General features: G+C 43.6%; 1 protein-coding gene across 1 annotated transcript; it reads left to right on the forward strand.

Moving 5' to 3' along the window:
* Positions 1–25,100: 25,100 nt before the first annotated feature.
* On the forward strand, positions 25,101–101,767 carry HTR3B (5-hydroxytryptamine receptor 3B). The gene is made up of 9 exons (XM_063941889.1): positions 25,101–25,230; positions 26,035–26,207; positions 40,495–40,539; positions 40,678–40,787; positions 45,110–45,279; positions 46,981–47,138; positions 75,133–75,343; positions 94,800–94,994; positions 100,961–101,767. Exons 1-9 carry the CDS (start codon positions 25,194–25,196, stop codon positions 101,227–101,229), a joined length of 1,368 nt encoding a protein of 455 aa, XP_063797959.1. The 5' UTR covers positions 25,101–25,193; the 3' UTR covers positions 101,230–101,767.
* The last annotated feature ends 42,412 nt before the right edge of the window (positions 101,768–144,179 follow it).

The raw sequence follows: 144,179 nt of genomic DNA on the forward strand, positions 1-144,179 counted from the left end.
AATTTATACTGGGCAGGCCACATGGTGTGCAACCGGTCTGGATACTATATACTATACAACAAGAAATACATAATGCCCCATTGAGCTTCTGATAAGGTCCTGCCAAGGTCAATTTTCAGTCAGGTTAATAAAATATTGGTACTAAAAGGAAATGCCATTCTTGCTAGAAGTGAGTCTCAAAAGAATAGGAGCAGGTGGCACACAAACAGAGCCTGGCAACTTGAAAAAAAAAGGTTGAACCAAATACAGATTTTTTAAAACATAAAAAATCCATAGTAAATAAGGAAAACCTAGCAGACAAGTGCTGGAAGTAATGTGCGCTAAGTGGAACAGGTCCGTGTCATACTGTGGTGCTCTAATACAGTGACATGATGGCACTGTGCATGCATAGAATACCACATGGTGCCCATCTTAGTAAAGGAATTGCTGCCTCCCGATGGGAGCATCACGGAGACTGCACCGTAGTGCTCTCTAGATTTCAGCACAGAAACTCAAAAATTGTCAGGTGCTCAAGAGTTAAAGGGTTAAACAGAGTGTAACCTCAGCTGCTCCCAACATAGAGGTGTCCCAACCTCTTGAATAGCATATACAGTAAACAGTATTTAGGGGCCTATTCATGTAGAAAGTGAAAAGTGAATTGTACTTATCACTATACATTGCATCAGTTTGATGTGATATATAGCTTTGATAAGTAACAATTCACATCAGGGCCGTAACTACGTGTGTGCCAGGTGGTCCAGCAGCGGCAGCCATGAGGAGGATCTGGTGAGAGAAGAGAGGGGACTGACAGGGGGGAGGGCCGGGGGATTTGCCTCTATACGAGTACATGTGGCTGTGTGTGTGTTTATAAGTGGCTGTGTGTGTGTGTGTGTGTATATATGTGGCTGTGTGCACTGTGCATATATGTGGTTGTGTATATATGTGGTTGTGTGCATATATGTGGTTATGTGTGTGGGGGAGGGAGGCACCATTGTCTCTGCCACTTCCGGGCATCTGGTATGTACTTACACCCCTGGCTTGACGTAATGTGTAAAAAGAGGGACACTGTCTGCCGTACTGTGTAAAATGGGGACGCTGCCGTAATGTGTAAAAAGAAGGACACTGTCTGCCATACTGTGTAAAAAGAGGGACACTGTCTGCCGTACTGTGTAAAAAGAGGGACACTGTCAGCCGTACTGTGTTAGAAAAGAGGGACACTGTCTGCCGTACTGTGTAAAAAAGAGGAACACTGTCTGGCGTACTGTGTAAAAGGAGGGACACCGTCTGCCATACTGTGTAAAAAAAGGGACACTGTCTGCCATACTGTGTTAAAAAAGAGGGACACTGTCTGCCGTACTGTGTAAAATAGGGACCTGGTGTAGTGGCGCTACTGTTAATTCATACTGTGCAGAGTAATATGAATTGGTATTATTTTGTGGCCATACCCCTTCACCATGAAGCCCCACACCTATATTTTTTAAGCACGCCTATGGCGCACACTGGCTCTATTGTGAAAAGGTGTGTGTGTGGGTGGCGCCGATGCTGTTTCTTGCAACCAGCGCTAAAATGTCTAGTTACGGCACTGATTCACATATACTCACCTTTCTGGCGATGTGATCTGCTATCCAGGGGTCGATTGATGCATTCATCTCCTGCGCTCCCCTCTTTGAAGCCGGCAGGTCCCTTCTGCGCATGTGCCAGTTTCCGTGCTCCCGGAAGGTTGCAGTGGCTTATGGGAGGTCAGGGGGAGGAGCCAGCTCGGGTGCCTGACAGAGACAGGGAAACATTAAGCTTCCCTGCAATTTTCGCTCCAATGTTCAGATTGCGTCATCCTGAGATGGCGAACCTGAACTCCAAGGGGAAGTGGAAAGCAGAGCTTTCCATTGTTTCATGAATTGCTCTCACCATACTAAAGTATGGTGATGCGATTCAGTCATGGAGCAGGGGTGCCGCTGGAGGAGTCAGAAACTACTGCATGGTATCCACTCTGTGAATGTCCCAAAGCAGAGAAAAGCCCTGTTTTCTGCAAAACAGGGGTTTTCTTTTCTACATGAATAGACACCATAGTGTACTCATGGTTGCTAGTGATATCACTGCATAAATCTGTGGCCATTCAGTCGGGAGGCAATAAATTTGCCATCTGTCGGGATCCCGGTGGTCAGGATACCAATGCCGGAATCCTGATAGCCAACAATGCCGACTGCCGGAATCCCGGTGCACGGTGGCTATTCCCCTGTGGGTATCCACGACACCCATAGAGTGAGAATAGAACCCATGGCAAGTGCAGCGAGCCACCGTGCCCGCAAGGGGACTATTAGCCCTCACCACGCTGCCGGAATTCTGGCATGCAGGATGCCGCTGTCGGGATCTTGACAGCCGGCATCCTGTCTGCTGGTAAATAGTATGTAACTCTGCAGGTCTATTACAGGCATGTAAACGTCTCAATCCGTACTTTTCTGAAAATATCTAATACGTTACAATCTTTAGGTAGGATGTTCTTAGGGCAACTTTGCAGTCTGCGGGTAGGGTGTTCTTAGGGCAAAATAGGATGTTCTTCTCCAATTATGTCTTATTTTTTTATTTATTAACAGTCTCTTATATAGCGCAGCATATTGCGTTGTGCTTTAAAATTAGAACAACAGTAATAGAACAAACTGGGCAAAAACAGACAGACATAGAGGTAGGAAGGCCCTGCTCGCAAGCTTACAATCTATAGGGAAATAGGCATTGATACACAAGGATAGATGCTACCTATTGCATAATGGTCCACCAGATTTGCTAGGTTCTTAATGGGTTGTATGATATGATCACCCCGCAATGTTGGCCAAGTGTCAGGAGGGTGTGAGAGTAAAGAAAGACAAGATATGTGATGTTAAGTGTACTGTACAGAGAGGATGTAATTAGATAGGGAAGCACTGAAGGTTATGTGGGTGGGTCTGGAATTTGATAGGCTTGTCTGAAGAGGTGAGCTTTCAGGGAACATTTAAAGGTTTGGAGACTAGAGGCGAATCTTATTATGTGTGGGAGGGCATTCCACAGAGTAGGTGAAGCCCAGATAAAGTCCGGTAATTTTAAGTGTGAACAAGTAATGCATGTGGATGAGAGACGCAGATCTTGTGCAGAGCGGAAAGGTTGGGTAGGGAGATATTTTGAGATGAGTGAAGAGATATATGTTGGTGCAGTTTGGTTAATAGCCTTGTATGTCAGTAAAAGTATTTTATATTTAATACGGTAGAATACCGGTAACCAATGGAGGGACTGACAAAGCGGATCTGCAGACGATGAACGTCTAGCGAGGAAGATTAGCTTTGCAGCTGCATTCAAAATGGATTGTAGTGGTGAGAGCCTATGTTTGGGAAGACCGGTCAGGAGACTATTACAATAATCAATGCAGGAGATAATGAGAGCATGGATTAGAGTTTTTCCTGTGTCTTGTGTAAGATATGGTCGTATTTTGGATATGTTTCTTAGATGTATGTAACATGATCTTGAGACAGATTGAATGTGGAGAACAAAGGACAGTTCAGAGTCAAGAATGAGAACTAGGCAGCAAGCTTGTAGGGTAGGGATGATTGACGAGTTCTCAACAGTGATAGAGATATTAGGTTGGTAACTACTATTGGCCGGTGGAAATATAATTCTGTTTTGGAAATATTAAGTTTTAGGTGGCGAGATGTCATCCAAGATGAAATGGCAGAAAGGCATTCAGTGACACGGCCCAATACAGATGGTGACAAATCTGGGGAGAATAGGTAGATTTGAGTATCATCCGCATACAGATGGTACTGAAATCCGAAAGAGTTGATTAGTTTGCCAAGAGATGTGGTACAGATAGAGAAAAGCAGAGGACCTAAGACTGAGACTTGCGGTACTACAACTGAGAGAGGTAACGAAGAGCAAGTGGAATCAGAGAAACGAACACTGAAGGAGCGATTAGATAAGTAGGATGAGAACCAAGAAAGGGCTGTGTCCTGAATACCTAGGGATTGTAGTGTTTGTATGAGAAGAGAGTGTTCAACAGTCTCAAAAGCAGCAGAGAGATCAAGGAGAATAAGTAGTGAGTAATGGCCTTTAGATTTAACAGTGACCAAATCATTCACTACCTTAGTCAGTGCTGTCTCTGTGGAATGTTGGACACGAAATCCTGACTGAAGTGGGTCCAGTAGGCTGAGTTAAGAAATGGTGCAAGTCTCTGAAGTAGCTTGGAGGGGCATGGGAGCTGAGAGATGGGTTTGAGATAGAGTTAGGGTCTGAATTTTGTTTTTTCAGAATGGGAGTAATCACTGCATGCTTGTACAGAGAAGGAAAGATACCAGTAGACAGAGAGAGATTACAGATTTTAGTTAAGGTTCGGATGAGCACAGCAGACAGAGCTTTACTAAATTGTGAGGGTAAAGAGTCAAGGGGAGAGGTAGTAGAGCAGGCAGATGAAAAGAGTACAGATACTTCATCTTCATTTGTAGGATCAAATGGAGAGAAGGTGTTAGAGGGTTCAAGCAGGGAACTGAGCAGGTCACTTACTGTGGAAGAGCATACCATTTCATTTCAGATCTTATCAATCTTGTCCTTGAAATAGGAAGCAAGATCTTGTGCACTGACAGTGGCTGGTGGGTTGGGTGAGGGAGGGACAAGAAGTGATTTAAATGTATTAAAAAGTCACTTGGGGTTAGAGGCTTGAGCAGAGATGAGAGACTGAAAATATGTTTGTTTGGCAGTGTCCATGTCTTGCTTCTATGTCCTTGATGGCTAACCTTGACACTCCAGCTTTTGTTGAACTACACATCCCAGCATGCCCTGCATCAGTTTTAGCATGGCCAAATAACAAAACTGTAGCAGGGCATGCTGGGATATGTAGTTCAACAACAGCTGTCAAGGTTAGCCATCACTGTTCTATGTAGTAGAAGTCTGTATATCCACTCCTATGGTTCCCTCTGGGTATGGCAGTTTTACTGCACAATGCCCTCACCGTCTATCCCCCTCAAAAAGATTGAACCACACAGTGTCAGGACTTAAAATAGGCCACTTTTACACAGAGGGCCTAATCCATGTTTGGATGGAATTGCATAGCTGCAAGGAAATGGCTGTACAATTCTGTGTAATTAAGATTCAAATGCAGCAGGAAACGTCTTTAGTAGATACTGTAGTTGCCTCCTGCATGCATGTATGAGGTCTGAGTGCTGTGTCTGAGGATGCAGCCTCGGATCAACATCGCGACCATAGGTCACAATTTTTCCAGTCAGTCTGCGTAAGCTGAAGCTTACTCAGGCTGGCAGCTGGATCCAGACATATGAGTTCAGGAAGTCTGCCTTCCAATGATGCAGACCCTGGATCAGTCACACCTTTAAAACAGGGGAGTGAGACAACACCCCACCATTTGGAAGAATTGTGCCAGGTACCACCCCAGCTCTGAACCCCAAATCCTGCAGCATGTCAATCATGCTGCAGCTGACATGGGACTGCGAACGATATCGCAAGACCTATTCTGCACATGAACAGACCCCAGACCATCAGGTGTGTATGGAAACTAACGGGTTTGCGTAAAGGCGGTATGCACATGTCCTACTTGTCCACACCACATATAAGACAGTACAATACAGGGAACTATTTTGTAGTTACTGGTACATTTCAGACTGACAGTAATAAAAACAAGTGTCCCTGTGCCTAACGGGAAATTCACCACTGGTGGCAAGTGTCATTAATCTGATTACTAAACACCCAAGCCAACAGCTGTCTATATAATGCCATAATATAGGTGTCAAAACTCTGGTATTTTGTGAACCCAAGTTTGAATCTATGTGCGGTTCCATGGAAGGCACATGGTGCAGGAAACTCGGTGGATGTAGGTACATCTTGTGCTTGAGGATCACAGAGAGATGATGATATCTTTAGGAATATTTATTGAAGATTTGCATGGAAGAAATATTGCAGATGACAGCATGAAGAAGTATTAATTTGAACTGGACTGGAACCAGTGAGGCAACTGGAATTAGAGTTTGCTTGGAAGCTGTTAAACTTAAACCAGACCGGAGCTGGAGGAACAACTGGAACTGGAGTCAGAACTTGGAAATAGCTATACTTGAAGCAGACTGGAACCAGAGAGACAGTTGGAACTGGAATCAGCCTGAAACCTGATATACTTGAACCGGACTGGAACCGGAGAGTCAGCTGGAACTGGAGTCAGCCTGGAAGCTGATATACTTGAACTGGACTGGAACTGAAGAGTCAAATGGAATTGGAGTCAGCCTGAAAGCTGATATACTTGAACTGGACTGGAATTGAAGGGATGACTGGAACTGGAGTCAACCTAGAAGCTGATATACTTGAACTGGACTGGAACAGGAGAGACTGCTGGAACTGGAGTCAGCCTGGAAGCTGATATACTCGAATTGGACTGAAACTGGAGAGACAGCTGGAACTGCAGTAAACAAGTAAACACTGGATGGATTGCTCCGTGACTAGAAAAGCAACACACTCCAGAATACACTGGAGAGAAAACATAGCTCCTGGAATCACAGTACATGTGCAAGTACTTATTGCTGGAAACACTGAGCTGGCAATGCTGCTGTAATCACAATACAGGTGCAAGTACTTAGTACTGGAAACACTGAGCTGGCAATGCTGCTGTAATCATAATACCTGTGAAAGTACTTAGTACTGGAAACACTGAGCTGGCAATGCTGCTGGCATCACAATACAGGTACAAGTACTCAGTGCTGGAAACACAGTGCTGCCAATGCTGCTGTAGCTGAATCACAGTGCTAGTAAAGCTGCTGGAGTCTTCGTGTAGGTGAAACACTTGGAGCTGAATCACAGTGCTGGTAATACTGCTGGAGCTTGGAATCGCTGGTGATAGGAACATGAGATGAACACTGGAGTCTGAGCCTGGATGCAGCTGAGATAGCGAAGTTGTTCTGGGCCATTTGCTAAAGCTCTGTCTAGCCCTTTTATCCCCCTTGCTTGTTATCCATTGGACAGCGGAGTCATGTGACTAACCAATGTTTGTGGTTGGAGGACTTGCGATCAGCTGATCCACAGCAACATGGCAGCACCCATGACAACTGTGTGTGTGGGGGGTCAGAGCAGAGTTCAGGGGTACCTGACCTTTACCAGTGCAGCAGGTGGCAGAATGAAGGAGGCACCGGTAAGGCATGAGACGCTAAGTCCCGGTTCCTGACAATAGGCAAAAATGTATTCATTATTGTGTAGGTATCCCGCACTGAACATGTGATAAAAATATGCTATAATAATGACGTATTAAATTCTTGAAACCAGCTAATTACTATATATCCCCATTGGATTAGAAATACAAAATGCTGGAGGTGCTCCCGCAATCATAAACAAATATAATAACCAAATATTTGTTGCAAGAAAGCAACACTAGAAGTGGATTGCTTTTTGGGAGCACTCCTTTTAAATGAAAAATATTTTTTTGTATAATGAATTTGACATGATTTTAATAAGTTAAAACGTAACCTTTAATAAACTTTCCTAAAATGAGTGGGGTAAATGTAAAGGCAATATCTCTATATATATGCCATTTAAATGTGTGCATTCATTTTTACGCACCCCCATTAAAGTATTTTGATATTTAAATTTGAAACAATTTATGTTTAATAAATATATTAATATTTTAGTATGTGGTGAATATATTCATAAACATGTAACATTTGATAACACAAAATTGTGAATAAATCAGATATTCATGAATCATAGCCAAAAAGTTAATGGTATAGATCTTGGCAGGCAAAAATGCTTATATAACATGATGTAAGTTTAAATTGATAATAAGTATCTCTAGTAACCGTGCATTAGCTATATCTTGGCTTGTTAAATACTCTTGATCATCCAGATCAGATTAATGCATTGCCGCATAGCCAGTCGTTAATAATGCAGGTCTTAACGAACAAATCATTTATATATCGCAGCGTCAGTGTAAATTGATGATAGATGTCTTATGATGGTAGAGCGTCAGCCACAACTTGGCTTGTTTAAATACCTATACCCATCCTATTCAGGTTAATGCTTCACCACTTGTAATTGTGATTTTATCACCCTTCGACTGGCTGTTATGAATAAACGTGTGTGTCTCTGTTTGCAAATCCCCTGCAGGCAGGGAATTGCAGGTGAGCTTGATTTTCTACTGGATACTATTTTAGCAGTATACAAAATGTATCCAAATGGTGTCCTGTTTCCTGTCTCGTATCCATACATAATAGGTTTTATCATTCTATAATCACTGCCTGCAGTCATCCGACATATGTAATAGCACTATCCTTACCACTGTGAATAAAGATGGTAGAAAATCTCTTTCATGAGTGAATCTGCTCAGTTTGGTACTCACTTAAAGGTTTGATACCCCACCTTCTTATATGCGTGTATAATATACTCCACTTGACAATGCTATTTAGCAGTTAGCTTTCTGTCCAAAATACCAGGGGTAAGATTGATATAACTAATCTTTGCCTCACATTCATTAGTATATTGCTTCATATCATTTTCATTCTTGGTCTGATGACTGAAGTATAGTGTTTGCAGAAATTCTCCATTAGGCAGTTTGACCACACTGTAAATATGTCATTGAATGAGCTACCAATGACAGACATCTGCACATGAAGTAACACATTTACACAAAAAGCATTTTTTCGATATTTGAGATGCATCTACAAATAGATATTTCCCTCATTAGGCGATGCGTCCCCAGGGCATGGTGCAAAAAATACAAACTGAGCTATTTCCCCTGGCATTTAGGCAAGGGTCTACTTATTGGCCCTCATTCCGAGTTGATCGCTCTGTATTTTTCATCGCATCGCAGTGAAATTCCGCTTAGTACGCATGCGCAATATTCGCACTGCGACTGCGCCAAGTAATTTTACAATGGAGATAGTATTTTTACTCACGGCTTTTTCATCGCTCCGGCGATCGTAATGTGATTGACAGGAAATGGGTGTTACTGGGCGGAAACAGGCCGTTTTATGGGCGTGCGGGAAAAAACGCTACCGTTTCCGGAAAAAACGCAGGAGTGGCCGGGGAAACGGGGGAGTGTCTGGGCGAACGCTGGGTGTGTTTGTGACGTCAAACCAGGAACGACAAGCACTGAACTGATCGCACAGGCAGAGTAAGTCTGAAGCTACTCTGAAACTGCTAAGTAGTTAGTAATCGCAATATTGCGAATACATCGGTCGCAATTTTAAGAAGCTAAGATTCACTCCCAGTAGGCGGCGGCTTAGCGTGTGTAACTCTGCTAAAATCGTCTTGCGAGCGATCAACTCGGAATGAGGGCCATTATTCAGAGCGTGTCGACTGTCACAAAACACACTTGGGTTGTTCCCATTAATTGTAAGAGATGCTTTGATTAACTGATGTTAATCTCCTTACGCAATGTCCCGTCCAACATAGTAAAAACAGCACACCTACAAACCAAAACCAAACTCCACATCCAAAGCAGATCTTATTGTTAATGATAACTCGAAGTAAATGTTTAGATAAACTATTCATTCCATTTTCCCATTTTTTCATAAATATCCGAGTAGGGTTAGTTATATTAATAGTTAGCCTCCTGGCGACTGCACATTAGCCGCCCCAACCACATACGGCAGCGGCTCCACAATCAAACGCCCAGTTATAATTACCGGCTGCAGCCCAGATAATTGGTATGTCAGTGCTTGTATTCGAATTCGGGGTACCCCTTTGGTTAATATGATAGCTGCCTGCCCACAGCGATCCTGATGGATTGTATCGCTGTGCGGAGGCCACCGTTTAACAGATATTTACTTCAAAAATAATAATTTGCACATTACAACCTGATTAGCTTTCTGATTCAAAGTGATACCACTGTACTCGTATGTGATAGTACAGTCGGTATGCAACTCACCTCATCTGCTGCCCATCATCTTCTTTGAGCGGATGACGGGTGAGAGTAAGGATAATTGCCGGACCGATAGAAAGTTAGATACGGCGTCACCTTGTCAACCTGTGTCCGGTGTTAGATGGATCCTGTTACCATCGGCATTGCAGGATCCAAATGCGCCAGCAAGAGACAGGTGAATGCTAGGAAAAAGGAGTGGATAAGACACGGTGTGTGCTTCAATAGAACTCACATTCAAAGATTAATTCATCAAATCATAAATAACGGTTTCATTTTCTGCTAAGTGCGGCTCAATGTTATACGGACATGTATTAATTGTCACACAAATTACCAGACCGTGGACCTTGCATCATATAACAGGGACACAGATACTGCTGCTGTTAGCAGCGGATCATTCCTCATGCTGTGCACGGCTTCCTCCTGCAGTGAGGTGCCGCGAGTCATAGACTATGATTCTGACTGGACTGAACGTACGTTTCACCACGTAGGCTTGATCACCAGTCGGCCTGGCGTGGCACCAACGGTCGACTTATTTAAAGTTAAACTGACCAATCTCATTGAGCCCACATCATAGTGGTACAGGTGTAGTTACTTATTAACACGCACTGTGAGTTCTGACTTTCCTGAAGGCCCCAGAACTAAGTGAATGTATATTTTTTATTATTCTTTTTATCACCCTTGAGTATATAGGTTAAAGGAACAGAAATCAGATCATGCGGATAGCACCCCTCAGTTCATAAATGTGGTTCTCATCATAGTACTATCTAATGTAATAATATTTATTGTATGTATGCATACACTCATCCTCCTTTTGTTATAGAGAGTAGTTTCTACGGACTAAAAGTATTTGTGTTGTTTTTAAATCTAAAATGTCCTATGTCCTCATTAATGTGAAAAAATTATTAATGAACATTCGTTCAGCAAGGAAAATAATTTTTTTTTTCTTATTTATCATGAAGTGTCTGTGTAACAAAGAGTGAACTGGCTTTATTATTATTTTTGATTCTTCAAAAACGTGAAACCTGTGTTTTACAGTCAACATTATAGTGCATAGAAAGAAATAATAATATAAATAAATTAATAAAAAGATAAATAAATAAAGGAATGGGAAATTTAAGTGAAAGGGATTTTAATTTATGATAAATAAAAAAATAAAAAAAAATAAAAAATTAAAAAAATAATAATAATAAAAAAATAAAAATTAATAATAATAATTAATATCAAAATAAATAATAAATAAATAAATAAATAATGACGAAAGTAAAATTATATATAAAATTAAATAAAAATATTACAGATTTATTTCATCATTGTGAGTATTGTGCTCGTAACTGTTATAATACAAGAAGATTCTTCGTGCAGAAGAAAGCAATGAAGGAATCGTGTCGTGTGTTGATTCGTCAAATTATAATTACACCATCCATTTCTGCTTATAACACGTATGTGTTGTTTTAAAAAAACATGATGTAGTGTGAAAAAGTTATACCAATCAAATATGTGAAAAAAATTCATATTAGTGAAAGACAAGGGGAGCACACGTGAAAATAACCAATAACTGATTGTGAAAGCTAACATGAAAGAGGAATGGAGAAGAGATCTATGAGGACAGTGGACAGAAAGATTCTAAATTAACTAGAAGGAGTCCTGGACCAGAAAAATATATAAGGATGTGTGTTCCAACTTTGCCAATCAAGGTCCTGTTCCATAGATGAAGGAAAGTAAAAGACATGTAAAAGTATGTTTCTCTATCCCTTTATACATATTCAGCCTATGTAATATAGGAAGAAATATATATATATATATATATATATATATATATATACAGGTTGAGTCTCCCTTATCCAAAATGCTTGGGACCAGAGGTATTTTGGATATGGGATTTTTCCGTATTTTGGAATAATTGCATACCATAATGAGATATCATGGCGATGGGACCTAAATCTAAGCACAGAATGCATTTATGTTACATATACACCGTATACACACAGCCTGAAGGTAATTTTAGCCAATATTTTTTAGAACTTTGTGCATTAAACAAAGTGTGCCTACATTCACACAATTTATTTATGTTTCATATACACCCTATTCACACAGCCTGAAGGTCATTTAATACAATATTTTTAATAACTTTGTGCATTAAACAAAGTTTGTGTACATTGAGACATCAAAAAACAAAGGTTTCACTATCTCACTCTCATTTAAAAAAGTCCGTATTTCGGAATATTCCGTATTTCGGAATATATGGATATGGGATACTCAACCTGTATATATATATATATATATCGGGATCACAAAAAGACAGTGTAATTAATGTTTTCATTCAGGCCTGCCGGTGCTAGACATCCTAGCCTGAAAGTCCACTCACTCTCCTTTTTTAACAATTCTTTCATTACATTTCCTCCACGGATACCCATTTTAATTTTTTCCAGGCCAAAGACGTGAATTTGATGTAAGCAGTCATTGCGATACTGATGGAAATGTCTCGCTACTGTGGTAATCTGTTTAAAGTTTTGTATATCCTTGGCTGCATTTCGGATAGTCCCCACATGTTCCAAGATTCTCATCTTGAACATCCTTGTGGTAATCCCTACATACCTCTTACCACATGTGCATATTACGCAATAGACCACATTTGTGGTCCTACAGTTGAAATAATCGTAAATTTTGCACGGGTTCCCATCTCTATCCATGGTTTCCTGTATGGGTAGCATATATCTACACTCCCTGCAGGAGCCACAGGGAAAATGAATGCACACATTTAAATGGCATATATATAGAGATATTGCCTTTACATTTACCCCACTCATTTTAGGAAAGTTTATTAAAGGTTACGTTTTAACTTATTAAAATCATGTCAAATTCATTATACAAAAAATATTTTTCATTTAAAAAGAGTGCTCCCAAAAAGCAATCCACTTCTAGTGTTGCTTTCTTGCAACAAATATTTGGTTATTAAAAATGTATTCATGAAAACTAAAATGGCAAAGCACCTCTTAATATACTGTAGAGCCAATAAAGTCTGTAGAATGCTATCTCTGTGTTTAATGAAAGCAACCATGGCTCAGCTGTCAGTCATGGCTTCTATGATATTCCATACCCTATCGGTATTATTAGAGGCCTACATACCAATTATGAATCCCACCTGATATGGATTGAAAATACTGGGAATAAGGCGGAAGCATAAATCTTAATGTCCCCATAAAGGAGAGTGGTGCATCTTTCATTCTTGCATTCAACAGGATCCTTCCCTGACTATAATCCAGTATGGCCACGCCCATGCAAGTGGAAAGTTTGTGTGTAATAGTAAGGCAGCTCTTCAGGAATGCTGTGGATGGCCAGAAGAAATGCTGGCAACCATGATGTGACAGCACCGAACAGGATAAGCAGTGGTGCCGAGAAGAGGGGGCTGGGTTCTTTTTACCCAGGCATGTTTGAGGGGCCCGCTGCCATCCCCCACTTCCCAGTTGTGGACAGTGCGTACACTGATTGAGTGATGCGCTGGGGAGAGAGGCAACTGCAGAGGCAGTCACTCTCACTCCTGCGTGATATGCGTGGGTGAACGATCGCACCTGCCAACCACCGCCAGTAGGCGGCGCCCATCACCCCCATGCAAGCGCACCCCAGGATGGCACGTGTGGCCATGAAGAAAATATTTTTTTTCGAATTTACCCCACTGAGGATAAGAGGTGCTAAAACCCTGATGTGTGACCAGAAGGATTTGTCTAGAGCACACGTTCTCAAACTCGGTCCTCAGGACCCCACACAGTTCATGTTTTGTAGGTCACCTGTAGATTTTTGAAATGTGACAGTTGGTGATATACTGTGCAGCTACTGGGTGACAAGGAAAACGTGAACCGTGTGGGGTCCTGAGGACCAAGGTTGAGAACCACTGGTCTAGAGTTAGGGGCATACAAGGAGACCAGGGTCACAAACACATCTTCCAGAAGACCAGTTAAAATGAAAAAGCAGCCATTGTTGCCAGACACTTGCTTATGGAGCACAAAGGAGACCTTACAACTAAAAAGGATTGCCACTTCATTTAGTTTACCCGGCCATCAACTGAGTAAGGGATTGTGGTAATCTTTAAACACATAGGAACTAAAGAGAAAAAATAAGTTTCCTGGAGAACAACCATATTTGCCTTGTGAAAGGTGCAAGACCAAGTCAATGTTTGTTGGGGGGATTCAGACCTTTTACATTCAATGAAAAACCTTAACTCTATGGATATTATAATAGAGAGAACATGAAAGATAATCTATTAAAGCAACATAGGCTCCTGTCTAGGGCCCAGTGGACACTAAGGGGCCAGACTGCTCTAACCTGCTTTTTCATGTTGTTGTTTTTTTGGACAAAATGAGGATCAGAAGAGCAGTTAAGACAGACTCATGACCAGGGCCACATGGAGCCAGACTCTGTGTGATATACTGTGTCTACTAGTTATCTCCTCCTTTTTGTTTATATTTTGTTGGCCTGACTCTGTGCATCATGAAATGGTTGATCTGGTTGATCTGTTCATACATAATATTGGCTTGACATTTTATGAGAGTCTAAAGCAGGAGTGGGCAATGTTTTCACCCAGGGGACCACTTAACACTTTTCAGTGAATTTTGGAGGGCCACACACAAAATATCTTGTAATTACAATACCTATCATAAAATCATACTAATGATAATGGCAGTGAAGGAAAGAAAAGTGGTCTGGATAGGCTTCCACATGCAGTCACACAGATATTTAGTATATGGGTAGATTTTTACATTACCATAATGTAGTAAGTGGGCATTCAAAAGCAGGAACAGAATACAGCATGCTGCAAAGCCACTTGAAGTCAGTAAGAAAAAGAAAACATGGCAAAACACAGAGACAAATACCTTCCAGTATAATGCTATAATATTGCCTCATTGCTTAACTTACTATTGTAGGGGGTATAAAGGCTAGGTGTAAAAATCTTCCTGCTGTCTCAGTCACTCAGTGCTGCTCCACTTGGGAACTTCCGGGGCAATCAGATCTTTCATACGGCTCATGCCTCTGATGGAGTGGGGGGAGCAGCAGTTGGTCAGTAACAGTCACTGCACCACGGAACTGCTTGTGTCATTGAGCAGTGGTGGGAGGCACGGGACAGGTTACCGGGTCCGGATAGAGAGGGGTCCACAACTGCTTTCTACAGTAGGGGCTGACACTGCACTTAACCTCTGACCTGGCCTTGGCCACCTCTGAGCTCTTCTTCCAGCTCAGGTGTGGCCCGGGACCATAATCTCTTTTGCCGGCACTCACATACCCCAATTTTTGCACAGCCCTATGCAGTGCCACAACCGGATCTCCCCGAGAGGCTGGCTGGGGTTGGGGTGGTGACACCTCCAACATGGAGCGGGAAGGACCATCTCTTCACTGGTGAGGACATATTTATTAATTTTACCACCAAGAGGGAATGTGGGGGTGGCACTGAGAAACAGATGAATAATGGGGTGTCAATGAGACAGAGTGGAATGTGTGTGTGTGGGGTCATTGGGAGACTTAGGGGAATGTGAGGGATCACTAAGAGACAGAGGAGAATGTAGGGGTGGCACAGAGACAGAAAAACATGTGTGTGGGGTATATCTGAGAGATAGAGGGAAATATGAGTATGGGGCAGCATATGTGTGTGTGAGACTATGGGGGTAATTCCAAGTTGATCGCAGCAGGAAATTTTTTAGCAGTTGGGCAAAACCATGTGCACTGCAGGGGGAGCAGATATAACATGTGCAGAGAGAGATAGATTTGTGTGGGTTATTTTGTTTCTGTGCAGGGTAAATACTGGCTGCTTTATTTTTACACTGCAATTTAGATTGCAGATTGAACTCACCACACCCAAATCTATCTTTCTCTGCACATGTTATATCTGCCCCCCCCCCCCCCCTTGCAGTGCACATGGTTTTGCCCAACTGCTAAAAAATGTCCTGCTGCTATCAAATTGGAATTACCCCCTATGTGGTGGGTAGGGGTGGGGGGTGGGGCCTGTAGATTTTTTAATTCCTGGCCCCACTATTTCTGATGGCAGCACTGGTGGGAGTCAGAGAACCAGGCAGGATTCTGCACACCACTGATCTAAAGTCAGCTTCTCAATATCTTTTTTTCAATATATTTTTATACCATGCATTGACTCTACCATATTCCCCATGATTCGTATACTGTGCTGCTGTATTAGCTATTTCTTTGATGTCCATGTGTCTTTTTTGCTGTTATTTTGTTATTTTTTCTTAAAATGCTAATAAAGATCACTTGATTCCTAACATTATATTATAGCAGCATACATCCCGCATATATTATGTGTTCTGCAATATTCTGTGTACATCGTACAATTCAGGAGTTTAAAGAACAGCTCCTAAAAATTGATTAAATATCTCATTTTCATTTCAGTAATTAATCAACTGTGGATATTTCTGAGGAAGGGTCATTAGTGTTTAATTACTTTTAAAAAACAATCAGGCACTTAAGATTAGTGGATAGAAACAGATTTGTTTTCAACTACGTGCTTATGTGCATCTTAAAGAACATTAAATGGCTCTGTGGGAATCATAGACTACTTGTATCACAAATACTGTATTTCTACATTTAAACATTACAATAACCAGCGCAGCCATCCGGCACATAGACTATGACACCTCTCAGGGGCTCTGCAGCTATTGTAAATGCTACAGTAGGTAACCAGGTAAGTTTCTGTTCCAAGTTTTACATTGGAGATTTGGATGGATGCTCATCTTCTCCAGTGAGTCTTCTCTGCATATCATTATCATCTATTCAGAGGTGCTCCCTTCTTATGTAAGATAGGTGGGGAGCAATCTCCTATCACCCAACTGCTACCTTCTTGTTATTTATTTATTTATTTATTTATAGTTTCTTATATAGTTCAGCATATTCTGTTGTGCTTTACAATTAGAACAACAGTTATGGCACAAAACTGAGTAAAAACAGACAGTCATAGAGACAGGAAGGCCCTGCTCGCAAGCTTACAATGAATAGGGAAATGGGCATTGATACACAAGGATAGATGCTACCTATTGCATAATGGTCCACAAGATTGTAAGGTTCTTAATGGGTTGTATGATATGATCACCCCGCAATGTTGGCCAAGGGTCAGGAGGGTGTGAGAGTAAAGAAAGATAAGATATGTGATGTTATGTGTACTGTGCAGAGAGGTTGTAATTAGATAGGGAAGCACTAAAGGTTATGTGGGTGGGTCTGGAATTTGATAGGCTTGTCTGAAGAGGTGAGTTTTCAGGGAACGTTTAAAGGTTTGGAGACTAGAGGCAAGTCTTATTGTGCGTGGGAGGGCATTTCACAGAGTAGGTGAAGCCCGGATAAAGTGCTGTAATTTTGAGTGTGAACAAGTAATGCATGTGGATGATGCAGATCTTGTGCAGAGCGGAGAGGTCAGGTAGGGAGATATTTTGAGATGAGTGAAGAGATGTAAGTTGGTGCAGTTTGGTTAATAGCCTTGTATGTCAGTAAAAGTATTTTATATTTAATACGGTAGAATACCGGTAACCAATGGAGGGACTGACAGAGCAGATCTGCAGACGATGAATGTTTAGCGAGGATGAATAGCCTCACAGCTGCATTCAAAATGGATTGTAGTGGTGAGAGCCTATATTTGGGAAGACCAGTCAGGAGACTATAACAATAATCTTTGCGGGAGGTAATGAGAGCTGGGATTAGAGTTTTTGCTGTGTCTTGTGTAAGATATGGTCATATTTTGGATATGTTTCTGAGATGTACAGTATGTAACATGATCTTGAGACAGATTGAATGTGGGGAACAAAGGACAGTTCAGAGTCAAGAATGACACCTAGGCAGCGAGCTTGTGGGCTAGGGATGATTGCTGAGTTTTCAACAATGATAGAGATATCAGGTTGGTAACTACTATTGGCCGGTGGAAATAGAATTAATTCTGTTTTGGAAATATTAAGTTTTAGGTGGCGAGATGTCATCCAAGATGAAATGGCAGAAAGGCATTCAGTGTCACGGCCCAATACAGATGGTGACAAATCTGGGGAGGATAGGTAGATTTGAGTATCATCTGCATACAGATGGTACTGAAATCCGAAAGAGCTGATTAGTTTGCCAAGAGATGTGGTACAGATAGAAAAAAGCAGAGGACCTAAGACTGAGCCTTGCGTTACTCCAACTTAGAGAGGTAACGAAGAGGAGGTGGAACCAGAGAAAATAACACTGAAGGAGTGATTAGATAAGTAGGATGAGAACCAAGAAAGGGCTATGTCCTGAAGACCTAGGGATTGTAGTGTTTATATGAGAAGAGAGTGGTCAACAGTGTCAAAGCAGCAGAGAGATCAAGAAGAATAAGTAGTAGGAGAATTGTGTCTGTGCCTTGATAAAAGTCAAGACATTGTAAGTCTTGAGCTACAGTAGGAGATGTCTAGCCACATCGATGTGTGTATGTGGATGGACAGTATCTGAGGGACAAAGACAACTGATTTATTGTATGCCTGTAGCACCTCGGCATTATTCTGCAATCTGTAACTGATGCTCTAAAGCTGGGTACACACTTTTCAATGTGTACCCAGCACGACATCGCAGGTGACGAGACCCGGCAGGTTGGCCGGCATCGCAAGTGCATATACACTTGCCAATGACGGCAGCGACGGCGGCACCAATCTTCATTCGGCAGCATGGCACTTGCTAGTGACGTCTTCATAGTGGGTACACACTAGACGATGTGCCCGATACATATCGACTAGTGTGTACCCAAGCATAAGTGTTGATAAGTGTCTTCTCTTTGGCGGTGTTACTTAGCAGAGCAAATAGTATTCACCAGCAGATTCACCAAATGCAGCAAACAGTACAGGACCTAACCAGTAGTGTGATATATTGAGCAATAGAGAGTTAGTTACAGTCGTACTCACAGTTATGCACACTCAGTCGGCGGATGGTGAGATGCTTGAGCAGAACATACAGAGCACTGGCTGGAGGTGTATGTGGGTAGCGGTGCATAGACAAGGGGTAGTGATGTGCTGTGGTAGCTGGTATCTCTTGAATATTGCAGGAAGCTGTGTAGAACACTTCCATGTCTCACTGTGGTGCTCACACAGAGTGACAAGATGGCATCACTCATGTGGCCAAAGCGATGGCCATATTGGTAAAGGTTAGATGCTTTCCTAAAGGAGCACCACGGAGACAACACAGTTGTGCACTGAATATTTCAACACTAAGGAGCCCATTTATCAACGAGTGATTAAATGCATTGTGGATGATAAATCTCGTTTTCGTATGATAAATCACGCTCAGGCCAATCAGCTCCTACAGTAAATGTCATTTTTCAAACACACGTCACTTAGATGCTGAAGTGAAAATACATGACAAGAGTTGATTGGCTGGAGCACCATTTATCAAACGCAATGAGTTTTATCACTTATTGATAAGTGGGCCCCTAAGTTTGTTATGGAGTTCTAAATGTTAAGGTTTGTAGGTGGATTCAGTATAATTGCCACTTGAAGTAAAAGAGGCAGGGCTTAAAGTAATGAGGTACAGCCAATATGTATGGGCTAGGTCACACATAGGTATAAATATACCTTTTCATAGATAAAACATGAAAACTGAGGGATATATTTACTAAAGTGTGGATTTTTATAAGTGTACATGTTGCCAATAGAAACAAATTATATTCAATCTATTATCTTCTACAAGATGCTGTATAAATGATCAGTAGAAGCAGATTGGCTGCTACTGGCAACATCTCCATTTCTAATAACCCACACTTTAATAAATATACCCCTGATTTTCTACTGCCACTTTTTAAAAAGCAGATTGCAATTCAGTGACCCCCTAATAGAAGCAGATTAAATTACAGGTGCCTGAAGGGTTTCTGAAATAGAGCAAAAAATGAAATAACATAGCAAAGCATTCAGTTTGTACAGAATATTTATGTCTTCTGCAGAAGATTAGAAGGCAGTCATTGTAACTGTGTCTTATGTAGTGTCCAATAAAGAGATTATTCACCTTAAGCAACAAAGCTAAATATTTCCCGTGGGCAGAATATAATGACAAGGGTCTGTGGGGGTAATAAAGAGTTGATCGCAGCAGCAAATTTGTTAGCAGTTGGGAAAAACCATGTGCACTGCAGGGGAGGCAGATATAACATGTGCAGAGAGAGTTAGATTTGTTTTTGTTTCTGTGCAGGGTAAATACTGGCTGCTTTATTTTTACACTGCAATTTAGATTTCAGTTTGAACACACCCCACCCAAATCTAACGCTCTCTGCACATGTTACACCTGCCCCCCCTGCAGTGCACATGGTTTTGCCCAGCTGCTAACAAATTTCCTGCTGCGATCAACTCTGAATTATTCCCTATGTACTAAGCCTTGTAGAGAGATAGGGCTTAATTCAGACATGATCGCAGCAACAAACTTGACTTCTAATGGGCAAAACCATGTGCACTGCGTGGCAGGGGGGGGGGGGGGGGTGATGGGGCATATGTGACATATTCAGAAAGAGTTAGATTTGGGTGTAGTGTATTCAAACTGAAATCTAAATTGCAGTGTAAAAATAAAGCAGCCAGTATTTACCCTGCACAGAAACAATGTAACCCATCCAAATCTAACTCTCTGTGTACATGTTATATCTGCCCTACCTGCAGTGCAACATGGTTTTGCCCAATTGCTAACTTTTTTGATTTGCAAACGAACCTGAATATCCGTCATAAAGTGGACAAAGCTGGTTGGTTGGTACTATGGGCTGGATGTAATGATGTCGTCCTGAGGGGCGGGTTCCTGGCCAAACTGTAATGTTTTTAATTAAAGCAGCACTAATATACAAGGCACGGTTTTGCCTTGTAAATGATTGCTTCTTAAAAAAAAAGTCATTACATCCAGCCCCATATCTCTCTCCAAGGCTTAGTACATCTGTTCAATAGTGTTACTGACACCGCCTGTCCCTCACTGTCCTGGGAAAGTCAAGGAGATGTTAGCACTCCTGCTGGATTTTTTTATGCTACCGAAGCCAAGAAAACTGAAGATTAATTATAATTTGAGTCCTCTGAACTGTACAGTGGGACAGTACTTCAAATCATAAACTTTTGTTTAAAAACACATTTTTTAATCATTAAAACAGAGCAAACATATAGGGCCGAATGTAATAGAGTGATAGTTTAAGAAAGTGAGAGATTTGGTAAGGTTTTTCACTTTTTTTTTAAAGTGGCAATCATTTACACTGGAAAACCAGGTTGATTTTGCTGTGTAAATGATTGCCAATTTAAAAAAAATGCAAAACCTTAACAAATCTCTCACTTTTTGAAACTCTCACTCTATTACATTTGGCCCATAAAGTGCAAACTAAGATGCAAACACAGTAGGCAGCAATACACTTTATTCAAAACACATATATACAATATACAGTCATTTTAAAACAAATATTTAAATGCTAAATGCATATGAAAATTGAATAATGTAAATCAATATGAATCATGCCCTAGAATAGCCTTCAAACTATTATTAATATTTTGTTTTATAGGATATTTTGTGAAATACTCTCGGTTATGATGGCATTCCCAGGATTTAGGGTTGCCCCACGAACAGAGCAGTTTTCTTTGGGCCCTGCTCAAGTGAGCTTACATTCTACAAAACACTGTTTCTGTTGATTATGTTTTACTAGTAACATATGTTTTACTAGTTGTTATTTCAGTGCATGACCCACATATCTTTTAGAACTTGCTGTTGTGTGGTTTTATGCACAGGTTTTCTCATCCTTGTCAGGCCCGGCAGAGAGGGGGCACTTACACACACGTGCAGGGTGCAGAAAGTATTGCCTTGTGCCTCTGCACTTCCCGGGCTTGAGTTGGGGATGTACTATTGGATGTCATATATCATTCTTCCGAATTAATTTTCTTCTATGTATATATTATTTTCATAGTCGCAAACAATACAGGTTAATGTCACATGTTGACTGCATAGATTCCTCCAAGCAGCCAATCAGTGCTGATTTCGTATGCTGCTGTGTCATCTGGAAGGAGTGCTGGTGAAACAGTCAGAGGAGTGAAGGTTTGTACAAATTTTTAATACATCCACCCATTTATTCCACTAGATATATCTTTTCTGCGGAATCAATTTGTATGATATACCATGTGGGCTTGCAGTTAACATGCTGGCTGTCGGGATCCCTGCGTTAATGATACTAACGCTGAAATACCAATAACTGACAATACCGACAGCCGGAATCATGGCACTACAGGGCTATTCCCACTCACCCATTGAGTGGGATTAGATCCTGTGGCGAGCCCGCAAGGGGACTCTTAGAACTCGCCAAGCTGCTGGCATTCTGGTGGACAGGATGCAGTTGTCGTGATACTGACAGCCGGCATCCTGTCTGCCAGTCAATCATATGTATTCCATCATGCAAATTGTACTGTAGTATCTAAATAACAAAAAAATGGCCCCATATCGGTCAGGAAAATAATTTTGTCCTGAATATACCTAGGGCCTAATGCCCAAATGTAACATATGCAAATGGCCTATCGCCTGAACGAAAGATAGTAACCTGAATTTAACTGTGCCCCCACAGAGTTTCTGCCCAAATCTAATTGTTCCCTCATGGACCTGATGCCTGAATTTAACTACTGTCACACAGGCCATAATGGGCAACAAGCTAAAAGCTGCAGTTGTCAGCTCCACTACATTACTGGGCCTTGTCAGCATGCCCAGCTATGGTTTCACCTGGGCAGCAGATGGCAAGCATCAACTCTTTTGCTCAAGCACCTTCTGCTGACAACAGGGCTTAGGAGTTCTTTTCATCTGCTGCCAAGCGCCGACTTGACTCTCTCTGACTTTCTGGCTCCCTCTGAGCATTAACTGGCGGACAAGGAGGCAAGCATTAGCTCTTTTGCACAAGAACCCCCCCTTGCACTAAGGAGTCTCATTATTTTCTTGTGTCTGCTACGAGATTCTGTTCTCTCCTTCTGTTCTGTCAAGAGGTCTTCTTTCTACTCTTACTACTGTCTAATTCACTAATTCCTTAATTCTCCCTGTGTTAGGGAACTCCAGCACTATTTGTGTGAGACCCCTAGAGCCAGTGAGAGGGTCTTCCACCATTAACAGCCCATCGCTGTTCCCTTAGTGCACGACACGCTCACTGGTACTTAGGTTGCCACCTGGACTTAAGCCTCTAGCAGTAGAGCAGCGGTGGCCAACCCGCGGCTCTTTCATCCTCCGCATGCGGCTCGATCTGCTCCCAGCCACCGCTGCCCGACACTGCGCTACTTAGGGCTCTCCGTCTCTGGTGTGTGAGGAGAGGGGAGGAGAGCGCAGCACGCGCCTCTCCTGCCCCGCTGACTCCGGCGACGGTGTCTATCTTCAAGTCAGTGCTGGTCCATGAGCCAATCAGAGCTCACGGTCCGGCAGCTGGCTTCTGATTCGGCGCTGAATTGAAGATAGATGCCGCCGGAGTCAGAGGAACAGGAGAGGCGCGTGCTGCGCTCTCCTCCCCTCCCCTCGCAGCAGCATACAGTGAGAAACACTTGTGGGTTGGGGAAGCCACTGTGGGGACTTGCGTATCTGCACTGGGGGCATAGCTGGCACTGTGGGGGCATGTGTATCTGCACTGGGGGCATAGCTGGCACTGTGGGGACATATGTATCTGCATTGGGGGTATATCTAGCACTGTTAGGACATGTGTATCTGGCACTGGTGGCATAGCTGGCACTGTGTGGACATGTGTATCTGGCACTGGGGGCATAGCTGGCACTGTAAGGACATGCCTAACTGGCACTGTAGAGACCTGTATCTGCACTGGAGGCATATCTGGCACTGTGGGGACATGTGTATCTGGCACTGGGGGCATAGCTGGCACTGTGGGGACATGTGTATCTGGCACTGGGGGCATATATTTATCTGGCACTGTGTGGACATATGTGTATCTGGCACTGTGGAGGGGGGTGTATGTATCTGGCAGTGTGGAGGCACCCATTTATTGGCATTTTTATATGTATGTGGCACTGTACTGGGGCATTATATGTATGTGGCACTGTACAACATGAATAAAAACGGGGTTATGACACAAGGTCATACTCCTACAAATGTCATACCGAAAGGAGCGCGCACAAAAATGGGGTGTGGCTTTGTGAAAACCAGGCCATGCCCCCATTTTTGTGCGCGCGCCGCAGGCATAGGTAAAGGACTCTGATGAGATAGGAGACCAGGAGCAGGATGGAACAAACAGACCGGACATTAGGAACAGACTATCACTGGCAGGGAATGCTGGAACTGACTGCAATTTAAGAGGAAGAGAATCCAATGCAAGACAGCTTTCTTGATTGCAGACTAAATTGCAGCTGAGCTGCATACAGACTGAGAGTTTGATTACAGACTGGCTGCAGCTGAATGCCTCCACATTACTTTCCCTGCTGCCTAGCCTCGGCAAGGACTAGAAACTGCTAAGGTTGTCAGAAACTCTGGCAGCGGATCGTAATACTCTGTTTGCATCCAAGCCTGACTAAAATAAACCACAGTAAAGGCATGGGAGGGCTATGTTACAGCGAGCCATGATTAGTTTGCAATGGCTGCTGCTGATGGGCTAACCAGCCCGTTAATTGGTAATTGACTCGCTCGCAGTTGGTGACAATTTAAAAATTTGATTTGCACCGCTTGCTTACCAATTAAGTAAGATTCTGCATCATTACCAGACCTGGTTTCACAGGATCCCATGGTAGGACAGTCCTCCACCCATGGTGGACATAACTGGGCACCACTCCTCGGTCTTAGCCCTGGGGTCCGCCAGGCCCCTGCAATGTATGCAGTACAGTACTGTGCATATATGTTTAGCTTTTCCCATGTTTGCTCCTGTTCAGCTATATAACATTCTTTTAAAGGCAAGTCCTTCTCTACAAACTAAGTTCCACTTATTCCTTTAGATATTATATACTGTATACAGTTATATGTCTGCACCCGCTTTCCACGTCTTGCTCATTCCTTCTTTCAGGTCACTGTGATCTGAAGTTGGGTTATCTTCTCTTTTACAGATGCTACTATGGATTGTCTAATTATTGGGATAAGAGTCAGATATATAAGCTGGACCTAAGCCACAGGTAAAAGAGCTTCTGAAAATCTAATTAACTGTGCATTTGGTGCTTTTTAAGGACTTGTGGTATCTTCTGTTCTGTCCTCTTGGAAAAGATGAAATCAGACTTGTAATAGGATTACTGAGAAATAGGAGGTTAGATGGACAGCTTGCTAATTTACAGGTAACTGTAGACTTTTCATTCAGGCCTTGGAGTGTTTGTAGGTGGCTGTGTGCTTGTTACCCACTGCTGAGCCTGGGGCTGCTTTTTCATCACCGTGACCCAGATCTAAATTTGAAATCCTTCATCAGATGGCTTTTTTATCAGTACTGATAATCTTTGCAGCAGGTAAGCCATAGCGCTAATTAAAAAAACCTTTTTTTTTAGAGTTGCATTATAGTTTTCCATATATTTTAAAACATATTGCTATTATTTTGATTTTTGGTTTTAGTTGTTTGACTTATAGATATAGACACAGAGTTTAAAAAAACACTTTGTCTGAAGATATTAATTAGGTGTTATTTGGCTGCTGTAGTCTTATTTCAAAATATTTCTGTGTGTTACTCACATGCAGAGACATTTATGGAAAGATACCAATGAGTAAATTGCATTTTTAATTATTTTCTAATATGATTTTTCACAACTGATGTAAGTAAATGATTATGTACTTTAAACATGTTTATTTAGTTGTCAAAATGCTTTTTGGACACCTCTATGTGCAACCAGCAATTGTAATAAAAATAATAATAATTAGTAGTAATAGCACTTTTTATTTTATATATATATATATATATATATATATATACCATGTATATATATATATATATATATATATACCATGTATGTATGTATGTATGTATATATATATATATATACACACACACACATACTGTGTGTGTGTGTGTGTGTGTGTGTGTGTATATATATATATATATATATATATATATATATATGTGTGACCTTATTTTTTTTATTGTATCCTTTTTTCTTTTATCTATTTCCATACCAGACCAGAATTACTGTATGTAAGTTAGGAAAGTGTCAGTGTGAGGAAAATACAGATAGTCTTGTACAGCTTGCATTAAGAAAGGATAACTTTGGGCAGCCTGGATTTATGCTGTACCATCTAACTGCAAGCTATTTGTCTTCCAGAGACCGTCCTAGCATGCCTTGCCAGTGAGAGCCTGCAGATAAAGAATTCAAGTTTGCATCATCTGACACAAAATCTCTTGATCAACTACAGTAGAGACGTCAGACCCGTGAAAAACTGGACTCACGCCACCACAGTGTACATAGATCTCTTTGTCCACGCGGTGTTAGATGTTGTAAGCTAAGATCTACTTATACATCTGTGTATTTTAATGTTTGTGAAGTCATTATTGTTTCCAGTCAGCTACCGTATTTATGTAATGGGCAGTCATAAAAAAAAAAGATTTTGAAATTGTAATTGATTTCAGTATATTTAACTATATCTAATCTGTAACGTTACTATGGATATACAGGTTGAGTATCCCATATCCAAATATTCCGAAATACGGAATATTCCGAAATATGGACTTTTTTGAGTGAGAGTGAGATAGTGAAACCTTTGCTTTCTGATGGCTCAATGTACACAAATTTTGTTTACTACACAAAGTTATTAAAAATATTGTATTAAATGACCTTCAGGCTGTGTGTATAAAGTGTATATGAAACATAAATGAATTGTGTGAATGTAAACACACTTTGTTTAATGCACAAAGTTATAACAAATATTGGCTAAAATGACCTTCAGGCTGTGTGTATAAGGTGTATATGTAACATAAATGCATTCTGTGCTTAGATTTAGGTCCCATCGCCATGATATCTCATTATGGTATGCAATTATTCCAAAATACGGAAAAATCCCATATCCAAAATACCTCTGGTCCCAAGCATTTTGGATAAGGGATACTCAACCTGTATCATAATTAATTTCTATCCTCAGTTTGTGTTATTGGTGTGTCAGTAAGCATACTGCATTTCCTTACACCTGCTCCAATTATCCACTTTCTGGTTTTTAATAATAATAATAATAATAATAATAATAATAATAATAATAATACCAATAAGTAGAAAGCAATATCTTAATAGGGAACTACATTAGAGCATTAGATGATCAGACTGTTCTAAAAATATTCTATTTGTTTATTTTGTTGCCAAAGAGCCACAATATATAAATGTCCCAGCGGCGTTTCTAGAGAGGAGGGGACCCGTGTTCAAACTCCGTGTGTGGGCCCCCTCCTCTCCTGTAGCCGCCACTGCTAGTGCGCTCAGTGCTGAGACTCTGGCACAGTGCCAGAGTCTACAGTGCATGCGCAGGACTCCCAAAAATGGCCGCCGCAACATTTTTCCGGAGTCCTGCACATGCGCTGTAGACTCTAGCGCTCAGTGCGCTAGCAGCGGCTACAGGAGAGGAGGGGGCCCACACACAGTCGCCAGTGGACGCCGGAAAGGTAAGTATGGAAGAAGTGTGTGCAGTGTGGGCACCCTCTGGACCCAGGGGCTCGTGTGCACCGCACACACTGCACCCATTATAGATACGCCAGTGAAATGTCCGTGTTCAGCATAACTTCTATTCACAACAAACATGACTAATTTGCCACTAATAGAGTGCCCATGGGTGTGCCCGCACACTGCGTATGTACCCGCAATCCATAGGATTGCATGGTACATACGTTCCTGCAAATGGGCCACAGCTTGCCGCAGCTAGTTGCAATCATGATGCAGCCGCTCGCAGGACCCGTCCACAGGTAAGGTGAAAGCGGCCACATCTGTATCTGTCACCTAAAATAGTACTAATGAGTAAATGGATATTTTATTTTCTGTGAGCAAATTGTTTTCTGTCCTAAGACCGATATCCTTTAGAGTTATTCTGGGTATACACCTTCCAATGGTGCGAGCTAGTAACGCAACAATGGGATGAAATGATACATCACATCTTCCATACACACTAAACAAGCCGCTGTATGACAGCGTGGGATCAGTAGAATTTACTGGCGGCCAGGATGCCGGACGTTAGTTCCCAACAATGGCATTCCATCTGCTAGTATGCCGGCAGCAGAGCGAGCGCAAAGAGTCCCCTTGTGGGCTCAGTGCACTCGCCACGCTGCGGGCTCGGTGGCTCGCTGCACTTGCCACAGGTTCTATTCCCACTGTTTTGGTGTCATTGTTAGCCGGGATTGCGGCTGTCGGCATTGTCGGGTGTCAGGATACTGATGTCAGTATCCTGACTGCTGGGAGCCTGACAGCCGACAAATTAACTGCATACTGACAGTGCAATGTACATGCTACATGTTACAACACTTTGTCTCCCTTGGAATTGTCCCATTGGATATGCAGCACATCAAATGGTGTGATTCAATGGAGGGAAAGTGCAGGAGGGTTGGGGATGCCGGGCACACACTAAGCAGTGGGTGAACAGATCTAACCAGTGCTGGATTCACCACATTCATTACTGGAAGGACAACTTCATTTGCAATCATCTCCAGCCCTTTCTTGTGAACCAGGATTCCTCCAACACCGGTTGCCGTTGCCACATGAGCCACTTTTTATTGGCGTACCATCTATTGGAACACAGAACTGGTAAAACATACCTAGCTGGCTAATATATACAAAGTACTTGAACCAAGTGTTTATTGACTGTTCTTGTGGTGTCCAGTTAGTGGTGTCATCAACTATCCAGACATAATGCACTGACTTCCACGACGAGTCTTCCATATTGAGACTGCGGTTCTATTTTAGCCATAGGTACTTATGAATTCATTTTAATTGTACAATTTTTATAGTGTAGTATTAAAATTTATATGTAAATCCATTTATGTGTCAAAAAGCGCTGTATATACTTCTCTTTACTCACGATTAGAGGGATTGACTACCCCTCATATATCATAGCTGCTAGGAGAAACAACAAATTAAAAGCACCTGGTTATATGTCTTGTATATATTTTTTCTTGCCTACACACTAAGCAGTGCAGCTTGTGTATATGGTTATGCATCCTTAAGGCAATAAGCAATGCAGGGCCCAGCCAATAAAGACCATTTGATTTTGGACTGGATCACCAACTCTGTAGTATATTAAGTGGAATATAAAAATAGTAATTGATACTAGCATTTTGGACTTGTCAATTGCTGTGTGTCTAGCTTTGTCTCATCTCGGACCCCATATACCTTCTCTCTCTCTCTCTCTCTCTCTCATTTCTGCCCCCCCCCACCCCATCTTTATTTTTCTCACCTTTATTCCCTCCACCTCCTGCCTCTCTCTTGCATTCCTGACCCCTTCCCTCATGTCTCTCATCTTTGTCCCGCACCTCTGCCCACATCTGTAACTCTCTCACATTTATATATCTCTGTCCTTGTCTTTTTCTCTGCCTCTCATCTCTTTTTTCTCACTCTCATCCTTCTCCAATTCAAGTTTCTCTCATCTCTGACACCCCCTTGTCTGTCTCTACCTGTCACCTCTATGTGCCTCTCCCCTATCTCAAATCTGTCCCATGTCTTTCATCTTTGATGCCCCCATTTTTATTTTTCTCACTTTTGCCCCCACTCCAATATCTCATCTGTGGACCCCTCTTATCTAACTCATCGTGGTGTGTGGGAGTGCTATTTGTGGGTGCTGACAGGAGGTTAAAAACCTCCATTCTACAGTCACTGATCCCTGATCTGTCCTCATTGCATGGGAGTGGGGGGTGGGGCCTGTCACTAGCAGTGGCCACTGAAAGCGGTGAGGGGGCAGGGCCTCCATTCTGCTCTACTGCGTAACTGTGGATACTGACATCTAAGGAGATTATGGACCAGATTTATCAAACCTTGGAAAGTGAGAAATTGCACAGTGATAAAGTACCTACCAATTGGCTGTTAACTGTCATATTACAGACTGTGTTTAAAAATGACAGTTAGGAGCTGATTGTTTGGTACTTTTTCACCGTGCAATTTATCACTCTCCAAGGCTTGATACATCTATGCCATATATATTAGCAATAAAGCCAAATGCGATACTAGGCTATGTTGAATTGTTGAAGATGTGCATTTGACCCCCTTTCATATCAATAAATCTCAAACATACTGTATGTGCAATGTGCAATTGTATATATGGGTGAACGGCTCCATAAAGATCCTGTTGTGTATAATTTACCATTCATATCATTTATTCCACGTACTTTTCTGCTGGATGTGCTATATACTAATGTTTGTTCTAGCGTGGTTTTCATTTAGATACCATTTAATTTAATAATATGATTACTGATATTATAAATGATAATGATTATTCAGCAAATATAAACGTTTGTATGCTAATGCTGATCTGAGACAAACTTGGCTGCAATATCTTTCTAGAGCTAATACCAAACCTACTAAGCAAGCTTCCACTCCCACCTATTTTAGTATTAAGAGCAGCATTTTGAACCCCCGAGTAGCATCATTCTCCTCAACATCCTGATTAATGACTCAGCAACTAATTAAAATTGCCGGAGAAGCCGGTGATTTGTTTAATGTGTCATCTGAAGGTGACGGTCTATTTTATCAAAGATAAACCAGGAACAACTATTCAGACAACAAGTAATCAATTAAAGTGCACACTAATCCCTGCAACAGATTTATGACAAAGGTATTGAATAAAGTCTGTTTATTTCACCAGAACGTTTATAATTAAAGAAAATTAACATAGTATCATACAGTAGTTATTTAGGTCAAACAGTGACCCCAATTTATCACAAATTCTTGTTGCAAATTACATTACATTTTTACAAGGTTTGTATCTGGTAACATAGAAATATCTAAATACATCTTTTTGTGGCTTTCGAAAAACAGTGCAAGGAAATAGTATCACCTTATTTACTGTTTGATTGTTTTTGTTTCCTTTAAATGTGCACTAGAGATGTATCCTTATACATTGTGTATCAAGTGACGCCAAATAGCCCCCCAGGTTCCGTGCCACTCGGCTGCACCAAGCGTCTTTTTAATCAAAATGTGCATCTAATCCGCATAACTAGTACAACTTGAAGTGACTGAACTAAAGTACATTGCTAGACGGCACTGACCGCTGGACCACTGTGGCATCTGTACATATGTGCGTGGGTCTGAACAGAGGCGGATTTCCCACCAAGAAACACAAGCCGGTGCTTAGGGCCCGACGGGTCCCCGGGGGCCCGCAGAAAGTCTGCCACTGAAATGTAGTCTGGTGCCGCCAGACAGTCAGTTCAGCACCTGATTTATGGGGACATAAGTAACTCTCGTCTCCAGCCTGTGCGTGCTGCTCTGTCTCACGTGCACTGTGATAATCTGCTGAGTGCTGCTTGTGACTTGCTACGTCACATGCAGAGAGAAGAGCTGAGGAGGAAGGGGGAAGCTGATGTGCGTATAGTGCTGCCATTGTAGGTAAGCGGCGCTGCACTGCGGCCTTGTCTTGCGGTTACTGCAGTGCTCACTCTGGCTCTGGTTACTGGGAAGGGGAGGGGGTAGGGGGAGCGGTGTTTGTGCAGGTGTGGGGTGGATCCAAAGTAGAGGCAGGGTTGTGTCATGGCAGCGGTGACTGGGTGGAGGACACTGGAAGGGGGTGATCATCACTTGCGTCCAATGTCATGTGACCTCCTCTGTACAGCACAGGGAGGTCACAAGGCCCATGCATTCAGGAAAGTAGGAGAAGGAAGATGAAGGTGTTTTGTATGTGGGCTACAGCAGGAAATGTATGTGAGATAAAGGTCCATGGAAGGTGAGTGTGTGTGTGAGGGCTGCTGGATAAGTTGTGTAGTCATCTCTGGTCACAGTCTCTGGCCACTCAGTGCTGGCTGGAGGGGTGCTTAGCTTAAGTACTAGGCTGAGACAGGCTGGTGGAGAATGACATGTCCCAGCATGCAGAAAGCAGGTTCCCTTCCACTCAATTGTATTTATGTTCTATTTCCAACAGTAGAACAGGATTTGAGGATTTGGGGGCTACCTGTGGTCCTGCTTATCTGTAGCACAGAGCTTTCTCTGTAATTATGCCATTCTCCGTATACTAGGGTGGTAACCTATAGTCTGGGGAGCTGCATAGTATGTATAGGGGATGATGTCATTGCATAGTGGTAGGGGAAGATGCTGTAAACACATTTTGCTTAGGGTATTTCAGCAATTTAGACCCCTTGATGGAAGCCTAGTGGTTGTCAGTTTATTCAAAGTCTTCATCTTATTTCCAAGACTTTTTTTTTGATCAATTGCTGCTTGTATGATTCCAATTGCTCTAAAATGTGCTTCTTACTTTATAATTATTCATATAAGACATGTAGATGCATTTGTGAATTTTTTCAGAGCGAGGGACTGCCTGCTATGTGTGCGTATGATATACCGGCAGATGGGATGCCAGTTGTCAGTATACCGACAGCAGCATCTCGCCTACCCATATACCGGCAGCGAGTGCGCTCGCCATGCTTCGGGTCCAGTGGCTTCGCTCACCACAGGTTCTGTTCCCACTCAGTTGGTGGCGTGGACCCACCAACCTTTTGGGAATTACAGGGGGGTGGGATTCCGCACACTGGTAAAATGTTGGAAGTTAGGATGCCGGCGTCAGTCTCCTGAACACCGGGATCCCAACCGCCGGCATTTTGAATGCATCCCCCAGTACAATCAGGCAGTGTTGGGGGGAGCACACACTGAGGAATGCATGAGCAAGAGGTCTAAATTCGCCTCTGAGTCTGAATCTGTATAAAATGACAACTAGTTTATAAAATGTACTTGTAGTACTATCAAGGAAAACTTAAACAACTTTAAAAGTACATAAAAAACTAAAATGTATAATTTATCTTGTCACCTGCGAGAACAGCAGCATCCTCTGTACTACTTACACACTGGGACAGGACTCAGGAGGACTCTGTGTGTGTCTCTGTCTAGACCCTCATTAGATAGCAGGTTACACAGGACCCAGACTCTCAGGTGGGGAGGAGGAGAGGCTGGGATCCCTCTGTCACTTACAGCTCTCTCCACCCTCCTATCTCTCCTCTGGTCGGTATCTCCTGTGTCTCTGCCTGCACAGCATGCTGTTCTGCTCACATTATGGGTGCCTGGTTCTGCTGTTGCATAAGAGGAAAAGCTAGTGATGTCAATGTTTTCTGGCTGGGGGCCCCCTGACAAAGGGGGGCCTGGGGTACAGTATGTCTTGCATCCCCCCCTTAAGCTGGCTATGGCTGGTACACTGAGCAGCTTTTTGCTGCATCTGTACATTTTTTTTTCACTTTAATAATGTTGCATAAAGGAGGAACATGCGGGAAGACCAATGAGAAGGTGCAATGTCTGTGATTGAGGCTTCTCTTTGGTCCTTTTGTGCTCCCCAAAATGATACATCTCCCCGGGGTTCATCCATGAGACTACGTAGTTCAAGTGGCGGGTTTTCCTGAGCTCATGGCTGGGGATAGAGCAGTAAGACTACTTCCTCCCTGGGTGGCACTGTAGCTTTAAATGTGTGGATTTTTTTTTCTGTTTGACTAGCATCAAAATTAGTAACTCTCAAGTCCATTACCCATTGCTATTAAGCTTAGTAATAATGAGCCAGTTAAGGCTTGTAAAGGGAACTATGGGGGATATGTAAAAGGGTCTGAGTTTGCAGAGGTCCGGGATTTTGACTGAGATTGCCTGTATTTTTAAAGTGACAATCATTTACAAGGCAAACCAACCTGGTTTTGCGTTGTAAATTATTGTGTCACGCTTGGCGTAAGTTGGGGTTCCGACAACCGAGTTTTGGCTGAAGTGAGGAGAGTAAACGAGGTGGCTGAATGTAATTCCTCCTCATGGGGTGGAAGCCAAACTAAGTGTTAACGTTGGCCGGAGGGCGTAAAGAAAAGGAGGACTTCTTAGGAAGGTAACTGTAGTTTAAATGAATAATCAGGCTGTACACGAATATTGGAGAAATAGAAGAAACTGGAAGAATTAGAGTCTATGGTTAAATGACTTGAAGAGTGAAGCTGAAGAACTCCGGTAAAGAAGAACTGAAGACTGTGTTTTATGATTAAAAGACAAGGCTGAAGTACTTGGACTTTGAAGAAATGAAGACGTGGTTTGTGATTGAAAGACAAGGCTGAAGAACTTGGACTTTGAAGAAATGAAGACTGTGGTTTGTGATTGAAAGACGAGGCTGAAGAACTTGGTCTTTGAAGAAATTAAGACTGTAGTTTGTGATTGAAAGACGATGCTGAAGAACTTGGACTTTGAAGAAATGAAGACTGTGGTTTGTGATTGAAAGACGAGGCTGAAGAACTTGGACTTTGAAGAAATTAAGACGTCTGCGGGAACCGCCGTTAGCACCTGGAGCTCCTCTACGACCTGGGACCCCGTGAGCGCTTCCACGAGTGGCAACGGACTTAGACAGCTGGACTGCAGCAGCATTTACGTAACCAGGACCAGGGAACCAGAAGTAACCTGGGAGCACAGAGCTGGAGAACTTTTCACAAGGAGGTAACTTGAAGCACTGGCACTCTCCCTCTGAGCCAGCCCCCTTTTGTAAGGGGAGAACACGCAGTATTGGCTGGACACAGATTGGGAACTTCATTGGTAATACTCTGGTCTCCAACATGGCTGCCCCCAGCACAGGAGACATACTTAGCTGTTAGCACACAGTTTTAGCCATCTTCTGTCTCTGACACACTATACTGTGTCACCACTAGAGGACCTTACTGCAGCGATCCCCGCCGCAGCGCCCGGCCCTCCAGACCCTCGGCCCCTGGCCCTTGGCAGCCGCACATCCGTCCTGGAGGACCCGCCGCCAGCAGCTCCCTGCCGCCGCATCCGCGCCAACCAGCGTGATGGTAACCCATGGGAGCACCCGCCGGAGGTAAGGCTCTGGAGCCTGACAGATTGCCACTTAACAAATATGGACAATCTCTGACAAAATCCTGGATTTCAGCAAACTTGGACCCCATGTATTTATAATAAATAAGAATGAAAAATAAAAATATAATTTAAGACAAATATGCAAGACAAATCATCCCAAAAAGTTCATCCTACTGCACTCCATGCAGATGCAAATGCAGCCTTTAATAAATCGTGAAATAATACTTATATAGTACTATATGCATTAATACTCTTACACTGTTATACTTAAGTTCCACAGTCTATTCAAATATGTCCTCTGAATTTGCACCATTCTTTTGTGTATAGCGTTCTTGAAGACGATATAAAAAAGTTATGTTGTAAGTGTAACAATTGTGTAATTTTAAAAATGTGTTCATTTTTTTAGTGAGAGAGCAATATAGTTATATATTTGACATTTATTTCTGTGCTAAGTAGAATACAATTCCTGCCTAGTGATGAGCAAACTTTCTGCATATAATATTTCTAATTAATTCAAGTCATTAACCCAGCTACTATAAATATATATTTTTATTCAATCATTTGCTCAATTTGAATTTTGTTTTATATTATGGAACCAATTAGGTCTGAGCCAGAAAATTTTATTTTTTTATATACAGTTTTGGTTGAGGCTGTAGTTGAACATAAATGGTGGATAACTGGAGAAGCAGGGTAGAACAGAAACCATGCATTCCTAGGTCAGCAGTTCTGACTTCCCTCTACAGCCCAGAGATGTGCGGGGAGGTAAATGGCTGAGGAGGGACAGGTTAATACCAGAGCCAGACACAATATATGAGCCCATTGGTTCATGTGGGCATTATACACAGGTGCAGCAGTATAAACTCCTGTAAATTTGGTGAATTTTGATCAGAGATGTGAGGAAAAGATTAGCAGGGGAGGCACTGCCTCACCTGTCAAAGACCTTTTACTCTAGAGATTTGACTATAACAATGAATAGAATAACACAAAGAAAATATTTTTAACATATTCTTTGTATTTTTGATATACTGTACTTTATACAATCAAAACTCTGGCGCAAAAGTTAGTATGACAGGAAAGGCTCACCGCACATCACTGCTACAGCCATGGAGAAAAGGATTTTGTGGCATGTATAAAAAAATTCTCTTTTTTTCACTCTGACAGTGGAATGTTCTAAAGCAGTCCTGAATAGGAGAGAATACTGCATAGGGAAGAATAGCTGTCTGAAGACACCAGCTTTATGTTTAGCTCCTTTGCCAATCATCCTTAGATGGTCAGACCAAAGGCAACCCTATGGACTCAGATACCTTTTTAAAGAACAATTGTACTTTATATACAGGATCATAGAAATTACTATAAAAGAGATAGTCAATTGGTTCCCCCGCACAATGATCCTACTGAAGAACCCTTTCCTAAAACGTCTATAGTCACTAGCTTTATTGGAGCAATGTCCTGGTCCTGAGACACAATGTTCACTTCTCTACCAGCTTGGCAGGGACTTAGGGGGAGATGTACTAAACAGTGATAAAAGTGGAGAAGTGAGCTAGTGGAGAAGTTGCCCATGGCAACCAATCAGCACTGACGTAACATTTATAATTTGCATACTATAAAAGTATACAGAGCAGCTGATTGGTTGCCATGGGCAACTTCTCCACTGGCTCACGTCTCCACTTTTACCACTGCTTAGTACATGTCCCCATGAGTCTGATGTCCTCTTACCTACAGCATGTACACAACTTAACAAGGTCCACAGAGACTAGAAGAATTGATCAGTCACAATCCTAGAACAGAACAAGAGGAGCTGTACCACCTAGCCTATACTGTCTCTAAGTAAGTGCCAAGGCTGATGGATGAGGTCCCCTTTTAAATCTGTCTGGTCCCTGGAGTTGTGTGGCTTCAGTAGCTTTTGGATTTCATGGCTGGATTGGGCACTGTATATTGGATGTTGGCCAAGTCGCCTAACCCCAAAGTCCTTGAGTTGCTGCAGGGACCCTGATATGAGTAGTTCTAGAAGGTCTAGCTAGACTTGTTTTGAGACCAAATAGGCACCCATTTGGCTAAGACATGATCTATAACATAGATATGTCATTGATTAATTAGCTCATTCCATATGTTAGCTCATTGTAATATTTAAATGAATACAGTACTGGCAAGTAACTGCTAGCTACGGGATGCAGTTAAAATGCCACTGGGATTTAACTATATCCAGCAGGATTTGGTATGATATACTGATGGACAGGATGCCGGCGGTCATAATACCAAAAGCAGTATCCTGACCATCAAAATCCCAACAGCCCCCCAGAAAGTACCCTAACCATCCTCTGCCCCCTACCCCAACCCTCCCTTGTGGGTGCCTAAATCTAACCCTCCCCAGTGGTGCCTAACCCTAACCTTCCCTTTCCCGCTGCCTAAACCTAACCCTCCCCACTTGGTGCATAACCATAACTTCCCCTTGTAAGTACCTAACCCCCCTTCCCCTCCCTGGTACCTAACCATCCTTTTCTTATCCCTGCACCCTAACACCCCTACTAGTGCCTAAACCTTACCTCCCACCCCCGCAGCAAGACACAAGCGCATCCTGCTAACAGAATGTTCGGGATCCCAGGTGTTGGTATTCTGATGCCCGGATCCCGAGCCCCGTCAGGATCATGAATCCCTAGTTACAATGTCCACCTTGTACATCTTTGAAAAAAGAATGTGGGGACAAACAAGATTCAGTCCTGTAGACCTGGTCTTCTGAATTTATGTGTGCGGTTATCTGACATTGCAGAATAGGCCTTCTGAATTGCCTTGTGAGTCCAGCAGGAGATAGACCCTCTTGTGCCTATCAGGAAGAGATTGTCTGATCAACTAAGCTGTATCCTGGACAAGCAAATCTGTAGGTAGTACCACACCCACCTTTTTAGGGGTTTGATATTTAGGGTACAAAGATAGCACTTGGGCAGTGCAGATACCTTAGGGAGGATTTAATTCCAGGTAATGGGTGCAAATCACTGTTACCAAAGCATTTAAATGCGGCAATGGAACCTCTTCTTTCACCATTCACCTGGCCAGCCAAATGCCCATTTTGCACAAAAGTGCTAGCTACCCTATGGGGCAGCGAATACTTTTGTGTGAGATCCCACTGCTTTAAAGTGTGATGGCTGCTGTGCAGATTCGCCAGCAATTGAATTCCCACCCTTGGGTCCACATTTTTTTGTAAAGTAGATACAAATGTATTCCTCTGTGTAGCAAAAACATAAAATTGTAGACTAATATGAGAATGTTTTTTGAGTGACTTGAGTGTTCAGAGGTAGTGTTGGTGGAATCAAAATTTAAGGGGGATTATTTACGAAGCACCAGATTGTAAAATCTGACACTTATGAATGCGTTTTTTCCCAATATTTAAAAGGGCAATGCTTTTATTAGCAAGACATGGCAAGTAAAAACATCACCCTTTTAAGTATTGAGCATAAAGAAAATAAGAAGTTTTGGGTCTAACAACCGGACCTTTGGAAATAAGACCCCAAATGTTTGCCAATTAAACAAAACTGCAATTAATATTAAATTAGGCATAAATTGGAAGTGTTAAAACAGTTGAAGACTAGACGTTTCATTATCTTGCACAGTAAACAAAAAAAAAAAAAAACCCTGCCGTATTTGGTGTAAGTTTGCATTTAAACTCTCCTCTACATGGCAACACAACCTCTTCTCTAACATAGCAACAAAACCTCTCCTCTAACACAGCAACACAACCTCTCCTCTAACATAGCAGTGCAACCACCAAAAACATCTGAACAAATGTATTCTTAAGAAATATGCAATATAATGCAGACAATTAGACATGGGATAATTACTATTTAATTGCACAGTATTTATTATTTAGGGAGTTGCATAGTTTGAACATTGACTAATGCAGACTAATCCAGTTTTCGGTTTTCTACTGTATAGAAGTATAAAAAGCATAGATAGATATGAGAGGTTAGGCCAGTGTCCGACTTTGTCGGGCTATGGCTGCATTATGTGGCCTGGAACACTTTATAAACTGAAACACAATTTGGTACAAGCTTCCGTTAGATTGAAGCTTTGGGATTCTGGGAATCCCCATGGTCAAAATGTATTGTACTGTATAATAGGGAATGATTGGTGAGAGAAGAAATTGGGGTCAGTAGACACACCATTTAGAATGAGTCCGTTTGCTAAGTTTCCTCTTGAGAGACAAAATGAACAAAAGACTAAAGTATTAAATAGATCCACAGCTCTGACTACAGTTGCTTCTCTCATCTTTAGAGTTGGATTGTCTGCGCTAATAAATGAGGGGTCTCCATTAAACCTTAACCCTATTTCAAATGGATTTCTTGTAGGGAATGTTTATTGTTTAGTCATAGTGTCAGTAAGGAAACTTTATCGAACAGTTTTTCTGACACACTAATTGCTACAGAGTCACTAACCCTAGTTTCTATGTTATATGCAATACAAAAGAATGGAGGTATAATAGTATTTTTGTTGTATGATGGTGCTGGTTGTTAATTGCCCTCTCTTTCCATTAATCCTATTACCACTTTTCAGAGATCTTCTGTTATTTTTTCTGGGTGATCATTATCACACAGTTGGGGGTATAGTGGTATCTGTTTGATATATATTGGGGGGTAGAGTATGACAATACTGAGAAAATAACCAGGTCTATAAAAGACTAACATATGACAGAGCAGGTAAAGAGGTTGCAGATATAGCACAATCAGTCAGCACCATAACAGGACAGTGGGAAGTCCACCCTGTGCTGACACAGCCTCCTAAAACCGTGACTTCATGATGTTATGCTTAGACGTCGGGGCTGCCGCTTCTGGGAAGTAGAGTTCTGGCAGGAGTGTCCTAAAGTAGGGATGGCCATCGTGGTTTATTCATTGATGGTCATCATCGATAGTATTATTGATGGATAACCTTGATGGTGTAAAACCATCTGTAAGCGAACCAACGATGGATTTACCCATCGATGGTAACCCCTGCATTACTGTACTATGAAATGCAGGCCAATCAGAGCACAGGGGTGTGGCTTCATGGGTGTCAGTGGTTGGGGCTAAGCTCCATGCCCTGATACTTTGACGGGAAAAAAAATTGGTAGCATTGAACCATCGATGGCAGGAAACCATCTGGTTCTTCCCCATCAATGGTAAAAGTATTCGACATTGGTCATACACCATCGATGGCCTTCCCTATCCCAAGGATTCTCAGGTCAGCTGCACAGGCTGCAGGGTGCCTGTCCATAGCATCCCTTGGGCACTCTGAACGACTCTACATGCAGTCACCATGACATCATGCAAGTCACTTACAGGAGCTTTGGGGCAGTGACGGTGCTGCCCCAGAGCCCTATGCTCTGTGTGATGGCACCATTCACATACCCCAAGTTACAGCCCTGCAGTCAGTATACTTATAGCCTGCATAGAAGAAACATTCATATCAAACTGTGTGTGTGTGTGTGTGTGTGTGTGTGTGTGTGTGTGTGTGTGTGTGTGTGTGTGTGTATGTATGTATGTGCATATATATATATATATATATATATATATATAGTTATCTACTCCAAAAATGCAGGCACATGTATCAAACGTTTTCGTAGCCTCAGCTCCGTCCTCAGGACAATACAGATTCTACAGCAAGAAAGCAGACATACTCACCCATATAAATACCCCAAAACGAATCTGCTTCCCGCTCACCACCGCACTACAGAGTCCCACCTGCAGACTGTCGATAAGTATATATATAGTTATGCATAGAAATACAGTGTGTAGTCCATTTACTTGATGTGCTATGTATTATGTGTTCCAGGATGGACAGAATCAGAAGCTGACCACCAGTATTTGGTATCGACAGGTATGTGCTATGTATTGTTACAGACTTCTGCTGAACACCTATTTCTATATATACTGAAGATAAAGGATATTAATATAAAAAAGTTAAAAGTCATATTATGTGCTGTACAATTAACAGTATATATTTTCTTAATTCTAGATGTGGAATGATGAATATCTGGCCTGGAATTCAAGTCAGTTTGATGGAATTGGAGAAATCTCCCTCCCGCTCAATGCCATTTGGGTACCAGACATTGTCATTAATGAATTGTGCGTACGATTTAATGTCGTAGTGAACAAGCTACTGTATATAGTTATACCCAGTGTGTCAGAATAGCGGAGATAGAGGAATGGAGGATGGTGGTGTGGGAAAAGTAGTTTAGGGGTAAAAAATATCTGAGCTTGGATGACGCTTTTTTTTTATTTCTGCTATATGAACCGTCATTGACAGTTAGGAGTTGATTGTTTGGTACTTTATCACTCTCCATGGCTTGATAAATCTGGGCATAAATGCGTAATTCCTCAGTTATACAGAGTTGCATGCATCTCTGTGGGGAGGCTGCTCCTATCTGTTTGGTTTTCTAGGTGTCATCGTTATCACTACACGCTTGCATAAGCTCTATTCCTTGTGCAAAGATTTGTCTGACAGGTGTATTTATGCTTGCACACAGCTCTGCGTCTCCTGCAATTGCGTGGACACACCCTCACTGATTAATGCCCACAGGAAAACATCCCATTACAGCCTGGTTGCGCCGATTCAGTAGCAGGTGGTAGTCTGATTGACATGAGTATGACTGCTTTGCCCATAGTTGCATGCAATACGGTTCTGGAACATGTACAATCAGTGTGGACTGGGGCGTGAAAGGCCCACCGGGGGAATGGAGTGGTTAGGGCCAGTGGTGACTCCAGAAGTGGGGCTGCAGTGCACTCCAAATTTCAAATAGCGGAGTTGTACACCAACTGCCTGTGAGTCCCGGATGATGATGTTTGGCAGCATTTGTAGTGACAGCAGGTATGGCTCCCCTGTTTGAAATTTGAACTGCACTGCAGTCCCACCTCTGAAGCCACCACTAGTAAGAACCAATAATTAGGGGTGTGGCTAGTCTCCACTGGGGGTGTGGCCAGCCACCACAGAGGCATTGCTTACCATTGGCATGGTCTTGGTCCCTTGATAAATATATTGTACAGTGTCGGTTTTAGGGGTAGCAGGGCAGCTGCCCAGGGTGCTGCGGCCTGAGAGTCACCCCGCCAGTGCCATCTATGCCCGCCCACTTCCACTCAAAAAAGGTCCCAGGGCTGTGCAGTTTAAAGTTGGCACCAGCCGCCAGTCAATCCCGGCTCGTGGTCCGTCTGACAATCAAAAGAAGGGGACAGCTTTTTTAAACTCTGCCATGAGCCAATCACGTCTCACGGACCACCAGCCAATAAGAAGTCATCCCAGACACAACCTTTTAGGAGGTGGAATTCTTGCAGCTGCTGGAGACCTGGTGCAAAGATACACAATGAAAATAATGTCTATCACCAGCACAAGCTAGGTGCTTCTGGCTATGCATTCACCACTCCAGCTGATATTACTTAAATCAGAAGCCTTGAAGCTTTATAACATGAAGTTGCAGAATACATTTTGCATCACTTGGCATCTCCATTCGAAAGGTTTAAAGATAAAACAAAAGATGTTTGTAGGAATTCAGCAGAATTTCCTATTTTTTTTGCATTTGTATTTAATTACATATAACATGGAACATGCAAATTTTACGTTTATTAACAACACTGTCAAGACAATACTATCTCTCATGTATTTGAATCTTTATTATATTACTGCATTGTGTTGTGTACACATAGGTTAAAGGGGACGTAGTTACAGTATGTGATCGAAGTTTGGGAGACTGCCGGTCACTATACTGATGCCAGGGTCCTGAGCGATTGAAAGCCTGACAGTCGGCATGCCGACTAACAGGGACTATTCCCACTCGTGGGTGTCCACGACACCCATAGAGCGGGAATAAAACCTGTGGCAAGTGCTCGCCCCTCCTGCCGGCAATTGAAACCTTGGGACCCTGGCTTTGGCAAGCTGACCGGTGGGATCCCAAACACCGGTCACCCATACCCAACACGGTTAAAGTGACTTCAACATTCACCACTAACACCATTGAGCCTTTATGCTATCTGTAGTCTTTCCCTGTGTCATGTCTACAATATCACACAACCTAAATTAAGCGAGGTATACACTATCCAATTTTTGGGCGTTATTGATAAGGTATGATGCACTTGATAATGCTGATTTATCCTTAGGAATGAAAGCTATACCTTAAACACACCTTAAATACACTTTACCATGGAGCCGCTGCGGCCGCTGTACTTAATACACACTCTACATACTTAGTACGCTATAAGCGTACAAAGTCCCGTGCTGTGTACGGACTTAGCGTACAAACGCCGCGCTGACGGTGCAAAGTACACACAGCGCGTACACACCCAATGAATACACTTTAAACCTTATACAGCAATGTGATGCGTTACTAATACACTTTAAACCTTATACAGCAATGCAATGCGATAGCAATTCACCTTTAAACCTTAGCAGGGAAAGGAAGACACAACTCCGGTTTGTAATTTACCGCTGGGTTCCGACACCACAGCGTATTATTGCTGAAAGGGGGTTACAATACAAACAATACAATACAATATAACAGAGTAAATGGCTACAGTCAATGTTACATACGTGAGTGGATTCGCCACGCCACCCAGTCTGGTCCTCCGTCATCTGATAGATAACGTTGTGAGTCTTGTGTCTGACCAGGCCTGCCGCAGGCTCTCTTTATACACTTCATCCAAAACATAACACAATGGATACTGTAATCTCTTTGTCCATTGGACACAGGGATGGTCATTTACAGTACAGGAGAGGTCATAGGTCGGTCTGAATAGGTGGGCGATGTCTGTTCCAACTGCTCTTGTGGGTGGTCTCCTCTGGATTCCCGCGCATACATAATGTACAGTAAATACAGTTTATATCTATATTCTGCTCCTGCACATAACTATCCGCAGGAACATGCAATCTTTCTCAAACCAACATCAGAATGTTACCCTTAAAATACCCTACAGCTGGATACCAAACATCACCTTGTAACCTTATTCTGTCCCCTCCTATCCTGTAAAGGTGAATCCCTTTGTTCTGTTACCATTTAAACTGCTGTTACTTTCTGGTGTGGTGCAGGGAGACTATGGCCCTCATTCCGAGTTGTTCGCTCGGAGATTTTCATCGCATCGCAGTGAGAATTCTCTTAGTGCGCATGCGCAATGTTCGCACTGCGACTGCGCCAAGTAACTTTACTATGATGAAAGTAAGTTTACTCACGGCATTTTCATCGCTCCGACGTTCGCATTGTGATTGACAGGAAATGGGTGTTACTGGGCGGATGCACGGCGTTTTAGGGGCGTGTGGCTGGAAACGCTACCGTTTCCGGAAAAAACGCAGGAGTGGCCGGAGAAACGGTGGGAGTGCCTGGGCGAACGCTGGGTGTGTTTATGACGTCAGCCAGGAACGAAAAGCACTGAACTGATCGCACAGGCAGAGTAAGTCTGAAGCTACTCAGAAACTGCTAACTCGTTTGTAATCGCAATATTGCGCGTATGTCGGTCGCAATTTTAAGAAGCTAAGATTCACTCCCAGTAGGCGGCGGCTTAGCGTGTGTAACTCTGCTACATTCGCCTTGCGAGCGAACAACTCGGAATGAGGGCCAATGTGTACATTGTGCACTATTTGGATTAAATATGTAATGTGTTTTGATAGCCTTCCATGCGCTCACAAACTCTACCGTAAATACCTACCGTAAATGCGCAGGACCGCGGGAGCGACCATACGCAAATTGCGAATATGCGCACGCACAGCAGAGCAAGTACGCGCATGGAGGCCATCTGTGTGTAGTTTGTACATGATGTGTGTACTGCAATATTTTTTGACTTTGACACACTCATCCCATCTTCCTGATCCCATTAAAAAATGAATGGAAAGTACATGATGAGCAAGAAATTGCTCGGTGTGTATGGGTGTCCATCGATCCGATATCTACTCTGTTGGATAGGAGTGATTACCAGATGGGTGGTATATGTCAGGTAGTGTGTACCTAACTTTAAAGTGTTACAAGTACTTTTAAGCTGAAGGCATCTTGAGATGCTTCCAACACAACATGTATAAGCATGCCTCTTGCCTACGTATTTTGAGTGCATGTGTGTCCACTTCTAAGTGAGCCATATACTATAATTGTAAATATAGGACATAAACTAATGACCAGAAAATAATTCTCTGCTGAACTTAGTAATAGACTTTCTACACACTAGCTACATTATTGGGTACATCGATCTAATATGCCATTTTTATTCAAAATGTCCCCTTCCTTAACTAGCAGAATGGTGGTAACAGTAGAGCTTACAGTAAATACATTTCACAATGCAATAAACAATAATACTGCTCATTATAATCCTACACCCAGGTAAACTATTCACTTATTGGCCCTCTACCACATATTTTGTATTTATGTTGATTTAAACTTATAAAGTGTCTAGGAATAACAGGCAATTTATTCTCATAGTGTGGAAGATGGAAAGTCACCTGATTTGCCATATGTCTATGTCAGCTCTTCTGGAACCATCAGGAACTACAAGCCCATGCAGGTGGTGTCAGCTTGCAGTCTGGAAACCTATGCCTTCCCATTTGATATACAGAACTGTAGCCTGACCTTCAGCAGCTGTTTGCATACAGGTAAAGGAGCCTATCCTCCTCATGTTTCCACAATGTACAGAAATGTCTATATAAAGTGACCCTATACCTCACAGAGCCACAAATGCTTCCCACATAAGCAGCCAGGAGCAATGTAATGTCTAGCACTGTCCTCCTACATCTAGGTGCTCATATACCAACTTAATACCTATATTACACAACTTGGAGATTTAATAGGCCCATTTGCTGAGCGTACACCCATTTCCCAGTATAAAATATGCAGATTTGTAGTGTGCATGCCTACAAATGATACTGTACACCTGCCTCTTTATGCAGATTTGGTATTTGCTCACTATGAACATCATTGATGTATCTGTAATGGGTGCAGGATGTGTGGTACACACGGTCTCCTGGGTCCATACACCCTACACCCATGTATAATCCTTACCTCTCTGGAGTCCTGCGTCAGTGCTGTAGATCAGAAAAAAACAATAGGAAAATGGTGTGGTGTCCCTTCTCCCAGATATTTGCACCATGTTCCTGGAGACCAGCGCATGCACAGTAGACTCTGGCAAAATACCATAGTGGGCTCGCACAAACTATGACTCTCCTCTCTTAATCCCGATGAGCATGTTTGCATATTTGCAAACTGAGGCAAACAGCCTAGATATACAGATGTCCCTGCCAGTAGCTGTATCACTTGCCAGTCCCTTTGTGCTGGTTTTAAATATTGAAGATGATGACAATCTATTGACTGTGACTCTGACCATTGATTGCCTTTAATATATACATTTGTGGTCATATTTTATAGTATTGCAACTTTAAGATTTATGCAAGAAAGATTATGGCCAAATGTAAAAGCCCGCAAGTTTCGGGAGCAGGTGCAGTTCTGGTGATATAGGGGGTCATTCGGAGTTGATCACTCGCTAGCAGTTTTTAGCAGCCATGCAAACGCATAGTCACTGCCCACGGGGAGTGTATTTTTTGCTTTGCAGGAGTGCGAACGCCTGTGCATCAGAGCTCCTGCAAACACATTTTGTGCAAAACAAGACCAACCCTGTAGTTACTTACTTATCCTGTGCAATGATTGCTGCGACGAGTGACACGGTAATGATGTCAGATACCCGCCCAGCAAACGCCCGGCCACGCCTTGCGTTCGGCTGTGCGATTGGAATCATCGCTAGAATCAGTGCAAAACCACAAAGGACTTCGTACCTGTATGGTGTGCGTGCGCATTGCGGTGCATACGCATGCGCTGATTAGCCATTTTTTCACTGATCGCTACGCAGCGAACAATGGTAGCTAGCGATCAACTCGGAATGACCCCCATAGTCACTAGATATAAAATGTCCATGAGTTTGAAGGTAAAACCAATGTACAATATGCACTATATATCAGCACTGCAACTGTGCTCTAATAAAGGAATCATTTCTGCTATTAACCATTTTTATCTCATTTATAAAATAAACACATATGACTGCAAAATATAACTCCAAGAGTATGACAGCATGACAGATCCACTGGAGGCAAAATATATCTTAAAACCGATCTCTTTTTAATGCAGGTAGCCAAGTAGAACTGCATATGTTAGTTAGGTGTACAGTATGTAGAGCGTTAGTACAATACTGAATGGTGAATCACCAGTGTTCTAACAACAGCAAAGTATACTGCATGGATAAATGTCACTCTGTTATCTTATACATTTGGGAACCTCCATAAACAGTAGTACATGGTTTATTTCAGTGAATGATGTCAACCTGTCTATCTGGAGGAGTGTAGAAGAAATCAGTAATGATAAAAGCATATTTCTTAATGATGGCGAGTGGGAGCTTCTGTCTGTACCTTCCAACTACGAGATCCTACAGACCCACGGTGGAAGCTTTGCCCAGGTCCAGTTTAATGTATGTGCAATCTGTATCATTGTTTACGGTAAACAGTACATACAGTATGTACAGTATATGTGTGTGTATAAGCTGTGTATATACTGTGTATATATTATAATATATATTATATATATTATAATATATATTATACCCTGTATCTTTCCCTCCATATCTATCTATCTATCTATCTATCTATCTATCTATCTATCTATCTATCTATCTATCTATCTATCTATCTATCTATCTATCTATCTATCTATCTATCTATCTATCTTATGGATAGCAGAACCCCCCCCCCCCTTCCTCCACTCTTTATACCCCTTAGTACATGTATACAAGCAGAGGATTTTGGCAGCACTCAGAGACACTTGATGCACAGTTAGAATTGGGGTTTCAACAATTTGAAAACTTTTATATATACCCCTTTCATACCGCACAAATAACCCAGTATCGACCCGGTATTTTGCCATGTCAACACGGGTCGCTGTGTGGTGTGAAAGGTTCACTCCAGATATCCCAGGTCACCTGACCCAATAATTCAACCTGGGTTATAAGAACGGTTGTTCCCGGGTTATTACCGGGTTAAGCGCAGTGTGAACGGGTTACCCAGGTCGATGCAACTCGGTACCCGTTCACTGCATAGAGAGAGGCAGCACCGAGATGATGTCATCTTCCAGCACCACCTCCGCACCTGACCCGATGCCGGCTCCGTCCCGGGTCAGCATGGAGGTGTGTAGGGTCTAACCTGGGAAGGCATTGCAATGTGAAAGCGGTATAAGTGAGCATATTGCAGCGTTAGGCAGTGATACTAGTGATGCACTCAAAAGCCTATAAGCCTGGATACCCAGGGGTTAAAGTGTGTGTGTGTGTGTGTGTGTGTGTGTGTGGGGGGGACGACGAGGTGGAACTGAGTTCCACCACTTGCAATGGTAGGGGGACACTGCCCTGTCACCTACGTCAATAGATGGTACAGGTGGCGCTAGTGTTACTGATGAGCTGCAGTGACCTCCCTCTTCCTCAGGTCCTGGTGGCTCCATTGTCCTCCTCCATTTACAGCCCACCCTCCTGGTACTCACACATGCTGTGTCTGTTGGACAGCATTCATCCCCTCCTCATGTCCCATCGGCTTACTTATCTGGCACACCATATGTGATGTCATGCTGTCACCACAGCTGAAGTGAAGAAGAGCCATAAAGAGGAGCAGGCACTGTGTATCCTGAAGACAAGATGAGAGAAGGCTGAAGGGACAAGAGATGGGGAAGCTGCTGGATGGATACAGGGCATGGAGCTGCTGGAGGGACACAGGTGGTGAGCTGCTGGAGTGACAGAAACAGATATATGTATAAAGGGCACTACTGTGGGCATTATGTGAATAAGTGGCACTATTGTGTTTATAAAGTATGGGAAGTAGTATCAGTCACATAGTTACTGAAATGCTATGCCTTCCCTCTAGGACACAGGTTCTCAAACTCAGTCCTAAGGACCTCACACACTTCACATTTTCCAGGTCTCCTCACAGAATTGCGAGTGAAATAATCAGCTCCACCAATGGATCTTTATAAATGTTTCAGTGAGTAATGAATATACCTATGTACCTTCTAGGTGATCTGGAAAACGTGAACTGTGTGGGGTCCTGAGGGCCGAGTTTGAGAACCACTGCTCTAGGCGATCCCTGAAGTGCAGTTTCAAGTGTTATGTTGGTTGTGTGGTAGTGTGATTCATGTCATTACGCCCCCTCCTCAGTGTATAATGTCAACGCGGCGATTCACTTTGAAGTATGTCATCAAGCAGGAAGGAGGTTTGTCTCCTCTCCTAGGAGTTCGGTGAAGTTGACGACATCTGGGAGTCCCCCAGACAATCTAGGAAAATAGTCACGTATGTGCAGTTGTGGGGCAGGGAACCGTATGTATTAGATCTTGGCGCCACAATCGTTGCACATAATGGGGCTGATTCCGAGTTGCACACAGAAGTGTCTATTGGCAGTCGCTTGTCTGTGAGTTTATTCATGTGTCGCTACAAACTCCTTTCCTTGTGTACATCCATACTGCCACATGTGCAAGGAGTGAGACACCCACATTATGCATCAGTGCACACTGTAAATTGGTATGTCCTTATACACCACCATTGGTCACACCAAAGGAACTTGCACCAGCTGTATGACAGATGCAGTGCCTCCATCTGACCACGGCCTCCTATGCCTGCAGCTCTGCATCAGTGAATGCAGCCATTGGTATTGACAGTCCTGTGACAGTCCCATAATACCCCCACTGAACTGCCCATTTGTGCATACATTTCTTGGTGCCTCCCCATTACCACATAGGACACCCATTGCTTTCATATACACTTCTTATACTATCTGTCCCAATCACAGCAGCAGTTCTGTGTGTACACTCTACAAAGCATGCACCACAGGGGATTTAAAATATTTTTGTACATGTACAGTTGCAAAAAATAGCTCAGCTGTAACAACAAGGATGTACCATGTCTGATCCTCAGTTTTTGATCTGCTGCTTGTTGTGATGTGGTTTTACTTTACTCAGAAAAATACGATACTCTGTTTCCTTACTAACATTGCTACTTTTTTTGCCTTAATAATACTGTGTCATTATCTTCCATATGTCATTATTGCACATGTGATATGCCATGTTGCCTCATCAATATTGTGTTATCATTGTGTTACATATTCTGACTGCATGTGTGGTATGCAGCTTTGTTGCCTCCTTAATATTGTGGATTAATTGTTTGCGGGTGTGTAACACGTTTCCGGTGCCTGGGATCCTGGCGGTCAGCATACTGACGCCGGGATACCAGCCGCAGAATGCTGGCGGGAGGAGTGAGTGCAGCAAGCCCCTTTCCGGCTAGCTGCGCACGCCGCGCTGTGGGGTCGGTGGCGAGCTGTGCTCGCCACAGGTTCTACTCCCAATTTATGGGTGCCGTGGATACCCACGAGTAGGAGTAGTCCCTGTTGGTCAGCATGCCAACAGTTGGAATAGTGAGGGGGTGAGATGTAGGGGGAGGTGTTGTGACTGGCGGTCTCCTGACCACCGGTCACCTAACTGCATCCCATTGTTTGCATATGTGGGAAAACTACTCTCTTCAACAGCAATAAAGTTATTGCTATTCTTTCAGAGAATTTACAGATCAAATGCTACTGTGTACATACTCTCCAACATGGCCCCTGCCATCAGGTACAGAATGTTCGCTCCTGCACTCATTTATGATTGTCACATGCACTGAAACACCTTTCTTATCAATTAACTAGTTCAACACAGGTGACGGCAACCATAAATGAAGAGGGAAGTCCAGGAGCATGGCATTTTGTACCTGATGGGAAGGGTCATGTTGGAGGGTCTGCCGTTTAGTGACCTCTTGTAAATCTGTTACTATAGTATGTTGTTTTAGTTAACATTGTGTCTATGGACTGATTCTGAGTTGGAAATAAGATAAAGTACCCTTGTACTTTGGTAAAACCATGTTGCACTGCAGATGTAATATGTGCAGAGAAAGTAATAAGCCCTACACACTGGCCGATTACACTGAAAGATATGAACGATCTCATTCATTAATGAACAAAATATCGTTCATATCTTTCACTGTGTAGGCACCAACGATGAGCGATGCGAGGCCCTGCGCTCGTTCATCATTGGTGTCGGCTTGTTTATGTATGCAAGCCAATATGGACAATCTCGTCTATATTAGCATGCAGGCCTATGGGGCCGGGTGACAGGCTGTTACCCCTCCACCCGTTGCCGGGTCGTCCGTCGGCCGTATCGGCCATCTGGTATCTCAGCCAATGTGTAGGGCCCATTAGATTTGGGATGGGCATGGCCAAACTCAAATCTAAATTACAGTGTAAAAATGAAAATGTGTAGGCCTTGTGGCTGATAATTTAATTACCATGTACCAAACAAAAGTTACAATATTTACTAAAATTGGAAAAACGTATTTTTTTGCTATTTTACAATGATTATGTAGTAATAACTTGTTTTACTAGTTTTTATGGATATTTATGGCAACTTTAGTTCTATATTCTACAACATACAGTATGCAGAATGTACAGCATATGTAGAATGAAGTAATACACAACATAATATTATAAGGGGAAGTCTGTTCTTCATTCGGTGAGATTATCAGCAGAGTATTAAATATATTTTCCGTTGTGCAAAATACAATCCCTCCTGCACTAGGGGAAATACCTCACCAATTTCTTGCTTTGATTGTGGTCTCACTACCAAGCTCCATCTAGTACATGTTAAACCAATCCTATTTAGACTTTGAATACACAAAGATACTTTAACCCTATATGATATATTTGCCAATTTATATGTTTTATTTTGGCCGGTTTTGCTGATCGAATACCCAATTTATAGTATTTTAACCCTTTTTTTTAAATAAAGTTTAAAGTTGAATGTATTCAGACTTAATTACATTTGAACATGTATTTAAACATGCACCTAAAAATAGTCTACTTTCTTCTCCTCAAGACTTACTGTAGCATTGTTACTACAGACTCTGGGGAGCACCACCAGCCACAATATAGCTTGGATTTTCTTTCATAGTTAACACAAATACTCCTTCAAATTGCTAATCTTTTTAATTGTTTTATTTGATTATTACACCAGTGTGATATCCCCCCCACTTCTGTTTCTTTAGTGCAGGGTTTCTCAAGCTCAGTCATCATTACCCCAAACAATTCATCTTTGTGGATGGAGGGTTAGGCTTGCGAGGGAAGATTAGTGTGAGGCTGCTGGGGGGTAGGGGCAGGAACTAGAGGAAGGGTTAAGGTTAGGTATAACCTAAAAATACCTAAATGTTGGAGGACTGCAGCTCTTACCCAGAAGTGACGGTCACATGACTGCCGGTACCTGGTAGAGGCCATTGGAGCCACCAGAAGAAAGTAAGTCACAGCTGGATGACTAAGATGAAATTTCAGCATTCTTACATGGTGACATTTCATCACTGCCTACATGTTGAATGTCAACATTATGAAGGTTTACATTTCTTACCCAGCCTGGTAATACATATACCCCTCTAGGTAGACTGGATAATGTGAACTGTTAGGGGTCCAGTGGACTGAGTTTGAGAACCACTGCATTGGTGAATTAAGTACCACTGCAGTGTTACTCTACAGTAAATTAATGTGCTACGATATGCAACATGAAGTATTGTACCATGTACAGCATATGAATCAATTACAGGGGCTGGCTAGGCAGGGGGACAAGGTGCCATCTGCCCCCCGGGCCAGTGCAATTTAAGTGTTCCAGGGCCACCTGACTGCAGAATCCCTGTGAAAAGCTGGGCCTCTTGCTTGAGTCTGCCCCCCAGGCTGAAAGTTGCTAGCCAGCCCCATATCAATTATATTCAAGTGTTAATTTTCACTTTATGATTAGGATATTACCAGTTTAAAGAAAACATCACTATATAGGATATGCAAACTGATTGTATCATCAAAAAAGAAAGGATACCATTCCTAAAAATAATTTCTACACAGTTTACACACTAAAGGTGGGTACACACTAACAGATATATCTGCAGATCAATTGATCTGCAGATATATCTATGGACGGATCGAGCAGTGTGTTCAGCATACACACTGCTCGATCCGTCGGGGACTGACGTCATGAACTGGGCGGGCGTGTACACACGCCCGCCCAGTTCAGCTGTCAATCACCGCCGGCCGCCGCAGCATGTGTACCCGCCCCGTACACACACAGCGACGCGCCAATATATCGTACACAATATATCGTACACACTGGCCAACGGTCCCGCGATAAATCGGCCGTTCAAGAGAACGGACGATATATCGACCAGTGTGTACGGGCCTTTAGCGGCAGATGTACTAAGCCTTGAAGAGTGATAAAGTGGAGAGAGCTAAAGTACCAGCCAATCAGCTCCTAATTGCCATGCCGCAGGTTGTGTTTAAAAAAATTATGGTGCTGATTGGTTGGTAGGTTATCTGTCTTCATTTTATCACTCTCCAAAGTTTAGTACATCTGACCCTAAAGGTCTCATTTAGGGGACCATTTATCATATCCCGCATTAAAATGCAGTGTAGATATTTTTGATCACATTTGCAAAGTGAAGATTTCTAATTGTCATGCAAGTTTAGCAAATATCTCCATCCTAGTCCATGCTAGTGAAGAGCTGGAAGCAGACCGCTTTGCTTCCAGCTACGGATCCAGTCAGTGTACTGTGCATGTGTGGCCGTCCAAAAATCTGCATTAGAATATCACACAGGCCGGGCTGGGGTCAAGCTCTGAAATGTTTTGCATTCTGAAACAGGACAAATCCGACACCTTAGCAGTCCACATTAAAACATATGGGGGATAGTTTAACAGGCGGAAATGGAGGGAATGTAGCAGATATTGGCTACTTGTTACATATCGGTCCTTAATATTTATTTTGCCCTCCCTGAAAATGTGTGTTTTGTGGGGATATTCCACAAATATTCTTTAATAAACACCTCTTACAGTTAGAAATAAATCCAAAGATGCACATTTGTGATGCATTCTTTTTTATGCAGGAACAGTGCGGGCTACTTTTAGATACACCATACAAATAACGGGAAACTTTATTTAAATACAGACATTTAGGGCCGGATTCAATTAGCCACGCTGTATACCATGGGCTTGTAGCAGTAGACTATGCTTTTCAGTTGCAGCCTGCTGGCAGCCCACACTGAACCCTTAATGTCAGTGTCTATGAGTCTCAGAAATCTGCTATACTGTAACTAGAGCTTCCTGACCTTATCGCAACCATCACAAACTCATTAACCCATAGATCCAGCATTTATTTATCCCAGAATCTATGGGTTAACAGATTTACAGCAGGAAGAAAAGCAGTTGTAATTGAATAGCTATGTAAAGCTATGTAAAAGTCCGTGGCTACAAGTCCTCTTCCTTGAGCATTAACAAGCTGAATTGAATCCGAACCTCAGAGTAAATTTAACCCCCCGATTCTAAATCTGTCATCACAGTATAATTTATATGTGTCTTTGTAGATGTTTCCATAACATTAGAAAAAAATATGTTTGAAGTACTGTAGGCAGTGAACTTCTGGAAAAGCTAATCTAAGCATTACATGATGTATGAATTGTAGTAGCCATGAGAGAAAATGCAGAATATTATGTAGTTTCTGTAGGACTAGAATTGGTGGCTTAGCTCTGAATTACAAATAGATGTCGTCTTTCTCTAAGCTGAAATTCTACAGCTCGTTAATTTGCATATGAGCCATATAGCCTCATTACCATGAAACAGGATAGCAAGCATTGTATCAAGTATCAAGTAATGCAGGAAACAGCTATTAGGCTACACACCATTACCTGTTAGAGGAATTGCAGAGAAATACATGGATCTGGACAGATTCATAGAGGAGCTGGAAAAGTTATATGTGTATATGAACACAGAGACAATGCTGTAAATGTTCTTTTGAGAACGTAAGATCTGCAGGTTTGGAAATCTGTACAGATATCTGTGCAGCTCCAGTATGTGCCAGGGCCCATGGTAAAGGTGTCACACACTAAACCAGGATACTGTGACAGACTTTGTACTCCCGTTTCCTGCAATCATCTGTAAACTATTGTTCTCCTCATAAAAAGCTGTCTTAAGGGGCTCATTCCGAGTTGATCGTAGCTGTGCTAAATTTAGCACAGCTACGATCATCTTCCCTGACATGCGGGGGGACGCCCAGCACAGGGCTAGTCTGCCCCGCATGTCAGTCCGGCACCCCCTGCACAAATTCAAAAGCATCGCACAGTGGTGATGCTTTTGTATTTCTGGAGTAACTCCCGGCTAGCGCAGCTCCTGAGGCTGGCCGGGAGTTGTTCGTCGCCGCTGCGGCCCGCCCCCCAATGGTCCAACCTCGCCTGCATTGGCCAGACCGCTCCCCCTAAACGGCGGCTTAACGCCGCCGTCCATCCCCCTCCCGCCCAGTGACCGCCTCTGTCTCAGAAGCAATCGCTAGGCAGCGATGACTGCCACGCACCGGCGCACTGCGGCGCTGGTGCATGCGCAGTTCCAACCCGATCGCTGCGCTGTGACAAACTGCAGCGAGCGATCGGGTCAGAATGACCCCCTAAGTGTCTTTCTAAGGGGTTATTTATAGGAAACATATTGGGTATAGGAAAAATTTGTTGGGTACAAAATGTTGACAGTCATTGACGCCGTTCATTGGCCCTCATTCCGAGTTTTTCACTTGCTAGCTGCTTTTAGCAGCTTTGCACACGCTAAGCCGCCGCCTACTGGGAGTGTATTTTAGCATAGCAGAATTGAGAACGAAAGATTTGCAGAATTGCGAATAGAAATTTCTTCGCAGTTTCTGAGTAGCTCGAGACTTACTCCTCCACTGCGATCAGTTCAGTCAGTTTCGTTCCTGGTTTGATGTCACAAACACACCCAGCGTTCGCCCAGACACTCCCCCGTTTCTCCAGACGCTCCCGCGTTTTTCCCAGAAACGGCTGCGTTTTTTCGCACACACCCATAAAACGGCCAGTTTCCGCCCAGAAACACCCACTTCCTGTCAATCACACTACGATCACCAGAACGATTAATTTTCTTCGTTAAGCCGTGAGTAAAATACCAAACTTTTTTGCAAATTTACTAGGTGCAGGCGCACTGCGAACGAGCGAACAACTTGGAATGAGGGCCATTATGTAGATAAAATGTTGACATGTTAGAATGTTGACGTTTCGTCCTGGTGGGCCAGTGGTGACTTACCCTCTCCTGGTAGCTTATGTGGTTCTGGCAGTGTTTTTAAGACCCTGGCGATCATGTCACCATCACTTCTGGATCAGAACTTCAATCCTCCGGCATTCAGGTAAGTAATTCTCTGCTGTCCCTAACCCTAATCCCTACCCCTAACTCTAACCCTCCCTCTAGTGCCTAACCCTAGTCCTCCTCCCTGCAGCCTAAAGCTGGGTACACAATAGGCGATTAATCAGATGATATATCATTCCGACACAAATAGAAACAATAAATTAGCTACATTGTTCAGTGTGTACCTGCAATCTCACGCTCCCGTGGGTTGTTCCCTGGGTTGTCCTGTGGGGCGTGCTGCATGGCCAATGGGTTGACACAGGGAACAATGACATGCATTCTAAATGCTGCAAGCAGCGATACATCACGCAGTTGTCCACTGCATTGTGCAGTGTATACGAACGATATGACAATGGGTATATACATAGTTTAGGGTGTGCCCAGCATATCCATAACACTCCCACCAGATGCCTAACCCTAATGTCAACATTCCGACATTACATGTCACATACTGAGAATGTCAACAGTTGCCTGTCAACATTTTAACAATGTTGACATAACTGTCGACGTGGTGTAGACATTATGAATGTTGACATTTTGACTATAGCCCAGTAAAAATATCTTTCTCCAGTATTAAAACTTTACTACTGTCCAAACAGCGTATATCTGTCTATTGGTCACCATATGGCATTGTCATCATGATGACCATATTGCGAGTTCAGTATGATTTTTCGATGGATGGGATGCTGGCGATCAGAATACCAACAGCGGCATCCCCTCCATCAGAATCCTGACAGCCCCCTCTAAAGTACCCTAACCCTTCCTGGTGGTGCCTAACTCTAACCCTACCGGGTGGTGCCTAACCCTAACTCTCCTTCCCCGCTGCCTAACCCTCACCCAGCCCTCCTGATGCCTAACCCTTCCCTCCCCTTCTATGTGCCTAAACCTAATCCTCCCTCCGTGGTCCCTAACCTTAACCTTCCCGGCCCTGTCCCTAATCCTACCCCCCCCCCCCCCTCTCCTGCCTAAACCTAACCTCCCCCCAGTGCCAGGATGCCAGCACGTCCTGCTGTCAGGAAGATCGGGATGCCGGGTGTCAGTATTGTGACACCAGTATCCCGTGCAGCGTCGGTATGTAGACACCGGGAATGCGTCCTCCTTTGGGATCCCAGCATCGGTATATCAACCACCTGGATCCCATTAATCGTGAAGCCAACTGCTTCCCCATATTGCAACTAAAACTAGAAACCATTTACTGTAGTTTGGCTCCTGGTTGGAACCATGCCCAAACTATCTACCTCAACTAACCTGTTCTCTGTGCCGGCCTCACTGTCTGCTTTCCATGGCTCCTGCACACAATAATACAAATAATTCTCATATATTATAAACATAACACAAGAAGTCCTGGATCCTGGAGCCACATTGCAGGCTGGGAACAAATTCTTTTCACCTGCTTACTGCCTCGGCTTCCGATCACTGACGCTGTTAAATAGCACTCAAAAGTGATCCAGCTAATGTGGCCAAGTACAGCAAATTGGTACATTTTACTTAGTTGTACTGAATGTAATAGAACTCAGGTACCGTGCAACAAGAGTGGGAGGGCAGGTAAGGATTACCTGGGTTCTTGGTATGGGAAGGGCAGTGCAGGGGAGGCATAATCATAAAGCCTAAACAAAGTCTTGGTGGGCCAGTAAAAAACATTATTACAGTATATACATTTTTTACCTGTTATTAACTCTAACCCCATCACCCAGAAGAAAGCTGTGGGTAAAAGCTGTACTGCTATAAGCACAAGTCTGGTTCATCTTGGGTGAGGATTGGGGTAACCTTTTTTTTGTGCTGGCCCCATTTCCCTAGGGATTCCAGCTGTGTGCTGACTGTCCTAGGGCTGGTTGCCACTATATCGGTATGCCCCATTTCTCTCCTGCTATAGTCCCACTAGCCCTGCTAGTAAAGTCAGTATGATGTTTGACCCTCACCCCATTTTCCCACTACCAACCTAGGATTAAAGGCCCAGTGCTTCAAAGCAATGTCTTTTTCATGGTGTGATTTGCATCAGGTTTGGATTTTAGAAACCGACGGTGATCGATGACGGATTCAGTTTTGCACGGTTTTCGTTTTAAATCGCCCATCAATACCCAACAAGTTCCACTGTTTTTTTAATCTGCCACTTAGTATATTTAGCACTATGCATTGATCATTAAACTGATTTCTTGCTGAATTATGATAAAAAAATATTTGCTATCTTATTACCACTTTCTCCACTGATTTTTAGGGATGCCAAAACATTAGGTGGGCTTTGGGGCTAGGGGGGGTGGCCAAATGTGGGGTCCTTGCCCTGCCCTGCATAGAGTGTCCTGTGAAGAATGTGTTCTCCAACTGGGGAGGCCATTGCTCCACCTCCCAAGCAGGCCAAGGGCCCTACTGGGCCACCCAGGGAGGTCAGGTATATCTGTTCCCACTCCACCGCCTCTGAGCACCCCTGCTGATTTTCACACAATGGAACCATTAGTGGTAAACAAGCAGAAGTGACTCAAAAGCAGACAAAGTGCCCATTCCAGATATTACTCAGAAATCCTGCCTCTTTGCTGACAATATCATCTTAACACTAAGAGACCTGCTGACATAACTCCCCGCACTGCATATCATCATACTGTAGTAATGTATCATATGATACACTAAACACCACATATATTCTAGATTGTCATAGTGAAGTTGCTATCATAATTACCACTGCCACAAGCAACTAGATATCATAAAAAAAACTTTGGAGCACATATAACTGTGCATTTTAAAGCAAACTGAAGAAATACTATACAGGTAGCAATTTTTAAATATTATATTTAATTGTATGAAGATAATGTTAATTGTATAAAGAATGACCTTACCACAGTTTCTTCTCTTATTTTGTGCCACTTCTACTACTTTTCCTAATTCCTATTTCCAGGCAGCAGACAGACATTTATATGGAGTAGCAAACATCCTAGTCATGGTCAAATTTACAAATGTTCTATCACAAAGAGGGCTCAGCAGTGCATGATCTAAAAGCCTTTTAAACAGTAGAGTAGCAATACTTTATCATCTTAAAAACAAATACAGTAAGTGGTTTCAGATAGATCAACGGAAACAGGGGGACACGTCCCAAAGGGGCATATTTATCACAATCCGTTTTTTTGTGTAAATTTGCAATGTGAAACTCAGGATGGTCAGAGACTCTGATAAGAGCCCATCCTGGGGAAGAGTTTCCTGGTTACGGTCCCTTGCGGCCAATGTGCATGGTGCATGCATCACCGGGGGCAGATCCGGCCTTGGGCATATGCAAACTAGGCAAATGCCTAGGGCATTTGGTATGCTTAGGGGCACCAGCAGCTTCTGGTGATTAAAATGATATGCAGCATGCCTATATTCTGAGTGTATGACTGCGGCTGTATCTGTATATGAAATGCTACGTTGCAGTGTATTCCTGGAAATCACTGTAATGTAGCATTTCATATGCAGATACAGCTGCAGTCGCACATAGAATATAGGCATACTACTTATCATTTTAATCAGCAGAAGCTGCCTGTGCGTCCTAGCCACATAGTAATGCAAATAAGATGCATTTTCATAAACAACAGGCGCCCAACGTTAGCAGAGCTGCCAACTGACTCATGCCAGGCATCTCCTGCAGAACTAGCGGCGGTGCTAGGGGGCACCAGACAAAATCTTGCCTAGGTCATCATATTGGTTAGGGCCGGCTCTGACCGGGGGCCAAGAGAGAGGTATCTGCTAGATTCCACTCTGGAAGAATTTGTGATACAGTAGCCATAGGCAACTATAGTCAATGACATTACCTGGTGGGCCAAGCTACGTAATGCTTCTCATTCCAGAGTTTGGTCAATCTGGCAGCACAGCAGCCCCTATAGAAACACATCAGGCTGCACGTGCAGTCAGAAATGGAGGGGCTGCAGCAGATATTGGTGATATCTGCTGTGGTCCCTCCATAGTACATCTGAGGGATCCTTCATTTTTGTGGGTATCCCCTGAAAATGGCTGTTTTGGGGGGATTTGCCAAAAATATTGAATGATAAATTGTATATGCCCATAAGCGACACTTTGTGGTTGCTAAACCAATACGTAACATTACTGTTATGGAATTTATTTGTTGCACATGGGATAAATCATATTTCCTTCTCCCGTACTGCCACAACATTATGTTTTCCAACCAGGTTACAGATTTATCCTTATCACTGTGGATCAATCAGGGGATTACCCACATATCAGATTTAGATCTAAATAAATAACAACTAATTTGAAGACAAAACATTGGATGGATAGCTCAACACTGGTAAACGAATGATTCATAGAAACCCAATACTATAACTAAGACTGATAAAGAATTTTGTGATTTGTAAAGGAGTTTAGAATTGATAAGGGAGAATGACAGAGATGAGAAAATGCTGTGAGGATACATTGGGTACTGTCTGGCTGACAGAGTGAGTTCATTCACCCTGTAACAAGTATTATACATTGTTTTATTTGCAGCAACCCCCTTTCCCACCACCACCCTTCCACACTCTCATGGTGTGCTGATTGGCTCTACTTCCCATTACCACCCTCCCACACTCTCATGGTGTGCTGATTGGCTCTACTTCCCATTACCACCCTCCCACACTCTCACTGTGTGCTGATTGGCTCTACTTCCCATTACCACCCTCCCACACTCTCATGGTGTGCTGATTGGCTCTACTTCCCATTACCACCCTCCCACACTCTCACTGTGTGCTGATTGGCTCTACTTCCCATTACCACCCTCCCACACTCTCATGGTGTGCTGATTGGCTCTACTTCCCATTTCTTTACATTTAGTTATCTCACATTTTTCCAAAATATTAAGAGACTAGGGGGTAATTCAGACCTGATGGTAGATGTGTGAAAAAATGCACATCTACTATCATATTCTTAGACATGTGAAAGGGGGCGCTTAGCACAGGGCAAGTCCGCCCCTTATGCCTAATCCAGCCCCCCCCCCCCCCCCCCAGACATGTGAATGCATCGCACGGCGGGGATGCTTTCGCATGTTTAGTGTAGCCATCTGCCTACACAGCCTAGCTGCGAAGTCAGATGGCTACCAGCCATGTTTAAGGTCGCAGTGGCTGCGTGTGACATCATGCAGATGCCGCGACCCGCCCCAGCAACGCTCCAAACATGCCTCCATTTTCCCTATCATGCCACTTAAAGGGTCTATGCCCCATTCCCGTCCCCCTCCAGGTCTTAAACTGCATTCTGGAGATGCACATACCGGCATGTGCAGATGTGCAAAAATCGCATCTTAGTGATTTTGGAACATCAACGACAGGGTCTGATTTAAGCCCTAACTTTTAAAGACATATTTTTCTCATTGCAAATATGTTTATCAGCTCATTGAAGTAGCAATACCCCAAATACAGCTGTTCCAGACTTCAATACTCCATTTGCTCATAGAGTATATCTTCCTTGGCACTGTGAAGCACATATGTGTAATCAGTGAAATGCAGCTGGTCGCCACACATGAAATGAATTATAGATCGACTCAATTATTTCCATCAAAGCTCAATTGTTTATTTCTGGAAAGTCATTTTGCATCACACGTAGCGTAGGAGAACACAGCACAAAGTGGCACGATGAGTGGTGGCTCATGCCATGAATATGGCTATACTTTGTCTCCAAAAGTTGCTATGACTGCCGCCTTTACTAGCGCGAAGGGCACTGCTGAGCGCGGAATAAATACATTTACTCCATTATGTTATAATTAACCTGCATGCCCTGGTATTTCACGATAACTGATCACCAAGCTGACACTCCTTTTCCTCTGCTTTGGCTTGTCCAGGACTAACAATGACCCTGGCAAGAAAAGTTAACCACACAAAACACAGGGAGATGAATGGCCAGCATGGGACATAGCTCTCTCATGCAGCAGTGATTTCAGCTTTAATGGCAAAATCATTATCATTGCGACAACGGCTCACAAATGAGCAGAGGGTGAAATAAAGAGGAGGGGGGAGAATTATATGTGGAATAAATGAGCACTTCCGAAATTCATAGCATCATAAAGAGAGCCTTATCAAATGAACCAGCAGAAGGTTAGATGAGCAGCAGAGCAATTAGGCTAACACCGTAGGGCTTCTATTTCATCTTCTGTGTGCTCATCATGTACAAATTCCCAATTAGATTTATTTCTTTCATTAACATCAATGGGAATGCAAAACAATAGTGTACACAGCAGAACCCCCTTTAAAGGTACAGTATCTCCACTGTATACTGTAATGGCATGATAATCCCAGAGCAAGACACAGGGAATTGTATGTATGTATATATTAGAGATGAGCGGTTTCGGTTTCTCGGAAACCGAACCCCCCGGAACTTCACCCTTTTTACACGGGTCCGAGGCAGGTTCGAACCTTCCCGCCTTGCTCGGCTAACCCGAGCGCGCCCGAACGTCATCATCCCGCTGTCGGATTCTCGCGAGATTCGGATTCTATATAAGCAGCCGCGCGTCGCCGCCATTTTCACTCGTGCATTGGAGATGATAGGGAGAGGACGTGGCTGGCGTCCTCTCCGTTTATTGTTGAACTTGATTGCTTTATTGCTTAATTGTGGGGAGGACTGGGGAGCAGCTGTTAGGAGGAGTACAGTGCAGAGTTTTGCTGATAAGTGACCACCAGTTTTTATCCGTTCTCTGCCTGAAAAAAACGCTCCATACCATATCTGTGCTCAGTGTGCTGCATAATATATCTGTGCTCACACTGCTTATTTGTGGGGACTGGGGAGCAGCTGTATTATATAGCAGGAGTACAGTGCAGAGTTTTGCTGACAGTGACCACCAGTATACGTTGTCTGCCTGAAAAACACTCCATATCTGTGCTCAGTGTGCTACTTTATTGTGGGGACTGGGGACCACCAGTATAATTAATATTATATAGGAGGAGTACAGTGCAGAGTTTTGCTGACACAGTGACCACCAGTATACTATATATAGCAGTACGATACGGAAGGCCACTGCTGTGCCTAACTCTGTGTCGTCATTAAGTATACTATCCATCTACATTCTATACCTGTGGTGCATTTTAATTTTGCAGTTTGCTGACACAGTGACCACCAGTATACTATATATAGCAGTACGGTAGGCCACTGCTGTACCTACATCTGTGTCGTCATTCATTAAGTATACTATCCATCTACATTCTATACCTGTGGTGCATTTTAGTTTTGCAGTTTGCTGACACAGTGACCACCAGTATACTATATATAGCAGTACGGTAGGCCACTGCTGTACCTACCTCTGTGTCGTCATTCATTAAGTATACTATCCATCTACATTCTATACCTGTGGTGCATTTTAGTTTTGCAGTTTGCTGACACAGTGACCACCAGTATACTATATATAGCAGTACGGTAGGCCACTGCTGTACCTACCTCTGTGTCGTCATTCATTAAGTATACTATCCATCTACATTCTATACCTGTGGTGCATTTTAGTTTTGCAGTTTGCTGACACAGTGACCACCAGTATACTATATATAGCAGTACGGTAGGCCACTGCTGTACCTACCTCTGTGTCGTCATTCATTAAGTATACTATCCATCTACATTCTATACCTGTGGTGCATTTTAGTTTTGCAGTTTGCTGACACAGTGACCACCAGTATACTATATATAGCAGTACTGTAGACCACTGCTGTACCTACCTCTGTGTCGTCATTCATTAAGTATACTATCCATCTACATTCTATACCTGTGGTGCATTTTAGTTTTGCAGTTTGCTGACACAGTGACCACCAGTATACTATATATAGCAGTACGGTAGGCCACTGCTGTACCTACCTCTGTGTCGTCATTCATTAAGTATACTATCCATCTACATTCTATACCTGTGGTGCATTTTAGTTTTGCAGTTTGCTGACAGTGACCACCAGTATACTATATATAGCAGTACGGTAGGCCACTGCTGTACCTATCTCTGTGTCGTCATTCATTAAGTATACTATCCATCTACATTCTATACCTGTGGTGCATTTTAGTTTTGCAGTTTGCTGACACAGTGACCACCAGTATACTATATATAGCAGTACGGTAGGCCACTGCTGTACCTACCTCTGTGTCGTCATTCCTTAAGTATACTATCCATCTACATTCTATACCGGTGGTGCATTTTAGTTTTGCAGTTTGCTGACACAGTGACCACCAGTATACTATATATAGCAGTACGGTAGGCCACTGCTGTACCTACCTCTGTGTCGTCATCCATTAAGTATACTATCCATCTACATTCTATACCTGTGGTGCATTTTAGTTTTGCAGTTTGCTGACACAGTGACCACCAGTATACTATATATAGCAATACGGTAGGCCACTACTGTACCTACCTCTGTGTCGTCAAGTATACTATCCATCCATACCTGGGGTGCATTTCAGTTGTGCGCAGTAAATATAGTAGTAGGCCATTGCTATTGATACTGGCATATAATTCCACACATTAAAAAATGGAGAACAAAAATGTGGAGGTTAAAATAGGGAAAGATCAAGATCCACTTCCACCTCGTGCTGAAGCTGCTGCCACTAGTCATGGCCGAGACGATGAAATGCCATCAACGTCGTCTGCCAAGGCCGATGCCCAATGTCATAGTAGAGAGCATGTAAAATCCAAAAAACAAAAGTTCAGTCAAATGACAAAAAAATCTAAATTAAAATCGTCTGAGGAGAAGCGTAAACTTGCCAATATGCCATTTACGACACGGAGTGGCAAGGAACGGCTGAGGCCCTGGCCTATGTTCATGGCTAGTGGTTCAGCTTCACATGAGGATGGAAGCACTCATCCTCTCGCTAGAAAAATGAAAAGACTTAAGCTGGCAAAAGCACAGCAAAGAACTGTGCGTTCTTCTAAATCACAAATCCCCAAGGAGAGTCCAATTGTGTCGGTTGCGATGCCTGACCTTCCCAACACTGGACGGGAAGAGCTTGCGCCTTCCACCATTTGCACGCCCCCTGCAAGTGCTGGAAGGAGCACCCGCAGTCCAGTTCCTGATAGTCAAATTGAAGATGTCACTGTTGAAGTACACCAGGATGAGGATATGGGTGTTGCTGGCGCTGGGGAGGAAATTGACAAGGAGGATTCTGATGGTGAGGTGGTTTGTTTAAGTCAGGCACCCGGGGAGACACCTGTTGTCCGTGGGACGAATATGGCCATTGACATGCCTGGGTAAAATACAAAAAAAATCACCTCTTCGGTGTGGAATTATTTCAACACAAATGCGGACAACAGGTGTCAAGCCGTGTGTTGCCTTTGTCAAGCTGTAATAAGTAGGGGTAAGGACGTTAACCACCTCGGAACATCCTCCCTTATACGTCACCTGCAGCGCATTCATCATAAGTCAGTGAAAAGTTAAAAAACTTTGGGTGACAGCGGAAGCAGTCCACTGACCACTAAATCCCTTCCTCTTGTAACCAAGCTCCTGCAAACCACAGCACCAACTCCCTCGGTGTCAATTTCCTCCTTACCGAGGAAAGCCAATGGTCCTGCAGGCCATGTCACTGTCAAGTCTGACAAGTCCTCTCCTGCCTGGGATTCCACCGATGCATCCTTGAGTGTAATGCCTACTGCTGCTGGCGCTGCTGTTGTTGCTGCTGGGAGTCGATCGTCATCCCAGAGGGGAAGTTGGAAGACCACTTGTACTACTTCCAGTAAACAATTGACTGTCCAACAGTCCTTTGCGAGGAAGATGAAATATCACAGCAGTCATCCTGCTGCAAAGCAGATAACTCAGGCCTTGGCAGCCTGGGCGGTGAGAAACGTGGTTCCGGTATCCATCGTTAATTCAGAGGCAACTATAGACTTGATTGAGGTACTGTGTCCTCGGTACCAAATACCATCTAGGTTCCATTTCTCTAGGCAGGCGATACCGAAAATGTACACAGACCTCAGAAAAGACTCACCAGTGTCCTAAAAAATGCAGTTGTACCCAATGTCCACTTAACCACGGACATGTGGACAAGTGGAGCAGGGCAGACTCAGGACTATATGACTGTGACAGCCCACTGGGTAGATGTATTGCCTCCCGCAGCAAGAACAGCAGCGGCGGCACCAGTAGCAGCATCTCGCAAATGCCAACTCGTTCCTAGGCAGGCTACGCTTTGTATCACCGCTTTCCATAAAAGGCACACAGCTGACAACCTCTTACGGGAACTGAGGAAGATCATCGCAGAATGGCTTACCCCAATTGGACTCTCCTGGGGATTTGTGACATCGGACAACGCCAGCAATATTGTGCGTGCATTACATCTGGGCAAATTCCAGCACGTCCCATGTTTTGCACATACATTGAATTTAGTGGTGCAGAATTATTTAAAAAACGACAGGGGCGTGCAAGAGATGCTGTCGGTGGCCCGAAGAATTGCGGGCCACTTTCGGCATTCAGGCACTGCATACAGAAGACTGGAGAACCACCAAACATTCCTGAACCTGCCCTGCCATCATCTGAAGCAAGAGGTGGTAACGAGGTGGAATTCAACCCTCTAAATGCTTCAGAGGATGGAGGAGCAGCAAAAGGCCATTCAAGCCTATACATCTGCCCACGATATAGGCAAAGGAGGGGGAATGCACCTGACTCAAGCGCAGTGGAGAATGATTTCAACGTTGTGCAAGGTTCTGCAACCCTTTGAACTTGCCACACGTGAAGTCAGTTCAGACACTGCCAGCCTGAGTCAGGTCATTCCCCTCATCAGGATTTTGCAGAAGAAGCTGGAGACATTGAAGGAGGAGCTAAAACAGAGCGATTCCGCTAGGCATGTGGGACTTGTGGATGGAGCCCTTAATTCGCTTAACCAGGATTCACGGGTGGTCAATCTGTTGAAATCAGAGCACTACATTTTGGCCACCGTGCTCGATCCTAGATTTAAAACCTACGTTGTATCTCTCTTTCCGGCAGACACAAGTCTGCAGAGGTTCAAAGACCTGCTGGTGAGAAAATTGTCAAGTCAAGCGGAACGTGACCCGTCAACAGCTCCTCCTTCACATTCTCCCGCAACTGGGGGTGCGAGGAAAAGGCTAAGAATTCCGAGCCCACCCGCTGGCGGTGATGCAGGGTAGTCTGGAGCGAGTGCTGACATCTGGTCCGGACTGAAGGACCTGCCAACGATTACTGACATGTCGTCTACTGTCACTGCATATGATTCTGTCACCATTGAAAGAATGGTGGAGGATTATATGAGTGACCGCATCCAAGTAGGCACGTCAGACAGTCCGTATGTATACTGGCAGGAAAAAGAGGCAATTTGGAGGCCCTTGCAAAAACTGGCTTTATTCTACCTAAGTTGCCCTCCCTCCAGTGTGTAATCCGAAAGAGTGTTTAGTGCAGCCGCTCACCTTGTCAGCAATCGGCATACAAAGTTACTTCCATAAAATGTGGAGAAGATGATGTTCATCAAAATGAATTATAATCAATTCCTCCGTGGAGACATTCACCAGCAGCAATTGCCTCCAGAAAGTACACGGGGACCTGAGATGGTGGATTCCAGTGGGGACGAATTAATAATCTGTGAGGAGGGGGATGTACACAGTGAAAGGGGTGAGGAATCGGAGGATGATGATGAGATGGACATCTTGCCTCTGTAGAGCCAGTTTGTGCAAGGAGAGATTGATTGCTTCTTTTTTGGTGGGGGCCCAAACCAACCAGTCATTTCAGTCACAGTCGTGTGGCAGACCCTGTCGCTGAAATGATGGGTTTGTTAAAGTGTGCATGTCCTGTTTATACAACATAAGGGTGGGTGGGAGGGCCCAAGGACAATTCCATCTTGCACCTCTTTTTTCTTTCATTTTTCTTTGCATCATGTGCTGTTTGGGGACAATTTTTTTGAAGTGCCATCCTGCCTGACACTGCAGTGCCACTCCTAGATGGGCCAGGTGTTTGTGTCGGCCACTTGTGTCGCTTAGCTTAGCCATCCAGTGACCTTGGTGCGCCTCTTTTTTTCTTTGCATCATGTGCTGTTTGGGGACAATTTTTTGGAAGTGCCATCCTGCCTGAAACTGCAGTGCCACTCCTAGATGGGCCAGGTGTTTGTGTCGGCCACTTGTGTCGCTTAGATTAGTCACACAGCGACCTTGGTGCGCCTCTTTTTTTCTTTGCATCATGTGCTGTTTGGGGACAATTTTTTTGAAGTGCCATCCTGCCTGACACTGCAGTGCCACTCCTAGATGGGCCAGGTGTTTGTGTCGGCCACTTGTGTCGCTTAGCTTAGCCATCCAGCGACCTTGGTGCGCCTCTTTTTTTCTTTGCATCATGTGCTGTTTGGGGACAATTTTTTGGAAGTGCCATCCTGCCTGACACTGCAGTGCCACTCCTAGATGGGCCAGGTGTTTGTGTCAGCCACTTGTGTCGCTTAGCTTAGTCACACAGCGACCTTGGTGCGCCTCTTTTTTTTTTTGCATCATGTGCTGTTTGGGGACAATTTTTTGGAAGTGCCATCCTGCCTGACACTGCAGTGCCACTCCTAGATGGGCCAGGTGTTTGTGTCGGCCACTTGTGTCGCTTAGCTTAGCCATCCAGCGACCTCGGTGCAAATTGTAGGACTAAAAATAATATTGTGAGGTGTGAGGTGTTCAGAATAGACTGGAAATGAGTGGAAATTATGGTAATTGAGGTTAATAATACTATGGGATCAAAATGACCCCCAAATTCTGTGATTTAAGCTGTTGTTTAGGTTTTTTTGGAAAAAAAACACCCGAATCCAAAACACACCCGAATCCGACAATTTTTTTTCGGTTTTGCCAAAACGCGTCCGAATCCAAAACACGGCCGCGGAACCGAATCCAAAATCAAAACACAAAACCCGAAAAATGTCCGGTGCACATCACTAGTATATATATATGTAGAGAGAGATAGAGAGAGAGAGAGAGAGAGAGAGAGAGAGTTGTACAGTAGTGAATTTTTGAAAGCAACTTTTTAATGGCCACTTGACACTGGCCTGGTACAATTGAAAAATAAAAAGAATATGTAAAGAAAGCTGTTCTTGTGCCTGTAGAAGTATGGAATGGTAATGTGATAATGGAGAAAAAGCAACATTTAATTGCCCACTGTTTGCTTTTGTTCTTTTCTGTTTACACACATGTTTATATACATTTCCACCAACACAGTGTCAGGATGTAAAAGTTTATTGTGTATTTATAATGCGTATTGACTCAGTGACTGTCAATGGTCACAATGTCTCACAGAGAAGCAGTGTAGATAGATGATGAAATGTCAAAATACCCTCATTCTGGCCACTGAGAATTAAATAGCACACCCCTGTGTACCACTGGTCACTTTTCCCAGAAGCACTGATGGACATGACTTCATCAACCATGCAAACAAAATCATTTTCAAGAGTTTCGTTATGATCCATTAGTTGGATTGCTTTGTCAGATTTGGCTGTACTGCAAGTAATGTCAACAATATGGTGTATCAGCTTTATTCATACATCATACACTACTGCGGAGCTGGTTCTAGACATTGTGGAGCTCACCTGGAGAATCAGGGAAGGGAGTCCAGTCATCACAGAGTGCAGGCAGCAGCATGGAAAGAGCATCAAATAGGTAAGGTGTCACTCAATGCAGTTGATTGCTTGTCTTGTAGCAGAGAAGCAAAGTTAGCACTGGAGAGCAAACAGCACTCAATTTCCCATTTGATGATCTTGGTGTGGAGGGAACTTTGGTGTTATGCCTTGATTTATGATTGGCGTTGATGGTGGATGGAGTAAGAATTGACTGATCATTGGGATTGGATATTGCAGTGAGAGAAGGGTGACCCTGTTGAATGATGCCATACGTTTGACTGATGGCTAACACTAAGCTTGGACTGAGTGTTGGGGCAGAGGATGATGTGAGAGCATGGTTGATACTAGGGAACATGATGAATATGAAGACATGGATAGGGCTATAGAGCATTAAAAAGACAATGACTCTACACATGGTCCTGGATGGAACTAGACTTGCCATATCAGAACTAATTTAAAGTGTTTCCCACTATGTTCTAGTTTCTACAGTGTATACACCTGTAAATGCATTTTACAATATAAAAAAAAAATCCCATCAAAGGCAGGGTTCTCCCCAGAAATATTGTCCAGCCGGCTGGCATCAAGAGGTAGCTAAGTGGGGGCCTTTGCAATAATACATTTTTATACAGTGCCCAGATAAAGCCCAATTGCTTTTTAGATGCAAATGATTTATTTTAACAGCTTCCAGATACTGTCCAAACTTGCTGGCACAACAGATTTTTTTAACAGCTCCCAGATAATGTCCCCATTTGCTGGCACAACAGCTCCCAGAGGATATACAGAACAGAGAGTGGACACAGGAGGACCACTCTTTTTTTAAATTTTTATTGTTTATTGATTTTACATGTAAAATATATCAAATTATATCTAAAACAACAATTATAGAGAAAATGTGGAGTAAGAAACATGTAAAAATTCTGCATGGTCTTCAAACACACATACTGTATATGATATGCAGAGAGGCACAACCTGTCTATTGGAACCATACTGGTATAGATGACAAACAGGCAGAGTGAAAATGATAATTGTATCATGTTTCAGTCATCTAAATGATAGTGGACTATAAAGAACACAGTGAGTAAGGAGAAGATGAGAGTGAGAAAGGAGGGAAAAAATGAAAGAGGAATAAAGGAAAGGGTGAGTTTAAGAGGATTGATGTACATCTCTTGCAGCTCAACAATATAATTATAATTTAAAACATTTATAAAGTATTTAAAGGATGTTTGGCCTGAAAGTGGTTTGTCCATGGCGACCAAATATTAATGAAAGCGGAAGGGGTGTCATGTAGTATAGATGTAATACGTTCTACTCTGTATGTAGACCATATTGCATTGATTGCAGCGGTTAATAAAAGAGATCTAGATGATTTCTACTGGGCAGATATATAGTATTTAGCAGCTCCTAAAATATGATTAATTCGTTTTTGGGTTAATGGAGGGATATGAAATATTAGCCTCAAAATTAAAGAGTAGAGTGCGGTATCGGGCATCTGAACACCAGTGACTAACTTAATTAAATTGTGAATCCTTGTCCAGTAAGGGCAGATAATTGGACAGGACCACCAAACATGCAGCAGAGTCCCCTTGTGGCCACATAGTCTCCAACAGAGGTCAGAAGCTGTTGGATTGATAGAGTGTATTCTAGAAGGGACTAGATACCATCTAAAATATAGTTTAGTTGCGTATTCTTTGATACGAGTAGTTATGGAGCTTTTAGCTACTGCCAGTCTGATCTTGGTCCATTCTTCGGGGGTCAGAGTCTTATTTGTGGCTTGTTCTTATACTAACTCATGTATTTCTTTCTGTGGCAGGTTGTAAGACAGTAAAAGCTGATACACAGTATAGCAGAGATACGTCTCTAAGAAGATTGTGAACAGCTGCATAAGGATTCTATAGAGGAATCAGACAGAGAGGGGGAAGCTTGCGGAAGAGATTGAAAGAAATTTCTCAACTGTAGATATTGGTAAAATACCCTGTGAGGAAGCACAAATCTAGTTTGTAAAATCGGGAAATGAGCATAGATGGGCGATATCTAAGGGGAAGAGAATATTGTGTCGGGGAGGACCACTCTCTTTAATGTGTCAGGCGACTGTTCCCGCCTGGCAGCACGCCCTTGCTTTTATTAAGAGGGGTATCTCTGCCCTCCAGCCTGACACTGCCCTGCACTGTGACAGGGCTGAGCTGTGCCGACGTCCCAGCCACACTAACCACCAATTCACATGTCCTATGTCTCCCGGCACCCTCACCAATATGTCCTTGTTGCCGGTGGGCACATACTGTATGCTGTATGGAGCCCTCGATGAGAAGATCATGTGACTATGACATTTGCACAGCTCGGCCATGTCACAGTCACACGGGGACACGTGCATTGGGGGTGAGTGTGAGCATTGGTGGTGGAAGTGCCAGGTGGGGGCTGTTTCTTGCCCTGCAGACTGCCACTCCTTTGTTAGGACTGTTCCTGTAGAGCGTTGATGAAAACCTTAATACTACTTCATGAGGCCTTCACCTTTAGCAAACCACCTTTCCCTTAAACCTTTATGCACTTACTGGTATTTGGATGCTCCTTCCACTCCATGCAATAGACGCTTATTATCATAGAAACATACAATTTGACAACAGATAAGAATCACTTGGCCCATCTAATCTGCCCATTTTTAACCATATTTTTATCTCAAACCTTATTTGATCCTTATTTCTTTGTAAGGATTTTCTTATGTCTATCCCATGCATGCTTAAATTGCTCTACTGTGTTAGCCTATACCACCTCTTATGGGAAGCAATTCCACTTGTCCACTGCTCCAAACTATACATATTGAGATTCTTTAGTCTTTCCAGGTATGTTTTGTGATCTAGGCCATGCACCATTTTAGTTGCCTTTCAATGTACAGTCTCTAATGTATTAATATCCTTCAGAAGATATGCCCTTCAGAATTGAACACATTATTCTAGATGACGCCGTACCAATGACTTATACAGTGGCATTAATACTTCCTTGTGCTGCTGATTCCTTTTCCTATGCAACCAAGCATCTTACTAGCCTTCCTCATTGCTTTGTTACATTGCTTACCTGCCTTTAAGTCACCTGAAATAGTGACTCCTAGATCCCTTTTCTCCTCAGTAGTTTCCAGTATAGTGCCATTAATACTGTATTTCCCCTTTGGATTTTTGAGACTCAAGTGCATGATTTTGCATTTTTTGGCATTAAACTGTAATTGCCAAACTCTTGACCATTCCTCTAGTCTACCTAGATCCCCAATCATTTGTTTTACCCCGCATGGTGTGTCTACCCTGTTGCATACCTCTGTAGGGGTCATTCTGATCTGATCACTTAGCTGCGATTTGTGCTGTCTTGCATTCAGATAGTCACTGCCTACACGGGGAGTGTATTTTTGCTGTGCAAGTGTGTGATGCTAAAAGTCAGTGTGTGCAGTCTCTATGCAGCCCAGGACTTACTCCTCTAGTGTGATAGAATCAGGCTGACCGGGGCCGGAGCTGACGTTAGACACACTCCCTGAAAACGCTTTGAAGCGCCTGTGTATTTCCGAACACTCCCAGTAAACGGTCAGTTACCACCAACAAACGGCTTCCTCCTGTCAATCACTTATTTATTTATTCATTAGCAGTTTCTTATATAGTGCAGCATATTCCGTTGCGCTTTACAATTATAACAACAGTTATAGAACAAAACTGGGCAAAGACAGACAGACATAGAGGTAGGAAGGCCCTGCTCGCAAGCTTACAAACTATACAGTCACTTTGTGAACGCCCAAGCGAATGGATTTTTCGCACCAGCCCGTCACTGACCATCGATGCCCATTGTTGTTGTCTGACACACGCGCATTTGCGTGCATACGCCTGCGCTGTTATGACCTGATCACCCGCTGTGTCAAAAAAGGCACAGCAGCGATCAGATCTGAATGACCCCCTGTGTCATCTGCAAAAAGGCATACTTTCCCTTTAATGCCATTTGCAATGTCACCAATAAAGATATTAAAAAGCACTGGTCCAAGTACAGATCCCTGGGGTACTCCACTGGTAACATTTCCCTACTGGGAATGCACTCCATTTACTACAACTCTCTGTTTTCTATCGTGCAACCAAGATTTTATCCATTCAATAATCCTAGTATCCACTCCCAAGCGTTCAAGTTTATTTAGCAGTCTGTGATGTGGGACAGTGTCAAAAGCCTTACTAAAGTCTAGATAAGCTATATCTCTGGCTCCACCTTTTTCTATTACTTTAGTCACACAGTCAATAAGGTTTGTTTGACATGATCTTCCCCTAGTGAATCCATGCTGTTTGGGATCCTGTAAATTGCTGGATTTGAGATAATCTACAACTCATTCTTTTAACCACTCAACTGATGATTTTTTCCCTGTAAACCGTTCAGAAATTGTAATTTTTTTCAAAATAAGTGAATTAGGTGAAGAGCATGAATTTAACCTTATCCAAAATGATTTTAGTAAAAAAATAAAATAAAAAATTCTCAAATAATGGAACATTGGTTGGCAACATCGGTAACATTGCGACCATTGCGACTTTACTTTTTACAGCCCAGACACCTGCCAGGTACACAGTGGGAGACTTGGGTGGGTTGATTTACCCTTCCCCCAGTGGCTGCTATTGTCAGCAGCTGCTGGGTAGGGGGTCCTGCCGTGCTGACCGATCAGCATTGATTGGCAGAATGGTAACACTGGGAGGAGGGTGTGGGAAGGCAGAGGGACCTTCTGGTCTCTTTTGAGAGCAGCAGCGGAGGGAAGTTTCTCTTCCCTGCAGCTGCTAACACTGTTTATCTGACTGGTCGCATCCTTTGCAACAAGGTCAGATAATGCACTTGCTGGTATGGTCACATCTGATGCGACCATGCCAGGCAAGTGTTTAAGAATGTTTCCATCAATTTTTCTAATACTGATGTAAGGCTCACTGGTCGGTAGTTGCTTTCCTCTTCCTTGCTTCCATTTTTGTGCAGTGGGACTACTTTCGCTCTTTTCCATTCCTCTGGAATTTCTCCTGTATCTAGTGACTGGTTGAATAATTCTGTTAATGGTGCTACCAGCACCCCTTTAAGCTCTTTTAGTATCCTTGGATGTATACCACACATGGTACCACATGGTATCACATGGTTTAAGGATGAACAGAACATTATACCAGACAGTGAGTACATATAGTTGATGATGTAGCAAACAGATGCCAGTGGAGAATAGGACCAGGGCAGCAGAGAGCCTTGCTGGGCTCAAGTACTTTTCGGGCCTGTGGCCTAATCATGGGAGGCATGACCCTGCACACTTAAAAAAAAATAAAGGAAAAAATAGTACTTTAAGTATCTTCCTGGCCACACTTTAGCCTGGACTGGAGAGAATAGCTGCAGCTGCTGCTGCCAGGTAATGGGGAGGACTTGGACACCCTCAGGCATGAACCCTGGTAAATTGTACCCCCCCCCCCTGCACCACTGAATAGGGCTGGCAGCAGGCAACTATGCCGACAGTACAAGGCTGAATCAGGGCTTGCTGCAGACATTCAGTAATAAGCAGACTATGTTGGGTCTGCAACTCACTGGGAAACTCTTCAGATCAGCTTTTTGTCTGTTACTCACAATAAGGATTTTTAACTATCTTTTATTTAAAGCCACTTTATCTTCTGGATATATCAACGTAATATAAAATCCTACGAAGTATATATGATGTAATACCATGATCATCTCATTGTGTTTTGCAGCTTGTTATCCGCCGTCGCCCCCTGCTGTATATTGTAAGCATTCTCTTGCCCAGCATTCTACTTATGGTTGTAGACCTCATGAGCTTTTACCTGCCCCCTGACAGTGGGACTCGGATAATGTTTAAAACCAGTATCCTTGTTGGCTACACAGTTTTCAGAGTGAACATGGCGGATGAACTGCCGGCCACCACTTTGAGCGTGCCATTAATTGGTGAGTACATCAGTGAAAATGTAATTATTATTATTTGTGATTGGAACCAGAAGTAATAACCTATTACTTTATATGATATGACCTTAACATATGTGTTTTATTCTGTTACGTACCCTGACACCTAAAATTAAAAGTAGATTAGATATATTTTGCTGATATTTGGGGTTGGAGTAATAGTTGACTCAACAGGTTATCTCATTGGAGATTTAGCACACGCCTAGTCGCCTACACACTTTGTTTCTTGTATAGTAATCCAAGACGATAATTGTTGAAGGTTATGTGATGCCTTCACCAACTACTGTATATTACATTGGTTATAGTAATCACTTAACCAGCAAATTGCTTTTAAAAAGTGTTACCAGGCCAATCTAGCAGCGGCGATAGCGATGTGCGGGGCCGCGCATCGCTATCGCTGAGGGGGCTACACACGGAGCGATCATGCTAATAGTCAAAGCAATCTAGTCAGATTGCTTAGAATATCGCTCAGTGAGTACCCCCCTTAATACTTACTTTAGCACTCTCTAGCACTTTTATTGTTTGTTTTATAGATATGTAACAATTTTTACACATTTATTTTTCACCCCTGTAACACTAACCCATGCAATATCTGCTCTTATCTATCCAACTTTCTCACACACTTCACTTTCCTCACTAGTGTGATGCCTTGGGGTGGTTCTGGATGGGCTGTTTTTTGGGGGCGTACCATGCCTTAGACTTGAACCCTTAGAATGTTAGGTACTTACCTGAGGATATCATGAAGCGGTGGGTAAGCCGGTCATTTTGGCCAAGATTATGCGAAAAGCCTCATATTGCTAAATTGATTACAAAATGTATTATTATTCGAATTAGTAATGTTTGAACAGTGCACCTGCACTCGCTCTCTTTGTGTGTGGCACTACAAGTCTCAGCAAGGTAGCACCTCTCATTACTTGCAGTTAAGGTGTGCAGTCTAGGGCCCCTTCCCTATATAAAGTATTTTTGTGCCCAAATAGTACACGTGATGTCGGCAGTCACAGTCTGCCGACATCACAGCTCGGCCTCTCAAAGGAAATGATTTCACCTGTTTGGTCATTGTATGAATGTATTCCACATTACCAATCTTTGGAACCCCTCTGTGACGATACATTTTTCAACCATTTGTGGAATGTCAGCCCATACTATGCATTTTGCAAAAGTAAAAATGTCCCTTCAAAGTTCATTTATTGCCACTTTTGAATCACTTTTTGACTGAAACTTATACACAATATAAGGTCGCTTGCTGCTGCATCAGCTACATGAAGTCATGAGTGTCAGGGGACTTGAACTCTTTACTCAATGTGTCATATTTTCATATTTTTATGACATTGGTGTTTACACACATAAATATTTCCTAAAAGTTTAAAAAAAAAGATGTTGCTATGAAATAAATAGCTGTTGCACGATTTGTGCCATCTCTAAGGATATGTAAAAATATTAAGTCCACATTGACACCTGCTAAATTGGGGAATGTTCATACATGCACTCATGGGAATGTTCATAAATGTCAGATACAAGGAAGTTCATTAGATCATGGCCTATAACTTGAGATCTATTTTTATGGATGGAATGAATAGGAGACATTGGCCCCCATTTATCAAGCCTTGGACAGTGATAAATAGCACAGTGATAAAGTACCAACCAATCAGCTCCTAACTTCCATGTCACAGGCTGTGTTTGAAAAATGACAGTTAGGAGCTGGTTGGTTGGTACTTTATCACCGTGATATTTATCACTCTACAAGGCTTGATAAATCTGGGCCATTATCACATAAGTGGTAAAATATAGCAACCAATCACTTTCCTTGAATTCAGGCATAGATACATATTCTTTGATCCAGATGTAATAGGCAGCTATACTATTTAAGGAACTCTATGCATCCCCCTTGTCACACTGCCTTGAAAAACTGCTTCATTTGAAACGCGTTGTCGGCAGGTGACAGGAGGGATTTTTGACTGGAGAAGTGGAGCCTTAATTGAGGTTCTGGAGCCTCCATCCATACACCACCTAAATGCTCCTGAGTCACAAAGTACCTACACCTGAATTCAAGGGAAGTGATTGGTTCCTAGATTTTTCCACTTATTTGATAATGACTCCTTTGCACTCCTTCTAAATTATCCACTTTGTTTATAGGATAGTCCCTATATTTAGTCTCATGTTATTTTTGGATATATATTTAGGTTGCTGGGTATAACCATGACCAGATTAAGGCTGCTAGAATCCTGGGAAGCGCCAGTGGGTTCATTTCCACTGTGTACCATACTAATTCTTAATGGTGAAAGCTGACGCAGATGGCCAGAAATAGATGTGTCATATTCAGTGGCTGGTTGGAGCATTTCGGCATGGGGCAATCACACAACACTGACCCATGATGAGTGGCGTCTCTTCCTTGAAAAGTGATTTTAACTATTGAACATGGACTAATTTATCAAAGGGTGAACATTTATTTTGCTGAAGAAAATGGATGTTTTACCCAGTGAAAGTATTTTTGTTTTTCCAAGCCATACATACTCTACTAATAGGTTTATCGTCGGCAGTGTACTCCATTGATTTTTGCTATTGGTAGCTTACGCATCAAGGTAGTAATTCTGGTAAAGCCATCCTTATATATCATTGCAGGAACATAGCCATAAAAATATATAAAAAAATAAAAATTAAACATGTTTTAATTAGAGATGAGCGGGTTCGGTTCCTCGGAAACCGAACCCGCCCGAACTTCATGTTTTTTTACACGGGTCCGAGCGACTCGGATCTTCCCGCCTTGCTCGGTTAACCCGAGCGCGCCCGAACGTCATCATCCCGCTGTCGGATTCTCGCGAGGCTCGGATTCTATCGCGAGACTCGGATTCTATATAAGGAGCCGCGCGTCGCCTCCATTTTCACACGTGCATTGAGATTCATAGGGAGAACACGTGGCTGGCGTCCTCTCCGTTTATAGAGAAGAGAGTGAGACAGTAGAGAGAGACACAGTAGTAATTTTGGGGAGCATTAGGAGGAGTACTAGTTACTTGCTGAAGTGATAGATAGTGTGACTGTATATTATCTGACTTGTGGGGGAGACACTGACAGTGGGGAGCAGTTAGAGTCTGAGAGCAGGACTCAGGAGTACATATAACGTACAGTGCACACTTTTGCTGCCAGAGTGCCACACTGCCATTGTGACCACACTGACCACCAGTATAATATATATTGTGATTGTCTGCTTAGGAGTACTACTTGCAAGTTGCTGATAGTGTGACCAGTGACCTGACCACCAGTCACCACCAGTTTAATATATATATATATATATAATTGTATATAATATATATATAATATTGTATACCACCTACCCGTGGTTTTTTTTTTTCCTTCTTCTTTATACATACTACTATAGTAGCTTACTGTAGCAGTCTGCGGTGCTGCTGAGCTGACAGTGTCCAGCAGGTCCGTCATCAGTCATTACATAATAAATATATATACCTGTCCGGCTGCAGTACTAGTGATATTATATATATATATATATTGATTTCATCTCATTATCATCCAGTCTATATTAGCAGCAGACACAGTACGGTAGTCCACGGCTGTAGCTACCTCTGTGTCGGCAGTCGCTGGTCCATCCATAATTGTATACCACCTACCCGTGGTTTTTTTTTTTTCTTTCTTCTTTATACATACTACTATAGTAGCTTACTGTAGCAGTCTGCGGTGCTGCTGAGCTGACAGTGTCCAGCAGGTCCGTCATCAGTCATTACATAATAAAAATATATACCTGTCCGGCTGCAGTACTAGTGATATTATATATATATATATTGATTTCATCTCATTATCATCCAGTCTATATTAGCAGCAGACACAGTACGGTAGTCCACGGCTGTAGCTACCTCTGTGTCGGCAGTCGCTGGTCCATCCATAATTGTATACCACCTACCCGTGGTTTTTTTTTTCTTTCTTCTTTATACATACTACTATAGTAGCTTACTGTAGCAGTCTGCGGTGCTGCTGAGCTGACAGTGTCCAGCAGGTCCGTCATCAGTCATTACATAATAAATATATATACCTGTCCGGCTGCAGTACTAGTGATATTATATATATATATATTGATTTCATCTCATTATCATCCAGTCTATATTAGCAGCAGACACAGTATGGTAGTCCACGGCTGTAGCTACCTCTGTGTCGGCAGTCGCTGGTCCATCCATAATTGTATACCACCTACCCGTGGTTTTTTTTTTTTCTTTCTTCTTTATACATACTACTATAGTAGCTTACTGTAGCAGTCTGCGGTGCTGCTGAGCTGACAGTGTCCAGCAGGTCCGTCATCAGTCATTACATAATAAATATATATACCTGTCCGGCTGCAGTACTAGTGATATTATATATATATATATTGATTTCATCTCATTATCATCCAGTCTATATTAGCAGCAGACACAGTACGGTAGTCCACGGCTGTAGCTACCTCTGTGTCGGCAGTCGCTCGTCCATCCATAATTGTATACCACCTACCCGTGTTTTTTTTTTTTTCTTTCTTCTTTATACATACTACTATAGTAGCTTACTGTAGCAGTCTGCGGTGCTGCTGAGCTGACAGTGTCCAGCAGGTCCGTCATCAGTCATTACATAATAAATATATATACCTGTCCGGCTGCAGTACTAGTGATATTATATATATATATATATATATATATTGATTTCATCTCATTATCATCCAGTCTATATTAGCAGCAGACACAGTACGGTAGTCCACGGCTGCAGCTACCTCTGTGTCGGCAGTCGCTGGTCCATCCATAATTGTATACCACCTACCCGTGTTTTTTTCTTTTCTTTCTTCTTTATACATACTACTATAGTAGCTTACTGTAGCAGTCTGTGGTGCTGCTGAGCTGACAGTGTCCAGCAGGTCCGTCATCAGTCATTACATAATAAATATATATACCTGTCCGGCTGCAGTACTAGTGATATTATATATATATATATATTTATTTCATCTCATTATCATCCAGTCTATATTAGCAGCAGACACAGTACGGTAGTCCACGGCTGTAGCTACCTCTGTGTCGGCAGTCGCTGGTCCATCCATAATTGTATACCACCTACCCGTGTTTTTTTTCTTTTCTTCTTTATACATACTACTATAGTAGCTTACTGTAGCAGTCTGCGGTGCTGCTGAGCTGACAGTGTCCAGCAGGTCCGTCATCAGTCATTACATAATAAATATATATACCTGTCCGGCTGCAGTACTAGTGATATTATATATATATATATTGATTTCATCTCATTATCATCCAGTCTATATTAGCAGCAGACACAGTACGGTAGTCCACGGCTGTAGCTACCTCTGTGTCGGCAGTCGCTCGTCCATCCATAAGTATACTAGTATCCATCTCCATTGTTTACCTGAGGTGCCTTTTAGTTGTGCCTATTAAAATATGGAGAACAAAAATGTTGAGGTTCCAAAATTAGGGAAAGATCAAGATCCACTTCCACCTCGTGCTGAAGCTGCTGCCACTAGTCATGGCCGAGACGATGAAATGCCAGCAACGTCGTCTGCCAAGGCCGATGCCCAATGTCATAGTACAGAGCATGTAAAATCCAAAACACCAAATATCAGTAAAAAAAGGACTCCAAAATCTAAAATAAAATTGTCGGAGGAGAAGCGTAAACTTGCCAATATGCCATTTACCACACGGAGTGGCAAGGAACGGCTGAGGCCCTGGCCTATGTTCATGGCTAGTGGTTCAGCTTCACATGAGGATGGAAGCACTCAGCCTCTCGCTAGAAAACTGAAAAGACTCAAGCTGGCAAAAGCACCGCAAAGAACTGTGCGTTCTTCGAAATCCCAAATCCACAAGGAGAGTCCAATTGTGTCGGTTGCGATGCCTGACCTTCCCAACACTGGACGTGAAGAGCATGCGCCTTCCACCATTTGCACGCCCCCTGCAAGTGCTGGAAGGAGCACCCGCAGTCCAGTTCCTGATAGTCAGATTGAAGATGTCAGTGTTGAAGTACACCAGGATGAGGAGGATATGGGTGTTGCTGGCGCTGGGGAGGAAATTGACAAGGAGGATTCTGATGGTGAGGTGGTTTGTTTAAGTCAGGCACCCGGGGAGACACCTGTTGTCCGTGGGAGGAATAGGGCCGTTGACATGCCTGGTGAAAATACCAAAAAAATCAGCTCTTCGGTGTGGAAGTATTTCACCAGAAATGCGGACAACATTTGTCAAGCCGTGTGTTGCCTTTGTCAAGCTGTAATAAGTAGGGGTAAGGACGTTAACCACCTCGGAACATCCTCCCTTATACGTCACCTGCAGCGCATTCATAATAAGTCAGTGACAAGTTCAAAAACTTTGGGCGACAGCGGAAGCAGTCCACTGACCAGTAAATCCCTTCCTCTTGTAACCAAGCTCACGCAAACCACCCCACCAACTCCCTCAGTGTCAATTTCCTCCTTCCCCAGGAATGCCAATAGTCCTGCAGGCCATGTCACTGGCAATTCTGACGAGTCCTCTCCTGCCTGGGATTCCTCCGATGCATCCTTGCGTGTAACGCCTACTGCTGCTGGCGCTGCTGTTGTTGCTGCTGGGAGTCGATGGTCATCCCAGAGGGGAAGTCGTAAGCCCACTTTTACTACTTCCACCAAGCAATTGACTGTCCAACAGTCCTTTTGCGAGGAAGATGAAATATCACAGCAGTCATCCTGTTGCAAAGCGGATAACTGAGGCCTTGACAACTATGTTGGTGTTAGACGTGCGTCCGGTATCCTCCGTTAGTTCACAGGGAACTAGACAATTTGTTGAGGTAGTGTGCCCCCGTTACCAAATACCATCTAGGTTCCACTTCTCTAGGCAGGCGATACCGAGAATGTACACGGACGTCAGAAAAAGACTCACCAGTGTCCTAAAAAATGCAGTTGTACCCAATGTCCACTTAACCACGGACATGTGGACAAGTGGAGCAGGGCAGGGTCAGGACTATATGACTGTGACAGCCCACTGGGTAGATGTATGGACGCCCGCCGCAAGAACAGCAGCGGCGGCACCAGTAGCAGCATCTCACAAACGCCAACTCTTTCCTAGGCAGGCTACGCTTTGTATCACCGGTTTCCAGAATACGCACACAGCTGAAAACCTCTTACGGCAACTGAGGAAGATCATCGCGGAATGGCTTACCCCAATTGGACTCTCCTGTGGATTTGTGGCATCGGACAACGCCAGCAATATTGTGTGTGCATTAAATATGGGCAAATTCCAGCACGTCCCATGTTTTACACATACCTTGAATTTGGTGGTGCACAATTTTTTAAAAAACGACAGGGGCGTGCAAGAGATGCTGTCGGTGGCCAGAAGAATTGCGGGACACTTTCGGAGGACAGGCACCACGTACAGAAGACTGGAGCACCACCAAAAACGCCTGAACCTGCCCTGCCATCATCTGAAGCAAGAAGTGGTAACGAGGTGGAATTCAACCCTATATATGCTTCAGAGGTTGGAGGAGCAGCAAAAGGCCATTCAAGCCTATACAATTGAGCACGATATAGGAGGTGGAATGTACCTGTCTCAAGCGCAGTGGAGAATGATTTCAACGTTGTGCAAGGTTCTGCAACCTTTTGAACTTGCCACACGTGAAGTCAGTTCAGACACTGCCAGCCTGAGTCAGGTCATTCCCCTCATCAGGCTTTTGCAGAAGAAGCTGGAGGCATTGAAGGAGGAGCTAAAAGGGAGCGATTCCGCTAGGCATGTGGGACTTGTGGATGGAGCCCTTAATTCGCTTGACAAGGATTCACGGGTGGTCAATCTGTTGAAATCAGAGCACTACATTTTGGCCACCGTGCTCGATCCTAGATTTAAAACCTACCTTGGATCTCTCTTTCCGGCAGACACAAGTCTGCTGGGGTTCAAAGACCTGCTGGTGACAAAATTGTCAAGTCAAGCGGAACGCGACCTGTCAACATCTCCTCCTTCACATTCTCCCGCAACTGGGGGTGCGAGGAAAAGGCTCAGAATTCCGAGCCCACCCGCTGGCGGTGATGCAGGGCAGTCTGGAGCGACTGCTGATGCTGACATCTGGTCCGGACTGAAGGACCTGACAACGATTACGCACATGTCGTCTACTGTCACTGCATATGATTCTCTCACCATTGAAAGAATGGTGGAGGATTATATGAGTGACCGCATCCAAGTAGGCACGTCAGACAGTCCGTACTTATACTGGCAGGAAAAAGAGGCAATTTGGAGGCCCTTGCACAAACTGGCTTTATTCTACCTAAGTTGCCCTCCCACAAGTGTGTACTCCGAAAGAGTGTTTAGTGCCGCCGCTCACCTTGTCAGCAATCGGCGTACGAGGTTACTTCCAGAAAATGTGGAGAAGATGATGTTCATTAAAATGAATTATAATCAATTCCTCCGTGGAGACATTGACCAGCAGCAATTGCCTCCACAAAGTACACAGGGAGCTGAGATGGTGGATTCCAGTGGGGACGAATTGATAATCTGTGAGGAGCGGGATGTACACGGTGATATATCGGAGGATGATGATGAGGTGGACATCTTGCCTCTGTAGAGCCAGTTTGTGCAAGGAGAGATTAATTGCTTCTTTTTCGGTGGGGGTCCAAACCAACCCGTCATTTCAGTCACAGTCGTGTGGCAGACCCTGTCACTGAAATGATGGGTTGGTTAAAGTGTGCATGTCCTGTTTATACAACATAAGTGTGGGTGGGAGGGCCCAAGGACAATTCCATCTTGCACCTCTTTTTTCTTTAATTTTTCTTTGCGTCATGTGCTGTTTGGGGAGTGTTTTTTGGAAGGGCCATCCTGCGTGACACTGCAGTGCCACTCCTAGATGGGCCCGGTGTTTGTGTCGGCCACTAGGGTCGCTTATCTTACTCACACAGCTACCTCATTGCGCCTCTTTTTTTCTTTGCGTCATGTGCTGTTTGGGGAGTGTTTTTTGGAAGGGCCATCCTGCGTGACACTGCAGTGAGAACTCGTAGATGGGCCCGGTGTTTGTGTCGGCCACTAGGGTCGCTTATCTTACTCACACAGCTACCTCATTGCGCCTCTTTTTTTCTTTACGTCATGTGCTGTTTGGGGAGTGTTTTTTGGAAGGGCCATCCTGCGTGACACTGCAGTGCCACTCCTAGATGGGCCCGGTGTTTGTGTCGGCCACTAGGGTCGCTTATCTTACTCACACAGCTACCTCATTGCGCCTCTTTTTTTCTTTGCGTCATGTGCTGTTTGGGGAGTGTTTTTTGGAAGGGCCATCCTGCGTGACACTGCAGTGCCACTCCTAGATGGGCCAGGTGTTTGTGTCGGCCACTAGGGTCGCTTATCTTACTCACACAGCTACCTCATTGCGCCTCTTTTTTTCTTTGCGTCATGTGCTGTTTGGGGAGTGTTTTTTGGAAGGGCCATCCTGCGTGACACTGCAGTGCCACTCCTAGATGGGCCCGGTGTTTGTGTCGGCCACTAGGGTCGCTTATCTTACTCACACAGCTACCTCGGTGCAAATTTTAGGACTAAAAATAATATTGTGAGGTGTGAGGTATTCAGAATAGACTGAAAATGAGTGGAAATTATGGTTTTTGAGGTTAATAATACTTTGGGATCAAAATGACCCCCAAATTCTATGATTTAAGCTGTTTTTTAGGGTTTTTTGAAAAAAGCACCCGAATCCAAAACACACCCGAATCCGACAAAAAAAATTCGGTGAGGTTTTGCCAAAACGCGGTCGAACCCAAAACACGGCTGCGGAACCGAACCCAAAACCAAAACACAAAACCCGAAAAATTTCAAGTGCACATCTCTAGTTTTAATGCATGTTTAGATTATTTTTATGGATTTATAAAAAAACCAGAATGAATCATACTTAATTATACAAGTGCCACTATTGCTCACCAGATCTTTCATTTAAATTAATGTTTCAAATCTCCTGCTGTCTAGCTTAAGTAAGTGAATAAGGCATCGCAACAGCCGGGCAGTGGTTTAAGTAAAAGAAGTGATGCAGCACTATGAGTGGGTGTAGTAGGAGTGGCCGGCGGACGGTATCCCGGGGGCCAGCATACCGGCGCCGGGATCCTGACTGCCAGCATACCGACAGCTGGGTGAGCGCTAATGAGCCCCTTGCGGGCTTGCTGCGCTCGCCACACTGCGGGCACGGTGGCGCGGTACACGCACCATGCTATTTATTCTCCCTCCAGGGGGATCGTGGACCCCCAAGAGGGAGAATATGTGTCGGCATGCCGGCAGTCGAGATCCCGGCGCCGGTATGCTGGTTGCCGGGATCCCGGCCAGCGGCATACTGAAGACCACCCTTATGAGCTTTAGTGGCGTTCGTATGATTAACAAGTACCAAAATTATTAAATCATTGTTTACTAAGATATGTAATTCAATTGTATCAAACCATTTGTAAGTAATAATTGAAAATAAAAATAAATAAATGTAATAAATGATTTTACAATTTAATAACCTTTATGTGGTTGTGTTTGTCAAAAACCAAATTCAATGCTGTCAGAAGAAATCTGTCACAAGAGCCTGACATACAAAGAGTAGCAAGAACCAGACCAAAACAAATTTAACTGTTATCAAAAGCGCCTCAATATAAAATGTATATAATATCTCATATGTATGACAAGGATATTCCTGAAATACTGCGCAGCCTGTAACTATGTGTGTAATAGTGAGAAATAGAGAACTAAGAAAAGGGAACCGGCTGCGCTGGATTTCAGAAAGATTAATTAATAATGGAGAGAGCCAATATGTCAATATAAAAGACAACCAATTTATTAAAACATGATAGACATTAAAAGTGTTGAAACTGAATAAAACAGATAGTTTTGCATAAGTAGTAACACTGTCCGGTGTCTCACAGTATCAGCACTGTGTGAACTTGTGTAAAATTACAGCTGTAATATATATTGTGCTGAAGTCCATATTCCGTTCAAAGTGCTCAGTGATGATGCATAAAAATGCAAGGTGTAGAATTTCAATAGTAGATGATATAAAAGAGCCAGTGGGTCCGTTAATAATATATTATTACCTCTCCAGTGGGTTGGTCCATATACCGGGCGTCCCCGGACAGGGATCCTGCGTTACCCACACACGGCACTGTAGCGGAGAGGAGAGAAGGTGCTGTTCGGGAATCACCCGGCTTGAGCAGTGTGGTTGGCGACGGCTATTTGAAAGCTTTGGAGCCACTCGGAATCGGGGCGTCTGAAGGCACTGAGCTGGTATCACATGTGAGACACCTGAGCAAGGTGTACGGGAGGCGGGTCCTAACGCGTTTCGTCACGCTCCACGTGACTTTTTCAAAGGTGATTTCCTTCCTCCAAGTTCCCCAGTATTTAACCGTAATGGGTCCGGGGGAGACAGCTGTCTTCACTTAATCTCCATTTAAAAACGAAAATTAATTGTAACCATATGGCTCTCTCCTAACAATACATGAAACATGTATCTATTTCGGACTTGACTTGCAAATACAGATACATAAAAAATACATAAAAAATATATATATATATATAAAAAATGAACAGCGATATTCGTTAAGGTATATATAAAATAACTAATAACGTGGTTGAAGGATAATATAATGCCAGGTCACAGGTGATGATTGACCAGGCATGGATCACTTCAATCTCATGTGTAGACTGAAGAAATTAACCCCTTGTGTGGGGCTTAGAACGCTACCAGAAAAAATATAATATAATATAACTTGCGTATTATATCTCAAATAGATATATGTCTCTAAATCCATATATCTAGCCTCTAAAGGGGGTACATTAATTTATACTTCACCATTCGTTAAATCACATTATATCTAACTGGTCACTGTTTTTTCATTATCATTATCTTGATTTAACATCTTAATGTTGAGGTATTAGGTTTATATTCCGGTCCAATAACACTCTGGCGATGTGCAATCTTAAATGATATATATGTATCTCGTTACTGGTCTATATGTGGAAAAATTTGACTCAGTATAATGATACTACTCAATCATGATAAATAATAGTGACAAAAGTTGCACCGTTTCCAATTTTTATTTATCTTTAGTATACATTCAAATTATTAAAATACAGTATCTCAGGTGGGAGACACTTCATGTAACGACATACCATATTAAACTGGTTAATGTACATATACATATACATATTTCCTGCATATGGAGTGTATTAGTTTTTTTGTTTCTTATTCATTATTTATTTATTATTTTTTATTTTTTATTTTTGGTTTTTCATTAGTTTATTTATTATTATTTTTTTATTTGTTTACTTTATATATATATATTTTTTTCTGTTAAAACAATGGTCTAATGTTGGTTTATGCATATACTGATGGATCCGATATAACTCGGTTCTTAGACACAGAGTTGATAGATACCGTCTGACATCTCAATATATTCTGTGCGCACTCAGTGGCGCATAGGGTTGAGTGATGTTCACCCATTGTAAGAACGTACGATACCTAGTTCAATTCCGACTTCAGTCCGTTAGCTGATAACAGTTATTTTGAATCTATGATTCCGCTGGTATTTTATATGTTATCCATATAGACAAATGTCTCCCCTCTTTACTATTTCTAAGGGGCATTAATGTACCCCCTTTAGAGGCTAGATATATGGATTTAGAGACATATATCTATTTGAGATATAATACGCTAGTTATATTATATTATATTTTTTCTGGTAGCGTTCTAAGCCCCACACAAGGGGTTAATTTCTTCAGTCTACACATGAGATTGAAGTGATCCATGCCTGGTCAATCATCACCTGTGACCTGGCATTATATTATCCTTCAACCACGTTATTAGTTATTTTATATATACCTTAACGAATATCGCTGTTCATTTTTTATATATATATATATTTTTTATGTATTTTTTATGTATCTGTATTTGCAAGTCAAGTCCGAAATAGATACATGTTTCATGTATTGTTAGGAGAGAGCCATATGGTTACAATTAATTTTCGTTTTTAAATGGAGATTAAGTGAAGACAGCTGTCTCCCCCGGACCCATTACGGTTAAATACTGGGGAACTTGGAGGAAGGAAATCACCTTTGAAAAAGTCACGTGGAGCGTGACAAAACGCGTTAGGACCCGCCTCCCGTACACCTTGCTCAGGTGTCTCACATGTGATACCAGCTCAGTGCCTTCAGACGCCCCGATTCCGAGTGGCTCCAAAGCTTTCAAATAGCCGTCGCCAACCACACTGCTCAAGCCGGGTGATTCCCGAACAGCACCTTCTCTCCTCTCCGCTACAGTGCCGTGTGTGGGTAACGCAGGATCCCTGTCCGGGGACGCCCGGTATATGGACCAACCCACTGGAGAGGTAATAATATATTATTAACGGACCCACTGGCTCTTTTATATCATCTACTATTGAAATTCTACACCTTGCATTTTTATGCATCATCACTGAGCACTTTGAACGGAATATGGACTTCAGCACAATATATATTACAGCTGTAATTTTACACAAGTTCACACAGTGCTGATACTGTGAGACACCGGACAGTGTTACTACTTATGCAAAACTATCTGTTTTATTCAGTTTCAACACTTTTAATGTCTATCATGTTTTAATAAATTGGTTGTCCTTTATATTGACATATTGGCTCTCTCCATTATTAATTAATCTTTCTGAAATCCAGCGCAGCCGGTTCCCTTTTCTTAGTTCTCTATTTCTCACTATTACACACATAGTTACAGGCTGCGCAGTATTTCAGGAATATCCTTGTCATACATATGAGATATTATATACATTTTATATTGAGGCGCTTTTGATAACAGTTAAATTTGTTTTGGTCTGGTTCTTGCTACTTTTTGTGTTTTTTCTGTTAGCTGCCTTGTATTGATATAATTGTCTAGATTCTTTGATTTGTACTGAAATTATTGTTTGCTATGGCGGACTTGACTTGCCTATCAGAATGTGCTAAAAGGAGACGCTGTTATGAGGCTAACCTCAATAAAGATCCTGAGACCCATACTGTTTCCATGATACAGAATGACCGAGAAAGAGAATTTAATGCTCTCTTTTATAAACTAGAAGATCTTATGAAAACGGAAACCCGCCACTGGTGGGATATGGTCACTCTGCAGAAATATATTAACAATAAGAAAATTCCCAGAGGTCTCAGGATCTTTAAAACTTTATCTTTTGTTGATGATCCCACATTAAAATCTAAATGGGACTCGACGTTGGATGACTGTTCATTTGCATTAATGGAATTATTGGTAAATTTCCGCAGAGATAAAACCTTATCACTTGCCCAGGAGATTGAAGAAACTAAGATATGTTTAAATAGCTATTCAGATCATCCACAATTCCAACACAATGATTCCAAGTTGAATCACAAAATAGAAGTATATGAGAAAGAGGTGATCGAGGGTAAAAATAGGAAATTCATGAGGGACACCGAGGATTATAATCTGAATAAAGTCCGTAGTTACAATAAGAATTTTCAATCAGTAAATAGAGGGAGATCCAGAAGTACCTCCAATAAGAGATCCTTTAAAAATAGGAATAATTATAATAACAGGATGCCCAACAGAGACCAGAAGTCTCAATCAGGGAGTTATCACACTACCTCTGCCACATCTGGGCATGACTATAGACAGTCTCTCCCTAATAAAACCCCTCTAACTGACTTATCTGTGAGACCCAAAACCACTATTTATACACATTCTCCGCCTAAAACTGGACAATTGGTAAACAAGTCTAGTCATCCTTTTTTAGAGAAGGATACGAATCTTCTAAAATACAGACTCCCGTATCATACACACAGTCGTTACGATGTCCTCAGAGTAGATTCCCCCAAAAGAGTAAGAGAAGAAAGCTCAGAGGATGCAGAGGAGGCGTCAGGTTACAAAGAAAAAAAGCGAGACTTAAGACCATAAGTCAAACTAACATCTTTAATTTATCCTCCTCACAAATCAGTCAATCAGAAACTCAATTACTAGCTAAGGGTCTCAAGTATGCCCCTTCCAAACCACCAGCCTTCTTTAACTTATTTGTGGAACTCAATTCATATGTGCGTACATTAACACGCAAAAGATACTTTGCCACAAAGAACCTTAAGAAACACAACCAGGATGGTTTACCGATTATATTAGATGATCAGGATAGAACCAGCCTCGATATGTTAGAATCCTTACTTCTTGAGAATAATTCTTCTACACCCACGATACAGATTTATAATCATGAACGTGCCAATGATCGTTTCCTTAAATTTAGGAACAAATCTCATTTCTTTCCCCAGCATTATAAGAGTCCCCCTATTGATATTTTTTACAGAAAGACACTGGACGATTTTAATAACCTGTGCCAGCGTGAACGAAAGAAATTTAAGTACAGACATAATCTTTCTGTCCAGGAGAGAACAGCCTTGCAGAAACTTGCCGGTGACCCCTCCCTTGTCATCAAGCCCGCAGACAAGGGGGGGGGGGGGTATTGTCATCCAGAACACCGAAGACTATTTAACTGAAGCTTACCGTCAGTTGAATGATGGGACCACTTATGTAAAGTTACCTGATAATCCCACACAGGACTTTCATAGACTATTAACCAATATGGTCAGGGAGGCCTTAGAGAAGGGTACTATCACGAAGGAGGAACTTAGATATTTAGTTCCCTCTCACCCTATCACTCCCACGTATTATCACTTACCTAAGATCCATAAGTCACTCACGGCACCTCCTGGTCGTCCCATTATTTCTGGTGTGGGTTCCCTCACTTCTAATTTATCACATTTTGTTGATTATTTTTTACAGCCACTTGCCACTTCTTTACGTTCACATATTAAGGACACCACTTTTTTTCTGAATGCTATGACCAACATTAATTGGAAAAACACATTCTTTTTTATGACCTGTGACGTACAGGCACTATATTCCAACATCCCACATCACAAAGGCATATCTGTGATTGCTGATTTCCTTTTGAAAACACATTCGATTGACCATGAATTACAGAAATTTATACTTGATGCAATAGCCTTTATACTTTCACATAATTACTTTATTTTCAATAAATCTTATTATTTACAAAAGCTTGGGACGGCCATGGGGACGAGGTTCGCGCCGAGCTTCGCCAACCTATACATGGGGGCCTTTGAGCTCATCCATGTTTGGGGGCGGAGCTTTGGCGCGGACCTCGTCTACTATGGCCGGTACATAGATGACTTGTTTTTTATTTTTGATGGTGATATTTCCCTCTCTTCTCTTTTTCTTGATTTACTAAATGATAATGAGTTTAATTTACGGTTCACTGGGCACCAATCGTCTATTTCCTTCCTCGACATTTCACTCAATATAGTAGATGGGAGAATTTTAACCAAAACGTTCCGTAAGGATGTTGATACTCTCAACTATATTCATTATAACAGTGCACATTATAAACCATGGCTTAACAACATTCCATTTGGACAACTGAGACGCATGAAACGAAACTGTAGTGAGGATGTAGATTATCACTCACAAGCGGATGAACTCTCCTCTTCACTCTTGAATCGGGGCTATCCAGCGGGGATTATCAGAACCGCACGTGAAAGAGTTGATGCTCTTAACAGAAAAGATCTACTGTTATCTAGACATCATTCTCCAAAGTTTCAATCAGACCAACCTCATTTTTTATCACAATTTAACTGTTCCTCATCCAAAATTAGGAACATCATTTGCAAAAACTATCCTATTCTCCTCACAGATCAGGTACTTAGATCTGAGTTGAAAGAAATACCGTCAGTTATATTTAAGAAATCTACTAATCTTCAACAATCTCTTGCCCCTAGTTTATTCGTAGATAAAAGAAATTTGGGGGATTCCAAAACTTCTGTGAATAATACCCAATGGTTACCCAGAGTAGTAGGTTGTTTCAAATGTGGCGCAAGTCAATGCCTCACATGCTCCTATATTCAGAACAATTCTAAGACCTTTTCTTCCTCAGATTTATGTCAATTTGATATTTGTTCACACATTAACTGCAATAGTTCTTTTGTAATATATATACTTATCTGTAAATGTAATTTAATTTATGTTGGAAGGACAACACGTAAACTAAGGATTAGATTTCTTGAGCACAGACGCAATATTCAGAAGGGCTTTGTGTTCCATAGTGTCTCCCGACATTTCTCAGATAAACATCAGAAAAACCCAGAAGGTATTCAGCTCATAGGTATTGAGTATATCAAACCGACAGTAAGGGGTGGAGACAGATACAGAAAGTTATGCCTTAGGGAGAACTACTGGATCCATAGACTGAGAACACTCACCCCTGATGGACTGAATGAAGCTATCGAATTTGACCTCACTTAATCTAGACATAGTTTTGTCCTTAAATCGTTCGGTCCCTCTCCTTTTTTCTGATTAATTTACTCCGTCACTACCTGGGTTTAATAATTTATACTTCACCATTCGTTAAATCACATTATATCTAACTGGTTACTGTTTTTTCATTATCATTATCTTGATTTAACATCTTAATGTTGAGGTATTAGGTTTATATTCCGGTCCAATAACACTCTGGCGATGTGCAATCTTGAATGATATATATGTATCTCGTTACTGGTCTATATGTGGAAAAATTTGACTCAGTATAATGATACTACTCAATCATGATAAATAATAGTGACAAAAGTTGCACCGTTTCCAATTTTTATTTATCTTTAGTATACATTCAAATTATTAAAATACAGTATCTCAGGTGGGAGACACTTCATGTAACGACATACCATATTAAACTGGTTAATGTACATATACATATACATATTTCCTGCATATGGAGTGTATTAGTTTTTTTGTTTCTTATTCATTATTTATTTATTATTTTTTATTTTTTATTTTTGGTTTTTCATTAGTTTATTTATTATTATTTTTTTATTTGTTTACTTTATATATATATATTTTTTTCTGTTAAAACAATGGGCTAATGTTGGTTTATGCATATACTGATGGATCCGATATAACTCGGTTCTTAGACACAGAGTTGATAGATACCGTCTGACATCTCAATATATTCTGTGCGCACTCAGTGGCGCATAGGGTTGAGTGATGTTCACCCATTGTAAGAACGTACGATACCTAGTTCAATTCCGACTTCAGTCCGTTAGCTGATAACAGTTATTTTGAATCTATGATTCCGCTGGTATTTTATATGTTATCCATATAGACAAATGTCTCCCCTCTTTACTATTTCTAAGGGGCATTAATGTACCCCCTTTAGAGGCTAGATATATGGATTTAGAGACATATATCTATTTGAGATATAATACGCAAGTTATATTATATTATATTTTTTCTGGTAGCGTTCTAAGCCCCACACAAGGGGTTAATTTCTTCAGTCTACACATGAGATTGAAGTGATCCATGCCTGGTCAATCATCACCTGTGACCTGGCATTATATTATCCTTCAACCACGTTATTAGTTATTTTATATATACCTTAACGAATATCGCTGTTCATTTTTTATATATATATATTTTTTTTATGTATTTTTTATGTATCTGTATTTGCAAGTCAAGTCCGAAATAGATACATGTTTCATGTATTGTTAGGAGAGAGCCATATGGTTACAATTAATTTTCGTTTTTAAATGGAGATTAAGTGAAGACAGCTGTCTCCCCCGGACCCATTACGGTTAAATACTGGGGAACTTGGAGGAAGGAAATCACCTTTGAAAAAGTCACGTGGAGCGTGACGAAACGCGTTAGGACCCGCCTCCCGTACACCTTGCTCAGGTGTCTCACATGTGATACCAGCTCAGTGCCTTCAGACGCCCCGATTCCGAGTGGCTCCAAACCTTTCAAATAGCCGTCGCCAACCACACTGCTCAAGCCGGGTGATTCCCGAACAGCACCTTCTCTCCTCTCCGCTACAGTGCCGTGTGTGGGTAACGCAGGATCCCTGTCCGGGGACGCCCGGTATATGGACCAACCCACTGGAGAGATAATAATATATTATTAACGGACCCACTGGCTCTTTTATATCATCTACTATTGAAATTCTACACCTTGCATTTTTATGCATCATCACTGAGCACTTTGAACGGAATATGGACTTCAGCACAATATATATTACAGCTGTAATTTTACACAAGTTCACACAGTGCTGATACTGTGAGACACCGGACAGTGTTACTACTTATGCAAAACTATCTGTTTTATTCAGTTTCAACACTTTTAATGTCTATCATGTTTTAATAAATTGGTTGTCTTTTATATTGACATATTGGCTCTCTCCATTATTAATTAATCTTTCTGAAATCCAGCGCAGCCGGTTCCCTTTTCTTAATACAAAGAGTGGAGGCAGCTAAAGGCACAATACACTTACTGCAAAAATCACATTTTGAGAATTACATTTTTACATGTAATCTCACCAAAAATATACATTTTGCCCAAACACTATGATAACTATAAGAAACATGTACTGTATACAGTATGTTAAAAATGTAATATTGAACATTTTCTATAGGTATATTCTTTGTGGTGTGCATGGTCCTCATGGTGTTGAGTCTTGGAAAATCTATTGTGGTGATAAAGTTTCTTCACATCGATAAAGAAGAATCAGGGGGTCGTCTGATATCCCGTTGTCCCATGCTTGCTCAAGGAACGCATCAAAATGAAAATATAGACGATATCTCTGTGGGTTCGATAAATGAAACAGCAGGTATCTTAATGTGCTCTTTACTGGCTATATTACCAAACATATGCTATGATTCAGATATGGTAAATTTAATTTTAATACTGTACTATAAAATATTGCTCCCACAGATTATAAATACATTATTCAAAGCAAGTTTTCCATCAGGCAATAATTAACCATGTTTAATAGTAGTTTTTTTTTTAAGTTTCACATATAATTATTTTTATTATTATTTCTGCTACATAAAAACTTAAACATCTGTTTTTTTTTTTTACACTCCCTCAAAAATATTTGAAACCTCAGCTGGTTATTCTGTTTATAGTATTTAAACCCTTTCACCCATACCATTTCTTCAAATGAAGAGTCAGAGACAGATCAGAGGTTCTTAGGTAATATTGATTAGAATAGGTTTAATATATATATATATATATATTGTGTACAAAAAGGTGCAGATAGCGCTACAACCTGAATATTCTATAACCAGATATCCCTGAGATGGGAGATCTTGAATTACACGTGAAATGGTGCAAAAATTAGCAAATTAATAAATTAATTAAAAAACACTCCCAAGACAAATGGTGTCGCAACCAGATTTCAAAAAAGTCCAATTCCCAGGGGAACTTAGTTTTCAAAATTGTTCTAGTGGTAAATCAGTTGCGCCTTCAGTGTTCATAAATAATACGTTGCAAATCCTTAGGTGATAATTAAAATATGCGTACCAGACATACGTAGAACAGTCGCCTTATTTAAGGTGTCTTTGCATCGGGATGTTCCTTACTCGTACTGACTCTCCATTCCCATCCGTCCGGGTGTTGGTGTGGAGTTTGTACGTATATGCAAGACAATGTATCAATACACTGCTCTTAAAAAGTGACTAGGTGCTGCTTTGTGCAAAATTTGCAATAAAGTGAATATGTGCAGAAGAAGTGCTGTAAGTGCTTGTTAAAAATATATATATATATAATATGAATAAAAGTACGAATATATTACTGGCAGTGTGCTGACTCCCTTTTTTTCAGGTAATGTGCTTAGATACCATTTATTAAGGGTGCAACACCATATAGCTCAGTAATTCAGAGGAGATCTAAAAAAGAGGTATATTTATATGAGGCACTTACATCTAAAGTTGCACTAAGTTAAATGATGCTGCCGTCATTCCGTCATCAGACTTAAGTACCAAGAGCGAACTCAAGCTTCGGGTCATCTAAAGTTCTCTGAATCTTTGCACATCCTGACACCACAGACTTCTCCTCTCCTCCAGCCGTTGCAATAAGATCCTATTGCAGTAATATATTCGTACTTTTATTCATATTATATATATATATATATTTTTAACAAGCACTTACAGCACTTCTTCTGCACATATTCACTTTATTGCAAATTTTGCACAAAGCAGCACCTAGTCACTTTTTAAGAGCAGTGTATTGATACATTGTCTTGCATATACGTACAAACTCCACACCAACACCCGGACGGATGGGAATGGAGAGTCAGTACGAGTAAGGAACATCCCGATGCAAAGACACCTTAAATAAGGCGACTGTTCTACGTATGTCTGGTACGCATATTTTAATTATCACCTAAGGATTTGCAACGTATTATTTATGAACACTGAAGGCGCAACTGATTTACCACTAGAACAATATATATATATATATATATATATACTAGGTGCTTCATCGCGCCCTACGGGCGCTCTTCACACCGTCGCAAGGGGCTACGCCCCCTTAACCCTTGCATGCCTTTCTGGGGTTTAATATTTGTATTATATGGAGTATTACCTGCATTCCTTTGTTAGTGGTTAAATATTGCACAATGAAAGGGCGTGCGATGGTGAAGGAGGCGCAGCCCCTTGTGACGGCGTGAACAGCACCTGCAGGGCACGATGTACAGAATGTAGCGGGTGCGGGGGGGGTACTGCGGATGGTGTCTGTAGATGCTGCGGGTGGAGGGGGGGCAGAAGTGGGGGTGGGGCCCGGATGGGGAAGGTTCGGGAGGTGCTGTGGGTGGGGGAGGGGCAGAAGAGTGGGGGATGCAGATGGGGGAGGGGTCCGGAGGCACTGCAGGTGGGGGAGGGGCAGGGGTGCCACGGGTGGGAGAGGGGCAGGTGTGGGGATGTTGTGGATGGGTGAAGGGTTCCGGAGGTGCTGTGGGATGGGAAGGGACGGGAGTGCCGGGGGTGGGGTAGGGGACCGCAGGCACCATGGGTAGGGTAGGGGCAGGTACGGGTGGTGCGGCGGATGGGAAAGGAGGTCCGGAGGTGCTGCAGGTGGTGGAGGGGCAGGTGCGGGGGTGCCGTTGGTGTGGGAGGGGTGGGTGAGGGGGGGACCGCGGATGGAGGAGGGTGTCTGCAGATGCTGTGGGTGGAGGGGGGCAGGTGTGGGGGGAGACATATAAGGGGGGTGAATGGTGGAGGGGGCCTGGAGGTGCTGTGGGTGGTGAAGGGGCGGAGGAGTGGGAGCTGCGGGTGGTGTAGGGGGTCTGGAGGCACAGCATGTGGGGGAGGGGTGGAGTGCCGCATGTGGTGGAGGGGAAGATGCGGAGGTGTGGTGCATTGGGGAGAGGTCTGGAGGCGCTGCGGGTACTGTACATGCCATAAAGGGTAGTTGGAGGGTATGCAGTAACAGGGCCAGGACAGGGGTGACAGGGTCAGAACAGGGTTGACGGGGCCAGGACAGGGGTGACAGGGTCAGAACAGGGGTGACGGGGCCAGGACAGGGGCGACGGGGCCAGGACAGGGGCGACGGGGCCAGGACAGAAATGACAGGGACAGGATAGGGGTGACAGGGCCAGGGTAGGGGCGGCAGGACCAGGACAGGGATGACGGGGCCAGTATAGGGTTGACAGGGCAAGCACAGGGGTGACAGGGCCAGGATAGGGGTAACAGGGCCAGCATAAGGGTGACAGGGCCAGGATAAGGGTGAAAGGGCCAGGATAAGGGTGGCAGGGCAAGGCCAGGGGTGACAGGGACATGACAGAACACAGGGCACGGGAGAGATTGGTATTAGGGACAAAACAGTGGTGACAGACAGATGTGTCTTACCGGAGTCACTGCTGCTGGCTGCTGCTGTTCCACTCCAACCTGTTGGGATCTGCTGCTGCTGGAGACTTGGCATGGCTGACTCTCTCAGGCTGGAGTCCTGCTTCCTCTGCCCGTCCGCATCCCTCCCCCCCTCCTCAGTCACACACCGCAGACCTCGCGCAGCTGCCGGGCACTGTGGTAAGGTGAGACTGGAAATGACTGGTTAGCTCCCAGGAGATGCTGCGGCTGGAGGGAGGAGGGGGTCATAGCAAGCACGTGGCGCGGACCTCGCGGCTGCCGGGCACTGTGGTAAGGGGAGACTGGGAGTGACTGGTTAGCTCCCAGGAGACGCTGCGGCTGGAGGGAGAAGTGGGTCGGAGCCTGCAAGCAGCTCGGATTTGTGCAGCGCTACCCGCCAGCTAAAGTGTGTGAATGAGCTGGGCGCACCTCACTGCGGGTGGCAGCGCTGCAGCTAGCGGTGGGGTTGCCGGGGCTGGAGATAACAGAGGCAGTACGGAACCTGCACAGCGGCAGGTGCCCCACAAAACTGCAGCTAAGAAGCGTGGAGTGTGCCAGAAAGTGACGTTCCTCCGCGCCAGAGAGACCCTGCTGAGTATGCCGATGTGGGGGGTCAAGCACACAGTGAGCCGGTGCCCGTCTGTCTGTATGACATACCCCTCACACACCCCCATACCTCCCAAATGTCCCGATTTTCGCGGGACAGTCCCATTTTTTGGGGTCTGTCCCGCTGTCCCATCCGCGGGTCGCAGTGTCCCGCGGTGGGGGGGGCAGTTGGAAAGCTCCTGTACTCGCTGTTCTGCTTAGCAGAGCAGCGGTGAATAGTGGAGACAGAGGGAGAGGGGGCATTAGGGGGTACAGATTAAGGGGGGGTTCCAGCAGCAGAGCCGGATTAAGGTGGGGGGGGGGCAGGGGGTACGTACCGTTGGCCCCACAGTTTTAGGGGCCCCCCCGGCTGGAGTAGCTCTGTCCCAGCTCAGAAGCTCAGCCCCCCCCCCCCCCATACTGCCAGCAACAACGACAGCATTGTGCTACAGTCAGCACACGCTGCTGCGTGTTGGCAGGTCTGTGGTGTTACAGGGAGGCAGCAGTCTCCCTGCTTTCTTCTGCCTGTGCGGGTGTGTAGGGGGGAGCGACCACCTCCTCTGTATTTAGCCCTAGCTGAGGGGCCAAAATCCCATTTTAAAAATAAAAATCGGAATTTGCATAAGGGGGCGTGGCCACAGCAGGCACAGCAATGTGATAGGGCTCCCCTGTCTCAAGTGCCCTGGGCCCCCCGGACTCATAATCAGCCCCTGGGGGCATGCCAGCAGCTCACAGAGTGCTGGGCATGCCCCCTCACTGACGAAAACGGGAGCCCTCCCGTGAAGCCACGCCCCCTTTTTGCCGAGTGTGTGTCCCTCCTTCTGCCTGAAGAAAGCTCCTGCAGAAAGCTGGGAGGTATGCACCCCTGCCTGTGACATGTCCATACCATCTGCTTCTGCTCCTAGTCTCCTATAGATTTGGCCAGATCTGTGACTCATTTGACTAACTCCGCCCAGTGTTGTGACTCCGCCCAGCGTTAGCAAATGAATCACAAAGTCACAGATCTGGGCTATTATATAGGAGATATATATACAGGTGTGTACTTCAGTAAGTGAAACACTTGCTTACAGTACTGTAGGGCAGCAAAGCTACACATATAATGTCATAAACTAATTTATGTCAACGTGTTTGTGTAAATTAAAAAGTGTTGCCTGTGATTTATTATATATACTGTCATTTGATGTTATTTATTAGATGAAAGTATATACCACTAGCAAAGTTGTTGTGGGTCAAGAGTTAATTGCAACACAAAAGCAGCTAATACCATCAATGTAACTTTCCTTACTTATACAGTAGGTGTCTAATACATTACATTTATACCTATCTCTATTGTTCAGAATTATTGTATCCTTTTGTGAGAAAGTTATGACAGAGTTAGGTGTCTTGCCCTATTTTTGGGTGACTGAGTTTTTCATTAATTGGTTCTGAACTGATTAATTCCCCCATGCATTTGTTTCTCAGCCATGAGATTATATCTGCTGGGCTAGTTCAGAAGAATCTAGGCAAGTGGGACAATGCACATTGTTTTCCTAGAGGTTTAAATTGTCTTTCTGTATCTGACAAAGATTCAGATGATAAATTTCTTGCCATCTATTGAAGAATGAGCTGAAGTGATTTTAAAGTTTCACAAATAAGAGGTGGGCTCCATTAGATAAACACATCCTCAGGACCCTCTCCCCTTGTAGTTTGCTGGTTGCCTATCAGTCAATGATTCAGGGTGCCGTGTTCAAAGATGAGATGGCTATTTTTTGGAAGAGAAGAAATTTCCATTCTTGCTTTGCTGTCCACTGATGACATTGATGATGATTATTATTATTATTATTATCCTTTATTTATATGGCGCCACAAGGGTTCCGCAGCGCCCAATTACAGAATACATAAACAAATAATCAAACAGGAAAACAGCAACTTACAGTTGATGACAGTATAGGACAAGTACAGGGTAAATAAACATAGTTACATCAGCAGATGACACTGGAATAAGTATCAGGTGGCAGAAGACTGCTGGATGTGGTGCAGTTGAAGATTATTAAAGTAAGAAAGGATAAGCACATGAGGGAAGAGGGCCCTGCTCGTGAGAGCTTACATTCTAAAGGTTGATTTACAAGATAACCCTACATGCCGCTTTACAGTTTGCACCCTAGCAGAAAAGGATTTAGGGGTGTAAGAATAAATCCACACATTATCAGGGGGCATCATTTGTAGGTAAAATATGTATTTGCAAATATTGGTAATGTAAACATTTCTGTGTTGTCTAGTTTAAAAGGCAATCTTTTAACTAAATTTATCCATTGGATCTGGTAGCATGTCTAGCATATCTCTTCAAGACTATACACATTGAAATAGCTTTTATTCTGCATTCCAGAAAGCAACTGTGGTATAGAGGACGATATGTTTCCAAGCCCTCCTATACCAGATGATCCACTAATGGAGCAGATCCTACAGGAGGTGACATCAATCCGTTCCTACATCCAAGAGATGGAATCAGAAGAAGCCTGGCATGCTCGCTGGGTCAGCCTGTGCTATAGATTAGATAGCCTTATGTTCCGAACCTATTTGCTGCTGTTTGCAGCCTATGCAAGCACTCTTAGTTTTTTATGGTGGTCATGGAGCTCTTACTGTGTAGCCTCATAAAAGCACCTAAGTTGCTTGTACAAGTTAATGCATTACAATTGTATTTTGTGGTTGAAATGGGGTACTGACACTTTTTATTTTTAATTTAAAATTGCTTAATTGAGACAGGAAGAATTTATTATAGTTACTTGCCCTAAAGTCATTAGTGTTAAAATAAGGTAACTGAATTCATGTAATAACCAACCCAACTACATTGTTTAATTTATTTCTACATCTCTTTCTGGCTCTCTGATCCTTTAAAAAAAATTCTTTATAGAAAGCATCTGACTTTATATGAGGGCTGGAGTGCCAAATATGGTAAAGGACGGATTTGTGTAGAATGGAGAGAAAGAAAAAGAAATGTTCCTTATACAAAACCTAAAGCTTAAGAACAAATATGACTTCACGTTTTAAAACTAATAATTGGTTTAAAACGTGTAAGTTTATTTAAATACATAAAATGAAATGACATCTAAACCCTGGTCTGCAATTTTAATATTAATAAGAATGTTTTCTCAAACATTATTAAGTAATCAAGAAATAAGAAGTCTGAGAAATTATAATTACACTTCTTAGTCCTAGGTATCAAGAAATTTCAATAATAGAATCATACTGTCAATTAATTTGTTGTTTTATTAATTATTTTTATTGTTATGCAATAAAGAACAAAAATATTCTCAACAAAATACCCCAATTAAAACATAGTATTCAAGAAGAGAATATTTCTCATCCAATGGTTCATATCAGCAGTGATGGGTACAGCCATTCCTTGCATAAAATAAGTCAAATGTTGTATGAGCAGAAAATAAATAAATAAATGTCAAAAAAGAACAAAGAGTCAATAAAAATAACAAGTAAACAAGCAAAACAACAAGGGTGCCTGTCCATCTGGTGCACAATAAGAGTGTGTAATCATCCAACAGGACCCCACACATCCCGAAGCTCACTTGATAAATAATGGATCACAATAATAGGTTACATTTTTTATTACAGTCTGTTGAACAGTAGGCTTTAAAAAAAATTCCGTTTGGTTGAAGATTTCTCTATTTCTTTTTCTAAGTCTGGGAACATACAGTAGCACGTCTTTAAAAATATAACGTTCTATGAGGTCCTACTATACTTTAGTGAGTAAAGGAAGGGAGGTAGATATCCACCCTGTGAGCTACTGTCAAAATAACTGTCAAAAGGAGGAATAATTTAAGATAAGTGGAAATCCTAAGAATCCAATTGTCAAAGTTACTGGGCGGGACTGCACCGGGCGGGACTGCGCACTTCTTCCGAGTTCTTCCTGGGAGAGACAAACTGCACGGATGTGCAGCTTATGCTCTCCTGCATAGTGTGACCGTGTCTGTCCGCAGCCGCACCCTGCATATGTGTAGCCACTGTGTAAACCGCTTTACTGCGCTGTCACTCTGATATAAGTTCCTGCTGCTGCAGAACCTCTTATGTGTATAATGAACTGTTACCTCTGTTCTCTGAATAAACCTCCAATCTGGTTAAGTGCCATTGTGTGGACTAACATCCATATACGACACCGCAACACTCTGCTAACAATTCTGGGGTGTATCCAACTACTCTATAATTGGTTGTTCATTTGTCAGGCCAAATGACCTGTTCTGTTCATTCAACATGACACCTGACTGGTGTAAATGCACTGCTCCAGATCCTCCCACAACAAAGGTAAATGTACCTTATGAAGCCATTTTTATTGTAAATATTTTACATCTCTTTTGCCTGGTATGAACTATTTTTGTGCCGGCTACATGACGCATTGTTTCATCTGTGACCTGCTAACCTCTCTTACACTAAATACATGATTTACCCTTTTTATAAATGACAGAGCTAAAGCAGATTTGACTATTTTCACTTGTCACATTCTATTGCTTTGAGCTGAATTGTACAGATGAAACAAGGAGCATGGGATTTACTCCACAGATGAAGAGGCTCTATATTCATTCTCAGTACAATGTAACAAGGAGGTCTTAGTGTTGTAGGATATTGCTGCTTTGAAGGGCTTCCTGAGCATCATACGCTGGTGATGGGATCACATTCAAAATTCAAATTAACCTTGATGCTTATTAGATCAGTGAACCCAATAAAATACATTTTAATGTTCAACACTGCATGAATTGAGCACACTTCGTGATCGAGCACACTTCATGATCTAATCACAAAGCTAACAAGGTAATGGAGCTCAGCTGAGAACTTGACACTCCTCTAGAGTCTGGATACAGTACAATTTTGAACCTGAGGGAAGAAAGATACTGGGGAAAATTTCAGCAGATTCACTAAACTTATGTGTATGTGTGTATGTATGAAAGTATGTATGCATGAGTATGTATATAATGTACATATATTCTGTTAGATGAAGTCACTGGAGGGGATCCGGTCACGTGACAGGTGCTCGGGATCCCGGTGGTCACCATCGACCAAAAGCCCTACAGTCGGCATGCTGACTAACAGTGACTATTCCCACTCGGGAGTGTCCACGACACCCACAAAGTGGGAATAGAACCTGTGGTGATCCCGCAAGAGGCTTTGTTGTGTTCGCCCCCAACCGGCATTCAGCTGGCAGGATCCTGGGGTTGCTATGCAGACCCCCGGGATCCCTACCGCTGGTCACCCAGCCCCAACCCCACTGGAGTATTATTTGTGTTGTGTGTGTGCATGCTATACAGTACATACAAAAACATCAGATATTCTACCATTTCAGTATTATTAAATACTTTTGTCAGGGAACACATGGTAAAAAAGCAGTTTTCGTGAAGTGAACTATTCCATCAAAAAGTCTCCATCGTGATCTTGTGAGATTAGTTGTCAAAGTAACACTTTAATTTCATGAAAGTTTTGTGTTGGTGCTGAGAAGAAAAGAATATATAGTGTACACAATGTTGACTAAGTGCAATAACATCCAGTATGCTCAATCTCTGAAGTAGGGAAATGCACCTTGGGTAATATTTCACAGATACCCACTGGGTGTCACAGTGTGCAACGAGGTCTCTTTAAATTCCATCTACAGTATTATTCATGAAATAAAATGAAGGAAAACCACTATCTTCTCTCCTGTAAAGAGTGGGCCCACCAGGATAGGACTTATATTGTAAGTCCATATTCACTCTTTTTTCTGATGTTTGTGTGCTTTGGATATTAATTTGAAACCCAGTCTCATTGTGGGCAATGTGAAGATAGCCTTATGGTATGTGAGGAGGAATTTTGTACTGTGAAGGATAATTGGAATCTAGACAGTTTCACAAGAGGCACTAGCTCCTCCTTCTCTGCCACAGGAGGGACTGGCTCCTGTTAGGTTCCTGGTGCTCAGAACAAGGGAGATGTTATGAAGCGAGTCCAGAGCACCAGGACGTAATGCTGGGAAAGGGGAATGGAAAGGGAATAGCCCCTGGCGCCCTAACTCTGTTGTCTCACCCGTGCTGTCAGAAATCCCTTGCGAGACTATGGTTTCTTGAGCCCCTGGCAGCCACGTTTGAAAGGCGGATTATGTCTGCCCAACTCCGGTGCCCCCCGGTCTTAGTGAGAGACAAAGGGAAATCCGAGACAGGATGATAACAAGAGGCCCTCTAACTAAGCAAACAGGCCAGGGGCTACAAGCTTACTAAAAACCTAAAGTATGTGCGGAGAAACCGCCAAAGGAAAATAACAACAAAGGAAATGCTGATCACACGCCGACACAATACCCTTGTGTACCGGCGGTGACAGCACAAGCAGAACCCTCTGCAAAACACCAGGGACACAAACAATAATGAAATATAGCGGCCTAGGCCAACGGACGCGGCAGTGCCGCTACTCACGGAACCGGTACGAATACTGGCAAACGGACAGGAACCCTCAATGATGCCGACACACACTCCCAGAACTGGAGGACAGGCAGAATCCCAAACGACAGACCGGAGGATCCCAGGAAACCAGGAACTTGACCAGGGATAGGCAAAGCCACGGGACCTCAGGGCTGGAACGCCTAACAGCAGGACACGGGATCAGACACAGGAATCGACACAGGGACTGACACAGGAATCAACACAGGAAGCAGCTAGTCAGACACTGCTATACAGGAGCTCAGGGACTGGCAGGAACCAGGTCAGACTTCAAGCAGACTGAAAACCAAGAAATATCACCAGCATCTGTGAATTGCAAACAGCCAGCATATAACAGAGAGGCCTAATTAATAATCCCATGCAGCTGCCTTGTTGCATGATTCCAAACTGACCAGATGCAATTAGCAGCCAGGTGAGGCTGAACACAAGGGAACAAGCTGCAATTACAGAGACTCACCAGCGGCAGCAGACAAGAGTATTCTAAAACAGAGCAACAGGAAATCCTGGCATGCAAGACAACTTTATAAACATAAAATAGAAATGAACCACTACCTGTGGTTCATAACAGTATCCCCTCCTTAGGGGTGAGCTCCGAGCACCCCATGACACCCACGGGGAACATAAACAGAAGTATAACATGAAATACAGAACAAAACTGCAAAACAGGAATGAGCCACAGCCGTGGCTCATAACATTACCCCCCCCTTGAGGAGGGGTCAAAAGACCCCAAAATTCAGACTATCCAGAACAAGGGATACAAAAAAAAAAAAACCTGACACACTGGTCTAACAGACAAGAAAAAAAAAAAAAACCAAGTTGTAGCAACAACTTGTAACAGTGCCCTCCCCTTGATGGTGGCCACTGGACACAAGACAAGGAAAAAAAAAATCTTTTTTTTTTTTTTATCAAGGCAAGAGTCAAAAATTATTTATTTTTCTTCTTCTTCTTTTTACAAAGCTCTTTAGGTCTGACCAAGGTAATTCCCCAAACATTGTCTGAACTGATGGTACCACCCAGCAAGGCTGCGTTCAAATCAGAGACAGGTCTCTTACCCTTGGGAGCTGAACTTTCTGGTAAAGTACTATTATTAGAAGAAGAAGTCAAAAAAGCACATCCTGCAGTCAAAACAACGGGCTGGGACTCTTGTACAGAGTTTACAGTATTTGGTGGACTCTCAGCAGACAAGACGGGTGACTTAGAGGAACCTGAACCAATTTCTTTGGAACCGTATCTTTTAACAATTGCATCACAGAATGCTAGGGGATCCAGAAGAATGGGATCTTCAGCTTTCATTAGATTGGTCGCCCACTCAGAAGGCTCTCCTCTAAAAGAATAAATCAGATAGAGCCCAAGGTTTTCTGAAGTGATGCCCAGAAATGGTCTAGACAACATAATAGTGTAATAGTGTTTGAAAAGCGCCAGAAATTGGGCGAAGTCCCCATCAAAGGTTATGGATGTTGAGATATCAGAGTCAGGATCTGTTTCCTTCTCATCTGACTGACTGGAGTGCTTTGCTAGGACCTGGTCACTATTGACCTTACTCGAGGCTGAGACTCTCTGAACCCCACCCGGGGCTGAGACTTTCTGAACCCCACCCGGGGCAGTGACTTTCTGAACCCCACCCGGGGCAGTGACTTTCTGAACCCCACCCGGGGCAGTGACTTTCTGAACCCCACCCGGGGCAGTGGCCTCCGGGAACCCCGCTGGGGCAGTGGCCTCCGGGAACCCCGCTGGGGCAGTGGCCTCCGGGAACCCCGCTGGGGCAGTGGCCTCCGAGAACCCCGCTGGGGCCAGCACCTCGGATTCTTTTACTGGGACCGGGCCGTTGGCCTCCCTGACTGGGATCGGGCCATCGGCCTCCCTCTCTGAGTCGATAATTATCGAAAGTTCTCCCGGGACTATGACTTCCGGGACTTTTGCTGAAGCAATAACGTTCAGATCCTCCACTAATGCTATGCTTCTTAAGTTCTTTCCTGGGGAAGCGACTTCTAGACCCTTCTTTGGGGCTGCGTCTCTCGAGACCCCACTTGGGGATATTACTTCAAAGATCCCTTCTGGGGTTTTGCTTCTCGAGTTCCCCTCAAGAACTATGGTTTTAGAGACCCTTTCTAGGGTTGCGCTTTTCAAGTCCCTACCTGGGGTAACAGCTTCTGAGACCCCTTCCGGTATGGACACCTGAACTATAATATTTGATGTCCCTCTATAAGCTAGGGCATCGGGTACCGCTCCAGCACTCTGGGCATCGGGTACCGCTCCAGCACTCTGGGCATCGGGTACCGCTCCAGCACTCTGGGCATCGGGTACCGCTCCAGCACTCTGGGCATCGGGTACCGCTCCAGCACTCTGGGCATCGGGCACCGCTCCTGGACCCTGGGCATCGGGCACCGCTCCTGGACCCTGGGCATCGGGCACCGCTCCAGGACCCTGGGCTATGGGCACCACTCCAGGACCCTGGGCTACGGGCACCACTCCAGGACCCTGGGCTACGGGCACCACTCCAGGACCCTGGGCTACGGGCACCACTCCAGGACCCTGGGCTACGGGCACCACTCCAGGACCCTGGGCTACGGGCACCACTCCAGGACCCTGGGCTACGGGCACCACTCCAGGAACCTGGGCATCAGGCACCACTCCAGGAACCTGGGCATCGGGCACCACTCCAGGAACCTGGGCATCGGGCACCACTCCAGGAACCTGGGCATCAGGCACCACTCCAGGGACTTGCAACTCCGCTTCCACAGGAACCTCAAGAGAGGAGAGAAACATTCTCTTTTGATTCCTCAATCTATAATGGGGCTCCCTTGCCCAAGGACCCCAATTATAGGACAGAGAGCTTTTTTGTGTGGGTTGTGTGACAAGTACCTCTGCCACAGTAGAGACAGGAGTAGGTCTTGTATCATGACTCAACTTGGCCAGAGGGCAAGACTCGTCACCACACTTTGGCTTGCGCAACTCACAGGTCTGCAGATAATGGCCTAAACCCCCACAATATAGGCATAAGTTTAAGTTTCTGCGACGCAGACGCTCCTCTTCTGAGAGCCTGGGCCGCAGAAAACTTTTAAACCTTTTCTCTTCAATTAAACCAGAGGATTCTCTTGTCACCATACTGTGAACAAGAGTCTCTTTAGAGATAGATGTACTCTCAACGACTTCTGGCAAGATGAGCAAGATTTTAGTCAGTAGGTTTTGCAGTTGCTTTAGGGATTGCTGCAAAACTTCTAGTCGCTCTGGTCTCAAAGCACTGAATACAGAGTTCAGGGCTGCGAGAGATGCCTGCAGGGCTTGCATAGTAGACATAGGAGGATTTAAAACTAGACAAGACAAGACAAGGCAAGACTAAATTTTGCTAAACAAAACAAGACTTTTTTTTTTTTTTTTTAAACACCGGACTGGATTCTAAACACCGGACTGGATTCTAAACACCGGATTCTAGACAAGACTGGATTCTAACACTGGACTGGATTCTAACACTGGACTGGATTCTAACACCGGACTGGATTCTAACACCGGACTGGATTCTAACACACTGAAATCTAGACAGGACTGGATTCTAGACTAGACACTGGACTGAGCCAAAAAAGAAAAAAAGTTTTATTTCTTTTTTGTGGTATGGCTGGTGATAATGTTAGGTTCCTGGTGCTCAGAACAAGGGAGATGTTATGAAGCGAGTCCAGAGCACCAGGACGTAATGCTGGGAAAGGGGAATGGAAAGGGAATAGCCCCTGGCGCCCTAACTCTGTTGTCTCACCCGTGCTGTCAGAAATCCCTTGCGAGACTATGGTTTCTTGAGCCCCTGGCAGCCACGTTTGAAAGGCGGATTATGTCTGCCCAACTCCGGTGCCCCCCGGTCTTAGTGAGAGACAAAGGGAAATCCGAGACAGGATGATAACAAGAGGCCCTCTAACTAAGCAAACAGGCCAGGGGCTACAAGCTAACTAAAAACCTAAAGTATGTGCGGAGAAACCGCCAAAGGAAAATAACAACAAAGGAAATGCTGATCACACGCCGACACAATACCCTTGTGTACCGGCGGTGACAGCACAAGCAGAACCCTCTGCAAAACACGAGGGACAGAAACAATAATGAAATATAGCGGCCTAGGCCAACGGACGCGGCAGTGCCGCTACTCACGGAACCGGTACGAATACTGGCAAACGGACAGGAACCCTCAATGATGCCGACACACACTCCCAGAACTGGAGGACAGGCAGAATCCCAAACGACAGACCGGAGGATCCCAGGAAACCAGGAACTTGACCAGGGATAGGCAAAGCCACGGGACCTCAGGGCTGGAACGCCTAACAGCAGGACACGGGATCAGACACAGGAATCGACACAGGGACTGACACAGGAATCAACACAGGAAGCAGCTAGTCAGACACTGCTATACAGGAGCTCAGGGACTGGCAGGAACCAGGTCAGACTTCAAGCAGACTGAAAACCAAGAAATATCACCAGCATCTGTGAATTGCAAACAGCCAGCATATAACGGAGAGGCCTAATTAATAATCCCATGCAGCCGCCTTGTTGCATGATTCCAAACTGACCAGATGCAATTAGCAGCCAGGTGAGGCTGAACACAAGGGAACAAGCTGCAATTACACAGACTCACCAGCGGCAGCAGACAAGAGTATTCTAAAACAGAGCAACAGGAAATACTGGCATGCAAGACAACTTTATAAACATAAAATAGAAATGAACCACTACCTGTGGTTCATAACAGCTCCTGTATATCCTCCACTGGTGGGAATGACTCCTCCTTCTCTTCCACAGGAGGGACTGGCTTTTGTATATCCTCCACAGGTGGAAATGGCTCCTCCTCCTCTTGCACAGAAGGGACTGGCTCCTTCATATACTCCACAGGAGGGAATGGATCCTACTTCTCTTACACAAGGAGAGACTGTCTCCTCCATATCCTCCACAGGAGGGACTGGGTCCACCATATCCTCCATAGTAGGGGCTGTATTTTCCACATCCACCATAGGAGGGATGGCTTCTCCATATCCTTTACAAAAGGGAACTGGATTCTCATTTTCTTCCATAGGAGGGACTAGATCCTCCATATCCTCTACAGCATGGGCTGGATCCTTCACATCCACTGTAGGAGGGACTGGTTCCCCCATCTCCTACAAAAGAGGGATCAAAAACTCACCCCTGAAACAATCCAATTTTTCAATGATATGCACATATCACTGAAACAAAGTAGCTACAGTAGCTTAGGAGGGTAATGGCATCCTAGGAATCACCATATAAATATGTAAAGATAGCAATGCTAAAGATGGGAACTAGAGAGATGAAAATGTGAATACATTGTTTACAGATATTATAATACACAGATTTATTCAAATAAAGTAAACATAAAAGTTGTTACTCATAAAGACTATGATAATATTTAAAACATATGGCACAGAGCAACTGATTTTGCCAAAAAAACATAAACCATCTGTATAAATATCATGAAATAGTTCCAACATTACCAATATGTGTAAACAATAAACTGGAAATGAGGGGCTTGTACTCTTATCAGTGTGTACTGCACAAGTTTAATGGCAATATATAGAATGTCCCAAGGTATTACCAGCGCCCCAGGTGTCCTGGAGAATGAAGTGGAATAAAATGCTAAAACTGTCAGTAGAGGAGGACGTCCACAACTCCAACATCAGTCATCAGAGGTAAAGGTGCATATGATAAGTTCTTGTCAGGGGATGTAGTTTTGTGACCGGCGGTCAGGAGACCGGTGGTCACAATACCTACACCTACATCCCACCCCCTAAAAATCCGGACAGGTGGCATGCCGACTAATAGGGACTAATCCCACTTGTGGGTGTCCACGACACCCATAGAGTGGGAATAGAACCTGTAACCTGGAGAGCCCGCAAGGGGCTTCATTTTGCACGCCCCCCACCCAGCCCACCAGCATTCTAATCCCTGGGATCCTGGTGTCGGTATGGTGACTGGCAGGATCCCAAGCGCTGGTCACCCATACCCAACCCCTTATCAGGTATCATTAACCTTATTGCTCCTGCTGGTACACCAGCCATGGATACTACCCTGGTGTGGGAAAGCTGCACTCTACCTCCTGACAGAGATATCTGTCCTTCCATCCAGGTCTACTTACTATCCAATGAGAATATGCCATTACTCTACTCCGCTTGCAATTCCTTCAGCCATTCCATTTCTTCAGATTTGTTAACAGAACATGCACTGAAACCTGGGCACAGATATATGTATACAGTAAGTGTTTTCGAAACACATGCACAGTAAAGAATTCATATAAGAAACAATGTACAGTACATGCATCAACATAATCCCAATGATACTTTGTAGTGGTCATTCAGGGCCTGATTCAGAGTAAGGACCAAGGGGGCAATTCAGAGTTGATCGTAGATGTGCTAAATTTAGCACATCTGTGATCATTTACTCTGACATGTGGGGGGACGCCCAGCACAGGGCTAGTCTGCCCCACATGTCAGGCCCTAACCCCCCCCCCCCCCGCTATGGTGCAAAAGCATCGCACGGCGGCGATGCTTTTGTACTTGGCGAGTAGCTCCCTACCTGCGCAGCTCCTGCACGCTGACAGGGGGCTACCCGCCGTGGCCTGCCCCCCCAAAGGTCCAGACATGCCCCCGTTGTCCAGACTGCGCACCTGCTAATGGCATTCTGGCGCTGTTGACACGCCCCCTCCCGCCCCGCTACCGCCCCTGCCTGTCAATCAGGCAGAGGTGATCGCACCAGTGAGATGCTTTCCCATCTCACTGGCTGCACATGCGCAGTGTGCCCACCACGTGCGCGCACTGCGCATAGTAATTCATACTCGATGCAGTCTGAATTACCCCCCAAATCAAGAAAAGGAGAAATTTTGCTCCTGGAACAAACCATGTTGCAAAGCAAGGAATTCTTTTTATTTTTTTACATACAGGAAAAATACCGTCTGCTTTTATATGTAGCAAAAAAATACTAAGCAGCTTTTTTACACTGAAATATAGAAGTAAGCTACAAATGTTATGGCACTCATCCCAGACATAATCACCTGCCGCATGCGTACACATCGCAGCAGCAATTATATGCACCATGCAGTGACTAGTCTCAGCCTGCGTACTCACCATGCATTCCAGTGAGGTGCGGTCAGGTAAGGCAGGGCCTCTCCTGCCTTTCTCCAGTATACTCCAGAGTTTTGACTATAAAATTGATAAGCTTGTATTATTCTAATAATTTTTGTGGCATTGTCTCCCTTGTCTACCTTGTCTGAGCCTCACTAGATAAATTTCCAGCAGTATATACTGCTGCACCTTTGTATAATGCCCACGTGCACTCTCAGGTTCATATTTGTGTGTGTAAATCTGGCTCTGATACTATGCGGTGCCTCCCCAGCCATTTACCTCACCACTCATCAGTAGTGCATAGACAGGTGTCAGCGACCAGCCATGAGCAAACGTGCGGCAGACAGCTGTAACCTGAAGAGGGACAGATCTGTAGGACACACCCTTTCCCAACTGTAAATCTTTCTGCGTATGTGAAATCTGCCACACCTGCAGTTCTTCATGGTCTTGCCAATGTGCAAATTACTCCTTTTTGTTGTTGCTTTTTTTGCTGTTGCTGATGCTGTATCAGGACAAGAGTATGCCTTATGAACAGGATCCACAATATCATTTGGTGTCTGTTTATGCACTACTATACATGGTGTTAGTGATTAAATGCTATATGTATTTTTGATTATAAATAATAGTAAAAAGTAAACGTGTTACAGTAATTCTAACTGATTCTGATATATAATACTAGTAAAGGGACCTGGACTCCTCTGTCCCACCCCACCCCTTCTCTGTCCACTGCTCTGCCCTGTTCCACCGGGTGGTCTTCAGTATGCCGCCGGCTGGGATCCCGGCGTACTACACCCGTTCCACCCTGTGTCCATTACAGTGTCCCTTCCAGCCCCCTGCTCTGTCTTGGCCCCTTCCTCCTATGACTGTATACTTACCCATTCCCGATAGGTCCTCCTCTTCTCCAGCTAGGCTGGAGTATGTCACATTGCTCACAGCACTATGGGCTGTTGGAGGGGCAGCGAGTGCTACGGCTCCCATTTCACACTGCATGTCAGAGACTAGACAGTCCTTAGGATATTATTATATATACATAAAATGGGAGGCGATAGATAGATAGATGCTTATACAACTTTTTTTTTCATTTACTAGCCATATCACAAATTATTACCTTTAGTAACTTGAGTCCGCAGAGTGGCGAGGAGATGAATTTCAACAAATTTGGGAAAAAAATGTTTAAAAACACAAAATAACACAAAAAATTATATTTTTTGTGTGTCAACCTTTTGACCCTGTCAACCTTTTTTGACTGCCGGACTTTTGACCCTGTCAGACTTTTGACTGTCGACCTTTTGACTATTGACCATAAGGTTTTAACTGCCTAACTTGTATACCACACTCAGATAAAATACAATTCAAGTAAACTTGAAAAGACAGTATATTGGGGGGGATTCAATTGTTTGAATAATCGGTTGGGTGTCTGTTTTTTCCTGTCTATTATACAGGAAAAAACAGACACCCAACTGACTTTTCAAACAATTGAATACCGCCCATTGAGTGCGGATGTGATCATTTTTTTAGCCTTATAATATTATTATTATTTATATTTTAAATCAAGTATTGTATTCAGCATTCCATATGTATTATTCATCTTTTCATATGTACTGCTGTACTAGATAAAGAGCTATGTAATACAGTATGCTTTGGCGCATCTATCATTATTATTATTATTATTACATTTTATTTATAAGGCGCCACATGTGTTTCGCAGCGCCGTACAAAGGACAGTACAGGGAGCCAAAACATAGCATTACAGTAAATAAATAACAGAAAGAGTACAGGTAACAGAGCACCACACGTTCTCAAGACATAATACAGCTAAGATGTAAGTATTGAAGGAGTGATCATCGTACTACTAGAGGCTGGTGGCAATAGATGGAGATGAGCCTTTAATTAACAGGATAAAGATGGTCGTTGAGTAGGGGAGAGCTGCGAGTGAAATGTGTCGAGACGAGGGCTTAGATAACAAGAGGAAAGAGGGCCCTGCTCTGAAGAGCTAACAATCTAGTGGGGAGGGGCGACAGACAGATGACAAGAGGTGCAGGCAAGTGGGAGGTAGCCTGATGGCAGTATGCAAGCAAAGCTGAGATGTTCACGGCATGAGGCAGGGGGGGTGGAGGCGCAGCTTCAGCACTGGGTTATGCATCGGGAGGGTATGCTTTGATGAATAGGTGGGTTTTTAGTGCCCGTTTGAAGCTTTGCAAGGTCGGGGAGAGTCAAATGGAGCGGGGGAGTGCGTTCCACTGAAGGGGTGCAGCACGGGCAAAATCCTGAACTCGTGCATGGGAAGCAGTGATCAGGGCGGTGGAGAGGCGACGGTCATTAGTCGACCGTAGGGGGCGGGAGGGAGTATGAAGGGAAAGGAGGTTGGAGATGTAGGGAGCAGTGGAATTAGATATAGCCTTGTATGTGAGGGTGAGGAGTTTGAAGAGGATTCTGTAGGGGAATGGGAGCCAGTGTAGATTTTGTCGAAGTGGAGTGGCAGATGTGGTGTGGCGGGAGAGGAAGATAAGCCTAGCTGCGGAGTTCAGGACAGATTGGAGGGGAGCAAGATGGGAGCAAGCGAGGCCAGTGAGGAGAACATTGCAGTAGTCAAGTCGTGAGATGACCAGTGAGTGGATGATGAGTTTAGTTGCACTCTAGGAGAGATATGGCCTGATACGAGCAATGTTGCATAGCTGGAAACGACAGGATTGTGCCAGAGCTTGGATGTGGGGTGCAAAGGAGAGGGAGGAGTCAAGAGTGACACCCAAGCAGCGGAGTTGGAGAACGGGGGAGATGGTGGTGTTGTCAATAATGATGGAGATATTGGTCGGGGGTGTTGCTCTGGATGGGGGGAAGATGATGAGTTCAGTTTTGTCCATGTTGAGCTTTAGAGAGCGTTCAGACATCCAGGAGGAGATTGCAGAGAGGTAGCAGGAAACCTGAGAGAGGACAGAGGGGGACAGATCAGGAGATGAGAGGTAGAGTTGTGAGTCATCAGCATAGAGGTGGTATTGAAGGCCAAATGAGTTAATGAGCGCACCCAGGGAAGAGGTGTACAGGGAGAACAGAAGGGGTCCAAGGACAGAACCCTGAGGGACACCAACAGGAAGGATGGAAGGGTGTGAAGTGGTGCTGGAGGCAGACACAGAGAAGGAGCGGTTAGTGAGGTAAGAAGAAAACCAGTCAAGGACAGTGCTAGAGAGGCCAGCGTTTTGGAGTGTGCGGAAGAGGAGAGGATGATCTACGGTGTCAAAGGCAGCAGAGAGGTCCAGAAGGATGAGCAGAGAGAAGTGGCCCCTGGATTTGGCCGAAAGCAGGTCATTGGTGACTTTCACCAGGGCAGTCTCAGTTGAGTGGAGTGGGCGAAAGCCAGATTGTAGTGGATCGAGGATGGAGTTGTCAGAGAGGTAGCTTGTGAGACGGCTGTAGACTAGTCGCTCAAGTAATTTGAAGGCGAAAGGGAGAAGAGAGATGGGGCGGTAGTTAGTGGGTGATGAGGGGTCGAGGTTGGGTTTTTTGAGAATAGGTGAGACCAGAGCATGTTTGAATGGCGAGGGGAAGATGCCGGTAGAGAGGGACGGGTTAAAGAGGTGAGCAAGGAGGGAGCAGGCAGTGGGGGAGAGGGAGCGGAGAAGACGGGAGGGAAGGGGGTCCAGGGGGCATGTGGAGGGGTGGGAGGATAAGATGAGGGAGTGGACTTCCTTTTCTGAAGTGGGACAGAAGGAGGACAGGGTGGGATAGATGGAGGGGAGGGATAAAGGGGGCAGGGGGGTAGCAGAGGGGTGACGGCGGGAGATGTCGTGTTGGATGTCCTCAATTTTGGAGATGAAGAAGGAGGCAAAGTCAGTGGCAGTGAGGGAGGATGGGAGGGGAGGAGGAGGGGGGCGAAGGAGAGTGTTGAAAGTTTCAAAGAGACGGCGTGGACAGGAGGACTGAGAAGAGATGAGTGCTTGGAAAAAGGATTGCTTGGCGACGGAAAGAGCAGAGCTGTGGGAGGAGAGAATAAACTTGAAATGGAGGAAGTCCGGCAGAGAGTGAGATTTCCTCCAGGAAAGTTCAGCGGAGCGTGAGCATTTTTTTAAGAAACGTGTTAGTTTGGTGTGCCAGGGTTGGGGTTTGGAGCGGCGGAGGGGGACAGAGGAGAGGGGGGCCACAGAGTCGAGAGCAGTGGTTAGGGAAGAGTTATAGAAGGAGGCTGCCTGGTTGGGACAAGTTATAGTGGAAAGAGGAGATAGAAAAGTCTCGAGGGAGGACATGAAAGTGGGGTTGAGAGACCCGAGATTGCGTCTGGTGGTGGTGGGTCTGGGCGTGGAGAGGAGGAAGGAGGATGAGAGGGTGAAAGAAAGCAGATGGTGGTCAGAGAGAGGGAAGGAAGAGTTTGAGAAGTTAGAGAGATCACATCGGTGGGTAAAGACAAGGTCGAGGGAGTCGCCGAGATTGTGAGTAGGGGTGGAGTTCCATTGAGAAAGTCCAAAGGAGGTGGAAAGGGCAAGAAGATAAGTGGAAGCAGCATTAGTGATGTCAATAGGGATGTTAAAGTCACTGAGGATGACAGAGGGGAGGTCGGAGGAGAGAAAGTGGGGAAGCCAGGCAGCAAAGTTGTCAAGGAAAGGTGAACAGTGGCCAGGGGGGCGGTAGATCACTGCCACAAGGAGGTGAATTGGGTAGAAGAGGTGGATAGTGTGGACCTCGAAGGTGGAGAAGGTGAGGGAGGGCTCAGGTGGGATGACACGAAAGGTGCAGTTAGGGGAGAGAAGGATGCCCACGCCTCCACCCTGGTGACCATCAGGTCTGACCGTGTGGGTGAAGGAGAGGCCTCCGTAGGAGAGGGCAGCAGGGGAGGTGGTGTCAGAGGAGGAGAGCCAGGTTTCAGTGATGGCGAGAAGGTTAAAAGAGTGGGAGATAAAGAGGTCATGGATAGTTGGCAGCTTGTTGCAGATTGATCTAGCATTCCAGAGTGCACAGGAGAAAGGAAGGGAGGGGACAGGGGAGATAGGGATAAGGTTGGCTGGGTTCTGAGTGTTTGTGGGTGATTTGGAATTTGGGGGGTGAGACCTGGCAGTGAGGATTGGTATGTGACAGGATCGAGGAGCCATAATTTGGTACAGTAGTGTTCAGAGGAATAGAATGGTGTGGGTGTAATATAGAATGAACAAGGAGAATGTTGGGTGTAATGTAAGCAAGAGACAGTGCAAACAGAATTTTAAGAAATAATGTTAGGAACGGAAAGACTGAGAAGGATACACAGTGGTTGTAGATTGTGTAAATGAGAGTGTGAGCAATGTGTAAAAGCAGTAGGGCTGCTACTTAATCAGACAGGTAGTTCAGTGTCCAGGCTGTGCAGGCTGCAGTCGTTGCTAGTAGTGGTATAGGTAACTCACTGTAGTCTGTTGATTGCAGTTCTTTTGTGGAGGTGGGGGAGATAGTCTGCAGTCCTTCTGTTTCTCTCCTGTTTATCTCCGTATATCTCCAAAAATTATATCACACTTTGCACTAACATACTTAGCAACTAAGATGCTTGCAGCCTTGATCTATACTAGTTAAATAACCATGCAGACATGGATACAGGGTTAATTGATAGCAGCACCCACCCTCTGAAAACTAAAATTGTCAATACCTAGCATAGTTCAAAAAGCATGTAATGAATGGATGTAAAAGTTGCAGCAGTGAGAGATTGTCAATACCTGAGGGAGACAAGGAGAGGGTAGAGGTCACATCAGCTGAGGGTTCTCCGTATATCTCCAAAAATTATATCACACTTTATCATGAGTGCAAGGTGTGTGGTGCATACGGGTTCCTGGGTCCTGGAGAACTCACCGCACACCCAGCACCCATATAAATATACTTACCACTCCGAAGTCCCGCGGTGGCTGGTGCTACGGACAGACGAGCCTAATTCAGACCTGATCGTAGCAGCAAATTTGTTAGCAGATGGGCAAAACCATGTGCACTGCAGGGGGGAAGGGGGGGCAGATATAACATGTGCAGAGAGAGTTAGATTTGGGTGGGGTGTGTTCAATCTGAAATCTAAATTGCAGTGTAAAAATAAAACAGCCAGTATTTACCCTGCACAGAAACAATATAACTAACCCAAATCTAACTCTCTCTGTACATGTTATATCTGCCCCCCCTGCAATGCACATGGTATTGCCCAACTGCTAACAAATTTGCCGCTACGATCAGGTCTGAATTAGGCCTAGACATCACCGGGAAAATGGGCCAATTACCATTTTCCCGGTGATTTGTGGAACAAGGCGCCATGTTTCCAGAGTCCTGCGCATGCGCTGTAGACTCTGGCAGGAAGCTAGAGTTTTCTGTGTTTCCAGAGAGAGGAGGGGGCACATGGGCCCTCTCCTCTCCTAAACCGCCCCATGTAATATGTTGGTGCTAAATAAATGAATGATACTAAGAATTTACCCTAACGAGAAAAGAAAAGGAGTAGTGTTTGAAATGCATAGTTTGCATTTACAAGGTATGATTTTCTCGTATGAAACAAAATGTAATCTTTTCTTAAATAATCTATACTGTGGCAAATTGATTATCTTAGTGTAAAGGTAACGGCTACTATTAGCTGATACCTATTTCCTCCTTTACTTACTACCCCTCTATACTGTATACCCTGGCATGTGAGAACTGAAGACATCTCTTATAGGCCTGCTGGCACAGTAAATACATTGACTGCTACTGCAAAATTATGCACAGTATATCTAAAAGTAAGTCACATATTAATTATGTTCTACGCTAAATTTGTGCTGGCTACCCTGCATATTTGTTATGTCTAATTTCTACACAATAATACCACTTTCACACCGCCTGAGGTGGGTCGCACCCGGGAGCCTGAACCGGGAGCTCCCAGATGCGACCCACCTCAGGGGCCCCTTGCACACTGCTGACTGCAACCCGGCATATTGCCGGGTTGGTGACGTAATCGGTGACGCGGCGTGGGCAGTGCTGGGAGATCACATGATCTCCAAGCGCCGCCCGTACATAGAGAGTGAACCGGAGCCGGGTCGCATTGACGCGGCTCCCGTTCACACTACTTGTGTACAAAGAAAGATGTGACACTATGGTATGGTGCGCTATGCAGCAAAATATGTGAATACCAAATCAGGAGGATTCCTCCAACCTCCACCACAACATGCACAGAACAACAATAGGTATCACTTATCCGGCTCTGTGATTTGTAGATCCGCCAGGGAAATACTGGTCTGACTCACTTCCGGAGTAATGTTAGTTATATCCGGATAATATGTGGGTAAAAAAAGGGTTTGTATAGTGAAGTACAGTAAAAACACCTTTTTAATTTACATATTATCACATAGAAAAAATCCTGCTCCACATAAAACAAATATACAGCGAATTCATCCAGCACAGATATAGTGAGCGCAATTACCAGAGTTTTAGTTCAAAACAGCATAATATAGGTGGGTCCTGGGCACCCTCGATGTTAGGAAATGCTGCACCGTCACACGTCCATCCTGGGTGGCCTCTGCTGTCACCTCCGACGCGTTTCCACCCCGATCTGGGGTCTTTTTCAAGGAGTGTATGAGTGGAGCTGTGAAACGTATGCATTTTAAACTTCCCTTACCCAATAGAGACCCTCCAAACACAGCTGATGGCCATTACGTCCATTTCCTGTTGGTTTCCCGGTCAGCTGTGGATCGCGGTGCGTCTCCATAGCAACCCGATGTCACTTCCGCTAGCGGGCTCAAAACGACTACAATTCCCAGAGTTCTAAGAGCTTTTACAGTCCGTTTCCATGGCGGCATACTGCGTCACTACCGCCCCCGGGTTCTTTCCATAGAGTTATAATGTTCATTGTCCCGGAGACGGTGCCGCCCATTGTTGTCATGGTGACGCGATCCTAAGTAATTCATAATGAAACAAGCTTTTACTATTCACTCTTTCCTATATGCAATATTCTACTGTAGCAATTCCCAATACCGGATATTATAAAAGATAACAGTTTTAAAAATCATGATAAACCATGAATAAGGTGCTTATGATAAAGTAACATTGCACGTTATGAACTCCTTTATTTTCTCCGTTTTGCCATTAATGTGAACTTCCGTTAATTTTTTATTATCCCCACTAACCTCTTTGCATCCGATGCAGGACCCGCATCTATAAAAACCTTTAGAGTGTATCATACCTGGTTTGATTTTCTCTGAGGGGAGCAAGATTTTTACCACCTTAGATCCTATGGTGGGCGCTTTTTTATAAATACATTTTGGCCTATTCGGCAGTAGCTCTCCTAAAATAGGGTCACGTTTTAAAATCTTCCAATGTTTAGATAAAATGCTCTCTAACTGTTTATATTGGCTGTTGTAAGTGGTTATAAAAGCCCAATTGTACATTGAGCTGTCTTTTGATTTGGGTTTCTTAGTTAATAGATCTCTTCTATCTATTCCTTCTACTTGGTTGGTGGCTTCTTCAATGTGATTCTCTTTGTATCATGAGGCAGTAAATTTTTCCTTCATCGTTATTGCCTGTTGAAGATAATTTTCATTTTTGGAACAATTACGTTTTAGTCTCCTCAATTGGCTTCCTGGGATTGATTTCAGCCAATTTGGATGATGGCAACTCCTTGCTTGGAGAAATGTACCTGAGTCTGTAGGTTTGGTAAAACATTTAGTATGTATATGACAATCTTTCACATATAAGGTGATATCTAGAAAATTCACTGTGCTATCACTATCTGTGAATATGAATTCAATATTAACATCATTGGTGTTAAGATATGTGAAAAATTTCTCAAGTAATTCTTTACTGCCGTTCCATATAAAAAAGACGTTTTCTTTGTAACGTAGCCAGGACACCAGGTTCGCTCCAAATGGGTTGTTATTCCATATCTTTTCATTTTCCCAATGACCCATGAAAATGTTGGTGTAACTTGGAGCGAACCTGGTGCACATGGCTGTGCCCACCTTTTGTAGATAAAAATCATCATCATATATAAAAATTATTATTTGTTAGGATAAAATGAATTCCTTCACTAAGTAATTCTTGGAGTTTGATTTCTAGTTGGCTTTTTTCCAAAAAGTGTTTGACGGCTCTTTCTCTTTTTTCGTGGTCGATAATTGAATACAAAGAACGCACGTCTGCTGTCACCATTCTAAATCCTTCTTCCCATGTGACCGTTTCTAAAATATTTAAAAATTCCATAGTGTCCTTGAGATGAGATTTATTTTCTAAAACCAAAGGCTGTAGATAAAAATCGATGAATTCCGATAAATTAGCAGTCACCGAATTAATCCCAGAAACAATAGGTCTCCCTGGGGGGTTTGTGGGATTTTTGGGGATTTTTGGGAGAATGTATAATACCGGTATTGTGGGCTCATTTTGAAACAAAAATCTAAATTCTTTCTCCCCTAACACTTGAATCCTCTTGTATTTTTCTAATAAATTTTCCAGATTTTTAATTATCCCATCCGTGGGGTCTGCATGGAGTTTGTGATATGTGCCTCGATCCTCGAGTTGTTTTAGAACCTCTTGATTGTACCAAGTTTTCGTCAAGATTACAATCCCTCCCCCCTTATCTGCTGGCTTAATTACTAATTTTGAGTTCTCACTTAGGTTTTTTAGGGCCAGTCTTTCCTTTCTGGACAAATTAGACTTAATGTTCCCCTTCTCGAGGGCCTGTATCTCATCAATGCAGAGACTTAAAAAAGTTTCTAAAAAATTTCCCCTCATATGAGTGGGATTAAAAACCGATTTCAGTCTAAAGTGCGTATTTTGAGATTCATTTTCATGAATTTCACCTTTGATTTCTTTATTAAGAAAAAACTTTTTGATGCTTAATTTTCTGATGAATTTATTGAGGTCCACGAAGGTGGTAAATTTATTTAATGGTAAGAAGGGCGCATATTTTAGACCTTTTTCTAAAACTCTGATTTCCTCCTTAGCTAGTAAATGATTACTCAGGTTAAAAATCTTTGTTTTTCCCTCATTGATATCAGGTGTGTTTTTCACCATTTTCGGATTATTTGTTCTTTCTATTTTCTTTGTATTTTTTATTTTGTTTCATTTTCTTAGCGGGTTTCCCTCCTCTGCAGCCTCTTTTGGTTTTCACTTTATACGTTGGTGGTTTTTTACTCTGTCTAAAAAAGAAGGTGTTGTTCGTGTATCTGATAATAATTGATATATATTCCCTTTGTAAATAATGGGACTCTTATCTCTCTTTTTTCCTACTGGTTCTCTATTTCTTTGGACCTGGGTCCCATTCCCAGTTCTATGGAATTGTGTCTGATGGTCTCTGTAACGATTAATGTTGTTCCTAGTAAAATATTGAGCATCTTTTCCATTCCTATCCCCCCTATGGAATTGTGTCTGATGGTCTCTGTAACGATTAATGTTGTTCCTAGTGAAATATTGGGCATCTTTTCCATTCCTATCCCCCCTAAGTTGATGTTGTTTCCAGTCATTATAATTGTTGTATGTAATCCTTTCTTCTCGTATCTCCCCCTCCCATCTCTGTCTTCTATCTGGATTGTTTATCCTCCCATAATGGTCTCTAGGAGGGTTTTTCTTTTCCCAATCCGATGATATATGACCCTTTATATTATTTCTCCATCGTAGCGGAGTTACTAACTTGGGGGGACTATCCTCTCTATCTGTGGGGGTATCTTCTTCCTCACTTTCTAGATTTGTATCCTCCTCTAGAGTCTGCATATATTTTTTGTCCCTATTAAATTTACGGACCTTTCTCTCTATGATAATTTTTTCGTTCTTTTTGACGCTACTTTCCACTCTTTTTTCAAGTTCTTTAAATTCTGGTGTATCACGTAGTGGGGCAATTGTTTCTCTAAGTTTGGCTATCTCAGTTTCCAATTTTGCCAGTTCTTTTTTGCGGTCTTCTACAATCAATTTAATGAGTGAGAAGGAACAGATTTCTAAAACCTCCTCCCATTTGTTTTTAAAGTCCTCACTAGCAGATGAGAATGATGCTACCTTATGCATCCTCAATCCTTTAGGTATTATATGGTGGGAGTGACGCAGTATGCCGCCATGGAAACGGACTGTAAAAGCTCTTAGAACTCTGGGAATTGTAGTCGTTTTGAGCCCGCTAGCGGAAGTGACGTCGGGTTGCTATGGAGACGCACCGCGATCCACAGCTGACCGGGGAACCATCAGGAAATGTACGTAATGGCCATCAGCTGTGTTTGGAGGGTCTCTATTGGGTAAGGGAAGTTTAAAATGCATACGTTTCACAGCTCCACTCAACACTCCTTGAAAAAGACCCCAGATTGGGGAGGAAACGCGTCGGAGGTGACAGCAGAGGCCACCCAGGATGGACAGTGATACCGGACGATTGGTTGCAGCATTTCCTAACATCGAGGGTTCCCGGGACCCACCTATATTGTGCTGTTTTGAACTAAAACTCTGGTAATTGCGCTCACTGTGCTGGATGAATTTGCTGTATATTTGTTTTATGTGGAGCAGGATTCTTTCTATGTAATAATATGTAAATTAAAAAGGTGTTTTTACTGTACTTCACTATACAAACCCTTTTTTTTACCCACATATTATCCGGATATAACTAACATTACTCCGGAAGTGAGTCAGACCAGTATTTCCCTGGCGGATCTACAAATCACAGCGCCGGATAAGTGATACCTATTGTTGTCCCGTTCACACTACACTGTGAGCCGGGTTGAACTCCTGCTCAAGAGCAGGGTTGAAATACTGGGTCACTGGACCCGGTATTTCAACTCCGGCACCCTTTCACACCGCACCTGAACATGGGTTATGCGTGTTCATGTGCCAAAAACCCGTGTTCAGAGGTGCTGGTGTGAAAGGGGTATTACTGACACTCAGAGGGTCATTCAGACCCGCCCGCTGACGCAGTTTGCCATTGGATGGGACTGCAATGTGACTGACAGCAGCATGCATTTATGGGGCAGCAACACGGCACTGGGGGGGGGGCGAATATGGGCGGGCTGCTTTCGGGGAGGCTGCGTGACATCACACACAGCAGCTACAATTGCGATATGATTGCCCTGTGCTGGGCGGCCCCCAGCATGTGCAGAGATGAAGGCAGATCTGGCTGAGTATGCAGCCATCTGCGTTCATCTCTGAATAACCACCTCAGTTTTTTGATGCTGTAACATTGCCTAAGACTAACATTGACATGTAATTAACGGTAGTGGCATCAACATGAGTAAACCGGAGCAGAAGAATGTTGACCCGAACATTCTACTTTCTGCATCTATTAAAATGATCCTGGTATATATATTACATTTATGCACATGAACAAGCCTATATTCACCTGCATTCATATAATTCTCCCATCTGAATACTATACACGCACAGCGGAGGACATCAGGTGGATGCTGTTAAATGATAAATGACGTGTAATTCTGTAAACACTATCATCTGCTGCAGCGGACACCTCCAAGCATAGCAAGGGAATCTGGCCATATATAACTATTTATTACACATCCTGACAGCTGCAGCTGACTCCTAGATGGAATTCTTCACAACTGGCAAAAAATAATCTCATGAATTCTTTTTCTTGTCTTTTTTTTTTTTTTTTTTTTACAGATTGCTTTAACAGTTTAACATTGTAACAGGAAAATACTTTATCTTTTTTTTTTTTTTTTACTGTATTACTTCCCCTGTAGCGAATAGCTCTCTATATTTTTCATACAATGCATTGATGTAAAAGATAAAAGCTATATCAAGATGTTTCTTGGAACAGCCCTAACATTACTTTAAGCTTATTTTATATACAATTTAAATGCTATTTAAAAATAAATAAATCAAAGTTCTCTAACTGGCAGATATGTGTAAGTAATTTTGTATATGTGGAGGGTACATTGGCGTTTCTATAATGGGTGCAATGGGTGCGGTGCACACGGGCCCCTGAGTCCAGGGGGGGCCCACACCGCACCCATTTTAATACTTACCTTTCCGGAGTCCAGCGCCGGGAGCTTCAATCGCGGCTGAAATTGATGCCAAAATGGCCACCGCGCATGCACGGTAGCCAAATTGGTCTCCGTCACATGGCGGGCGCCATGTTTCCTGAGACCTGCGCATGCGCAGTAGATTCTAGCACAATGCCGGAGTCTTCAGCGCCATACACAGGAGGGGGTCCACCCGAAGGTGCACACGGGCCCCCTCCACTGAAGAAATGCCCCTGGGAGGGTGAATCCAAAATACAACATCAAAGTGTGACCTACAGTACATGGGGTCTGACTCATGTTTGTATGGAATTGCAATTCTAATTAAAATTCTAAGAAAACAGGAGGTGTCTGCAGGAGATAGATGCCTCCTGTTTGCATTAGCGAGGATCCGATAACTGCGTCTGAGGATGGAGCCTCGGATCACCATCACGATGATAATTCACAATTGTTATAGGCACTGGCCAGTCTGCGCAAGTTGACGCTTACTCAGGCCACCTTTAGGATCTTGTCACCAAGGTCCAGGAAGTCTGCGTCCAATAATGCTGATTCTGTACCCGCCATGCCTTCATAATCAAGGCAATACACCCCCATTTGAAGAATGATGCCGCCCATGCTACACCCCCCCCAAACGCCACAGCATGTCAGTCATTCAAATTGGCACTAGTTCTAGAGATAATGGATAACCCTAATTAATAGGGCATGTAGCTATTAGAGATGAGCGGGTTCGGTTCCTCGGAATCCGAACCCGCCCGAACTTCATGTTTTTTTACACGGGTCCGAGCGACTCGGATCTTCCCGCCTTGCTCGGTTAACCCGAGCGCGCCCGAACGTCATCATCCCGCTGTCGGATTCTCGCGAGGCTCGGATTCTATCGCGAGACTCGGATTCTATATAAGGAGCCGCGCGTCGCCGCCATTTTCACACGTGCATTGAGATTGATAGGGAGAGGACGTGGCTGGCGTCCTCTCCGTTTATAGAGAAGAGAGTGAGACTAGAGTAGAGAGAGATACACAGTATTTACTTTAGTAATTTTGGGGAGCATTAGGAGGAGTACTACTACTTGCTGAAGTGATAGTGTGACTGTATATCTGACTTGTGGGGGAGACAGTGGGGAGCAGTTAGAGTCTGAGAGCAGGAGTACATATTTTAACGTACAGTGCACACTTTTGCTGCCAGAGTGCCACACTGCCATTGTGACCACACTGACCACCAGTATATATATTGTGATTGTCTGCTTAGGAGTACTACTTGCAAGTTGCTGATAGTGTGACCAGTGACCTGACCACCAGTTTAATTAATCACCACCAGTTTAATATATATATATATATATATATATATATATATATATAATTGTATATAATATATATATAATTGTATACCACCTACCCGTGTTTTTTTTTCTTCTTTCTTCTTGATACATACTACTATAGTAGCTTACTGTAGCAGTCTGCGGTGCTGCTGAGCTGACAGTGTCCAGCAGGTCCGTCATCAGTCATTACATATAAATATATATACCTGTCCGGCTGCAGTACTAGTGATATTATATATATATATATTAATTTCATCTCATTATCATCCAGTCTATATTAGCAGCAGACACAGTACGGTAGTCCACGGCTGTAGCTACCTCTGTGTCGGCAGTCGCTGGTCCATCCATAATTGTATACCACCTACCCGTGTTTTTTTTTTTTTCTTACTTCTTGATACATACTACTATAGTAGCTTACTGTAGCAGTCTGCGGTGCTGCTGAGCTGACAGTGTCCAGCAGGTCCGTCATCAGTCATTACATAATAAATATATATACCTGTCCGGCTGCAGTACTAGTGATATTATATATATATATATTAAATTCATCTCACTATCATCCAGTCTATATTAGCAGCAGACACAGTACGGTAGTCCACGGCTGTAGCTACCTCTGTGTCGGCAGTCGCTGGTCCATCCATAATTGTATACCACCTACCCGTGTTTTTTTTTCTTTTTTCTTCTTGATACATACTACTATAGTAGCTTACTGTAGCAGTCTGCAGTGCTGCTGAGCTGACAGTGTCCAGCAGGTCCGTCATCAGTCATTACATAATAAATATATATACCTGTCCGGCTGCAGTACTAGTGATATTTTATATATATATATATTAATTTCATCTCATTATCATCCAGTCTATATTAGCAGCAGACACAGTACGGTAGTCCACGGCTGTAGCTACCTCTGTGTCGGCAGTCGCTGGTCCATCCATAATTGTATACCACCTACCCGTGTTTTTTTTCTTTTTCTTTCTTCTTGATACATACTACTATAGTAGCTTACTGTAGCAGTCTGCGGTGCTGCTGAGCTGACAGTGTCCTGCAGGTCCGTCATCAGTCATTACATAATAAATATATATACCTGTCCGGCTGCAGTACTAGTGATATTATATATATATATATTAATTTCATCTCACTATCATCCAGTCTATATTAGCAGCAGACACAGTACGGTAGTCCACGGCTGTAGCTACCTCTGTGTCGGCAGTCGCTGGTCCATCCATAATTGTATACCACCTACCCGTGTTTTTTTTTTTTTTTTCTTCTTGATACATACTACTATAGTAGCTTACTGTAGCAGTCTGCGGTGCTGCTGAGCTGACAGTGTCCAGCAGGTCCGTTATCAGTCATTACATAATAAATATATATACCTGTCCGGCTGCAGTACTAGTGATATTATATATATATATATTAATTTCATCTCATTATCATCCAGTCTATATTAGCAGCAGACACAGTACGGTAGTCCACGGCTGTAGCTACCTCTGTGTCGGCAGTCGCTGGTCCATCCATAATTGTATACCACCTACCCGTGTTTTTTATTTTTTTATTTCTTCTTGATACATACTACTATAGTAGCTTACTGTAGCAGTCTGCGGTGCTGCTGAGCTGACAGTGTCCAGCAGGTCCGTCATCAGTCATTACATAATAAATATATATACCTGTGCGGCTGCAGTACTAGTGATATTATATATATATATATATTAATTTCATCTCATTATCATCCAGTCTATATTAGCAGCAGACACAGTACGGTAGTCCACGGCTGTAGCTACCTCTGTGTCGGCAGTCGCTGGTCCATCCATAATTGTATACCACCTACCCATGTTTTTTTTTTCTTTCTTCTTGATACATACTACTATAGTAGCTTACTGTAGCAGTCTGCGGTGCTGCTGAGCTGACAGTGTCCAGCAGGTCCGTCATCAGTCATTACATAATAAATATATATACCTGTCCGGCTGCAGTACTAGTGATATTATATATATATATATATATATTAATTTCATCTCATTATCATCCAGTCTATATTAGCAGCAGACACAGTACGGTAGTCCACGGCTGTAGCTACCTCTGTGTCGGCAGTCGCTGGTCCATCCATAATTGTATACCACCTACCCGTTGTTTTTTTTTTTCTTTCTTCTTGATACATACTACTATAGTAGCTTACTGTAGCAGTCTGCGGTGCTGCTGAGCTGACAGTGTCCAGCAGGTCCGTCATCAGTCATTACATAACAAATATATATACCTGTCCGGCTGCAGTACTAGTGATATTATATATATATATATTAATTTCATCTCATTATCATCCAGTCTATATTAGCAGCAGACACAGTACGGTAGTCCACGGCTGTAGCTACCTCTGTGTCGGCAGTCGCTGGTCCATCCATAATTGTATACCACCTACCCGTGTTTTTTTTCTTTTTCTTTCTTCTTGATACATACTACTATAGTAGCTTACTGTAGCAGTCTGCGGTGCTGCTGAGCTGACAGTGTCCAGCAGGTCCGTCATCGGTTATTACATAATAAATATATATACCTGTCCGGCTGCAGTACTAGTGATATTATATATATATATATATATATATATATATATATATTAATTTCATCTCATTATCATCCAGTCTATATTAGCAGCAGACACAGTATGGTAGTCCACGGCTGTAGCTACCTCTGTGTCGGCAGTCGCTGGTCCATCCATAATTGTTTACCACCTACCCGTGTTTTTTTTTTCTTTCTTCTTGATACATACTACTATAGTAGCTTACTGTAGCAGTCTGCGGTGCTGCTGAGCTGACAGTGTCCAGCAGGTCCGTCATCAGTCATTACATAATAAATATATATACCTGTCCGGCTGCAGTACTAGTGATATTATATATATATATTAATTTCATCTCATTATCATCCAGTCTATATTAGCAGCAGACACAGTACGGTAGTCCACGGCTGTAGCTACCTCTGTGTCGACAGTCGCTGGTCCATCCATAATTGTATACCACCTACCCGTGTTTTTTTTTCTTTCTTCTTGATACATACTACTATAGTAGCTTACTGTAGCAGTCTGCGGTGCTGCTGAGCTGACAGTGTCCAGCAGGTCCGTCATCAGTCATTACATAATAAATATATATACCTGTCCGGCTGCAGTACTAGTGATATTATATATATATATATATATATATATATATTAATTTCATCTCATTATCATCCAGTCTATATTAGCAGCAGACACAGTGCGGTAGTCCACGGCTGTAGCTACCTCTGTGTCGGCAGTCGCTGGTCCATCCATAATTGTATACCACCTACCCGTGGTTTTTTTCTTTTTCTTTCTTTTATTGATGCATACTACTATAGTAGCTTACTGTAGCAGTCTGCGGTGCTGCTGAGCTGACAGTGTCCAGCAGGTCCGTCATCAGTCATTACATAATAAATATATATACCTGTCCGGCTGCAGTACTAGTGATATTATATATATATATATATTAATTTCATCTCATTACCATCCAGTCTATATTAGCAGCAGACACAGTACGGTAGTCCACGGCTGTAGCTACCTCTGTGTCGGCAGTCGCTGGTCCATCCATAATTGTATACCACCTACCTGTGTTTTTTTTTCTTTTCTTTCTTCTTGATACATACTACTATAGTAGCTTACTGTAGCAGTCTGCGGTGCTGCTGAGCTGACAGTGTCCAGCAGGTCAGTCATCAGTCATTACATAATAAATATATATACCTGTCCGGCTGCAGTACTAGTGATATTATATATATATATATATATATATTAATTTCATCTTATTATCATCCAGTCTATATTAGCAGCAGACACAGTACGGTAGTCCACGGCTGTAGCTACCTCTGTGTCGGCAGTCGCTGGTCCATCCATAATTGTATACCACCTACCCGTGTTTTTTTTCTTTTTCTTTCTTCTTGATACATACTACTATAGTAGCTTACTGTAGCAGTCTGCGGTGCTGCAGAGCTGACAGTGTCCTGCAGGTCCGTCATCAGTCATTACATAATAAATATATATACCTGTCCGGCTGCAGTACTAGTGATATTATATATATATATATATTAATTTCATCTCACTATCATCCAGTCTATATTAGCAGCAGACACAGTACGGTAGTCCACGGCTGTAGCTACCTCTGTGTCGGCAGTCGCTGGTCCATCCATAATTGTATACCACCTACCCGTGTTTTTTTTCTTTTTCTTTCTTCTTGATACATACTACTATAGTAGCTTACTGTAGCAGTCTGCGGTGCTGCTGAGCTGACAGTGTCCAGCAGGTCCGTCATCGGTTATTACATAATAAATATATATACCTGTCCGGCTGCAGTACTAGTGATATTATATATATATATATATATATTAATTTCATCTCATTATCATCCAGTCTATATTAGCAGCAGACACAGTATGGTAGTCCACGGCTGTAGCTACCTCTGTGTCGGCAGTCGCTGGTCCATCCATAATTGTTTACCACCTACCCGTGTTTTTTTTTCTTTCTTCTTGATACATACTACTATAGTAGCTTACTGTAGCAGTCTGCGGTGCTGCTGAGCTGACAGTGTCCAGCAGGTCCGTCATCAGTCATTACATAATAAATATATATACCTGTCCGGCTGCAGTACTAGTGATATTATATATATATATTAATTTCATCTCATTATCATCCAGTCTATATTAGCAGCAGACACAGTACGGTAGTCCACGGCTGTAGCTACCTCTGTGTCGACAGTCGCTGGTCCATCCATAATTGTATACCACCTACCCGTGTTTTTTTTTTTTTTCTTCTTGATACATACTACTATAGTAGCTTACTGTAGCAGTCTGCGGTGCTGCTGAGCTGACAGTGTCCAGCAGGTCCGTCATCAGTCATTACATAATAAATATATATACCTGTCCGGCTGCAGTACTAGTGATATTATATATATATATATATTAATTTCATCTCATTATCATCCAGTCTATATTAGCAGCAGACACAGTACGGTAGTCCACGGCTGTAGCTACCTCTGTGTCGGCAGTCGCTGGTCCATCCATAAGTATACTAGTATCCATCCATCTCCATTGTTTACCTGAGGTGCCTTTTAGTTGTGCCTATTAAAATATGGAGAACAAAAATGTTGAGGTTCCAAAATTAGGGAAAGATCAAGATCCACTTCCACCTCGTGCTGAAGCTGCTGCCACTATTCATGGCCGAGACGATGAAATGCCAGCAACGTCGTCTGCCAAGGCCGATGCCCAATGTCATAGTACAGAGCATGTAAAATCCAAAACACCAAATATCAGTAAAAAAAGGACTCCAAAATCTAAAATAAAATTGTCGGAGGAGAAGCGTAAACTTGCCAATATGCCATTTACCACACGGAGTGGCAAGGAACGGCTGAGGCCCTGGCCTATGTTCATGGCTAGTGGTTCAGCTTCACATGAGGATGGAAGCACTCAGCCTCTCGCTAGAAAAATTAAAAGACTCAAGCTGGCAAAAGCACCGCAAAGAACTGTGCGTTCTTCGAAATCCCAAATCCACAAGGAGAGTCCAATTGTGTCGGTTGCGATGCCTGACCTTCCCAACACTGGACGTGAAGAGCATGCGCCTTCCACCATTTGCACGCCCCCTGCAAGTGCTAGAAGGAGCACCCGCAGTCCAGTTCCTGATAGTCAGATTGAAGATGTCAGTGTTGAAGTACACCAGGATGAGGAGGATATGGGTGTTGCTGGCGCTGGGGAGGAAATTGACAAGGAGGATTCTGATGGTGAGGTGGTTTGTTTAAGTCAGGCACCCGGGGAGACACCTGTTGTCCGTGGGAGGAATAGGGCCGTTGACATGCCTGGTGAAAATACCAAAAAAATCAGCTCTTCGGTGTGAAAGTATTTCACCAGAAATGCGGACAACATTTGTCAAGCCGTGTGTTGCCTTTGTCAAGCTGTAATAAGTAGGGGTAAGGACGTTAACCACCTCGGAACATCCTCCCTTATACGTCACCTGCAGCGCATTCATAATAAGTCAATGACAAGTTCAAAAACTTTGGGCGACAGCGGAAGCAGTCCACTGACCAGTAAATCCCTTCCTCTTGTAACCAAGCTCACGCAAACCACCCCACCAACTCCCTCAGTGTCAATTTCCTCCTTCCCCAGGAATGCCAATAGTCCTGCAGGCCATGTCACTGGCAATTCTGACGAGTCCTCTCCTGCCTGGGATTCCTCCGATGCATCCTTGCGTGTAACGCCTACTGCTGCTGGCGCTGCTGTTGTTGCTGCTGGGAGTCGATGGTCATCCCAGAGGGGAAGTCGTAAGCCCACTTTTACTACTTCCACCAAGCAATTGACTGTCCAACAGTCCTTTGCGAGGAAGATGAAATATCACAGCAGTCATCCTGTTGCAAAGCGGATAACTGAGGCCTTGACAACTATGTTGGTGTTAGACGTGCGTCCGGTATCCGCCGTTAGTTCACAGGGAACTAGACAATTTCTTGAGGTAGTGTGCCCCCGTTACCAAATACCATCTAGGTTCCACTTCTCTAGGCAGGCGATACCGAGAATGTACACGGACGTCAGAAAAAGACTCACCAGTGTCCTAAAAAATGCAGTTGTACCCAATGTCCACTTAACCACGGACATGTGGACAAGTGGAGCAGGGCAGGGTCAGGACTATATGACTGTGACAGCCCACTGGGTAGATGTATGGACTCCCGCCGCAAGAACAGCAGCGGCGGCACCAGTAGCAGCATCTCGCAAACGCCAACTCTTTCCTAGGCAGGCTACGCTTTGTATCACCGGTTTCCAGAATACGCACACAGCTGAAAACCTCTTACGGCAACTGAGGAAGATCATCGCGGAATGGCTTACCCCAATTGGACTCTCCTGTGGATTTGTGGCATCGGACAACGCCAGCAATATTGTGTGTGCATTAAATATGGGCAAATTCCAGCACGTCCCATGTTTTGCACATACCTTGAATTTGGTGGTGCAGAATTTTTTTAAAAACGACAGGGGCGTGCAAGAGATGCTGTCGGTGGCCAGAAGAATTGCGGGACACTTTCGGCGTACAGGCACCACGTACAGAAGACTGGAGCACCACCAAAAACTACTGAACCTGCCCTGCCATCATCTGAAGCAAGAAGTGGTAACGAGGTGGAATTCAACCGTATATATGCTTCAGAGGTTGGAGGAGCAGCAAAAGGCCATTCAAGCCTATACAATTGAGCACGATATAGGAGGTGGAATGTACCTGTCTCAAGCGCAGTGGAGAATGATTTCAACGTTGGGCAAGGTTCTGCAACCTTTTGAACTTGCCACACGTGAAGTCAGTTCAGACACTGCCAGCCTGAGTCAGGTCATTCCCCTCATCAGGCTTTTGCAGAAGAAGCTGGAGGCATTGAAGGAGGAGCTAAAAGGGAGCGATTCCGCTAGGCATGTGGGACTTGTGGATGGAGCCCTTAATTCGCTTAACAAGGATTCACGGGTGGTCAATCTGTTGAAATCAGAGCACTACATTTTGGCCACCGTGCTCGATCCTAGATTTAAAACCTACCTTGGATCTCTCTTTCCGGCAGACACAAGTCTGCTGGGGTTCAAAGACCTGCTGGTGACAAAATTGTCAAGTCAAGCGGAACGCGACCTGTCAACATCTCCTCCTTCACATTCTCCCGCAACTGGGGGTGCGAGGAAAAGGCTCAGAATTCCGAGCCCACCCACTGGCGGTGATGCAGGGCAGTCTGGAGCGACTGCTGATGCTGACATCTGGTCCGGACTGAAGGACCTGACGACGATTACGGACATGTCGTCTACTGTCACTGCATATGATTCTCTCCCCATTGAAAGAATGGTGGAGGATTATATGAGTGACCGCATCCAAGTAGGCACGTCAGACAGTCCGTACTTATACTGGCAGGAAAAAGAGGCAATTTGGAGGCCTTTGCACAAACTGGCTTTATTTTACCTAAGTTGCCCTCCCACAAGTGTGTACTCCGAAAGAGTGTTTAGTGCCGCCGCTCACCTTGTCAGCAATCGGCGTACGAGGTTACTTCCAGAAAATGTGGAGAAGTTGATGTTCATTAAAATGAATTATAATCAATTCCTCAGTGGAGACATTGACCAGCAGCAATTGCCTCCACAAAGTACACAGGGAGCTGAGATGGTGGATTCCAGTGGGGACGAATTGATAATCTGTGAGGAGCGGGATGTACACGGTGATATATCGGAGGATGATGATGAGGTGGACATCTTGCCTCTGTAGAGCCAGTTTGTGCAAGGAGAGATTAATTGCTTCTTTTTCGGTGGGGGTCCAAACCAACCCGTCATTTCAGTCACAGTCGTGTGGCAGACCCTGTCACTGAAATGATGGGTTGGTTGAAGTGTGCATGTCCTGTTTATACAACATAAGGGTGGGTGGGAGGGCCCAAGGACAATTCCATCTTGCACCTCTTTTTTCTTTCATTTTTATTTGCGTCATGTGCTGTTTGGGGAGTGTTTTTTGGAAGGGCCATCCTGCGTGACACTGCAGTGCCACTCCTAGATGGGCCAGGTGTTTGTGTCGGCCACTAGGGTCGCTTATCTTACTCACACAGCTACCTCATTGCGCCTCTTTTTTTCTTTGCGTCATGTGCTGTTTGGGGAGTGTTTTTTGGAAGGGCCATCCTGCGTGACACTGCAGTGCCACTCCTAGATGGGCCAGGTGTTTGTGTCGGCCACTAGGGTCGCTTATCTTACTCACACAGCAACCTCATTGCGCCTCTTTTTTTCTTTGCGTCATGTGCTGTTTGGGGAGTGTTTTTTGGAAGGGCCATCCTGCGTGACACTGCAGTGCCACTCCTAGATGGTCCAGGTGTTTGTGTCGGCCACTAGGGTCGCTTATCTTACACACACAGCTACCTCATTGCGCCTCTTTTTTTCTTTGCGTCATGTGCTGTTTGGGGAGTGTTTTTTGGAAGGGCCATCCTGCGTGACACTGCAGTGCCACTCCTAGATGGGCCAGGTGTTTGTGTCGGCCACTAGGGTCGCTTATCTTACTCACACAGCTACCTCATTGCGCCTCTTTTTTTCTTTGCGTCATGTGCTGTTTGGGGAGTGTTTTTTGGAAGGGCCATCCTGCGTGACACTGCAGTGCCACTCCTAGATGGGCCAGGTGTTTGTGTCGGCCACTAGGGTCGCTTATCTTACTCACACAGCTACCTCATTGCGCCTCTTTTTTTCTTTGCGTCATGTGCTGTTTGGGGAGTGTTTTTTGGAAGGGCCATCCTGCGTGACACTGCAGTGCCACTCCTAGATGGGCCAGGTGTTTGTGTCGGCCACTAGGGTCGCTTAGCTTAGTCATCCAGCGACCTCGGTGCAAATTTTAGGACTAAAAATAATATTGTGAGGTGTGAGGTATTCAGAATAGACTGAAAATGAGTGGAAATTATGGTTTTTGAGGTTAATAATACTTTGGGATCAAAATGACCCCCAAATTCTATGATTTAAGCTGTTTTTTAGTGTTTTTTGAAAAAAACGCCCGAATCCAAAACACACCCGAATCCGACAAAAAAATTCGGTGAGGTTTTGCCAAAACGCGGTCGAACCCAAAACACGGCCGCGGAACCGAACCCAAAACCAAAACACAAAACCCGAAAAATTTCAAGTGCACATCTCTAGTAGCTATAACATATGGTAATCTACCAGAACATTCGGAAAGTGAAGGGCGGAAATATTCAAGTTGTTCACTCCACAGTCATTCTACAATATTCCCCCTATGTATACAGTGTAAGTGATCGCCCACTGCCAGTTGACAGTTGAGTAGTTTGCATTGTCTAATGTGTTTTTCTTGATTCTCCTCCATGTATCTCAAAAATTAGAGCCAATATAGCAAAAGTTTAGAGATGTGCACCGGAAATTTTTCGGGTTTTGTGTTTTGGTCTTGTATTCGGTTACGCGGCCGTGTTTTGGATTCGGATGCGTTTTGCCAAAACCTCCCTGAAAATTGTTTGTCGGATTCGGGTGTTTTTTTTAACAAAAAAAACTCAAAAACAGCTTCAATCATAGAATTTGGGGGTCATTTTGATCCCATAGTATTATTAACCTCAATAACCATAATTTACACTCATTTTCAGTCTATTCTGAACACCTCACACCTCACAATATTATTTTTAGTCCTAAATTTTGCACCGAATTCACTGGATGGCTAAGCTAAGCGACACAAGTGGCCGACACAAACACCTGGCCCATCTAGGAGTGGCACTGCAGTGTCAGGCAGGATGGCACTTCAAAAAATTGTCCCCAAACAGCACATGATGCAAAGAAAAAAAGAGGCGCACCAAGGTCGCTGTGTGACTAAGCTAAGTGACACAAGTGGCCGACACAAACACCTGGCCCATCTAGGAGTGGCACTGCAGTGTCAGACAGGATGGCACTTCAAAAAAATTGTCCCCAAACAGCACATGATGCAAACAAAAAAAGAGGCGCACCAAGGTCGCTGTGTGACTAAGCTAAGCGACACAAGTGGCCGACACAAACACCTGGCCCATCTAGGAGTGGCACTGCAGTGTCAGACAGGATGGCACTTCAAAAAAATTGTCCCCAAACAGCACGTGATGCAAAGAAAAATGAAAGAAAAAAGAGGTGCAAGATGGAATTGTCCTTGGGACCTCCCACCCACCCGTATGTTGTATAAACAGGACATGCACACTTTAACGAACCCATCATTTTAGCGACAGGGTCTGCCACACGACTGTGACTGAAATGACTGGTTGGTTTGGGCCCCCACCGAAAAAGAAGCAATCAATCTCTCCTTGCACAAACTGGCTCTACAGAGGCAAGATGTCCACCTCATCATCATCCTCCGATTCCTTACCCCTTTCACTGTGTACATCCCCCTCCTCACAGATTATTAATTCGTCCCCACTGGAATCCACCATCTCAGATCCCTGTGTACTTTCTGGAGGCAATTGCTGGTGAATGTCTCCACGGAGGAATTGATTATAATTCATTTTGACGAACATCATCTTCTCCACATTTTCTGGAAGTAACCTCGTATGCCGATTGCTGACAAGGTGAGCGGCTGCACTAAACACTCTTTTGGAGTACACACTGGAGGGAGGGCAACTTAGGTAGAATAAAGCCAGTTTGTGCAAGGGCCTCCAAATTGCCTCTTTTTCCTGCCAGTATACGTACGGACTGTCTGACGTGCCTACTTGGATGTGGTCACTCATATAATCCTCCACCATTCTTTCAATGGTGACAGAATCATATGCAGTGACAGTAGACGACATGTCAGTAATCGTTGGCAGGTCCTTCAGTCCGGACCAGATGTCAGCACTCGCTCCAGACTGCTCTGCATCACCGCCAGCGGGTGGGCTCGGAATTCTTAGCCTTTTCCTCGCACCCCCAGTTGCGGGAGAATGTGAAGGAGGATGCATCGGAGGAATCCCAGGCAGGAGAGGACTCGTCAGACTTGCCAGTGACATGGCCTGCAGGACTATTGGCTTTCCTGTGTAAGGTGGAAATTGACACTGAGGGAGTTGGTGGTGTGGTTTGCAGGAGCTTGGTTACAAGAGGAAGGGATTTAGTGGTCAGTGGACTCCTTCCGCTGTCATCCAAAGTTTTTAAACTTGTCACTGACTTCTGATGAATGCGGTCCAGGTGATGTATAAGGGAGGATGTTCCTAGATGGTTAACGTCCTTACCCCTACTTATTACAGCTTGACAAAGGCAACACACGGCTTGACACCTGTTGTCCGCATTTGTGTTGAAATAATTCCACACCGAAGAGGTGATTTTTTTTTGTATTTTGACCAGGCATGTCAATGGCCATATTCGTCCCACAGACAACAGGTGTTTCCCCGGGTGCCTGACTTAAACAAACCACCTCACCATCAGAATCCTCCTTGTCAATTTCCTCCCCAGCGCCAGCAACACCCATATCCTCATCCTGGTGTACTTCAACAGTGACATCTTCAATTTGACTATCAGGAACTGGACTGCGGGTGCTCCTTCCAGCACTTGCAGGGGGCGTGCAAATGGTGGAAGGCGCAAGCTCTTCCCATCCAGTGTTGGGAAGGTCAGGCATCGCAACCGACACAATTGGACTCTCCTTGGGGATTTGTGATTTAGAAGAACGCACAGTTCTTTGCTGTGCTTTTGCCAGCTTAAGTCTTTTCATTTTTCTAGCGAGAGGATGAGTGCTTCCATCCTCATGTGAATCTGAACCACTAGCCATGAACATAGGCCAGGGCCTCAGCCGTTCCTTGCCACTCTATGTCGTAAATGGCATATTGGCAAGTTTACGCTTCTTATCAGACGCATTAAATTTTGATTTTTGGGTCATTTTACTTAACTTTTGTTTTTTGGATTTTACATGCTCTCTACTATGACATTGGGCATCGGCCTTGGCAGACGACGTTGATCGCATTTCATCGTTTCGGCCATGACTAGTGGCAGCAGCTTCAGCACGAGGTGGAAGTGGATCTTGATCTTTCCCTATTTTACCCTCCACATTTTTGTTCTCCATTTTTTAATGTGTGGAATTATATGCCAGTATCAATAGCAATGGCCTACTACTATATATACTGCGCACAACTGAAATGCACCATAGGTATGGGTGAATAGTATACTTGACGACACAGAGGTAGGTAGAGCAGTGGCCTTCCGTACCATACTGCTATATATACTGGTGGTCACTGTCAGCAAACTGCAAAACTAAAATGCACCACAGGTATAGACTCTAGATGGATAGTATACTTGATGACACAGAGGTAGGTAGAGCAGTGGCCTTCCGTACCGTACTGCTATATATACTGGTGGTCACTGTCAGCAAACTGCAAAACTAAAATGCACCACAGGTATAGAATGTAGATGGATAGTATACTTGACGACACAGAGGTAGGTAGAGCAGTGGCCTTCCGTACCGTACTGCTATATATACTGGTGGTCACTGTCAGCAAACTGCAAAACTAAAATGCACCACAGGTATAGAATCTAGATGGATAGTATACTTGACGACACAGAGGTAGGTAGAGCAGTGGCCTTCCGTACCGTACTGCTATATATACTGGTGGTCACTGTCAGCAAACTGCAAAACTAAAATGCACCACAGGTATAGAATCTAGATGGATAGTATACTTGACGACACAGAGGTAGGTAGAGCAGTGGCCTTCCGTACCGTACTGCTATATATACTGGTGGTCACTGTCAGCAAACTGCAAAACTAAAATGCACCACAGGTATAGAATCTAGATGGATAGTATACTTGACGACACAGAGGTAGGTAGAGCAGTGGCCTTCCGTACCGTACTGCTATATATACTGGTGGTCACTGTCAGCAAACTGCAAAACTAAAATGCACCACAGGTATAGAATCTAGATGGATAGTATACTTGACGACACAGTAGTAGGTAGAGCAGTGGCCTTCCGTACCGTACTGCTATATATACTGGTGGTCACTGTCAGCAAACTGCAAAACTAAAATGCACCACAGGTATAGAATCTAGATGGATAGTATACTTGACGACACAGAGGTAGGTAGAGCAGTGGCCTTCCGTACCGTACTGCTATATATACTGGTGGTCACTGTCAGCAAACTGCAAAACTAAAATGCACCACAGGTATAGAATCTAGATGGATAGTATACTTGACGACACAGAGGTAGGTAGAGCAGTGGCCTTCCGTACCGTACTGCTATATATACTGGTGGTCACTGTCAGCAAAACTCTGCACTGTATTCCTCCTATATAATACTGCTGGTCCCCAGTCCCCACAGTAAAGCAGTGTGAACACAGATATATGCAGCACACTGAGCACAGATATGGAGTGTTTTTCAGGCAGAGAACAGATAAAACTGGTGGTCACTGATCAGCAAAACTCTGCACTGTACTCCTCCTATATAATACAGCTGCTCCCCAGTCCCCACAATTAAGCAATAAGCACAAATATTTGCAGCAACATTAATAAACGGAGAGTACGCCAGCCACGTCCTCTCCCTAACATTTCCAATGCACGAGTGAAAATGGCGGCGATGCGCAGCTCCTTATATAGAATCCGAATCTCGCGAGAATCCGACAGCGGGATGATGACGTTCGGGCGCGCTCGGATTAACCGAGCCATACGGGAGAATCAGAGTATGCCTCGGACCCGTGTAAAATGGGTGAAGTTCGGGGGGGTTCGGTTTCCGAGGAACCGAACCCGCTCATCAATGAGCGAAACTGATGCCATTTTCAGAATCAGCACCAAAAAGTTACCCCAACATCACTGTAATATGATTGCCAATAAAAAGAATGTTGATGAGTAAGGAAAGTATCGGCAGTACGGATCCTACAATGTATTCCGATTCTGCTTTAATGAATGTTATTGTAGTGATTCTGTTTTCCATACCACCTTTAAACAGTATTCTTCCCTCTGATTAAGTTGGTGTGGCCAGTGCCATGTGGCGGTGTACACCCCTACACTATCAGCCTTAATATCTCCCTAAGTACAGAAAAGTGAAAAATTTCATCATTTTGTGAGGAAAATAGAAATATAAATGTAATAATAGACATGATTTATGGCTGACCATGGGGTCACATGGGAGGCTGGTCATCATCATGTTGACAATCTGGCCCTGGTCCTGTTCCAGATTGGCGGTGATGTCACTAGCTGTGGGTGGTCACAGGTTATGGATGAGGGCCCTGTGTCTTATGCCTTGGTTTTTGTACAAGAGCACAAAAATGGTCTTCCCAGCACACTCCAAGGTGCATGTTTACCTTCCACTAGGGAGGCCAATCCCCGGGCCATTTTTTCAATCTTGGATATCAGGATTGAAAAATGGTCAATCCCAGGATTCCCGGGATTGGCTTTATCCTGTGTGGCCACCCCCTCGCCCCGCCCAGCCCGCCCCCCACACATTACTCACCATACACTGGGGGTGGGCAGGCGGGTGGGAAACATCAGCTTCTCTTTACCGGCGGCGGGTGAAGGCGCAGTGTGATCTCTCACTGCACGTCACGCTGTGCTGGGGAGATGGGAGGAGGAAGCCAGGCAGCATCTGAGCATCCTGAGGACGCTCAACACTGATCCCTCAATCCCCGGGATTTGAGCTTCCAATCCCGGGATTGAATCCCGGACGTTTTTGTACCTAAATACCAGGATCCCACCAATCCCGATCCCGTAATTGACCTCCCTACCTTCCACCCTAGAAGAGCCATTGGCAGGAGTGTGCAAGCAGTACCATTGCCCACGGTAAAGGGTATGGGGGCAGCACCATCACCGTCCGACTGCTCATGCATCCTGCTCTGTGTTGAGCTGCAGGGAGTGCCTGAGCAGCTCTCCACACTTCGAGGCATCATGCCTCCTGCTGCATTGCTGAAGGATGCCGTAATCGGATCCTTCCCAGCACCATCGGCCAGTTGCGCGACCAATGGGGTTGCACAAGCCAGCTGCGACTGTTGCTACATATGGGCCAGGAAATCTCCGTCCTGTGACATACTGTAGATTCTGGCCTCATCCCTCCCCTGAAATGCCGGCAACACATCTCCATTTGAAGAAACAGAGGCCGATGTTACCCCTCCCCACCCACAAATGGCATCAGACTGTAAATCACTGACAGTCTGATGCTGATCTGTGTCCGTCATCGCAGGACCCATTTACGTATGCACAAAACGGGTCTTGCAAATAAGCAAAGTACTGACAATCGGTAATTTGCGATTGACCTAGCGCCTCCAAACACATCTGAATGAGGGCCACTGTGCAAAACTGTGTAAGATAATTTAGGGGTCTATTTACTAAGCCTTGGGTGAAGATAAAGTGGCAGGAGATACAGTACTAGCCAATCGGCTTCTAACTGTCATTTCTCAAACACAGCCTGTGACATGGCAGGTAGGAGCTCATTGGCTGGTACTTTATCTCCGTCCACTTTATCTCCATCCTAGGCTTATTGAATAGACCCCCTTAATCAGTTAAGGATGTAGACTCTCTACAGAAGGATTTATATAAACTGGAAGATAGGGCAGAGGAGTATGAGATTTAATACTGAGAAATATAAAGTTATGCATTTTGGGATCAAAAACAAACATGCAGTTTATAAATTAAATGGGAAAATCTAGGAAAATCAGTCATGGAAAAGGATTTGGGGGTGCTCATTGGGGGTCATTCAGACCTGTTCGCATGCTGTAGTTTTTGCAGCGCAGTGATCAGGTCACTGCTGTGCATGCTTATGCACCGCAATGCGCAGGTGCATTGTACGGGTACACAGCGGATCGTTGCTGAGCGATGGATTTAACGAAGAATCCATTCGCACAGCCGATCGCAAGGAGATTGACAGGAAGAAGGCGTTTATAGGGTCGTTTGTAGGGTGGGTGTCTGACGTCAATTCCGGGATCAGACAGGCTGAAGTGATCGCAAGGGCTGAGTAAGTTCAGACTAGAGATGAGCGCCTGAAATTTTTCGGGTTTTGTGTTTTGGTTTTGGGTTCGGTTCCGCGGCCGTGTTTTGGGTTCGAACGCGTTTTGGCAAAACCTCACCGAATTTTTTTTGTCGGATTCGGGTGTGTTTTGGATTCGGGTGTTTTTTCCCAAAACCCTAAAAAACAGCTTAAATCATAGAATTTGGGGGTCATTTTGATCCCAAAGTATTATTAACCTCAAAAACCATAATTTACACTCATTTTCAGTCTATTCTGAATACCTCACACCTCACAATATTATTTTTAGTCCTAAAATTTGCACCGAGGTCGCTGTGTGAGTAAGATAAGCGACCCTAGTGGCCGACACAAACACCGGGCCCATCTAGGAGTGGCACTGCAGTGTCACGCAGGATGTCCCTTCCAAAAAACCCTCCCCAAACAGCACATGACGCAAAGAAAAAAAGAGGCGCAATGAGGTAGCTGTGTGAGTAAGATTAGCGACCCTAGTGGCCGACACAAACACCGGGCCCATCTAGGAGTGGCACTGCAGTGTCACGCAGGATGGCCCTTCCAAAAAACCCTCCCCAAACAGCACATGACGCAAAGAAAAAAAGAGGCGCAATGAGGTAGCTGTGTGAGTAAGATTAGCGACCCTAGTGGCCGACACAAACACCGGGCCCATCTAGGAGTGGCACTGCAGTGTCACGCAGGATGGCCCTTCCAAAAAACCCTCCCCAAACAGCACATGACGCAAAGAAAAAAAGAGGCGCAATGAGGTAGCTGACTGTGTGAGTAAGATTAGCGACCCTAGTGGCCGACACAAACACCGGGCCCATCTAGGAGTGGCACTGCAGTGTCACGCAGGATGTCCCTTCCAAAAAACCCTCCCCAAACAGCACATGACGCAAAGAAAAAAAGAGGCGCAATGAGGTAGCTGTGTGAGTAAGATTAGCGACCCTAGTGGCCGACACAAACACCGGGCCCATCTAGGAGTGGCACTGCAGTGTCACGCAGGATGGCCCTTCCAAAAAACCCTCCCCAAACAGCACATGACGCAAAGAAAAAAAGAGGCGCAATGAGGTAGCTGACTGTGTGAGTAAGATTAGCGACCCTAGTGGCCGACACAAACACCGGGCCCATCTAGGAGTGGCAAAGCAGTGTCACGCAGGATGTCCCTTCCAAAAAACCCTCCCCAAACAGCACATGACGCAAAGAGCGCAATGAGGTAGCTGACTGTGTGAGTAAGATTAGCGACCCTAGTGGCCGACACAAACACCGGGCCCATCTAGGAGTGGCACTGCAGTGTCACGCAGGATGTCCCTTCCAAAAAACCCTCCCCAATCAGCACATGATGCAAAGAAAAAGAAAAGAAAAAAGAGGTGCAAGATGGAATTGTCCTTGGGCCCTCCCACCCACCCTTATGTTGTATAAACAAAACAGGACATGCACACTTTAACCAACCCATCATTTCAGTGACAGGGTCTGCCACACGACTGTGACTGA

Source organism: Pseudophryne corroboree, chromosome 10, assembly GCF_028390025.1.
Source record: "Pseudophryne corroboree isolate aPseCor3 chromosome 10, aPseCor3.hap2, whole genome shotgun sequence".
Classification (NCBI taxonomy): domain Eukaryota; kingdom Metazoa; phylum Chordata; class Amphibia; order Anura; family Myobatrachidae; genus Pseudophryne; species Pseudophryne corroboree.

Coding starts and splice junctions, on each gene's coding strand:
- HTR3B (XM_063941889.1), top strand. CDS start 25,194: ATGGCTTTTTTATCAGTACTGATAATCTTTGCAGCAG. Junction 40,540..40,677: donor CCAGTATTTGGTATCGACAG/GTATGTGCTATG, acceptor TCTTAATTCTAG/ATGTGGAATGATGAATATCT. Junction 47,139..75,132: donor TTGCCCAGGTCCAGTTTAAT/GTATGTGCAATC, acceptor TGTGTTTTGCAG/CTTGTTATCCGCCGTCGCCC.